The sequence below is a fragment of the Phyllostomus discolor genome, chromosome 6 (genome assembly GCF_004126475.2).
Source record: "Phyllostomus discolor isolate MPI-MPIP mPhyDis1 chromosome 6, mPhyDis1.pri.v3, whole genome shotgun sequence".
Classification (NCBI taxonomy): domain Eukaryota; kingdom Metazoa; phylum Chordata; class Mammalia; order Chiroptera; family Phyllostomidae; genus Phyllostomus; species Phyllostomus discolor.
This window is the reverse complement of record NC_040908.2, coordinates 10,926,632-11,070,810: the sequence shown is the minus strand read 5'-3', so window position 1 is coordinate 11,070,810 and position 144,179 is coordinate 10,926,632.

Sequence of the window (144,179 nt, the reverse complement as noted above, 5' to 3'; positions counted from 1 at the left end):
CTCACGCAAAGTGCATCGGGCCTCGAGAAGATACAGCATTTTTAAATCACACCAGCCTCTTTCTTTACCGAACTTCGATACTCATTTTCTCAGACTCTTGTTGCCTTGTTTAAATTGCAGTTCTGCCAATTGCTTTATCCTTTCTCTCTGTCTTTCCAAATTTTGCTTGAAAACAGGTTTCAGAGTTTTCCTCGACAATAATTCCAGTCCCATGAAACTCAGAGAATGGGACAGGACCCCCATGTAAAGGTCACAGGCTAATTTACCGTAGTTATTGACTGGCGCACATAAATGGTTCCACCTGCTAGCTGACTCCATGGGTCAGTGTGCAGAGGCGTGCTGTTGCAAATACAAATAAAAGGTAATGTACGCTACATTGACCAATAGAACAAGATTTAAAAACAAAACAAGTCGGGGAGAGGTACGCCAAAAGGGTTGAACCACCCACATCGCAGTCTTGCTTTGAAATTGAATGCCCGGAATAGCTTATCCCAATTCCATTTGAACATTTCTTTCTGTAAGCACGCCTAGCAAAAAAGATGAAGTCATGCCATTTATGGATGAATGGGAAATAAAAGAGTGTGAAAAAGCTATATTATGTGTGAATTATGTGACCGGATCTATAGTTTTAGGTCCTATTTAAATCATGTCAACAACTACTGTTGCTTGCACTTGAGCATGTCCTATAGGAAAGCCTCCGCATCGTCTGATCCCTCTGCGCCTCTGCACGCCAGGCTTCCACAGCGCTTGCACTGTCTCTCTCGGTTCCAGACACCCCGGCCTGCATTCTCCTTCTCGCACGCGGGGTGCTCTTCTCACCCCTCAGCCTTAATCCCCACCATTCCCTTTCAGATATAGCTCGGTCTTTTAAAAATTGTTTTCCTGTCTATACCATACTTCCTAATCAAATGCTCTCATCTTGCAGTATATCCAGCCGCTTTATTTGTGGCTTTTGCCATTTTATACTTATCTTGCGGTAACTTGATTAATATCTCTGTCCACCAGTAAGCTGTAAGATTTATCAAAGAAAGATTCCATCTGTTTTGCTCTCTCTTTGTACCTTGGGCCCTGATCCAAGTATCTGGCCTAAAGTAAGCCTTTAATGAATATTTGTTGAATGAATTACTAACAGATTTTTTTTCTGCTGTTTTCTTTAAAAAAATATTTCTGGGATACTCGGTGGCCAAATATTTTCATGTCCTAGCACTTACATTTTCTTATGTGATCATTTATTACTTTGAGATTTGTTTTCTGATCAGTCAGAACATTGAGAGTCTGAGAGGCTGTAATTTCAGAAATTTCTTATTTGGAGAATGGAGAATGAATCGTGGATCACAGGTTTTGCAGGAAGATTTAGAATAGATCCATGACAATCATGAATAAAAAAAGGCCATACGGTGAGCAAAGAGATGTTAAAGGAAAACTAGGAATCTATACAACCCAGCGGGGCTGTGGTCATCGCTGTGTGTCCTAGGGAGAGTAGACGTGAATATTTGGAATTAAATAAGCTTGTTCTTGGCCCCAAAATTAAAGTATCTGTCACTGCAGCTGGCCATGATGAATTAAGTGGAACCTGTTCTAAACAGGCCACCCTGCATATTAAACTTCTCCAAGGCACCAACAAAGCACTTTTGGAAGAATTCTAACTAGGTCAGCAATACATTTGCCATATATCACACGAATAATTCTAATGTAATTCATAAGTATCTAGGCTTATGGAAATTGATGTATTCTGTAAATATTGGAATGCGAACAACTCGCCCTGCCAGTCAAAGCAGAATTAAATTTGAGTCTGGGACCTATCAAGGGAAATAATAGAGATTCATAGATTACAGGGTTAGAGGGTCAAGTGCTGTGTATTATCTGGCATAAACAGAAACTTCCAGAGATACAGCTTTTTTTTTTCTTTTCCCGTAGAGTTACAGCCAATATGCTCTTCCTTTGAACTGTGTTCCTAAGGCACCTCAGCGAGATTTTCTGGAGTAAATGATTCTATTGCTTTCTCGAGCTTATTTGAAAAGATTCATCCTAATGAATCCTCTCAGCTTCTTTTTTCAAATCGTCAGAGCATTGCCTTTCTCTGGCCTGCTTGATGGCCTTGATGAACTTTTCTAGATTTTATCAGGAAGGCCTCCTCGGTAGCTTCAATTCTTCTGACAGGAAATCACCCTAAAGTTTTCACAGGGTGGTTAACTGTGGTTAACGCAGTGCGGGCAGCAGCAGTACACACACACGCATATATATTTTCCAAAATTCCTACAATTAGTATGTATTGATTTTATAATGTGCCACTCAATTATTTATTCAGCCCGTATGGGTTGAGTGCCTACTGTGTACGTGCCCTTCAGTCTTCCAGCTGATAGACACACAGAGGCAATAACGATTGAAGTGAATCACCAGGGTGTCGTGGGGGAAGATGTCAGTAAGAGCCCTGCTGGCTGTTAGCGTTGCATCCCACACAGCATCTTCTAGAACGGAGAGAGCAGGGTCTGTAGTGGGAGCCTCTGGCCTGAAACTTGGGAGGAGAAAGATAAAGCCGAGAGGAAAGAAGGCTCTACAGTTTTGTCAATATCAAGTCTTGAGTTTTTATTTTAGAGTCAAGTTAAAATTACCTCCTGAAGGTAAACTAATTTCCTCTTCTACGTTTTTGAAGTTTCTTGTTGTGTGAAGCATCTAGTGACCTAATTCTCTGCAAGATTTTATAATCTTCCGGGATGGGAATTCAAAGCAGAGCTGTGTGCTCAGGAAAGAGAAGAAAAGAAAAAGGTGGTGAGTCGCCACAGACTCTTGCTTAAGGAAATAAATATATCTGAATCTGTATATATATAGATATCTATAGATACAGATGTATTTATTTATCTTTTACCTCCTGACTATATTGATTTTGTGTCCAAATGTTTGCTGGGGAGTTGCCAGTATAAAAATGGCTTGATAAAACTATTTGAATTTATTATCCAAAATTTTCCAAATGTCTAATAGGACAAGAATGATGAGTTTAAAAATGCCTGATTCAATTACATGTGTATTTGGCATCAACCGTGTGTTCATCAATAGACAAAATGCCTATCCTGCCCGTAGAAACTACTCAGTTGTTTTAAATTTTCTGTGTCATGACAGGTAGCTTAGACATAACACATAGACGCCAGGCGCCATTCCCGCGGTTTGCCCGAGGCCCCTGTCACTTTAAGAAGTATTGAGAGGAAGCCTGGATTCCCATCCCTCGGCTTCCGAAGGAACATGTGGCTTCAGGAAGGCTCTCAGAGATGAGTCTCTTAGGAACCCCACCCCTGATGGACAGCTCTGTGCTTTGAGCTCCCTGACTCAATACAAGTGTCCCATTCACCCCTTCCTATGACTTACGTTTAGTTACCTTGGGAGGACTTCCAGGAAAACCCCCAAACACACAGATTCAGTTCTGGAACTGTTCTTTTGGGGAGCAGGGTACATTTTGGGATCCCCGTGTATGCTTTTTGTCAACCGTAGCCACTCACTGTGGCTCGTATTTAGGTCCTGCCTGCCAGAGCTGGGCAATGGAGAGAAACCGTTGGATACGCACAGGGATTCTTGTTAGGTGCGATTAGGTGTGCACCTCCACTTTTTTCTAACCCCGCCCTTTTCTTGACACCCAACGTGATGGAATTCACTGTCACAGAAGTCAGGTGAGCATGCAAGTATGAGTCCACCTTCAGCTCTTCTTTTACTATTGGTCTTAATTCTAGTGGGGCAGTTTCATCAGCTGTGGTTCCAACCTGTATTAAATACATTCTGCTCATTGTGTTAAAGAATAAAAAGATGCCCTGGCTGGTATGGCTCCATGGATTGAGTGCTGGCCTGAGAACCAAAGGGTTGCTGCTTTGATTCCCAGTCAGGGCATATGGCTGGTTGCCGGGCCAGGTCCCCAGTAGGTGGTGTGTGAGAAGCAACCACGCAATGATGTTTAAAGACGTAAAAATACAGAAAAATAAAGAGGGAAGTTATCCACTAAGGGGGCCTTCTTCTGTCTCTTCTGATCTGTTGTCTATGCGCAGGGAGCATTGTCTTTTTAAAATACAAATGATAGTATGGCGATCACCATGTTTCCCCTTAAAATTCTTCATTTTAAAGATTTTATTTGTTTATTTATTTTTTATTGTAGTTTTTCATTACCCAAGCTGATTTCCCATTACCCTTGCAATAAAATCTTTATTAGGGCCTGGGCACACTCTACCTTCCTCCTGTACCTTCTGCTCCTTGCGTTCTTGGCATTGCCCACACGAGTTTTCTCTCAGGACCTCTGAAACTGCCACTTAATTTATAACTTCTCTGTGCTTTTGCACATGTTATTTGTTTGTCTGGCGAGACGCCTCACCCCACAACCAACCTATCCCACCTTCTAAATCATATTCACGCCTCAGCTTAGGCATCATTTTCCTGTGAGAAATGCATCCTGTCTCGAAGGCCATCCTAAGGCTGCATGCTCTATACGCCCGTATATCCTGGCCCATCACCCACACATCACCAGTCACACTAGCCCACCTTGCCACATGACCTTGTTTCTTGCTGGTTTATAAATTTGTTGAAGACAGGCATACTACATGTTTGACAAGATATAATTATAGATTGAATAGCTTAAAGGCCTACATTTTTTTCTTGCTCTTGTTTCTTCCTCAGTTTTTCTGAGGAAACTAAAAAACACCATTTTTTTAACAAGATTTTTTTTAAGATTTTATTTATTTATTTTTAGGGAGGGAAGGTGGGGGGGGGGAGAGAGAGAGAGAGAGAGAGAGGAGAGGAACATCAATGTGCGGTTGCTGGGGGTTATGGCCTGCAACCCAGGAATGTACCCTGGCTGGGAATCGAACCTGGGACACTTTGGTTCCCAGCCCGCGCTCAATCCACTGAGTTACGCCAGCCAGGGAAAAACACCATTTTTATATGTTGTACCTAACAAGATGAAATATAAATTTGGGGACCTAAAGCACATATTCACATTACAGACTGAACTGTTTCACTTTTAGTAGCATCTTTGTGATTTTTTCCCCCTAAATGGGTTCATGTCCAGTTATAATAAGGAAGTCAGAAGGGAGGTATGGTTCAGGAAATGTAATTCTGTTTTATGCAATTTTCTTCAGAAAACCGCAGCTCTTTCAAGAATATGGAATCTTACCCTTTCCAGGGTATAGTTTTTCAGAGAAGAACAAAATAAAAATAGGTGCAAAGGAAATTATACTCACGGAGCATAGATGCCGTCGGGCTGAGGGAGTCCAGCATTGCCCCTGAAAGGCTGGGGGTGAAAAGGGGGGACCTTGGGTTGCACGGGCTCTTTTCCTTAATTTAAACCGACCCTTAAATCTGTGACAAAGGCCACTGGCTGTTAGTACTGCAGAGTGAAACAACAACTAAAATTCACAGATGGCTGCTGGGGACTGAAGACCCTGCCCTTTTAGGACACAAAGGAAATTAAAAAAAAAAGCTTCACCATCGATGTTTTACAGTTACATGTCTTACAAGTTTCCCGAATGTTCTCCACCCGAGCAGTCAAGAAGGTAATTGAACACAATGAGGCATTGAGAGCTTTTTCAAAGTAATAAGGAACAAGATTAACTGTTCAATTATGCCTTATAAAAGTAGAATATCACTTACTTTGCTTCAAAATGTGTGTTCCAAACCTTGTGTTATAGATGGTTCTTTGGACTTTTAAAAAATTTTTAAAAGATTTTATTTATTTATTCTTAGGGGGAATGGAGGGAGAAAGAGAGAGAGAGAGAAACATCAATATGTGGTTGCTGGGGGCTGTGGCCTGCAACCCAGGCATGTGCCCTGACTGGGAATTGAACCTGCAATACTCTGGTTCGCAGCCCGCGCTCAATCCACTGAGCTATGCCAGCCAGAGCTCTTTGGACTTTTTTGAGCCCCGTATTCATTTTTTTACCCTGTCCTTCTTGTCTGTGTCCCACCCATGTCGCAGATGGGAAGACTGAACCAGAGAACAGTTCATACCATGCACTGTGGTACCGGCATATGTACCGTGATGTGAAAACTAACAGTCCAGTGGTCACACGTTTACATCGGTTTTATACAAAACACAGAATAATTATGAGAAAATATTTTGCAACAATATCAGACAATACAGCAAGTGACACCAAATCATATAAATCAGATGCAGTAGTTCCAAATCATAGCAGGCTAGGGTTATTTATTCTGGGAGAAAATATGTCCTTATGACTCACTGGTTTCTGGGTCGTTGCTGAGTGACAGTCCAGGATGGTATTGTGTCTTTAGCAGGATGACCCCGAGTCATCTGTTCAATTTAAGTTATATTTATATTCTCAGGTTCAGGAGTCAGAGAATTGTGTCATGCATTTTTTTTAATAAAAGATTTCAAGCTTCACATTGAGGTGTGAAAGTTTATTATGGATACTTCGTGCAGTCTGTAAATAACATGACTTCAGCGGTAAAATTCAGGCTGGTTTGACTGGGAAGCCGGGGTACGCAGAGCCGCTCCCGGGGAGCCCCACAGCACCCTGCAAAAACTCATCAGGATCCCCCCCGGCCCCCGCGCCCCATCATTGGTGGCACATCTGTCTTCCCAATGAGGTTCTCAGCCTCAAAAAGCAAGAATTTAATTTTCTTCTGTACAGCACACCCCACTTGGCGCATAGTAGGCATAAATATTTCCTGGAGGAAGGACAGAAACTGGGAATAGTCCGCGTCCGGCCTGCATTGGCTGACTGGGTGGAGCCGAGGCAGCCCTGGACTCGGAGGTACTTCCCGCCTTGTCAGGGGTGAGAACGCCACTCCCGTTCTACCCCGTGTGGGCGCTTTCCTAGTCAGGTCCGCGTGGTCATTACCTGGAAACTCAGATTGTTTTTTCGATGTCCTCGCACACCTTATCTGCAAGGGATGGCCGGATTCTCCTGTCTTGTATACTCCCTGTTTAACTTGGTATTTACTATTGTTTAGGATTTGTGACAACTTTGCAAAGATATCAAGGTAGATGATTTCAACCCAATAACACTGAAAGTTTATTTTTTTGTGTAAATTGCTTATAATTTTGATCAGATTATAGTTTTATTGTCTTTTATGTACTTTAACTAGTTTTGAGCCAACAATCTTATTCTAACTTGTTTTTAGGCCACTATAAATATCTTCCTTTTGTAATACTGTTTAGTTTTAGCATCATGGTGTTTTCATCATGAATAAGCTGAGCAATATTTGACATGTACTCATTTTACAGTTGCATACGCTTTGTTGTTTTAACTCTTTGAAAATTATAGTTTGACCTGCCCTGGCCTGCGAACCAAAGGGTCACTGGTTTGATTCCCAGTCAGGGCACAGGCCTGGGTTGCAGGCCAGGTCCCCAGGAGGGGGCAAATGAGAGGCAACCACACACTGATGTTTCCCTCTCTTTCTCTCTCCCTTCCCCTCTCTAAAAATAAATAAAATCTTAAAAAAATTATAGTTTGACAAAGTGAAATTCATACATGCTTAGTCTGTATCACCATGTTTAATAAGTATTGACAAACACAGAAATAAATATCCAAATCCCCTAAATATATTTTTGTATTATACTTTATTTTTTTTATTAATTGTTGTTCAGTGACAGTTGTCCTCAATTTTCCGCCATTACTCTCCCCTGCCCCACCCTCCCACACCGCCCACATTCAAGAACTTTACATAAGAAAATAAATGTGTGTGTGTGTGGGGGGGTAGGCTAAAGAGTATAGGCTGGATTTTGCATGCAATTATTTTGTGGGAAAAAACAAATTGATGCAAATGGTTTTGACAATGAGGACGCCAATGGGAAAGTGATGCATTTGTCAATATGAGTACACAAAACAAAAATACCAGTAGGTCAGGAAATGTGCTGGTTTGGGAAGAGTGGGTGAACCTGTGATGCTACATGGAAATTTGACATTGTTGAGATATTTTACTTCCTGTATCACTGGAGAAAAAGATAATAAAAATAGAATAATTCCATGGGCCTTTTTGGTGTGTGAAATATTTGGCTTCAGCTCCACATTAAAATAGGTTATTTAGGGAGATATTCAGGGACTGTTTCAAAAATAGCAATACCAGTTAAGACATGGCATTTTTTTTATTCAATGCAAAAAAAAATTGGGGTTTCTGCTAAACAGTATTCCCCTGTTTTCTGTGGTTTTGCTATCCACGGTTTCAGTTACCTGTAGTCAACCACAGTTGAAAATATTAAATGGACAATCTAGAAATAAACAATTAATTCCTAAGCTTTAAATTGTGTGCCATTATGAGTGGTGTGACAACATCTCGTGCTGTCCTGCTGCGTCCCACCTGGGGTCTGCATCGTCCCTCTGTCCACCGTGTCCACGCTGTGTGTGCTCCCTGCCTGCTGGCCCCTTCGTGGCTCCCATGGCTATCAGATTGCCTGCTGCAGATCTCAGTGCTTGCGATCAAGAAGCTTATTTTACTTAACAATGGCCCCCAAACCATTCACACAACCCCAGTTACAGTATAATGTGATAATTGTTTTATTTTCATATTGGTTATTGTCATTAATCTCTCACTGTGCCTAATCTATAAATTAGACTTGATTATAGGAATGCATGTATGCATGCATGTATGTATGTGTAGAAAATAATCTAGTACATATAGGGGCCCTGACTACCCATGTTTTCAGGCATCCGCTGGGGGTCTTAGAAAATATCCGTTGCAGATAAGGATGGCTACTGCATACCAAACTTTTACAAAGCATATGGCAGAGATAACAAAGTAGGACATGGAACTTTCACTCGGCAGTGTGAAATTTACTGGGATTTAAGGCATGGCAATATAAAGCAGAGAAAAGAAGTGATAGGAGGCACGAAGTGGTGATTTTGTGATAGTGTTACAGAACAAACAAGGGGGGCCTGGGACGATATAGTATTACTGAAAGAAACCCCCAGGTCCGTTATGTTCACCGTCTATAGGAAAGATGTCTCTCAATGCCAGAGATTCGTGAAAAGGAAAGGAAATGTTTATTTAATGCTATACAAACTTAAAGCAGTGACCTAATGTCTTCATCAAAAATCCTAAAGTCCCTTAAAACACCCACAAACAGACACAGTCCTTCCTCCCCCCCTTGCCCAGTCCCGAGTACTGTATCTCAGGAAAGGAAATAGAAGTCCTTGGCTCAGCTGTGCTAGGCTGGTAGGCCTCCCTCGGTTCCTGGCACCCTCAGCTGAGTTGCCGGGATCTCTGTCCCAGCCGTGTGGTCCTCTCTCCCAGGGCCACAGGAGTCCCCATTCAGCCACAACCGCGTGCTTCTCCCCACAAAGCTGCAGGGTGGGGGTTGCCACTCTGCCAAAGCCGAGTGGCAGTTCTCTGCTAAAGCCGCATGATGATTCTCCTCTCACAGGGCTGTGGGAGTCCCTACTCTGCTAAAACGGCGTGGTTCTCTCCTCAATGGCTGCCGTGTCTGGGTTTAAATCCCCACACCAATCTTCCTCTGCAGCCCCATTTCTGACTCCTCCCACATTCGGCCACACTTGCCCTCAACCTGCTGTCCTTTCCAGCTTTTCTGATCGCCATCATGGGTCTGGGCAGGTGCAGCCCCATGTCATGGAGCTGATCTTCTCCGAGCTCCCACACAGGCACTGTAGCTTGGGGGACCTGCCCCCCAGTCCCATCTTGGGTGGGAGAGTCCCTTTCCATCCCCCTGGCTCAGAGCATGGCCATAGCTATTTAGCATATCTAAGTGACCAGCCGAAGGAGGTTACTTAGACATATAGATATGTCATTTAACATATCTATATCATAGCTATAGATATGTTAAATGACCACACCAGAGTAGCTGCAAGGCTGTTGCTGTGAGAAACAGCTCTCAATGGCCCTGCTCCATTTGTCCCTTCCCCCACCCCACACCTGGGGGTGGGGGTGAGAACATCCTAAAATCTCCTGGACACCTTGAGTTCTGGACCCCATTTCAAATGCCCATTTGGGGGTCCCGCCTCTTGGCTGTACCCTGTAACAATAGCAATGGTTTTGGGGGGGAAGCTGACTGTGGGAAACAGTGGTATCCTGAATAACAAAGATGATTATGGCCATTCCTTAAATCGTCTTCATACTCGTCGTCAATCTCCAGCTTAGAAAAATTCTTTTAAACAGAAAAAATAATGGAAGGAGTGAGTAGATTAATATTATTTTATTAGGAAACAGGATGCTTTCAAGCAAAGAGAGGTCTCCATCGGGACTCTGTTTCATCAGGCCCTCAGTCACGTGCACGTACCCCTGAGCGCGGGGCTGCCTGGGGCCTGGCGTGGCTGGTGGTCTCAGGCAGGAAGATAAGACCACCAGCAGTTGGTCTGTTTCTTCACCCTCTCCACCCTCTGGGAGAAGGAGGGGGTAGATTATTACACCAGACTGGCCTTCTCCGCTTTCTTCATGTCTCTGAAGTTGCTCTAGTTTCCTTTTTTATTGTGCAAATACCCTTAGCACAAAATTTGTGTGGGGGTGTGAGAAAAAAGAGTAGAATCTCCTCCAGTCTCATCACTGGGACAGACAGAGTGCTCTTTAAGTGTTTTTCTCTGTATACCGTTCCAGTGTTTATACAAGCGTGCTTTTAGAGAGTTTTATTTCCAGTGTTGGTATAATTATTATTTGTATTGCTCATTTAATGTTTTTTCATAAATATTCTCATAATTATATGTTTATAACTATTTTACATTACTTCACAAAATATAGACTTGGTGTAGATCACTTAGATGTTTATATAGTTTTAGGCATTTATTTAAATATCAGCTTGCTGTTTTAAATAATTCTCCCTTAAATATATTAGTGAATGTCACTATATTTTCATGATATAAGTGACTATAAATGCGAAATTCTAAAATAAATATTTTTAATATCTTAACCACTTTAAAGTCAGGGTATATTTTAAAATTGATGTGCATGTTAAACGTGGTTGTTAAATATTATTAACAAGCTATGTTAAATTGATGGTAAACCATAGAATCATTATTAGTTTGAAATTTAAACAAGTATTTTCTTAGGGAAGTCTTTTTACATTGGTGATAATAATCATATAGAGGGATATAAATGTAATAAAAATTTAATTATTATAATGTTAACCTCTAGAAATGTAATACAAAAAAAATAAAAAAGCTTTTCTTTTCAAATTCTCCTTAGTGTATACACACTACACACACATATACACTTAAAAAATCAACAAATTATAAAATTTATAAATATTAAATTTGTAAAAGTTGTGTTATTACCACTTACAAGAGCAGTACAAAATAGATATTAACAATCAAAATAGAAATACATAAAAGTAAGAGAAAACTATCAAAAGTGAATTTTCAAAACATATTTTAAATATTTTATATTTAGCTAGACAAATGAACAAAAATCAGGAACTTACAAATAATATTGAGAAGTAGTTAGTGAAAAGAGACAAATACTAACATATATATAGAAAATTATACATGTACTTATGCAGTCTTACACAAATCATTTTAAATATCTAGATTCAATATGATTTCTAGAAAAACATGTGTTAATGAAGCATACATAGAAAACTGAAAATAAGGAGTACACAAATAAACTAGTTTAATAACAATATGAACATTTAAAAAGATTATTAAAGAGCCATTTCTACACAAAAAATCAAAGAGTTCAGACATTTTTCCAGATAGATTACATTGAATATCTCAATGGTGAATAATTTTTATATTCTCTAAACAATTTATGGCATTGAAAATGTATATATATTTATATAGATATATGTAGTCTGTACAGAAAGTATCCAGCCACATGCTAAGAAATATAGAGACATTTACTGAAGAAGATACAAGGTACAAGAAACATTGTACATAAGACAATGATGCCTCAGTCCCCTTCAAAGCAGGCACCTTGGGACCTCACACGTTTCTCCCAGTCTCTGTCACCTGCCCCATCGTATTTTCCTGAATCTTATCAATGGTCTGAAATCTCTTCTCCTTCAAAGGTGATTTTAGTTTTGGGAAAAGCCATAGGTTGCAGGGCACCAAATCTGAGCTGTAAAAATGCTGAGTCACCTGGGTGATTTGTTGTTTCTCCAAAGAAACAGTGTGATGCATGAGTGGGTGTGTTGATGTGATGAAACTGCCTATCACCAGTTGCCCATAGCTGTGGCCTTCTGAACCATCCCAATAGTTTGCTTCCATGGAAAAATTTTCAAGCTTAACACAAAATTGGATGCAGATTTGTTTCTCTACTTGCTCAGCCATTTTGACTGTGATGCCCCCACAGTACACATGCTCACTCAACAGGGTCTACCAGCCCCACTGACTAGTACAGTGAAGTTGACATTGTTCACACATGCTCATTCCGGTCTCCTCTCCTTGGCTGCCAGGTTACGTCAATGTAGCACAAATCATTCTCATTATGTTAACAATGGCAGGACTTTATCCAGACAGACCATCATACGTACATATATATGTGTATGTGTGTGCATGCATATATATATATATACTTTCATATATATTTTTTTCATGTATTTTATATATATATATATATAGAGAGAGAGAGAGAGAGAGAGAGTCAGTTTTACAAAGTAAGACTGGAATAACCTTAAAAGCAAATAAACATGTACTAAAGAACTAGAGGCCATTTTATTCAAGAATATCAATATAAAGCCAAATAAATACGAGCAACTAAACTTATACATTTAAAATACATCTACTATGTATTTAAAAAGCATCTACTATGTGTGTATCACTGTTCCAACTTCTAAGAGCTATTGATGTGAACTGGACAGGTAATAGACAAGGTCTTTGGAAAGCCAGGACTCACCAGGGAGAAACCGACAGTAGCCAAATAGATAAATTTACTAGTCGTTTAGAGATTTTTGATATATGCCCTGGAGTAACTGTAAAATACACGTGATGCAGAGCATTGGAGGCTGTCACTTCAGATACAGTGGGCCTGGGTACCTGTGTCAGAAGATGAAAATACATTAGGAGAACTATGTATGTATGTGGCATGTATGTGTGTGTGTATAGAGAGATATAACATTGTATTATATGTATTTAATATATTATATGTAAATACATACTATATATTTTGTATCATATATACATAGATTTTCTGCTGCATTCTTGATTACTTTTGATTAATAATTTATTAACTTAAATTGTATTTGTTCACCTAAAGCAATCTGTGCATATTATGGTCTAATTAGAAAATACAGACAAGGAAGCATTAAATATTGTATCATCCTAAATGTAGCAATCGATGGTAAATCATTAGTCACACTTTTGTGTATGCCTTCTAGAATGTTTCCTAAGCTAATATGTATTCATACTCTGTAGAATGATTATTAGCTTGTTGCTCATTGGTGTGTTCAGCTTGATAATCTACCATGACCTCATTTTCATGTTATTATTTTCCTATTACCAAACTTTTAATTGCTAAGTAGATTTTCATAAAAAAAGATTTGGCATGATTATTTAACCAGTTTCATATTTTAGGATTATTCTTGTAAATTAATATGGGCATGCATGCTTAATTATTTCCTTAGGATAAATTTCTAGCTGCATAATTGTTGGATCAAATGTTATGATCACTATAATGATTTTTGATACCTATCATGGTGGGGCCTCCTAGAAAGATATTATCATTTTACAATCTCACCAGCACCTATGGGTGAAGGTATGTTTTTCTATATACTTGCCAATATTACATATTAAAATTCTATCCTTTAACACAGTGTCTTGTTATTCATTAGCATATGTATTATGTGTAAGTTTTTCAGAGGTTTACTATTTGTGTTTTCCATTTTTAAAGTTTTAATGTCAGTTATGACAATGTGTTCAAGGATGTTCTTTTTAAAAAAATTTATAAGTATCTCTGAAATTAGTTTAATTTTCCTTAGATGCCAGTGCATGACTCATGAGGAGTAAACAGACATCTCCCTGGCTGGTCAAAGAACAGAATTAAACACCAATTTCTTTACCGCCTGTGTGTGACAGAAATGGAGCAAAATCGGTTTTATCTTTAACTTTGCACTGTTGAAGCTTAGTGACTCTTGTTTTTATTTCTGCTTCCATCATGTATTTTTTTTTTTCAGTTGGGTAATCTCTGTGTGATCTATCCTGATATTGTTTACTAGACGTGATACTGGCTTGTTGAAAAGCAACCGTTTTAAATTGCTTTTCATTTGGGCTTTAAAAAATTCATTGATTTATTTGTTGCTGACTTCGCTTACTCGTCTTCACTCTAGCTTTTCTCTCTCTCAAGAAGTCAATTAAGCGCCTCTTTATTAGTCTGCGTTAGTTTAGGTGTTGTGGAAGGAGAAGCAACTCCAAGGTCCTAATGGCTTTTCCATAAAGGTCTTTTCCTCACGCACGCTGATAAATGCTGTGGATTGGATAGTCCATGATACCTTTAGTAAGGGCTCAAGCTGTCAGGACAACTTCGGTCTCTTTCGAGGGAGGAAAATGTGCGTGGCAGGTCCTGCATTGTCCCGGAGGTAAAACATAGTGTCTGATTCGCAGCTCATTGGGCAGAAGTTATATGCCCAGGCCCCATGGTAAAGGAGCCAGAAAATATAATTCACCTCCTGACAGATACAGCAAATATTCTGAAAAAAAATGCTATCACCTGATCTTTTCAAGCTAATATTTGGCTCTAGAATCATAAAGCCATGCCAGTGGTAAAGCCACTCATGAATTAATTAGCTTAAAAAACTTGATGTTACTGCAGGCCTAAGTGATGGAAAACAAGGCTCCACAAACTCTTTTGTAAGAGCCACATAGTAAATATTTTTTTGAGGCGGGGGGAAGAGGAATGTAAAGTTTCTGCTGAAATATTTGCAGCTTTTCAAGTCTGCTGATGCAGACAGAAAGCAGCCAGAGTTTTTATAGAAATGAACGGGTATGTTTGTGTTCTAACAAAACTTTATTTAAAAAAATGTCACGGGCTGGATTCTTCTTGCCAGTCACATTTTGCCAACCTGTGAGGCAGATTAGTTCTCATCTGGTTAGAGTAGAAATTTGGAATATCTTACTAGAGTTTATCTGCTTTTACTGAAAGAGGTCTCACTAATAGAGACTGTGAGATTTTATTTATGGTGGGTCCTGCTCTAGTATAAGGCAGGCCATTTTTCTTTCATTAGCTGTTAATTCTGTGAAAAATATTCCGAGATGCAGAGACATAATTTGAAACATTATTTTCAATCTACTCGCTTTCTTAATACAGGCTACAGAAAGAAAAGCTCTATGAAATTTGCTTGGCTGATGGGAGCATGCAGAGAAGGCATTGTAAGGAGCCAGGATTACAAAAGGAATGAGACATCCTAATTTAATTGTTATAATAGAAATAAAGGGAATAGTTTCTTGGAAATGGTATTCACTCCACCATCTTCCTGGAAAAGGCACATTGCTGTGTCCTATCTAAATAGATATAATTGCAATCTAGCCACATGTATTATATATATAGTCACAAAAATAATGGAAGCACAAAATCTAAACAAAAATGACCATGTCTATATTTTTCAAAGCTTCCAATGAGTTATTATGGGTAATTAAACAAATAAAAATGTGTAATGTAGTTGAAAAATTAAGACAATATTATTTTTGCTGAAAATATTTAACAAAATTATCTTTACTTTTAAGATTCAAAACCTGTTTTCTTGCAAGAATAAAATAAGTGCAATGCACTTCCAAATTTCTTTTTCCCCCCAAATGCAGGCTTAAATACAAAGAAATGTTAATTGATTCATTGAACTTTTGAAGCAACTATTTAACATTTTTTAATAAATAGAAGCCTACCTCTAATCCCAGGTGGAAGCTTTACTAAAGACATACATTATAATTATGCTTCTATTTTCGTGTCCTCCTAGTAACCGAGACTGGGGAAGCCTGCCTTCTACCACTGGATTCCAAGCCATCATTCAGACAAAGCTTCCTTAAATCCCACCAAACACGAAAGGTCACCATGGTTTCATATGTTTGTGTTGCAACAACCAAATGTTGCAAAATCTCTATCAGCAGCCGGTAAAATTTAGAAACACAAGAAAGTGGTGAGAGAAAAAAAAATGAGGACATAGGTCATAAGTTCATCTGTTCAACAAATAGCAACACAGATAAATAGGCTATAGTTCTTTCCCTGGAGGAACTCATTCTGCATAGAAGAACACACTGAATTGACAATTAGAATATTTCCTGTAAGTGCAAAGTTGACTTCCATGAAACAGCGGGGCTGAGCTGACCCAGGACATCTTTCCTCATGCCAAACATAGAGAAGTACCATTTGTAGTAGGACAACGGTAAATGTAAATATATAGCTGAGTTCAAAATAGAAACAAGGAAAAGCACCTCCAAGTGAAGAGGGAACGTGAGGTCAGAACGGTGAATGGAAATGGAAGCCCAGGGGCCCACAGGCCTTCCTGGCCAGAGCGTGGACTCCGCTTACCCTGTGTGAGAGGAAGGGACTGTTTGTTCTAGGGATTAGAACTGAGCTACTGCATAAAGCCAGGCTTCACAAAAATTGATCCATTCATAAAATGGAAGCTACACAAACTCTTAACCATCCAGAAAAATAACACCTTGCTCAAAACATGGACAGAAAAAAATGACCTGAAAAGAATAATAATCTCAGGCGTTTTCCCTTCCATGAAATCCAAATTCACACTTCACAATCCATACCTGCAACTACCCCAGGGGAAAAGCCCTTTCAGAGGCAAATATTTCTAAAGAGAGAGTCTTACAACCCAGAAAAAATAGAACTCTCACTAAATAGAGTTCTTGATGAGTATGAACTTATCTTAAACAATTATAAATCATTATCTTATAATGAAATTAATATCAAGAGAAAGTCAAAGAGTACATCAAATAAGTGAACTGAAAATAATGAACTAATTTAAAATAAGCATATTTTAAAATGATTAGGCAGAAAAAGGAAGTAATAAACACTGTAAGAACAATACAGTATGATATGGGAAGAGACACTATTGAAAAGTAACCAAGCACATAGTCTAACAATGAAAACTCAAAATTATTAAAATAAAAAAACAATAAGTTCTTTCTGGATTAGTTAACAAGTAGATTGGATATAGCTGAAAAGTCAATGCAATAATTGTAAGACCGAGAGTAGGAAATCATCTCAGATAATGCAGATTGATGAGGACATAGAGAAAGTTTTAAGAGATATAGAGAAAAAATAAAGGCTGGGTGTTTCAATGCAAAAATGAGAAAATAGAGGAGATGCAATATATTACTGAGAAATTTCCCATATTGAGGGAAGTCTGAATTTTCAGATTGGCTGAGCTCCCTAAGTCTTAAACAGGGTGACTATACACATCCACACTTGGTTGAATTATAGCGAAATCATATAACATTAAAAACAAAACTTTATGTTTCTTGAGTTATTTTTATAACGCAATGAAAAATGGACCTACAATAAATATGTTATCAACAATGCCAAATCAAAAACATAGAGGGATAGTAACTGATCATCTAAAGTTTCAAAATAAAGTTAGGCTTTATTTAAGAATAAGGTGAAATAGGGAAATTTTCTAGCAAATATTGAAGGAATTTCTTTTGAACAGATTCTTACTATAAGAACTACTAAGGATTTGCTTCAGCAAGGATTTTCAAGCCAAAAGGAAAGAGTGAAGTGAAAGAAGCAGAAAATGTTGAGAAATCTAAAAAAGCATTGACTGTAAATAATAGGATTACCTTAAAAGGTATAGAAGCTTCTAGAATTGAAATACTAATCAATAACAGGGAAGGTGAGATTTGGGGTAGATTGCTGTTAAAGAACTCCATGTTCTTACAAACAAAGAAGGCTGGAGAGATGAATTAACTTCCACTATTTTAAATCTTCATATTTAAGTGTAGCTGCTAAAATGAAAGAAATAGTATGTACATCATTTATCCAACAGGTAAAGTATATACATACATTTTTTGTATGTTGATATATACAAAAAAAAAAAAAAAACCCCAACACTTGGCCAATCCAACAAAGAGAAGAAAATAGGAAAGGCAGACAGACGAAAAGAGACGTACAATAAGATGAAGTGAACAGTCGCAGTGTGCAGGCAAAAATATAGTTACTGAACTCATAGGTTTTATTAGGATCTAAGAGGCTGGAAAAATAAAATAAATCCAGCCATAGGCTATTCAGAAGAACCATACAAACAGTAAAAACAACTTTTAAAAAGATTATTATAAAATGATGTAAATAAGAATTATGTCAAATACATGTATTACATTACTCTTTGAAATTACAAAATATTGGCAAACACAGAAGTGGATTTCAATAAGGAAAACTGATAATTATTTATAGATTTTTATACTTTTATGTTTTGAATTTATATTTTACCAACAAATTAACTTTTGTGCATACAAATGTAATTACATTTGGATTTTTGCAATAATTTACATTCTTAAACCTTGCTAATCATCTAATCTGTATATATTTGTACATTAGCCTATTCTCCATAGTTGATTAAAAAAACTTAATCTTTTATTGTGATGGCTAGACTTCCACAGAAATAATAATTGTCTTAAAATTTATTTTTACCTGGAAAAAATATCTATTACCCCTAAATTAAATGAAGGCCTGAACCAGGTCTCTTTTGCTTCTTGTTTGCTTAACATTTAACATTTCTGCTTAGCACTGCTCTGGGCACATCACAGAAAATCAATAAATATTTGTTGAATAAATAAGACAATCTCATATTTACCAGGAGAATTTTGCTTAAATTAAGCTTTAAAAAAATCTCTTTATTCTCCTCAGCCTTCCCTATTCTAGTTCATTCAATGGCAACATAATTGTCAAATATCTTTTATTCTGGTGAAAATCACACTGCTTCTTTAGGATTTGTCATTACAACACTTCTCTTAAAATATTCTTCTTTTATTGACTTTTTAAAAATAATAATTGAAGAGAAGTTAATCTGTGAAATTATTTCCAGTTATGCTTGTTTGCATTTGGGAATGGAAGGAATGAAGTTTCTAATCTCTTAAGGAGTAAAGTTTTATTTTGAGATGTTCCCTTGGTTCTAAGAAGCAATTACAAATAGTAATTGTCTTAATTCTCTGCAAATGGCAATAACCTCAGAGCTAGTATTATATTGGATCATAGGGAATAAAAAGAAATAAATTATAAATAATGCTGCAATGAACATAGGGGTCCATAGTTTCTTTTGAATTGGTGTTTCAGGGTATAATCCCAGCAGTGGAATCACTGGGTAAAAAGATAGTTCCATTTTTAGTTTTTTGAGGAAATTCCACCTTGTTTTTCATGGTGGCTGCACTAGTCTGCATTCCTACCAAGAGTGCACTTATTGTGCAGTTGTTGTTTGTTCATTTATTGATGATGGCTACTGACTGGTGTGAGGTGGTATCTCATTCTGGTTTTAATTTGCATCTCTCTGATGGCTAGTGATGTTGAGCATCGTTTCATATGTCTATGGGCCCTCTATATGACCTCCTTGGAGAAATATCTGGTCAGGTCTTTTGCCCATTGTTTAATTGGATTGTTTGTCTTCCTGGAGTTGAGACACAGAACACCTTAAATTCCCAGTAGCAAGTGAGTGGATCAAAAAAATGTGGTACATTTACACAATGGAGGACTACACAGCAGAAAGAAAGAAGGAGCTCCTATCTTTCACAACAGCATGGATGGAACTGGAGAAAATTATGCTAAGTGAAGTAAGGTGGTGAAAGACAGATACCATATGATTTCACCTGCAAGGGGAACCTAATGAACAAACTAAAAAATGAACAACAGGCATGAAAACAAGGAACAGACTGACAGCAACCAGAGGAGAGCGGGGAGGGGGGATAAGGGTGGATAGAAGGGGAAGGGACTAGTCAAGGAACATGTGTGAATGACCCATGGACGTGGACAACAGGGTAGGGATTGACTGTGGGAGTGAGGGTTGTGATGGGTGGAGGAGAGCAGAAGGAGAAAAAACGGGACAACTGTAATAGAATAACAATAAAATATTTAATAACAAAAGAAAGGAATTGCTCACCTTTGCAGGCAATTTATTTCTGTGGCTGCCTGACCAGTCTGGATGGAGTAATGAGGTGTGGGGTGGGTGCTCGATGCCAGTCTAGTGCTCCTGCACTTCCAAGTAGCACTGTGACTTAACCATAAGCATGTTGGTCTGCAGTGCTGTGTGGAGCTACCGGAAAATGCATCAGGACCTTGGACAGAGACCACTTTGGCTAGCTAGAGCAGGGAGGGCCTTGATTGGCTCTCTTCTTTCAATAGTTCCAGGTGGCACGGTCCTTCTCTCCTGACCCCTTTCCCCAAGAGAGTGCCATCTCTGTCCCTCACTCTTGCAGATGTTTTTGCCATTAAGGAAAAAATTTTGAAACAGAAAATAGAAGTTATGGGATCCCTCTAACTCTAACCTTCTCCAGTTAGAAACTGAAATCGAAAAAACCTAACTCAAAGGTGATACAGGATACTAAATCTTGTGAAGAATTCTCTATGGTTCCTAAGATACAGTAGGGTCTAAAAATACGCAATTGCTAGCTTCCTTCAATATCTTATGGTTGCGTTGGGATTTAAGCATCCTTTCCCTTTCCTTCTTTAACTCTTTTGTAGTAAGTAAGAAATACGTATTTTATATTGGGAAAGGCAGTCTGGTGCATGCAGTCTTTTGGCACCCAACCAGCTCCCTAAGGATAAACTGAGGACCTGAAACACTCTCTTACCAAGAGGTAGTAAGCCCTCACAGCCAATGCTGGCCTTGTCACCTTACATAAGAATATCTTTTCCTACTTCAGACTCAGTGTCTACTCCCTGGTTTTGCTTATGTGTGCACCATCCCCACTGCTATATCTGTCTCCAGCAGGGTGGGGACAGGATCCTTTGTCTGAAGCACAAGTGGGTAGCAGGAAGGCCAATGGCCCTGTGTTGGCTGCTGCAAGTGACACACTGGCCTCAGGGGACCAATGGCTGATGTAGCTCTGTCTCTTCTGTATGTGAGTTAAGCATTGTTCTACCTAGTGTTTGATTTTGTTGTGTTTCCCTTGGTGACTCTCACAACGAGTGCGGTGGGCAGAAATGTTCAGTCTTCTATTTCCGGTGGCAAACAACAGATGCTAATTGCTCTACAATTGAAGGCTATAACAATTCCAGCAAGTTTGTGCAAATACAGGCAAAGCATGGCCATGCCTTATTAATCCCCTCTCTTCACTCTTCCTCTCATACCAGTGATAGCCATTGTTAAAAACTCAGTATGTATAACACTAGTCATTTTAATGGCTTTTATTTTTATGTGTATATGTATATTTATTGTGTTGTCATATAGTCATAGATCACGCAGTTTATATTTTTGTAAATTTGTTTACTTTTAATATAATTTTAAATATTTTTCTTTACTTTCTTTATAATAGCTATGTTGAATATTGTGATGTGGATATATTATTATCAGATTTTCCCTATCCTTTGAGTAATGTTTAAATCTGCCCTTTTACTACATCTAAAAAAATGTAGTAAAATTTTCTTTCCAAAATAATTATGTAAATTTACCCTATAGCCAATGGTGTCCACTTTATTATATTATTTTTTACCAATATTTGAAATAACTGACCATCTTAATATTTGCAATGATAATAGGCAATTTATATATCCATGTTTTTAGTGAGTTAGAAAACATTTCAAAAAGTCATTTCAATATCTGTTTTCTGAATTAGTGCCTTATTTCTACCCATCCCCCCACCCCATGGAATTGTTTGCATTTTTCTTTCTGACCTGGGAGATCTTTTCATTGTCTCTGTTCAATGTGTCACTTGTCTGTGTCGCTATGATGCCCGTGTTTTCAGCTCGGTCTCTGGTTTGCCTGTCTCCTTGCCACGTAAACTGGCTTATTTCAACATTTGTGGTTTTCATTTGTTTGCTCAATTTTTTCTTGGATAAAACTTGATTCTCTTTAACTTATTAATTCTGAATTTTGTATCTTGCTTCACAAGCCCTTCCCCAATATAACATAGAATGAATGATCATCTATTTTATGCTAATTTTGTATAGTGTTTTTCACATTTATCTGTCTAAATCTATTTTAATATATTTTTATTAATACAGAATAAACTCACTTTATTTTTTTAAAGATTTTATTTATTTTTTAGAGAGGGAAGGGAGGGAGAAAGAGAGAGAGAGAGAGAGAAACATCAATGTGCAGTTGCTGGGGGCCATGGCCTGCAACCCAGGCATGTGCCCTGACTGGGAATCGAACCTGTGACACTTTGGTTCGCAGCCCGCGCTCAATCCACTGAGCTACGCCAGCGAGGGCTTAACTTTATTAATTTATTAATTCAACAGTTATATCCTCAGGGCACACTGTGTCTGACACCGTCCGAGGCCTTAAGGATACAAGCTTGAACAATACAAGGTCCCTGCCATCATGGACGTTAAATGCTAGTAGGGGAAGACAGATAATGAGCAAATGAATATATGCTGAATGAAATATGATGTGATTGAGGTAGCAAAAAGTGGACTCAAGAAGAATAAATCAGGCTATTTCAGATATGGATTTTAGAGAAGTACCCTGTGAGGAAAGGGCATTTGTGTACATGTCAGAATGGAATGAATGAATGAGCCAGCCAGAAGCCTGGTGGGAGATATTCCAGGCACACAGCAGGAATGTGAAGGAATTTGAAAGAACATGGGGAGGAGGCAGTGGTTGAGATGCAAAGTGGTCCAGAAATGTAGTCAGGATACTATCACATTTAGGGGCTCAGAGAATACCAGTACGACTTCACATTTTATGCCACCTGTGATGAGAAGCCATTAGAGTTTTGAGCAGGAAATCTGCATAGGCAGATTTGCATTTTAAAATGCATTTTAGATGCTCTGCTTCAGTGTGAGGAATAGAAGATGGAGGAATAAGCATGGAAGCATGAAGTTGGGTTTTAGTTTTCCACAAAGAGAGAGCCAATTCTCTCAAAACCATGTTAAATTATCGACCTTGTTCTCACAAAGTGAAGTATGTAAATGTTACTAGATCTGAAATTGAATCTATAGATACGCATCTCCATGTCTTCTTGTATATAGTATTCTGATTACTATGCGTTTGAATTGGATCAAGTTTTACCTGGTTATTCTTCGCATTAAACTTCTTTACATTACATACTTCTCTATCCACTGTAGAATCAGCATGAAAAGTTACATTTTAAAAGGTATTGGTGCTTATTTATTAATGAATGTGGAAGAAATCGATGTATCTGCAATTTTGAGTCTTTCTTACAAGGAATCTTTACTCAGGTCTTTTCTAAGTGTCTACATCACTTTTGACAGAGGTCTAGTACACTCATACCAATGTGTTTCTAGGAATTGAATGGCTTTTTACAACTTTTGTGGGTGGATTTTAAAAATTGCACTTCTAAATTATCACCAGTTTGCGCAAATTCTGTATGTTAATTTTTATTCAGACATTTAATTCAATTGTAGTAGCTTTAATAATTTGTAGGTTGATTTCTTAAAATTTTCTATGTAAATATTTAATTTAAAAATCAAGTCACTTTAATAAGTGACTTTTAAAATATTCTCTTCCAACACTTGTACCTCCCATTTTTTCTTATTTTAGTGTGTTTTCTCAGACTTGCAACAAAATGTTAAAAGAAAATTGACATGGAACATCTCACCTTCATCATTAGTATAGAGGGAATTACATTTTACAATTACATTTTAAGCCATAGTTTAGGGAATACTTACTGATTTTAAAATGTAATCTTTACAACAATTTAATGACACTATATCCTTAGTATACCCACTGTTCATTTGAGGAAACTGAGGTCCATAATAAATAGACAACTTGCCTGAAGCACCAATAGATAATGGAATCCAGAGTTATGAATTCTAATTTCAGAGTGCGTGTAACTGGCACAAAATGTTTTCAGGTAAGAAAGTTTTCTTTGTGTACTGAGGATTTCATCAAGTAAGAATATTAAGTTTTATCAGCACTCTTCCACGATAATCATATGTACACCTTTAATCTTTTAATATATGGAATTACATTAATAGATTTCCTAATGTTAATCCATTCATGTATTACATTTTTGGGATATACTCTAACTGGTAATGACACTGGTGTATTTGATTTGCTAATATTTTATCTATGACATTTTACCTTGAATTGTAAGTAAAATTAACATACTTCTTTCTAAAGCTTCTTTTTAAAAAAATACTTTATTTATTTATTTTAATTTTTAAAAAATTTAAAAAATATATTTTATTGATTATGCTATTACAGTTGTCCCATTCCCCCCTTCATTCCCCTCCACCCTGCACACCCTCTCCCACCCACATCCCCTCTTTAGTTCATGTCCATGTGTCATAAGTTCTTTAGCTTCTCTACATTTCCCATACTATTCTTGCCCTCTCCCTGTCTATTTTCTACCTACCATCTATGCTACTTATTCTCTGTACCTTTTCCCCCTCTCTCCTCCTCCCACTCCCGTTGTTAACCCTCCATGTGATCTCCACTTCTGTGGTTCTGCTCCTATTCTAGTTGTTTGCTTAGTTTGTTTTTGTTTTTTGTTTTTGGTGTGGTTGTTAATAACTGTGAGTTTGCTGTCATTTTACTATACATGTTTTTTATCTTCTTTTTCTTAGATAATGCCTTTGACATTTCATATAATAAGGGCTTGCTGCTGATGAATTTCTTTAGCTTGATTTAGAGACAGGGGAAGGGAGGGAGAGAAACATCAATGTGTGGTTGTCTCTCACATGGCCCCCAGTGGGGACCTGGCCAGCAACCAAGGCATGTGCCCTGACTGAGAATCAAATTGGAGACCCTTTGGTTCTCAGCTCACACTCAGTCCATTGAGCTACACCAGCCAGAGCAACATACTTCTTATTTCATTTTGCTAGCCAAGATGCATAGTATGATTATGATTTGGATAAACTTTTAAAGTGAAATAGAGTGATTTCCATGTTTTCTAACAATGCAATAATGGTATTAATGATCCAAAACATAGCTGAGATTTTGAGAATATGCTAAAGTTTTGCATGTATGACCTTGCTGAACTTTTATAATAAGCCCTATGGAACAATAATATAATTATACACTTATTAAGAAATAACCACAGCTAGGATGTTAAGTGACTTGGGAAGGGTCGCACAATTAGAAAATGGCACAATCATGATGAGAACAATTAAGTTTTGATGTTGGCCTGTGTCATTATATTCACTTCATGCTTTCAGATGGTGGTTTAGCTTATTAAAGAATTTAAACTTGGTGGTATTTTCTGTAGCACATTGAGGTGTTTATTCCTTTAGTATTAGCATCTATTGTGCTGTTGATAACTCAGACCAGTGCCAATCTGATTGTTGGCCTTGGAAGATCTGTTTTCCTTCTCTTGAACTTGCTAAATGTTCCTGTTGACCAGGGACACTTTTTATAATTTATACAATAAGCTCATGTGTGTGAACTGGGGTGGGTGCTTGGGTGTTTTAATTAGAGGATTTTTTAATTTAAATCTCCCATTTATAAATTAAACAAATATTTATGAGTACCTTCTGTGTTCCAGATACAGTCCTAGCTAAGGGATGTACATGAGTGAACAAATAAAAGCAAAAATCCTGCCCCCATGGAGCTTGTAGTCTATTCTGGGAGCTAGACAAAGGATCAAATAAATAAGTAAATCATATAGCATATTCCACAGTGGTAGCTGTATGAGCAACAAATGAAGCAGGATGGGTGATATGGAAATTCTGGTTTTTATGTGGACATTTTAACAAACGTGGTCAGTCTTCACTATCGAGGTACTATCGACAGAGCGAGTCACGTGCATATGGGAGGAAGGGAGGTCTCTGCAGAGGACAGCAAGTGCAGAAGCTGGTTTCAGGGAAGTGCCTGGCATACTTGAACACTAGGGAGAAGGCCACCGTGGTTGTAAAGACGTGAACAAGTGGGACAGGAGTGAAGGTGCACTCAGAGAAGTAGCTGAGGTCTAGACAGGGGTAGAACTCTCTAGGCCACTTAAAGAGCTCTAAATTTAAGTCTGCATGAGTTGGTCAAACACTGGGGCTTTTAGCAGAAGAGTCTCCTCATTGGATTTATATTTTCACAGGGTCCTCTTCATTGTTCTAGTGAAAATAAATTATAAGAGGGCAAGAGCAGAAACAGGGAACCCAGTTGTAAAGTGGTTGAATTATTTTAGATTCAAGATGGTAAGCACATGGAACAGGTGATCGAGACTAAGCGAACAACTAGAACAGGAACAGAATCAGAGAAACAGAGATGGCATGGAAGGTTATCAGCGGGGAGAGGAGAAGGGGAAAGAGGGGGGGTAAGGTACATGGAATAAGAAGCATAAATGGTACAAAATAGACAGGGGGAGTGTAAAAACAGTATAGGAGATAGAGAAGGAAAAGAACTTATATGTACAAACCATGGACATGAACTAAGGGGGGGGATGTGGGTAAAAGGGGGGGTGCGGGGCAGATGGGAATAAAGGGGGGAAGTGGAGCAATTGTAATAGCATAATGAATAAAATATAACAAAAAAAGAAATACAATAAGTCCTTACTTGACATTGTCAATAGCTTCTGAGACTTTAAGCAAAATGATGTATAATGAAAACAATTTTATCATAAGCTAATTTATATAAACAAGAGTTAAGTTCCTACGGCATCTCATCAAAATTATAATGAAACGACACTGAACAAAATAATGCTATTTGCAAACCTGCTGTCGTGAGATTCTGTACATGTTTTGAAAGCAGAGCCAAGCCAGTCTGCAGATGAATTAGGTGCGTGTGAGAAGGGGAAGGGAGAAGTCGAAACAAATTTTGGCCGCAGCCACCAGAATGTTTGAGATGCCATAAAAGATCTAGAAAAGACCTTGGGAGAAGCAGGTTTGAGAGGAAATAACACAAGCTAAGTTTGGATCTATTAAGTTTGAGATGTTACTGGATTTCCACATAGAGTAGTCACTGGGAAATCTGAGTCTGCGGTTCAAGAGATAAGTCTGAGCTGCAGATATAATTATGAGACTGTTCAGCTTACACATGAAATTGATGAAATCTCCGAGAGAGAGAGGCTTGGTATAAACAAAGACGAGAGGGGAGGGATGCCTCTCTAAAAATACATAAATAAAACTAAAATAAACTAAATAGTGAACCCTTGAGCAAAGGAGATTGAAAAAAGTAAATGAGTAAGATAAGAAAATCAGAAGAGTGTAGTGCAGAAATTAACTGAAAACATTCCAGAAGAAGAATGCCAATACTGTTACTACGTCAAAACTTACAGTGGAGTTATGGGGGAGAAAATCCAGTTGGAATTGGTAAGAGCGAATGGAAAGACAGGACTGAGAGACACAGTCATATGGACAATCATTTCAAGGACTTTTGCTATAAAATGGAGAAGAAATATAAACTTGAAGTTGGAGGTGAAATTCAAGGCAGCAGTAGGGGTGAGAGTATGTGTGTGTGTGTGTGTGTGTGTGTGTGTGTAAGACAGTAGAACTAAAAAGAGCAAGTTTCTACATTGACTGCAGTAATCCAGTAGAGAGGGTAGGTTCGTGATAGGGAGAGGGTAGGAGAGAATTTCCGGCGTGACGTCCTTGATTAGTTCCCAAGGGATGGAGAGCTCGTGCACCTGGGGAGTTTATTTTTAGCAGCAAGAAGGAAGTTAGCATGTGTGGGTGCAGGTGTTGGCGAGTGCACGTGTGCAACTGGTGAGAGTTCTCTTCTAATTGATTTGGGTTTTTAATGAAGTAGGGAATAAGGGCATTGAGGAAAATTAAGGGTAATGGAGCAGGTACTGCAGGTTTGACAAAAGGGAAAATGACTAAAATAGCCATCCAGGAGATTGCAGAGTTAATGGACTAAAGAAATGTGTTATTACTAGCAATATATAAAGATCTCTTATAGATAAATAAGAAATAGGTGAACTTGCCCATAAAAATATGAAAAAAAAATATGTACAATTCACAATCATACATGTATATTAACATATGTGGTCAAGAATCCCATGAAGTAATTGTTAACTTTGATCTTAATGTAAGAAAGAATATCTAACGTACTTTTTTTTGTCACTGAAGGGACATTCTTTCTAGAGACCACTGTGTACAAGATATCATCAGTTTCCACAATATGCCTGTCCTTTCACTTGTCTTAAGGAACTTTTCCTCCAAGAAAATAATAGATAATGTGTGAGAAATTTTAATCATATATGGTGTACCTCTACTTTTTCTAAATGTTGGAGAAAGTGTTGAAAAAGGGAAACTATAAATACTCTGCTGTGAAAGACAATGAAATTACATCAACTAGTAAAATGTCATTAGCGGTACATGAATATTTAATTTAAAAATTTTCGACACACATAAATGAATTCATGATGCTACTTATGGTAGTGTCCCCTTTTTAAAAGTGTAATGCACATATTTGTATTATAAAAAGATTTACTGGTATTTGCATCTGTTTTCTTGATTGGTTGTTTCCTCTTGTTCGTTGCTGTAGGTTTGGGACAGAGGGTGGTGATCATGTATAGACTGGCAGTTACAGTGCCATCTTTCTGGGAAGCTCAACTCACTGACTATTTCTGCTACATCCGTGGCCTGATGTGATTTTCATTTCAGAAAGACTACTTGATTATTACAAGTGGTATGGTATAGACAAAGGTAAACGTGACACGTGGAAACCAATCAGAGCCCTCTCCGGGAGTCCATGGGGGAGGTGCATGGTAGGAAGAGAGAAGGGGAAATGGACCGGGGGTTCCAGATGACATGTGTGGACAGAAGGCCCTGGTACTTGCGTTGGAAACTATACAAGCAGAATCTATTCAGAGAAACCTACAAGGGCAGGCATGCGCATGGAGTGGAACCAACTCCTTCCCCCATGGAGAAGGCCAGTCCCTGCTCACACACCAGCTTTACTACTACAATTTAACATAGAAGATGATTTCTGTTCCCAGGTACTCTGTGTTTAATTATGCACTACTGTAACGATGGGGAAATAGCAACTATTTCGAAGACGTTTTTCAGGTTTCCCCTCGCCATGTGATGCTGGAGTTAGAAAGAGGTGTGAGAACCAGAAGAGGCGCAGGTGGTGAGTTTATGGGCTTCGGGGACATGATTACCTCACTTGTGGTAATCTGAAGGAAGTCAGCTTACAATTAAGACTGTCAGGTAAAGCACACAATTAAAGTTCGCTGAAAATGCTGTCGACACACTGGTATGAGTCAGGAAATGCACCCGGGCAAACAGATGTACCCTGGAAAATTGAAAGGGAATATTTCCTTCCAGAAAAAAAAAAATCTGCTTTATCAGATCTGACAACTTTCACTTGAGCTCTGGGTCCTGAGCTAGAAAGAGCTTCTTATTTAATTTAAGCGACTGGCACATAACACGAAGGTTGGAAATGAGTTGACTCATTAACTTATTTTGCTTAGTAGAAAAGGTAGAAGTAAGAGAAAATATGCTTACCTCACCACATTTTGATCTTCGCCTCCTCGATTTGTTAAAGAGCTAGATATATTGCATTCTTACTCTGTTTACTAAGGAGCAAAGTGATGATTCTCAAATCAGAATACTTTTACTATAAAACGTAGGAAAAAGTCACACCCCTCTGTTTTTTTAAAATTGGCCTTCCATCAATCAGATGGCATGGCTAGACCAGGCCCATAAGTTATCAATCTCCTTAAGTATCTACTTGCATTTATATGACACTAATAAGAAAGGGTTCCCATAGACAAACAGCAATTTCTGCTATTTGATTTTACTCCATAAGTAACTGTATATATCAATTCCTCTTAATAAAGTAAAGTATTCCCTCAGCTCACACATATCACAGACATTACCGCTAATGGGAATTATGCACGAGGGTTGAGTGAGAACTCCATCTCTGGCTCCCAGACCTCCATCCACTCTGTGTTCTCCTGGACTAGCGATATTTTTCATCTGGTCAGTAAGAGAGGCAGTCGATCTGCAGAATGGCTGTCAAGTAGAAAGTGCCAGCACAGGGGAAAGGTTTTGCTTTTCTCTGTAACAGCGGGAACTAGTAGTCTAGGCTAGACCCTTTTCTATGAGCTGCTTGTGACCATGACCAGAATTTCAGGAAAACATTCAGATGAGAAAAATAGAAAGAAAAAAACACGTGGTATTCTGGTTTGGGGTGAAGAAGAGGTTTTTTTTCCACAGCCTCTTCTGTGATTGCTCAGAGCACAGCTCTCCCTTGGACAAATTAATCCCTCTGAGTACATCTCAGTGAATTCGTCTGTGAGAATTAAATGTGGTAATGCACACACAGGGCCCGGCGCAAATGAAGCCACTTGTTATTACACAATCTTTTATTAAAATATCATAAGTATGTAATTCTGTAACATGACAAGTTCATACTCAAGCACATCATTTGATATTTTAGGTGAGATGTTCAAGTTAAAACTATAAGTTATGACACTCGTAGTATTACTCTACCAACCCCACTCAAGCAGGCCTTACCTCTGCTAGACCCTGTGTGAAGCATGTGGTAAGCCATCAGAGAATACATTTTCTCTCTCTTTCCCTCAGAACTTTGGTGTCCAGAGTCCACAAGCACAGGTTTCATGCTGTGTGGGTGACACAGGCTCACTCCCTGTAGGAGTCCTCTTCGCTGCCCACCTAAACTGTTTTGTTCATGGGACTGTCAGTGTAAATCCTAAAATGTGTCCAGTCACTCTGTTGATCATCAGTGCCAGTCACTCATGTGGTCTGTGGAATACAGAAAGTGCCTTGACTTGCAAGTACAGCCCTTGTCATTTATATTTCCAACTATCAATGGAATACAATAAGGTATGAGAAGTACATCAAGTTTAATTAAACAGATTGTTTCTGGGTGAGTGTGTGTTCCTCCTTTGGTGGAGGAACCACCACTGGTGTGCGTAACCACCATCGTCTCATCTTAACATTATTTCCACTTCTTTTAGGGAACTCTTCAACAGCACCTCAACTTCTTCTGCTCTCTTGTGTGCGTAAAAACATTACATTCCAACCTGCTCTCATCAGAGGTGCTGTGGAGTTCTCTTCATCCTTTCCATCGAAGGTGTCCCAGGCTTTGCAACTTTGGTTTCCTGAAAGGAAAACTCTATTACAGAAATACAACAAACCCTCCCTAACAACCAAGTGCTTGTAGGGTGGTAGCAAGATATCGTGGACCACTCGGCAACATGAGAGAGGTCGCCCGACAGTGCATTGCTCACTTTAGGAAAGGAGAGGGAAAGTGACACGAAACTGACATTGAATCAGTGTCTACTCTGGGCCAGGGTTTGTGCTAGGTGACAGATAGTGGGGTCGCCTTTAATCTCCCAAGTATTTCTATGTAAAGCAACACTTAATGCTCTCTTGAGTCTCCATCCTTTCTCTTATCGCTTCCGTACACCTTTGCAAGGATGGCTTCTCCAGAGTTGTTTTTGTAGGTATTCCTTTGTCCTAGCCCCTAATCCCCTAATTCTCTCTGTCTGTCTGTCTGTCTGTCTGTCTCTCTCTGTCTCTCCCCCTCTCATTCTTCCTTTGATACTCATGAACCTCCTGCCTTGCTTTCTTGTCTTCTCGTCTCCCCTCCTCTTCGCTGTGCCCCGCATCTCAGACGGATGAGAGTGCGTCGGCAATTGGAGATCATCTCAGGTGGTTGGCCATCTCGTCACTTTTCTTGTTCAGCCGTTTCCCACTGGCACGGAGAGACTCGGCATGTCCAAACGTGACAGCGCTCCCCCGTGCCCTCGTGGAAGGGACATATGCTGCTTGACAAAGTTGGCCACTGCTATCAGCGGAGTCATTTTCCACCCCTTTTAGCAGTCTGATTTCTCCACTTGTTTCCAGCTTTTTCTTTTTAATTTTTTTACACAGTCGTAAGCCTTCTTTATCATTCTGAACCAATATCTGCATTAAACCTTTCTATTACGTTAATGACCATAATTCTTTAACATCCTGTTCAAAGCAATTTGAAACAATGAAGTAACATCTTATTTGAAGAGAATTGTTCGTGTTTCTCGGGAGCACTTCCATTTGATTTGCACACTGCACTGTGATCCAGACAAAGCGGCCGTTAATATTCTCATGTTTCTGAATATTGAGGAAAAAGACAATATTTTGTAGTTTGTATTTTTTTCTCTCCTTCGCTGTAATATGAACTGCAGAGGAAACGAGACTGCTGATGCATGGTTCACTTTTTCATTCTGGGCTCTTATCTCATGCCCTACCCCATCCCAAACCCTGATAAATCAGTAGTGAGCCTCCAGCCCAAAGCAGTGTCAGGCTAGGCAGCGGGTCTGCTGGTAGCTGGTCTGCGGACACCTATCTTGGAGGCCTTCATTTCCATTTCTCCTAGTCTGAGTCTATCCCTCATGACCTACGGACCCTCTGTTAGTGTGCATTTTTGTGGTTGGAGCTGTCTCTTCTCAGTAGTACTCCTGATTAGAGTTGCCGACATTTCTCCTGTCTTGTAGCTTGGGACTTCTGGACATTGTATCTCTTAAATATCCGGATTTTCTTCAACACATCTGCACGAGCCTGGGGAAATCCGTTGTCTGTGGTCTGGATATGGTCCATGGGGCCGAGCCCTGTGTCACTTTACGCTCAGTAGTCGTGGCTCCTGGGGTGGGCGGGAGACTTCTGAGTCAGCCCTGCACCCTCACCGCACCCTAGGTCCCCATTTATTCTCCCCCCCCCCCCGTTCTCCTGCTGTATCTCTGTTCCCAATCTTTGAGACAAGGTGGGTCCTACTTCTCCAGGGTTGTCGATCCTTGCCTTATATTTAATCCATGTGAAAACAATGATGGAAACAATAGCCCCAAGAAATAATGATTCTTCTTGCATTTATTGCCTTTTCAGATTATAAAGTGACTATGTGAATAGCTTGTCCTAAACTAGTTCTTCTTTAAAGAAGGCTTTCACATACGGATCATCTTTCTTTTCTTTCTTTCTTTCTTTCTTTCTTTCTTTCTTTCTTTCTTTCTTCTCTTAGCCACTCACTTGGGATTAGTCAGGGGAATGGCCAACAGATTAAAACTGTCCATATGTTTCATTCCAAAATTTCCAATGTCTGCCTTTTTCTGACACCTAAGAAACAGACCAGCACTTTGAAGAGCCCTCCTAGTATATGATGTTCAGCTAAGAGCCCTGTTAGAAAATCGGCCAGAGACCTTTGGCTTCAGGCTGAAAATTGGGCTTCCCACCCCAGGAGACTCAGCAGAGCATCCCCACGATGCCCGTTCGACTCTGATTTGCAGTGTGATGGCAGCTTGAGATTCTGTTCGACTAAACTTTTTGAGAGGTGATTGTTTTGAAAGTACAAAACACCTTCGCTGACTCTCTAGAGCTGGAAGTTCTCCTGCTCCTTCCACTGAACACACATACACTCTGTGTTCCTGGCCGTGGTGGCCCGTTTTATTGGAACTGTGGTCTCGTGGGCTTGGCAACCCAACTCAGGGAAAGACTTGCTGTTGACAACATTAGGAATGCAAGGATTTTAAGGATATGTGCTTTACTAAGAAAATATTTGGTAGAGAAGAGGAAAATTGTGAAATCCGAATTTAATCACACTGCAGGTTAGCTCTAGGTTTGGGGCCTCTCATTCATCCATTCTCAGGCTGAATAGCTGGCCCCTGGTTGTAACTGAGCTTTGGATTTAAGGAGATGGCAGTGCGAATCTTGGTTCTTTTGGCAGCTGGCTGTGTAAACTTGCTTATTTTTTTTTATTTCTAGTATCTTTGTTTTCCTTCCATGAAACAGGGATAGGAATATCTCCCTCATAGTCCTGGTCTGGGGATTAATTGGAACAATGTATTGGGACAATTAATTGCAACACAGTGCTTGCAAAGAGTAAAACTCAGTGAAAGTAATAGTCATCTTTTTGTTCTTGTTAGTACTCCTACGATTACCCATTTATTTATCAACTTATTTATTCAACAAATGTTGTGCCCCAGGTGCCTTATGAGATGCTGTGACTATAGATACAAATAGTGCACAGTCCGCGCCTTGGCGAGTTCATGCTCAGACGGGGACCACCAGTAACGAAATCCTACCATTACTGTACAATAAGTTACTCTCCACCATGGAGAGGGAAATAGACACTGCAAGTGGCAGGGTTCCATCATGGGATGCTTGCTGTGGGAAGGAAGGTTTCCCTCCCACTTAGCACCCTGCCAGGGGCAGGAGTGGTGGCTTTCACCTGTGCTGGGTCACCCAGGGCACAGTGGAGCCTCAGTAGCAGGGATGGCGGTGAGCCTCCACAGAATTCCTGGTGGGCACAGGGCCCGGTCCTCATCTCCACACCCAGGTTTTCTCACTGCGCCCTGCTTCTTAATGGCTTATGAAGAAGCACCAGCCCCCTGGGGGCTTGGACCAGCACTCTGGCATCTGTCTCAGGGTCAAGTAGGAACTGAAAACCGGGAGAGTCTTACAAGAATATGAGTATAGTTTTTTAAAAAATTTCTACAGTCATATTTGAGCATAACCATACCCTCTTAAGAAACTGAGGCTCAGAGGAGAAAGTCATTTGCCTCAGATGAGACAGCCAGTTTGGGGCAGAGCCGAGACCAGGACCTGGGCCTCCTGACTTCTGGCACATGTCTCCTTGTGTGACAGAGCAGCATTGTAGGTAAGGGATCAGGAAACTCCCTGTCATAACCACTTAGGAACACACCATCTAACTACTAGCAAGCGCCTATTTGTATCAGGTACTGTTCACAGATTCTGCATATTATTTGAATCTTATAACAATACCAGGGCCTAAATCCTTTTATTCCTGTGTTGTCAGTGGAGTAATAAAGATATTCAGGAGCTCTCTGGCACCACATACAAATAGCTAATAAGGGAAGCCTTTGAGCGGCCTACCTGTGCCTCTGAATGCCTGCTCACACTGTCCTCCCTTGATACTGTTCTCTGAATGACCGCCCCATGCCCACACCTGTACCGGACACTCCACGGTTGGGATCGAGGGGTCCAGGCATCATCTTCATAGTGGGAAGGAATTACCAGCAAAGTCAGAGCCCATCCTGGCTGTGACATCCCTCTAGACACCTGTAGGCCTGTAGGTAAAGAAAGCTCTGCTGGGAAGTACAGGGTTCTGCCTGGCTCCAGTACAGCAGAGCATCCTGGTACCTGCGCCTTGCCTCTACCTGGTTTCCTTTCTGATGCCCACCTGCCTCCTCTGGAAAACCCTGGTTTATCCTTCAAGGCTGAAATGAAATGTTACCCAGTCATGGCTGCTTTCCCTAAGTTTAGTGGGAAAATTACTTACCATTGTCTCTGTGTTCTCATTGCATTTTTGTATGTATAAATCTTAAGCCAGTTAGTGCATTGTATTATAATGATGCATTTTCAGTTCCTCCTTTTTTTCCCTGGCAGAAACTGTAGGTCATCATGATCATATCTCCAATACCCAGCCTAGAGTTTGAATGATAATAGAGATGTAGTGAATGCTTGGATTCTGTGTATTTGTTCTACTGTCTCATTATTTCTCAGTATTCTCATCATTCCTTATTGTCTTCTGGGTCTTGACTGTAGATATCTTGATATCAGGGCCAATGTATGTTCCTTCTCGCTCTTCCTTGCTAAAGAGCAATTCTGGGAACGTGGCGTATGTAGGCTTTGTCCACTAAAGGTGGGTGGAGTTGATGTGTATCCTTCCCAGTTTAACTTCTCCATCTTGGGGTCTTTAGAAATTGGTAGGACTCGCCTGCCTGCTCTTGGTTCACAGCTTATAACAAGGACCCCAATGAGAACCCATCATACAGACAGGATTCTGCATACATTCCTTGAGGCCATGAGTTTGTGTTCATTTGCATATCCCCAGGTAGTCCTGTGTCCTTGGAAGCCTCCTGGCACCTCCTCTGGCTGCACAGTCTCTGGGTTGCCATTCATGAGACATCCAAGTTTTGATAGGGATACAATATTCATCCATTCCATTCCATTCCATTCCATTCCATAAAAATATTTTATTGAGAATCTACTAAGTGCCTGGCAGTCTTCTAGATGCTTGTGATGCATTAGTGAACAAGAGCAATAAGAAATTCTCATCCAGAGTGTTTACATTCCAGTGAGGGGACACGCAGTAATTAATGCATGGGATAAATAAATATATTTTAAAAGATCTTAGAAAAGGAGCAAGGTAAAGAGTTCAGGGAGAGTTAGCAGGGAGAGGCAGTGATATCTTTAAGCCTAATGGTTAGGATAAGTCTCTGTGTGAAGGGAGCATTTAGGCAAAGACTTAAAGGAGGTGCAGAATTTAATCGTGTGCATTTCTGGGGAAGAGTTTTCTAGGCAGGGGAAATAGTGAATGAAAAGCCTATAAAATACACAAAGGTGCATATTTGTATATACACACACATGCACACATACACATATACACTAACACACGTACATTGTCTTGTAATGGTACAACAGACTTCCATAATTGTGTGCCTGCTTCGCCTCTCCCTCCGAGATTTCTCCCACACTTTGAAATATGAGTTAAATTAACAGATTTGAAATGGCAGAGCCTGTCATGATTGATAATAAAACCCCACAGAATGGACAATATAGCCTGTGGCAGGAATGAAGCTTAGTCCACAGGATGGTTACGGCCTTAAACACGTCAGAACTCAGAAATTGTCACAGTTATTAACACGTTCTCGCCTCGGGGAGAGAGGGCCCCGTGCGGAGAGCGGTTCAGGCCCGCTCCCCTCCGTCTGCTCTGGACGAGAGGCCTTTGGACCTCAGATGTGTACGGGACCAGCCTCTGCTGGGGGGTCCTCGAGGCTGATTTATTCTTTTTCGCAGCCCATCCGAGAGACTAATCTCAGTGGAGGGAATGAGTTTCACAGGGAGAGACAGCTCTGCCAGCGTTTCCCAGGAGGATTCAATCGCCCCTTATCATACATTTTTGTGTTCATGTCTAATCTGCTTGCTGAGTCTCTGAGCCTTTGCCTGGGGTGTGTGTGGGGTGGGGGAGGGAGAGGGGAGAGGAGCTGGGGATAAAGCAATGAACAGGTATAAGTCTCAGTCCACAGTAAGTTGAAAGATATTAGGGAAATAAAAAGTAGTAACATACAAACAGTCAACAACTGAGTTTCCAGTGAGTATTTCTATGAGTTAATAGCATAAGAGCTTAGAAACGAGAGAAATCCCCATGGACTTGAGGTATTAAGGAAGGCTTCCTGGAGGAGGTGAGGACCAGAATATGCCATGTGAAAGGAATGAGGCTGGCGCCAGAAGAACCTTTCAGGTGACACAAAATGGCTAGCCAGGGAAAGAGCCTGGGTGGGAGTTAGGGGCTAAGGGCAGAAGCTGTAAGATAATTATAGTTCTTATTCCATTCTATTTCTGTCATGCTATTGATTATTTTCATCATAACATTATCCACAAAAACAGGTATAGTCTGCTAGACAGGGCATAAGATTTCTATCCAGATGACCTAAGCCCTAGCACATCAAATCAACACGAATACTTCTCAATCGTGAACTGGAATTTAGCTTCTTTGCCCTTAAAATTGGGGTTACTCACAGAACTTTGAGAATCAGGTGAAGCAGTTGTCATGGATTCTTTGTAAAATATGAAATAATACTTCATTTCATGTTCTCATCTCCTCACTGGCATCATCTTGATTATGCCACATGGGCGGTTGGCTTCCAGAAGCTTCTAACTTAAACTTGGGATAGCTGATAATGTGGTGAAGCAAACAAACCAAAATAAATGTATGCAGAGTCATCTATCAAGCTCCAATGACACCAGATTGGATTGATAGCAGCTCATTATTTGCACAGCATGGGAGGGCATTTTCTTATGATGTCGTCTCTAGGCAGTTTTTATGGTCTCCACAATGAGATCTCAACCCGCTCTCGTGGCTTTGCTTGGGACACTGCTCATAGGAAAGTGGGCGTCTGTGGCCACCTCTACATGTCCTGTGAAGAGAGGGATATTCTTAGTGTATATAATGGTCTCAATGGGGGCATGTTTTAGAATAATAGGGAATACTATAATCAGGGTTGGTCCAGAAAAATGGGTATTTTGTTGTGCTGAGTACAGTCCCTTTGCTTTGATGGGTGCAGTAATCTCAGCAGCACTGAGATGCACCCCCAGATTACCGAAGCCTGTGGTTTCAGAACTGTCACCATGGGTCACGCCTACCAGTGTTCTGTCTCTGACGAGCCTGCTGTGGGCAGAGGCAGGGAAGACACACGGAACCTTTGGAAGTAAGGGCTGTAAGCAAAGATCTCTTTATTTTATTATTTTTATATGTGTTATGCCTTTTTAAAATTTTTATTTTATTTTAATTGTTGTTCAAGTATGGTTCTCTGTCTTTTACTCCCATCCCAGCCCTCTCCCCCAGCCCTCCCCACCTCCTTCCCATTTCCACCCGCCCCCACTAGTTTTTGTCCATGTGTCCTTTACACTTGTTCCAAGTATCTCTTTAACTGTTCTTTACAACCAGGTAAAGATCCAAGGATTTCTAAGACAATCCCCTGGGTGACTTATATCAGCCTCTCAAGTTTGGATGCTGATTTCTCTATGTATTTTGTAGTATATAAAAATCCTCTGACTCTATGCAAGCAGCCAAAGTGGCCATCAGTAGATGAGTGGATAAAACAACTACGGGGCATTTATACAATTGAATACTACTCGGCTATAAAAAAGAACATGTTTCCCTTTGTGTCAGTATGGATGGACCTGGAGAACATTATATTAAGTGAAATAAGCCAGTCAGAGAAGGACAAATACTATACGATTTCAGTCACAAGTAGAATCTAACAAACAAACTGAACTAACAAGCAAGATAGAGGCAGACTCATGGGGAGTGGGCTGACAGCTCAGGGGTAGGGGTTGGGTAGGGGACAGAGGGGTTGAGTGAAAAAGGAAAAGGACTCATGGACATGGACAACAGTGTGGTGGTTGCAGCAGTGAGGAGGAATAAGGAGACTGAATGGTAATGGAAAAAACACAAGACATTTAAAAATAAATAAAGTGGATGGATAAACTACAAAAATCTAAAAAAGAAATAACTCTCTGCTTCACTGTCATCTAAACTGCCTTTGAATCTTGTGAATCATCACATTCATATACACCTGTCCATCCTCTTCATGGGATCCTGTATGAGGTAAGGAGGAAGGTAGATTTGTTTCCCTTGTAAAACTGGAGACTTGGCTTTCACGTTCACACAGGGGTTCAGATTCTGTCGGCTGTCTTGACTTTCAAAAGCCACCCTCTTTCCTTAAAGACTCCTGAGTCTGTAGCAATAGCTGGATTTTTTCTTTCATGGACTCATTACACATTGAGTATGTTTTTCTTTTGATATCTATTGTTTAAATGATGAATTCTCATAGATAATTAACCCCTAAAAGGCAAAGAACACCTGTGAGTTAGCTCGTACTAACTCGCTCTGCCTGCCGCAGTGTTCTGTGTTGTTTAGCGAGTATGCCTTGATGAGCACTGTTGCTGAGCTTCGTTTAGTCTCACTGCTATGCTGCTGCTCCAAGCTTCGAAGCCTCTTTGGAGAGAAGGCTCTAATAGCTGAAGACCGTCAAGACCCTTGCTCTGAACAGATGGACATTTAGTTAGGGAGAGCTGCCAAACACTGACCCTATCACGGAATCCACAATTAGCTAAAACTCCTAAGAGTAGATGGATGTATAGATCTTTCTATGACAATGCTAAAAGAAAGGTGTGAGATGGTATCTCATTGTGGTTTTAATTTGCATTTCTCTGATGATAAGTGACATTGAGCATCTTTGCATATGCCATTGGCCATCTGTAGGCCCTCTTTGGGGAAGTGTGTATTCAGATGCTTTGCCCTTTTTCAATTGTATTGTTTGGTTTTTTATAATGTGTATTCTAAATGTATTTATTGTAATTTTAATGAGATTAAAGAGAGAGAGAGAAGATGCACATGATGGTAAAATAAAAGTGATTAGTTAGACTTTATAATTTTGACTATATTCCTCAGTGTTGATATAAGGATTAGCAAGTTAAAACATTTAACATGATCTTGTCACAAAATACTGTATATTATTATCATTATCATTATCATTATCTTTACTACTGGTCTAGATCATCTATTCTGTATTCATTGTACCTCTGATTTCTGCGCTCTGGCCTCATACCTTGTGCTCTGACTCTGTAGGTGGTACTTTTATGGGATTATAATGCTTAGTTCTAAATCCTCGTTTACTCTCGGAATTTGTCTTTTGGTTTTCCTCTCTTAAAACACTTCACCCCAGGCAAATCTTCTCCCTCACTGACCACTGTCCCAGACTCCTCGAACCCCTGCCTGGAACCCGTACCCTACTTCCTGCTGCCTTGGGAGGATGCATCTGTTTCAAAGAAGCCAACAATCAAATATGAGCACATATAAATGCAAATAAATAGCAATGATACCCGCAATAAAAAACCCTGCAAAAACATGTATAAATTATATTGACAATTGAGAGGAGGTAAAAAGTCACCACACGGAACATTTATTCCATAAGAGATAGCATCTTGAATTGCAGAAAAGTGCCTCCCCCCAAGATTGTTTCTTGTCTTTCATCCCACAGGCTATTTTTTTCCTAAATCTTTTCATTTCTTTTGCTGACATACTGCCTTTCCCTGTCTCCTTCTCTTCATAACCACTGTCCTTATCCCAAGGCTCACCGTCATCACATGCCCAGAGCACGACACTATGCTATTCACCAGTCTCACATGCCCTACGCATCGCTCTCAGATTACACAACCTTCAGTGCTCTTTTGATTGTGACACCCTATGATCAGAGAGGTAGGGTTTCTCCTGAGACTATAGCCATGAAAGTTAGAGAATTCTGGTGTGTTTCTAATATCTTCCCAACTTGAATTCTCCTATTTGCTGCCAGATATCTATTTCTGTATTTATTTATTAAGTCACTCAGCAGTCAGTCAACATATATTTAATAGTTAGCTCCTACTCACAGAACAAGCATTGTAAATGGGACCGAGGCAGCTGAGTTATTATATAACCCCTTTCCCCTTTCCTCTCCCTCTTTTTCTCTCTGTCTCTTTATCTGTGTGCTTCCCTCTCTCTCTGTCTGTCTCTCTCTTGCTGTTTGGTGAATGTGCTTTCTCTTCTGGCTGGCACAAAGCAGTAAGCAGGTGGGTGTGTGAAATATGATGAGCAAAAAGATTCATTCCTTTATTTTCTCTTAACTGCTCCAGCCTTTATAAAATTCAGTCCTATAGGTTATTGATTTCTGCAAAAAGAAGAAAAACAAGTGGGAGTGGAGAATTATGATGTTATGTCCTAAATGAATTTTTCACAGAAGAAGAAGAAGAAAAAAGCAACAAAAACGACCATTCTCTGTCTGGAGCAGTTGGCCAGAAATGAGGTTCGGGGGCGGCATAGGAAAGGCAGGAGCGCGTCTGTCCCCAGGGGAGAGCAAGCATTGATCTCCTGGGCAATTGCCCTGACTACCTCTGAGGCTGAGAATTAGGTTCAATATGTTAGTGCTAACATTTAAGTCCTTTCAAATCTCCAGGGGCATAAGCTGCCTTCTCTTCGTCCACCTCATTTATGGTCAGGGGAAAACCGACTTAACCCTTTAGCTTCTAGCTTTTATCTTTATTTACACAAAAACCTAGGCCTCTGGAATCCATGTAAGCTTTGGTGAGCTGTTCGGACTATCATTTCCCAAGTACAGTGTCAAAAATGAAGATAAATAAAACCAAGTCTCTACCTCTATAACATACGTGGCAAACACAAGGCCTACGGGCTGAATCCAGCCCTCCACCTTGTTTTATCCAGCCCAGCACCTTGTTTCTACCCGGAGGCAGCACCGAGCTCTCACCTGACTCTTAAGGAGTGGTTACATTTATACAGTCTTAAAATTACAATCGGCCCTTTGAAGGCAACCTCGAGGTTGATGTGGCCCCAGGTGAAAATGAGTTTGATACCCCTGCTCTATAATAATTTACATGCTAGCTAACATAGCAACATGGGACCCATTCGTTTTGCTTATCCTCTATGAAGATCCCTCATCTCTGTAGGATGGTGTTGCTAAGACTAGACATGCATCAGAATCAGCTAGAGACCTGTTAAACATGTGCATTTACAGATGCAACTTCAGACCTACAATCAGAATCTCCAGGGGTGGGCGCTGGGAATCTTCATTTAAACACACAACAATAACTTTTCTTATAGTTGACACTTGCTACTAGATACAATACTAGATATAAAGAAAAAGATAAAGCAAAGGCAGTGAGGGAAGGACACCAAATTGCATGGATCAAACTGCTACAGATCACAAATTTCAGGGTGTTTTGCCAAATTCATTAAGTACGGCCCAACGAAAGAGCATAATAAGAGAAAATACTCAATTGCAGACTGCTAGCTGCTTAAAGATTTTCCTCAAAAGCATATCTAACAATCTATTGATTAGCGCTATAATATCTAAGGTCAGGGAAGGGGTAAGAAGGAGATGGAAAATAGTCCTGTGGAAAACCGCCCAGTCTCTCTCGGTGCTAGCGGAGGGAAGCTTATGGAGTAAGCACACCCACTCGCTATTTCTAGCATCTGAAATATAACCTGTTTGCTTAGAAGAAAATCTGGCGAGGAAGTGAGCTGGACGTTGAGATTCTGCAAGCTACAGGACTTTGATTTGAGCCACACCGAGCTATGACTACAGAAACCGGGGTAACATGTGCCCGTGAGGCAAAAATAGAAATTAATTTTGGCCTGAGGATGTTTGAAACAACAAGTCGTGTGGAGGCTGATACTCCCCCTCAGAATTCTGCACAGGATGCTCCAGCAACAGCCAGGATCTCTCAAGAAAGAATGATTTCAAAAGGAATAATTGGAAATAAACCAGGAGGAAACCTATGAATAAGAACAGGAAGCCATATTTTGGGCAAGTTAGAATTCCAAGGAAAAAAGGAGAATCACAAGGCATTGACACAGGAAGGTGAGACCATCAGACTATTATGAACAAAGGGGAGTAGAAGGAGAATTCGTTAATTTATTCTTAAATGTATTCACATGCTATTGAGTATAAACTTTACCAGTCACTGTTCAAGGATCTGAGGGTACAATGCTTTGCAAGAGAGACCAAAGCACAGCTCTTATACAACCTATATTCTAACAGAGGAAAGAAACAACACAGAAAACAAATGAGCAAGAAAAAATGTTTGGGGGAGTCACAATAACCTGGTTTCAAATCTCAGCGGTGCCACTTACCATCTGGTATTGGCCTTAACCTCGTTGAGACTATTTCCTTCTCTGCAAAATTCATACAGGGATGTCAACCTTGAAAGGTGATGATGAGGATAAGAGGAGATTTGTGCTGCTGAATAGTATCTGGAATATAATAAGCATTTCCTGGATGTGTATTGAATGAACAATTGGCGACATCCAGAAGCCAGTTAAAAGGGAGGGAATGGAATTCAAAGCACAGTGGAAAAAATATACGTACTCTTAAAGAAGATGACTGGTATGCACACGTGTTTACACCTGCATCTACATTCAATCTGCATGTAGAGTGAGTAAGAAAGACCAACGCAGAGAGTGAAGATAACATACTTGATATCGGTGAGTTGAGTTCATGGGCTTTGAATTGAGAAGATGAGGGAGTCTTATCTAGTGGCTTCCATTTCCTCTACAACATAAGCGAGGAAAGAAGAGCCTGACTAGTAAGAAGGGTAATGTTAATTTGAGATGCATGGGGGTTGTGTACAATAGTTTTAAATAGAATGTCACAGTGAGTTGAACGAAACGGGTCTCACTTCTGTGGTCTCAGAACCCTGGTTTTATCACCATATGGGAACAGTTGTCTTGCAAAGATATCGTGATAAGTTGTTGGAGGCTTATCTGAGGGAGGAAGTTATTAATGTGCACTGAGAAATGAGATGGTCACAGAGCACAGAAGTCAGAATTCATGTGGGTGTGACCAGCTTCTTGTGGGAGGGGGCCTACGTGGGAAGCCAGATTGTAATCGTGGAACTATCGTACAGCATGTTACAAAATCTTACAACAGAGTCTTTGGCTCAAGGAGCTTGAAGAACACTTTCTGCAGGCCTGGGGAAGGTTTTCCCCATGGGACTTGAATGTCTTCTCCAGAACCTCCCTAGACTGATGGGGACAGCATTGGTCTCTCTGACTATCCTTCTGCTGGCCTTTCACGGGGGGACCAACGCTCCTTCTGGCCCACATGGTCTTTCCTAGCTATGCTAATGCATTCAGTTACTCTTATAATATGACTTAGTTAGCTTAGAAACATTTTAAAGTAAATTCGCATATCTACATTTTGTTAGCTCTTGATTTATTATTTAACCCGTGACCAAGTTCTAGAGAGTTTTACTCTTTTTCCAAAGTTCTGGTATGACAGGGCCCCACTACTCCTGAGCCCTAGGAAGAAGACAGATCTTAAGGAACTCCTCCAGAGAGAATGCCTTGGCTGCATAAGTAGTAATTAGGAAAATGAAGGGAGTAGAAAATCTTCCAGAAAGTCTGTAATGTTCTAGTATGTTTGGAAATCCGAAGGTTGTGAAGTTAGCTAGGGTAATGGCAATAGCGAGTATTTGTTCAGAAAACTCTCTTTTGCTACCGCTTTTGTGGTTAGGATTTAGCCTATGCTTAAAAGAACCTCCCTAATACTGCACTGGGGTACTCTTTATAATTTGCTCTCTAGTAATCATTCTGAGGCTTTCCTGAGAACATGAGGAAGGACTTTTTCCATTCAGGCTCTCTAGGGTGTTTTGTTCCCCAGAGGCACTAGTTTCTGAGTCAGAGGTATCTCCCTTATTTCTAAACCTTCATTCTTTCCTTAAATTTCAAGTTGTCTGTAATGAATAATCCATGTGGCTATCACCTGGGATGCACAAGAACATAATCGGGAATAATTAGTGCTAAGCATGTTCATGGAGAGATGGACTCACTGTATAGAAGTCTATGTGGGTATCAGTGGCTGTTCAATCACTTTGACCCCCCTTCTCCCACAGAGAGAACAGAATCAGAGCTGCCTCTGTTGCAGCTTCAGGAGGCCTTCTGTTGGTCCTGGCTATGACAGCCATGCTTCAGGTTAAGAAGAATTACCTTAAAATTAAGGGGGAAATATTTTTTTATTTGAAAATGTGTGTATGTCACAGAGGTTGGCTAGTAATTACATGTACAATTAAAAGAGAAGCTCTGATTCAACTGGTTTCACCCCAAACATCAACTCTTAATAACACATGCTGTTTGCATGATGATAGCTCACATCACGGGATTTCCATATGAAATGACACCCAGGACTCCTATTTCCTCCCTCTCTCCCTTCCTTCCTCCCTCCCTCCCTCCCTCCCTTCCTTCCTTCCTCCCTCCCTCCCTCCCTTCCCTCCTTCCTTCCTTCCTTTTCCTTTCTTCCATCTTCCTTTCTTTCTTTTTCTCCCAAAACTTGACACACAAGCCCCACCTTTCACTCTTCTTTCTCTATGAGGTTCACCCCTTTGTACCCACCAGGCTTTGGTGGCTACACTGAGGGGGAAAGAAACCCTGTTCATACTGTAAGATGTTGAACTCCTCCAAATTATTACTAGAAAGCTGTTAGTTAAGCAAAACTAAACCTCTTCAAGATATATGACATTGAGGGAGAAAACCATTCTGGTAGAATTTCAGCAATGTTTGAACTGGGGAGAACAGAATTTGTATATTTATAAAACTTTGAGGCCTGAGTTCGATTGGTTAAGACAGATCTTTCAAGGTGGGGAAAATGATTGGAATTGGGCATACTTTGTCATTTAATAGGTTCACATGACAGACACAGTAGAGTAAAGGTCTTGAAGTGAGTCTTGATAAATAAACTGGTTAAACTTTCCCTAACAAGCTTTTAAAGTAACTAAGCTTTTTCCTAAGGCACCTCTTACAAATCAATCTGTGGGAAGTTCCTGAACTAAGCTGTAAAGTTATTTATTAGCTTATAGTGTATTTTTTTCTGGGCCAAGCTTCCTTGGAGCCAACAACTAAATTGTTTTGAGATCAGGGACCTGGAGTCTTGTCTGAGGCATATTGACACACATAGCAATTCTCAGTTCTCGTGAACTAGCTAAGGAGACAAGGCCACAACTGATGGAGATTTGAGAGTTGAATGTAACTGACCCCTTCAGAAGGAAACAAGATCCTCCCCAAAGGGTGATGGTGCAGATTCAGCTAGGCCTTAGAAAATGGGTAGGGCGTGTCTAGTGGGGCCAGTGGAGTATTTCAGCAGGGCTTAATAATATCGGGAAAAATATGGGGGCGAAAGTCATGTTTGTACATGCATATGATTTATCTGTAGAAAACAAAGCTTAAATCTGGAGAACTAAGTTCAACAAGGTCAAGTCACGAGCAGTCATTCTGAAGGGCCCTGAGTGCTAGGTGGTTGGTTTGAATTGGTGAGATCAGCATGAAGGAACCGAGAGCCTGTGCCTTAGAGTCCTTCTGGTCACTTGAGATCTGGGTGGAAACCTAAGGAGAAGGCGGCCAATCTGCTGGCCGTTAGGAGAGATTTTAGTGTCCTCAGGAGACCAGTAAATCCTGTGAGTAATAGACAGTATGGTGCCCCACCTCTCTCAACCATGCATGTTTTTGTAATCCGATAAAATTCAGAGAATATAAAAATCATCATTTTAGCCACTTGAAGATGTATAATTCAGTGACATTTATTATATTTAAAATGTTGCAACACTACCACCTGTATCTAGTTCCAAAACATTTCATCACCTCAGAAGAAAATTCCATTCCCTAATCTGCCCTCCCCTCAGCTTCTGGAAACCGCTACTTTGCTTTCTGTCTCTAGAGAGTTGCCCATTCCAAATATCTCGTATAAGTGATATTATATAATATGAGATATTTTGTGTCTGGCCCTTTTTACTCATCCATAAAGTTTTCAGGTTTAACCCGTGCTGTTTATGCATCTGTAACTCCGTTCTCTTTTAGAGCTGAATACAATTCCACTGTGTGGGTGCTCCACATTCTGTTTATCTATTTACCAGTCAATGGACTTCCCCCCCACCCCATCTTTTGCTATCGTGAATACTGGTGATATGAATGTTTGTGAACATGCACACTTTTCCCCTAGAAGTGTACAGTTGATGAGAACTATACCCCCTCAAAATTCTAGGATATTCCTAACCTAACATTATCACCGTATGCATCGATTCATAGGGACAAGAAAAATTAGAATGCACCTTCCAATTTACCCTTGGTCCCTCTAGATCCCCTCTTGCTTTCCCTTTGACAGCTCTTAGAATCTTTTTACTATTAACATTTACCCTTAAACACCAAATAATCTGGACATATTAAAGGTTGGTAGTCTTGCTTGTGCACAGAGGATACTCAAAATGCTAAAGCCCTATGTGTCAACTAGTGAAACAATGGTAACATTTTAGATACAGAGTATAGATTATCCAAAGGTGACTCTCTACCACTTAACTAAGGGTAGGTTGGAGTTTACATTTAATACAAAATGGTGCAAAGTAGAGACTGGCCTCACCTGGGAAGTTCTGATTCTAGAGCAATGATGCCGGCGGGAGGGAGTCCAGAGGAAAGAAATCTGAATCTATCCTAAGATAACTTTTGGAGTTGCCAAAAGGGTTATCATGTGAGAGTCTTATTAGAATAATATTTTGGCAGATGACTAATGTGGCAGGAGAATGGATTAATGAGACAGCACTTACGAAGGGTTTAAAAGAATCCCTGGTGGCCAGCATGAGTAATAGTGTCACAATAACAACAACAGTACTATTACTAGTCACGATAATTTTGGGGAGGAAGACAATGGAGGCAGGGAGAACAGTTCAATTAGCAGCCAATGAAAATAATGTACATTGAAGGCAATGATGTACACCTAGGGTATAGGTATACCAAGTGCCAAAGCGAGACAAATCAGCAAGTCAGAGGTCGCACCATGCCACCTTTGCTGTGCTCGCCACCGCATTTATCACCAGCCTCACGCCCGCCTGTCCCGTGTCTGACAGAGCAGCAACCGCGGTTCCATCTGAGGACTTGTTAAACATGCAGGAGCTCAGGCTCCACCCCAGATGTGCTGAATTCCATTCTGCATTTTCGTAATTTGAGGTAATTCTGTGTTTCTGATTAATGAAGGACCTATTTTCAATTTCAAATGTAGCCCGGGCGGGAGGGGGGTGCATTTTCTTTAGAGGAAGTTGATTGGTTTCGTTTGATTGAGATTTTAGATGCAGATGGCCCCAGCCCTTGACATTTTCTGAGCAACTTCAGCAACGAGAACCTCTTCACTCCCTCTTCCCTTCTTTTAATAAGAACGTTTAAAAGATTAATTACAACTCTAATAGCTTTGAAAAATCTAAACTTCCTGTACTTACATGCTCATTTATTCTATTATTTTTAGTAATCCAGAATAGTTTCTCTGCAGATCAGCTATTTTGTAATATTTTCTCCTTAAAAACTTGATTAAAATCTATGAAATTCCTTAAGAGAAAAAAATGTATATAAACACATGTATGCATTTTTTCTCTTATTTCTGCATTGGAAATATATTTTCTTCATGTGTGTTGACTATAGAAATCTCCACAAATATATGCTTCTCATTTTTCATGCAAAAATAAATGCCTTTTTCCCACAAAAGGGGTGGATAAGCCCAAACTGTACAAAATAAACAGAATATAAACCACTTTACTGCTCAGAAGTAAATTTCAATGAGATGCCAACTCTGACATCCAGCATCTCCGGCTCTCTGTTTTGATTCCAACAAATGCTGAAGGCTCGGGTTTACAAAGGGAGGAATGAGCAAAGACTGTAAGTCCCCGTGGCTCACAGTGCGGATGAAAGTAGGCTTTCGACAAGGAACAAGAGCATTCTTCATTACCCTTCGGGTGAATTTGTGTCCCGATATTTTCCTTTTGTTGTCCTTGGGTCAATTAGGCAATCTTTGGCAGAGTCTGAATCACTAATGTTATCTGAATGAGCATCAGAAAAGTTTTGAGTGTGTTACTTCTATAAATCTACCTCAATTTTGAAATTATTGAGCAGAACTCACCTGTAAAATAACTCTATAGTCTGTTAGGGTTTTGTTTTTTTTTGAAATTTGATTTAGGTATAAGTAACTCCTAAATGCTGAGAAGTAAACAAAAAAAAAGTGTCTCCTCTTAGCTATAGCCAATGGAAGTAGTTTTTAAAAATATTTTAAATGTTGTAGAAGCATAATTTGTCCCTCCATCATGGAAACTTAACTTATTCATGAAAGGTCATGTTTTTCCAGCTGTGGTCACAGGAATGATTTCTAGGTTATTATTGAAAATATTGCTTTATTGATAAGGTCAAATACATACAAGTAAGTCAATGAAGAAGAAGATCTGCTTTAGGAGATATATATATGTATACACATATATATCTATATATACATATTTGCTCTTATGCACTAAAAAAATAGAGCATGTACTTGAAGTTGATCCAAGCGTTTTCAGAATTCACCCAGTAAACCAAATAATTTCTGCACATCAGTGATACTCACATTCTGCTCCAGTTTCTTGAAAACTATTTTAAACAGTGATAATTGAAGGCCTGGAGATGGTAAAGATAACAGTTTGCATGGTCATAAGCCAAGCCTTCTTTAAATCAAAGCTTTTAAGAACATCATATATTTATGGCTTTAGAAAACAATGACGAACAGTAACTTTCCTTCATCAAAACACCAAACGATATACATTTGACATGTAAAGCATTGCTTTTGTGAAAATATGTGGCCCTCTGGGGCATCTTAGCTTTACTTAGAAGGAACCGTTTGGCTAGGGCAACAATAATGTCACATGACATTCAAGGAGCAGCTGGAGGAAGCCAGGAAAGGCCCTTTGTTGCCTGACTGAGGGTGACAGAGCTCCGTAAGCATTCATGAGCTCCCGCATCCCGGTTCACTCAGTGTCCAGACTCCACCCCTAGCACATGAGTGAACAGACTTTCATGCTATTTCGTTTAGGTTCCTTTATCACATACTTTAACTTCAAAACTGGCCTATCGATGTGAAGAAATAAATGGTTTGAAGTTTACAGTTGGTGGGATGGGGTCTCGTCAAATTAATATAGGAGGCACCCCACTAAAGCTGACGGGTGAAGCCACAGGAAGAAAAAGGAAGGTCACACGGAGCCACCTGCGACCTACCACCCTGAGAAACCTAGGGACACAAATGGGGAGGGCACAAAATGTACCAACATGAGGGTGTAAGACATGCAGCCACGCCACTCCGCTCTGCTGGGAGCCTGGGCCTCCTAATAACAGTAGCAGCTGCTATAATCTATTCCTCATGAAGTAGTAAGACTTTATATTTACCAGGTTCCCCTGGTCAAAGAAACCCTTTGCTCAATATCAGCCACCAGGAGTCTCTAACATGGTTTACTAAATCAAACACCATCCATAAGTTACTGTTTTCAAATTTTATTTACTTTATCGTGTGATCCTTGAACAATTATCTTATGCCGGTTGCTGTGTTAAACATGGGGCACACACCAGCTCGTTTGTGCCTTATATTAAGTTCTTAACGCAGGTTCAATGCTGATCATCTCCGTTTTGTAAATGAAGAAAGTGGAGTTCAGAGACAGTGAGTGATGTACAGGCAGAACGAAGATTGTGTCGCAGGTTTCTTTTACTTCACAATCATCCTTCCTAAGTGTCACACGTTACTGCCTCCCGAGAGAACATCTCTATTCATCTGTCAGACAAAAATCAGGGCCCGCGCCAGGGCCACTCAATGTATATTTTTCGGGGGGTGGAAAACCTCTACCGTTGCTCTCAAATGTATTCTACTCCTAAGATCTCTTCTGACTTTTAAGTATTGTTTAAAACGCAAGCAAACTGGCAGACACTTCCACTGCCGTTGCTCATATGGAGCAGTAGCTAAGTCACACATTCCTGCCTATGATTTAAAGTACCTGTACTTGTGACTTTCTGGTTTAGAGTTGACACTATTTGTTTGTTTGTTTTTTTCCCCCGTACAAAGTATTTCATTATGTATGATTCCTCTCTCACAGCTGATAGTCACAGAGCCTCTCCTTGAGACTCACTTGCAGCCACTCTGGAGTTCAGTGACATTTTTGAGATCTTCGAGAGCACTCTCTCCTGCGACGTGAATGTCACACAGGCCGCAAAGTCTGTATCTGAAGCCAGCCCACCCCAAACACATGCACCATATGTGGCGCCAATGAGTCCAGCTTTTTGAAATGAAACAGCACTAAACAAAAAATTAATACATTTCTGTACATCACTACCAGCCACTCTCTAGACATTTAAAAGCAGTCGTCATGAGATCCAAAATGCCTGTTTCTTGAACTCTTTGCAGAACTGTTTGGGCGCTTGGTGGGCTGCTGCCATATCCAAATAATACCCTTTTACTGTGCGACAGGCAGGAATCAAACCGCCGGAAAGGAATCGTAGAGAATGACTCTGCGAACACAGAGAGAAATTTACCTCCTCTCCTTTAGCATAAACATTTCGTTCAGTGACCATGTCTGCTGCCAAACTGAGATAATCCAGCAAAAAAAAAAAAAAAAAAAATGTGTTCACCAGCAGTGTCTTCCTTGTGTATTTAGTTACAAACCTGTCCAAGCAGGGGGGTCGAGTAACACAATTTTCCTGGAGTACGCAGTTAACATTTTTCTTGACCTAAATCACAGAGGCTTGCCTTGATGAAGGAAGAATTTCTCTTTTTTTTCCAAAGGCTCTTTCCTGTCAAAATTATTTTACCACTTTATAATTTTTCGTTGCTTCAATAGTTCCTCGTGCCCTGCAGGGAGAGTCCAGCCAGGCTTTTTTTGTTCACATCAGAAATTTCCATTCATTTGCTCCTCTTTTGTCCACAGGAGGGGAAAAAATGGACAACGGGTGCCAGAGTTACAGCCAGGCATTGAGTCTGTTTACCGTGGCCGGTCATTATTCTGTAATTCTCTCTGCTAATTTTGTGTGTGAACAAAGCCTCTTGGCTTGAGGATGCTAATGAGCTTAAGACCTTTCTCTTGTTTCGGGTCCAAGGCGGGGATTTCTCTTATTTTTCTCTCCCGTCACCTTCAGGTGAGCTAATCAGCTCTGAGCAGCCACCGCGTTTGCAGCCCGAGTCTCCAGCCTCCCCCTGGTCTGCGCTTCCATCTTCCGCCAGCTCCTTTTTCTTCCCCAGCTCGTTGCTGGCTTTACGTTTGGCCTCCTGTGTGGATGCCTGATAGCTCTCCTCCTGGAAACCACTCTAGGGGGATTTCTTTTTGTTTTCCGAACATGACTTTTAATTACACTTGGATTATTCGGCCATCGGCTGCAAAGGAGAGCCTGAGTGGGAGCCATCGGGTGGCATTAGAGTGGAGAGCGGCTACGGGCCAGGAAGGTGGCCTTTGCTCCTGGCTCCGCATCGGGCCATCTGCAGAGAAGCGGGGGCTGGGGAGGCAATCCTGCACAGAGCTCCTGGCTCTCTGCACACAGCCTGTGATTTCCACCCACCCACCCCGGCAAAGGGAGACCTTCAACGTATTTTTTTATTTTTATTTTTAGAGAGGGAAGGAAGGGAGATAGAGAGAGAGAGAGAAACATCAATGTGCGGTGACTAGGGGTTATGGCCTGCAACCCAGGCATCTACCCTGGCTGGGAATCGAACCTGCGACACTTTGGTTTGCAGCCTGCGCTCAATCCACTGAGCTACGCCAGCCAGCGGGACCTTCAATGTATTTTGCTATGTTCTCCTCCCGTCACCATACCACCTCCCATTTTTAAGCGTGTCAATGGGAAGTGTAGATATGTGATTATAAACACACATCTACAGGTATAACCAGAAGATATCATGTAAAGATATAACTGGAAGAGTCTTCTCTTCCGGTTGTATCTTTAGTTACAGGGGAAATTGAACTTCACTCACTAACTGTCTTTCATTGACAACTGGGTATAGTGTGGCTTCAAAACCGGTCTCCAGCCCTGGCTGGCATAGCTCAGTGGATTGAGCAGGGACTGGGAACCAAAGTGTCCCAGGTTCGATTCCCAGTCAGGGTACATGCCTGGGTTGCAGGCCATGACCCCCAGCAACCGCACACTGATGTTTCTCTCTGTCTCTCTATCTCCCTCCCTTCCGTCTCTAAAAATAAATAAATAAAATCTTAAAAAAAAAAAAAAAAACGGTCTCCAGAACTGACGCCGATTGTACTGAATGTGTGCACTACAATCTTGTCTCATTTGTCCTGGGAGATTCTTCGAATTTTTGTGCATTCTTAGAGTTCTTACACTTAGGCACATTACTGTAATCGCAGTAGGTTTTCAGATGTTGTTAACTAATTAATGAAAACGCTATTGAGAGAAGCACAAAATTAAGAATGGCTGTAGGAAGCTGATTTTTCAAATAAAGGGTCACAGGCTTCATAAGGGACTTCTTTTTCACTTATTTTTTTACTTGGCAATTACAGTTGATATGCAATATTATTTTGTATTTGTTTCGGATACACAGTATAGTGATTAGACAGTTATATAATTTATGAAGTGGTCCCGTGATATTCCCAGTACCCACTTGGCACCAACAGAGTTGTTACAATGTTATTGACTATATTCCCTACGCTGTGCTTTACATCACCATGACTATTTTGTAACTACCAATCTGTACTTTTCAGTTCCTTCACCTTTTCACCCAGCCCCCCCACCCCAAACTCCCTCCCATCTGGTAATTATCAGTTTGTTCTCTGTACCTGTGAGTCTCTTTCTGTTTTGTTTCTGTTTATTTTGTTATTCACATTCCATATATAAGTGAACTCATATGGCGTTTATCTTTCTGTGTCTGACTTATTTCACTTGGCCTAATACCCTCTAGATCCACCCATGTTGTTGCAAATGGTAGGTTTCTTATTTTTTTTTTAATGGCTGAGAGACATCCCATTGTGTGTATGTACGACATCTCCTTTATCCACTCATCTACTGATGGACACTTGAGTTGCTTCCCTATCTTATCAATTGTAAATAATGCTGCAATGAACATAGGCATGTGCATTTTTTTTAAATTGGTGTTTGGATTTCTTAAGATAAGTACCCAGAAGTGGAATTTCTATATCATAAGGTAGTTCTATTCCTTTTTTATTTTTTGAGGAACCTTCACACAATTTTCCACAGTGGCTGCACCAATTTTCTATTCTACCAGCACTGCATGAAGATTTGCTTTTCTCCACATCTTCACCAACACTTGATGCTTGTTGATATGATGATCGCCATTCTGACAGGTGCGGAGTGATTCCAATGTGCATTTCTCCAGCTATTAGTGATGCTGAGTATTTTTTCATATGTCTTTTGGCCATCTATCTGTATATCCTCAGTGGAGATATGTTTACTTAGGCCTTCTGCACATTTTTTAATTGGAATTTTTTGGTGTTAAGTTGTATGAATGCTTTTAAAAATGAATGGTTGGCATGCTTTCCCCCTTCTTCTTCTCCCCAGCTACCTGGTACCTTTGCCTTTCTCTCACCTGAGCTCCAAGTGCCCTTCTTTTGCCTCTGTAACTTCTTTCCTGGACCCATGCAGCCCAGCTGGCTCATTTCTATGACCCCTGTGGCTTTCTAAATAAACTTTCTCTTATAGTTTGAAAAAATTAAAATGCACGGGTATCACCTAGCAACATTTTACAGTAATTATTTCCCTTTATTTTTTTAATTTGGTAAAACTCAAGAATGGTCCTCTTCCTCAGCAGAAAATTACAGAGGAAATTACCAAGCTATCAAAACTTGCTCTTTCATGTAGCTTTTTAAATTATTGTTTATACATATTTTTATTTAAGACTATTTTGTTTTCTTTTCAAATACCTCTTCATCACTTAGGACTGGGTCTTAGTGCATCACTTAGTTGTTTTACAGCAACATTTATTTCCAGTTTTTATTACAAGAAGTTGTATAAGAGGTACAATATATGTGAATGTGGCCAGCATTTGAAAAATACTTTCACATGGGTTTTGTAAACGTAACATAAATGTTTATCCGATTAATTGTATAACATGACAATTTATTTTCTTGGTATTTAAAAAAAATACTCCAAGGCCCCTTAGGAAATCCACACTCTCCAAACACAAGAAGTGTGACATCATAATCCTGGAATAGCACACATAAGGAGAAGGGAAGGCAAATGCATTCCTTTGACTTCCCTGTGAACACTTCTGTTCGTGGTATTTAAAAGGAACAACCCAATAGAAAATGTTTTCATTGCAAAACTCAAATTTCTAATACTAACATTTACCTGGACGTGAATTCACCTTTGTAAGCTGTAACTGACTGATTTTACAAACTTGAAAAGAGCCCAACAAGTTCAAGGCAGCATCGGCCTGCACACTCCTTCCCTCTCTTTCTCTCTGGGTAGAATTGTTCATTCACCTTTGTGCTCCTAATATTTTGGTGAGAACAGAAAAGAATCCTTAGATTCTATAAATATCAGTTTGATCACCGGCAGTGACACAATTAAAACTGGGTTAAATTCTTGCTATTAGGACTATTTTATGTGCAATAACCTAATCTGGATTTTTTGCTAGTTCATTCCACAAACTGGTATTGAGAGCCTACCATATTAGAATAGATTTTGTCCAAACGTGGATAAAATATATTCTTTGCTCTCTAGGCATTTACTAGTATCTGCTGAGAGGGACAAACAAGTGTTTTTGAAACATTGCAAAAATGAATAGATAGCTGTATGTCTAAAATATGTGCGAGTGGAGAGAATAGAGGAAATGCAGTGAAACCAACTGTCAATATCAATGGGGACTGATTTTCCAATCATTTCCTAGAGAAAACCACACTTATTTTAATTTCAAAGGAGAAGAAGAAATAATGCAATTGGCTGACATGTAGTGAGGGAGGCACTGGTCAAAGAGAAAGAGAAAATCAGGAGACAAGACGGAAAACCTAAAAAGCAAGTGCAGTATGTTGAAACAAACAAACAGATTGGTGTTTCCGCAGCATTAAATAATAAATGCTGAGAGATGTTGCTAGAGAGGTAAAATGAACAATAGAGGGAGAGCTTTATAAAACACTACTATAATGTTGCCCTGATGGTGGTTTAGAGTAAGTAACAGCCTTTGAAAAGGGGAGTGAATAACCAGGTTTGTGTTCTTGAAATAATGCCTTAGTGGTTTTGTGGAGAGTGGTTTGGCTGGTGAAACAAGGTCCAAGCTGGGCCTACACTGGAGAAAAGGAAGAGAGGTGAAGAACCAGTTAGAATGTAGAACCAACAACAAACTGTGCTTTGATAAAAGAATAAAGGAGAAGTAACGTGAAGTTTTGAGTTCCTGTGTCTGTAATGGGAACTTGAGTAGATTTCGGTGATAACAGATAAAGCACAGAATATTAAAGTTAGGTACCTCATGTTTGTGTTGGGTTGGCCAAAAAATGCATTTGTTTTTTCTTGGAAGATGGCTCTGGTGGTGCTTAGTTGTCTTTAAGTTCATTGCAAACAATTTTGTTAGATTGTACTGTGGCAGCTATCATACCAGTGTGCATTTAAAAAAAGAAACACATCAAAATTGGTGAATTTTTGTGTAGCCGTTTTAATATTGAAGATGGAAGAAGATATGCAGTGTTTTGGGCATATTATACTTTATTATTTCAAGACGGGAAAATGCAACTGAAACACACACACAAATATTTGTGCAGTGAGTGTATGGAGGATGTGCTGTGACTGATCGAACATGTCAAAAAAAAGTGGTTTGCAAAGTTTTGTGTTGGAGATTTCTCACTTGATGGTGCTCCACGGTCAGGTAGATCAATTGAAGTTGATAGCGATCAAATCGAGACATTAGTTGAGATCAATCAACGTTATACCATGCTGGAGATAGCCAACATACTCAAAAACTACCCAACTCAATAAAGCTATTGGTGAAAATGAAAAATATGTTTTATTTTATGGGAAAAAAACACATGAAAAATTTGGCCAACCCAATATAATTGGCATGTAGTACCTGGCATACTTTAGCAAAAGCTGATAATGGGGCTAGGTCTTCAGGCATGAATACTGTATTGGTTGACAGAAACCAGACATTATTTAGACTAGTGTAATTAGACTGGTAAACTGGGATTAAATCTGTGCATAGTCATGGTGTGAGAGAACGTGAGGGCTGATATTGAATAAAGACCTATTGGGTTGGCCAAAAAGTTCATGTAGTTTTTTTCTGTAAAATCAAAGACGCAGTTTTCATTTTCACCATTCTCTGCTGTCTCCTCCTATTGGCTTCTAGTGGGTAGAGGCCAAGGGTGTTCGTGACATTTTCCACTAAGTAAAACAGCCCCACAGCAAAGAATTATTTGGCCAAAGTGTCAATGGTACAAAAAATTCACAGACTACTTTTGACACGTTTAGTCAGCCACAGCACCTTCTCCACACACTGAACAAATCTTTGTGTGTGTGTGTTTTAGTTGTGTTATCTTTCTTGAGATAATAAAGCGTGATGTGCCAGGAATGTTGCCTATTTCCTTCCATTTTCAATATTAAAATGGCAGCACAAAAATTCACCAATTTGAATAAGTTTTTTAATTTTTTAAATTTAATCTTCATTGTATTTTTTCATTACCATTTAGTCCCCTTATTCCCCCACCCCCAGCAATCACCACACTCTTGACCATGCCCATGAGTCCTTTTTCCTTTTAGCTCCATCCCTCCACCCTCTAACCTCCCCAACGCAGCTGTTATTCAGCTCTCCATTTATGAGTCTGTCCTCATTTTCCTTGTTAGTTTTGTTCACTCATTAGATTCCCATAGAAATGCCCGTACTACCCAAAGCAATTTATAGATTCAACACAATTCCTATCAAGATTCCAATGATGAATTTCACATGACTAGAACAAATATTTTAAAAATTTATATGGAACCACAAAAGGCCCCACATAACATCAATTCTGAGAAAGAAGAACAAAGTTGGAGGAGTCTACCTAATATCAAATTATACAATAAGGCTACAGTAATCAAAACAGCATGGTACTGGCATAAAAACAGACACCTAGATCAATGAAACAGAATAGAGAGCCCACACATTTACAGTAAATTAATATTCAACAGAGGAAGCAAGCGCATGCAATGGGCTAAAGATAGTTTATCCAATAAGTGGTGGTGAAACTGGACAGATACATGCAGAAAAATGAAACTATACCACCTTATTACACCACACACAGAAAAAATTCAAAATGAATCGAAGACTTTAATGGTAGTCTGGAAACCATAAAAAATTATAGAGCAAAACAGCAATATCTCGAATGTTGCTTATAGTAATATTGTATTGGATATATTTCCCCAGGTAAGAGAAACAAAAGAAAAAAATAAATAAATGGGACTACATCAAACTAAAAAGTTTTTGGTAAGTTTTCTTTTTAATGCCTGCTGATATGACAGTTGTCACAATACAATCTAACAAAAACATTTCAAATTAAGTTAAAGACAGCTAAGTACTACTAGAGCTGTCATACAGAAAAAAACCAAAGGGACTTTTTGGCCAACCCAATATGTAATAACAACTGACTTTTAATCTATCGGTATGAAAATGTTTGATTATTTAGGGTTTCATTTTTTTCCCTAATCAATAGGGCCAAGACACTGTGAAGAAAAACTACCATGTGTAATGTCTAAAACTGGAGGGGTGGGGAGAATGGAGGCAGAGAACTCAGAAGGTGACTGTCAAATCATAAAAACATGAGACAATGGGATAATGGGGGCCTAAAGGTGGGGGTAATAATAAAAATAGAAAGTTTGGGCAGGAAAAATGGCATGAGACCTTGTGTTTTTTTCTTTAGTGGTTGGACTGAATTGGTTTCTTTGTGAGTATAAGTGTATATGTGTGTGATTTTGTGTAAAATTCAAACCATTCTAGTGTAGTTGTACAGGTTTTAGCAATCCCATAGTAAGGCTCCAAGGTGAACTAGAGGTTAACGACATTCCCACACCAGAACACGGACTGATCCGTGGCAGCAAAGGGCAGCGACAATTGGCTACCCAGGTTTGCAAGATACTTGAACACTCTTAACAGGACATCAACTAGAAGGCTCAGAGGGGGCCGCGACATCCTTCTCTGTCCGTTTTATCTCTTTATTCTGGTTCTCTTGATTGTGCAGAAATAGTATAATACCAACAGTGAGGTTTTGAAGAAGAAAAACAGTTCTTTCAAAATCTTACTTCCTTTAACAAAATTATTATTTTTCCCGTTGTCTTCCTTCTTTTCTGTTCAAATATATATTTTACAAAGTTCTGCACCTACTGTACATAGAGTGGGTTTTTCTACTTTTTCACTTATTTCCAATAATGTATTCTATCCGGTGCTGCAGTTTCCTTCATTGCCATTTCTATCACCTGCTTACCACTGAATCACATATATATTACAGTGTTCACAGCCATTCTCTCCTTGAGAACTATTTCAGTTGTATACGAAAGTTCCTGTATCATAAGCCATGTGATAACAGACGTCCATATATGCATGCAGTTCTTCCTTATTTTTTAGAACATCTGTCTGATAGAAATAAAATATAAGGCACCAATATGAGCCATATGCATAACTTTACATTTCCTAATAACAGCATTAAAAAGGTAAAGACAAACAGATGGAGTTAATTATAATAATATGTTTCATTTCATTTGACATATTAAAAAGTATTTTTTTAATATTTTATTTATTTATTTTTAGAGAGGGAAGGGAGGGAGATAGAGAGAGAGAGAAGCATCAATGTGCGGTTGCTGGGGGTTATGGCCTGCAACCCAGGAATGTACCCTGGCTGGGAATCAAACCTGGGACACTTTGGTTCCCAGTCTGAGCTCAATCCACTGAGCTACGCCAGCCAGGGTAAAAAGTATTTTATTTTTATATAAAATAAAGTTATTTAAAGAGATATCCCACAATCGTTTTTATATTGTCTTAAAATTCCCCTGTGTATTTTACACATATATTACATCTCAACAAGACTAGCCAATTTTCTAGTGCTCCGTGTGGCTTATGGCTACTGTGTTGAACAGTGCAGTTTTAGTATATTTCCTAATGAGAAATCTGTAGTCGAATTTCAAAAAGTCAAAAGGTTGACCATTTTAAGACTTTTGCTTCATGTGGTTATTTGCTTTCCCAAATAAATGTGTCTCCTTAAGCTCTATTTTTCTTTTCATCAGTTAATTATTTCAATACTTCTTATATATTGATCCTGAACCAGATGTTAGAAAAAAAGTTCTTAAAATTTTGTCATTGAACTTCAGTATAAAATAACACTACCCTGGCCAGTGTGGCTCAATGGATTGAGTGAAGGCCTGTGAACAAAGGGTCACCGGTTCCATTCCCAGTCAGGGCACATGCCTGAGTTGCAGGCCAGGTCCCCAGTAGGGGGTGTGTGAGAGGCAACCACACATTGATGTTTCTCTCCCTCTCTCCCACCCTTCCCCTCTGTCTAAAAATAGGAGTAAATAAAATCTTGTAAAACATTAAAAATACGTAACACTGAAAAGGATGGTCTAATATTAGAATCAAAAATGTCAAATCTTATATTATAGAAAATAAACATATATAATACATTTATTGATTTAAAAAGTCTATGTCATATTTATAAATAAAAGTCTTAGAAAATACAGCCAGAACTGTTTAAAATCTTTTAATAGAAACTCATTTTTCTAATAACTCATTTATACTTCATACCCCAAAATTATAGTTCAAAAAAAAAAGAAAAGTGAGTCTATACAAACATGATCAGAGAAAAACTCTTCGGTATGGCCAATCCAGATGCCCCCAGGCCGCCCCAAGCAAAACCTGTGTCTCCCTCCTAACTCTGCTGATGGCGCACGGTTGTAATTCCTTCACCAGCAAAGATCACGTTGCCCAGGTAGAAATATTCAAGTCACAGGAACCTGGGTCTGCTCTGCTCCACAGGGGCGCATTGCCAACCCCATCACAGCAGCTTCCGCTTGAATTTTCGGCTGTAATTGTTCGCAGTCTCGCAGTGCCTGTGCTAGGAGGGCAGCGGCATCAACAAACAGAAGCATTTGCAGTTTCTCTCCATCTAACTGGGAAGCCGCCTCCCTAATCAATTCTCCTCAGCAAATGCTCCAGGACAGTGGAAAATTCCTTGGGCGAGAGGTAATACCACCCAAGGGAAAATGCATTTATAATTGATGTGGTAAAAAGCTGTCAGACAGACATGGGTTTTCTCAACCATTTTTGTAAACACGGTTAGCAGCACTTCCTACAACAACATAAGCCCACAGTCTCTCTACCTCTGGGCAGAAAATGGAACGCAGCAAAGAAAACCCACGGACCAGATCCTGTGGTTATACCTACGTCGCTCGCGCAGAACTGAATAATTATTACACTTGATCTTAGCCAAAAGGCTGAGAAGCGATGCAAAACTGAATAATTATTATAGACACTTGTGAGTTACATCTACCTAACCCCTAACGATGCATTTTTAAAAAGTGATTTTAAATAAAGTACTTGATTTGCTGTTGAGCACATTGCCAAGGATGGGGGAAGAAAGGAGAAAAGAATCATAGGAAAGGAGTTGCATCTAAAATTGAGGTTTCCCTTTGTTAAATAATCTTAAAATTTGTCAGGAAGAAAACATGATTCCCCAGATGCCTGGATTGTAGAAGATTTCAGGGACCCGCTCCTTGCATAAACCCAGGCATATTCTGCAACTGGCAGAGTTCGACAGAGCTAACAAGTTACAATTATTTCAGCTATTGGGTGTAAAAATCCCCACTGTATACATGGAATTATACTCTATTCTTACTTTGTTTGTAGCTGCATTCAGAGAACTATAAAAAAGAAAATGTATTTTATTGAATGTGCATGATCTCAAAATTCAGTCAAAATACAGAGCTGGGAAAATCGTAAGTGGAATGCAAGGTGGTTTTCACCTTTCCCAAAACATTGAGTTGTGAATTGTGTAATTCTACACCTTTGGGTACAATAATAATTTTTAAAAAACCACATATACAATATTAAGAATATACTTGAGTTTGAATCTCGTTTTCCACTCATGTTTCGATTCTGAGAAAAGAATGGAGTCAAGGATCAGAATGGCTTCTGATCCTCTATTCTCCACGTAATAAATAGAACTAATAGAATATACTTTTCCAGAGTGGGGAGAAACTTAACAATAACGTGCAGGTAAACTACTTCACGTGTAGTAGGCATTTAATCCAGTGACATTAAAACAATATTGCCTTCATGGTAAATTATAGGAAGAACCATGGGCTGGTTGGCTGTAGAATTTGAGTGGATTATCTCGTCGGCCACCTTGAATAGTTGTATGGAAGTTTCCTTTCCAAAGTCCCTTTTTGCATTAACATTCAGCTTCCCTACTGGTTTTAGTTTGGGAAACTCGTGGCCTGAGTTTTTGAAGTTTGGGGTTGGGATGTTAATTCCACGCTACAGCTCTTTGTCACACGCTCTTCCCTTGGTTTTAAGTTTATGCAACGTCTACGTTTTTTTAAATCCATCTTGTCCATTTCTACCATTTAAATACAAAATAGACAACAGGTAAACCTAGAAGATGATATGAAAACTATGGGCAAAGGTAATACTATTTTTTCCCGTGCTTCATTCTGCCCACCTCCTTTCTGAAAGTGCCCTGATGAGCTTTCTCTCCTGGACAAGAAAGAAAGCCTTTTGCTCTTGGTGTCAGCTGACAAGAAGACATTCGAGGCCCGCAAGAGAGTTACAAAAGAGTTGTCTGGCTACATTTGGAGACGCAGACACCACACCGTGTAGTGGTCAGAACACAGATTGTGGGACCAGGGAGCCAACCTTTGAATCCCAACCGTGCCGCTCACTGGATGTGTGATCTTCCATGTTGGCGTCGTATCATTGCTCCGGTTCCTCACCTGTAAAGGCTGGGGCCCAGGCAGCAAGATGCTGTATAGTAACCCTTCACAAAACGTCATCAATAGATTCTTTTTTTTATTTTTAATTTCCCACAATATCACCATTGTGTAGATTCTTTTTGGGTTTTTTTTAAGATTTTATTTATTTATTTTTAGAGAGGGAAGGGAGGGAGATAGAGAGAGAGAGAAACATCAATGTGCAGTTGCTCGGGGTTATGGCCTGCAACCCAGGCATGTACCCTGGCTGGGAATCGAACCTGGGACACTTTGGTTCCCAGCCCGCGCTCAATCTACTGAGCTACACAAGCCAGGGCTAATGCATTCTTGAAAACTGTGACTTTAAGTGAAATAATGCCTAACAAAACCAACGTTACCATAGGCTAATTGATGTAAATAAGAGTTAAGTTCCTAGAGCATGTGTCTGGTCACGAAAACATCACCACACTTCTACACAGACACCCAAAACACAGCTGATATTGAACATTGAAATAAATGTGACTATTCATACATATAAGTAAACTAATAAATGCAAGTGAGAATCATTTTTCAACCTGCTTAGGCCAGTCCATGGGCATGAGTGGCCAGAGCCTGTCCTGGTACCTCAGGGCACAACGTGGGACCCCCACCCTGGACAGGACGCCCTTCCGTGTCAGGGCACACTCTAACACACCCACTAACACTCAGACTGGGGCAGTTAAACATGCCAGTTCACCTTCAGTGCTCGTCTTCGCGATGTGGGAGGAAACAGAGTAACCGGGGAAAATAACCACCCAGACATGGGGGGACATGCCGAGCCCACACAGAACAGTGGCTCCAGCTGGGAAGCGATATTTTTTCTCATCAACATTATAAAGAAACAGTGTTGAACAAAAGGCCATTATTCCAGATCCTGCTGTACTCAAAAGAGACAATTAAGAGAGTTTAACAAAAGGAACATTTACAACGGCATTACACAGACTTAAGGGAAACTAATAAAGAATAGGAAAGTACTCTGACAATGGAAATCTTGCCTTTCACAGGCCTAAAGGGCAAGGGGAGAGACTGGTTAAAGAACCTTAGGAGAGTTATTGCTGTAGGAGTGGCTGGCTGTGAAGCTGTGGACTCTGGCAGAGAAAGGCATCCACTATCAAAATACAGTCTGGTAGGAGGGAAACTGAGGGTGTAAAAGCCTCGACCTTTCAGGCCTCTCAGTCTCACATTTATTGCTGGCATCTTCCACTGGCTGGATTCAATGAGGAGCCCGAGGGCAAGGATCCTGGTTGGTTGGATCAGGCTCCTGGGTCCTAGACAGGGCTAAAGAATGGCAGAGACTGAGCCCTGGCTGGTGTAGCTCAGTGGATTGAACGCAGGCTGCGAACTAAAGCGTTGCAGGTTTGATTCCCAGTCAGGGCACATACCTGGATTGCAGGCCATGCCCCCCAGCAACTGCACATTGATGTTTCTCTCTCTCTTTCTCTTTCTCCCTCCCTTCCCTCTCTAAAAATAAATAAATAAAATCTTTTAAAAAATCTATTTAAAAAAAGAATGATGGAGACTGGATGTACAGCAGCTTAGGGAAAATGTTCAGCAGGATAATAGTACCTACCTCAAAGAATTTTAATACAAAGTAAATGATTTAATGCCAATGAAGCACTGAGAATTGTGCTTAGTGAATAGTACCATTTATGTAAGAGTTTTGAATAAAAAAGTTTACTAATAATTATTATCTTCGTAAGCTGTTAGGCTTAAACACAGTTACAGACTCCGTGAGAACATGACTGTCTCATCTTTAGAATACTTTTAAATCTCTGTGATGAATTGAGGAATAAGAATCTCAAATCTCTGAGGTACCGGGATACGCCAATAAAACTTAGAAAGGAATAGGGTGTCCGCTAGCCCACATATATCAGCCAGCATTACTAAATTAAATATTTTAGCTTGCTTTTTCTTTGTTTAATAGCAAGTACTCACCTTACAGATAGAACTGAGTCAGGATGGGTGGAAGAACTGGATACAAATGTAAAAAGTTGCCTGACATAGCGCCTCAGGTTAGGAAGAGGAGAGGACCCTCGAGGGGATTGGTCAGTTGTAGTTACCGTGACATTAACAAGAGGTAGGAGTGCAGACACGTGTACGTACTGTTGAATCAGTTGTAATTAAGCATCTACTCACAGGCAGGTGACGTGCTACCTGGGTGGGGCATATATCAATACCCCAAAGATAGTCCCAGACCTACAGGCATCGCTATTTTAGCAGATAGAAACTAATGGTGATGGGAAGACAAGGCTCTAAGTTAGTGCTACTGCAAGTGAGTGCTGGAGGGTTTGAGCACTCCTCGAAGCAATGGAGTTCAAGGCTTAATCCAAGAGACAGATTTGGGTAGGTCCTCAGTTAGAGGGTGGGTTTCATAGGCATAAGAAGATGGGAAGAAAGTGTATGGTGACGATGAAGTTGAGATGTGGAAGAGTGCTACTTGTGGTGTCTGAAAACTTTGTACAAATAAGCACATATTGCAGGACAAGCAAATTAGAGCAGTCAGACTGAAACACATACAGAGAAGACATGGCTAAGTATGCAATGGTAGCACAGACACAGAAAACATAAGATTTTTGAGTACAAGGCCAAGAATTTTATCATGTTCTATTTTCTATTCAGCTGAAGACATAGCATGAGGAGTTGATTTCCATTTTGGCTTTCCGACGTGGATGCTCACACATTATTTCTGGACTACCTATATTTGAATCAATGATGAGCAATCCATGCTCAGAGCAATCCATGCATGCTAACCGGTTCATATACACTATGTATTTTCTGATTTGTTGTTTGGAATTTATTGATTGCCCTCAACTTTCTATCTACTCCCTGATAGACAGAGGAGTCAATGTAACTATATTAGAATTGATCTTGTATTCAAAGAGCTGACCTCAAGCCAATACTAATGGATTGGGATATAGAACCAAAGCTGGACATGAGTGGCTGTCAGTTCTGCACCAGGGATGACATGGTTTGGAGTGATGAAGTCCAAGACAAGAGAAAGTTGCAATCTTGTAGTCCATCTGCTCAGTTACTACAGGAGGCACTTAGGGCCTGGGAAGTCGATAAGTGTGGGTGAGTGCTTACGGCTTGCTTCTCTCTCTCTCAGAGTTAGAACTCTTCCAATTAATAATACGAAACAGCAAAGCAAAATTGTCCAGTGTTATTCTCTCCAGCATGAGATTATGTCAAACCTGATACCTCACTGTGCTTAGAAGTTGTAAGGGACAGAAGAGTTTATAATGAGATAGATACTGCCATGGAAGAAATCCTTACAAGGCAAACAGCCCAAGAGTAAAAAGAGGGGAAATAAAAGCAAGCATCAAAAAATAGAAAACATGGATGGGATATGAAGATAAGAAAAGCTTCTTAACATAATGAATAACCCGGGAAATGCAAGTTACATTCCCTTGAATTACCACTTCACACCCACAAAATGAATAAAAATTCAAGCTTGAGAATTCTAAGTGCTGACAAGGTTTTGAAGTGATAAGAACCATTGTATACTGCTGGAGGGGGTATAAATGAGCACAACGGGCTCAAAATGCAGTACCGAAGATGGATGAATCTCACAATCAATGGATTTTATTTCTGGATGTATACAGAAGAGAAAGTAGTACATGTGTATCAGAAACTGTGTACAAAATAAACACATTGCAGCATGTATTTATCTGAAGAGACAAGTACTCGAAGCAATGGAAAACTGTCCATTGTCAATGAGATAGATAATTACTCATATATTTGTATACCATGATCATGCTACGTAACAGTGCTGGTTCCTCTTCATTTTGTAGCTGGGCCATCGCAATGCCTCAGGCTGAGTCCTGCAATCCGTACTCACTTCAGACAAGTTGTCAGTCACTCCCACTGGTTTAAGTAACCATCTAAACGCTGAAGGCTCTTAAAATGTTCTTCCCAACCCAGACCTTTTAGAAATGCCAAACGTATAATCCCATACCTACTCAGTACAACTGCTTAAATGTTTACAGGCATCTTAAACATCGCATTTCCATAACAAACTTCCCAATTCCATGCCCACCCCTCAGAGTGCTCCTCCTCCAGGGTACTCGTAAGGACATGGTGCCACCGTTTACCCAACTTTTCAAGCCCAAAACTAGATTATTTTCCTTGATTGCTTTTTCTCACTCTCCTAGCATTCAGTCCATCCTGTTGGTCTTCAAAATCTATTCCCAAATGGTCACCTTTCACCATATCCATAGTTACCAGCATAGTTGAAGTTTCTATAAGCTCTTACCTAGACTATAGCACTAATATCTTAACCTGTTTCCCTACATTCATACTTTTCAGCCTATTTTTCACAAAATAGAATAACCCTCTGAAAAAAGTTAGATGAGGTCCACCTGCTACAGAAAACCTTCCTAAGTCTTCCCATTATATTTCACTTCAAATTTGCGGTCCTTAACATTAACCAGTGCCCTGTATTTAGCCCCTGGCTACTCTCCAGACTTATTAACCATTTCCTCTGCCTCGTTCACTCTGCTCCAAATTCACTGGCTTTTTTCCCTTCCTTCACTGCAGCAAACATGATTCTGTATCAAGACCTTTGTATTTGTTAATCCTTCTGCCTTTAACAATCTTCCCCCTGACATTTTCAGGGCCACTTTCTCTCTTGGATCTTGTTTCTTTCTAAATGTTATACAGCCTTTCCTTGACTACCTTTATTTACAAAACTCCTCTAAAACTCTTCATCCTCCACTCTGCTTAATTTTTCTTCAAGGAATTTACCGTTCCTTGTCATAACACTAAATGCCTTTGTGGTTTGTTTCTTACTATCTGTGCCTCCTTCTGAATAAAAACTTCATCGAGGCAGAGACTCTTTTTCATTTCTGTGTGTCCAAAACCCAAAATGGTACTTCCTGTGTTATAGGCACTCAATAAGTATTTATTGAGCCCATAAATCTATGGATGAAGTGAATATAAAGTTTAAAATTTGGTTCCTAACTTTTAATATCTTTTTTTCCCACTTAGCTGTTCTCAGAGGAGGCTTATCAGTTGCTCATAATCTCTGAGCATAAATTTATGAACATTCTTGATAAGTATTATTGGACCACCTCTGGATAAATAATTCTAATACATTAACATTGAAGTGCAATTTTCCATTGTTCAAATCATAGTTGTTTTCTCTTTCGTTTAATTCTTCAGAGGTCTTATATTCTTAGATGTGAACTAAGTTAGTGAGTGATTAGAGTTTGACCAGCGCAGACCGAGTGGCCTCTGATTCGTCACTTGCCACAGGGTTGGTTAGGTGGCCCTCGCTCACGGTCCCTGTGCAAGTGGCACAAACAGTGAAACGCGGGGTAAGCCTGGGCTCCCCTATGACCCATGTATGACCCAGGATTGCATAGCATGCTGGCCTTTTAGACCCAAATATTTTCATACCTAACTGCTAGAGGGTGGAGGTGAACTCTTTTCAATTAACTTCTTGATCATTGCATTCAAAACGAATAAAAGTCTTGTTGAGAACAATCCATCGCTGACTCTTCCAGAGTCTTTCATCAGACACCAACATTTCTGATATTCCCTGAGACCAATCTTCTTTTCCTTCATTTATTGAGGTCAGTTCTGCAACTGCTTGTGGCTGTGTGTGACGACTGAATCTCTTCTGTTTAGTCTGAATGATCCTTTTATGCTGGTAATGAAGGACCTCTGCAATCTCATTACATGACATTTTTCAAGATTTACCTGCTCTTGTCCCCTCCACATATCCTCTGTTCCCACTTAAGTGATTCCACCATCTTCTTTAAATGGATTGCTCATTTGGAAGCCTTCATTAATGATATTCCCAACTGATATGATGATCTGTCTCTCTCTCTAATAATAATAATAACATATTTATTTATTTATAATTTTAATTAATTTATTTACAATTATAAATAAATTTATAAAATATAGAATTATATTTATAATGACAAGTGAATTATAACTATAATTTATTTATAATTTATAATAATAAATATAATAATAATTATTATTATTATTTACTCGTGGTTCAAGGTTTATCTATTGAGGGTCTCCTCCATGGAGTGCCGCTTGCTCACCAGCGGGAAGGAACTTCTTCATTCTCTGAAATTTCAGGGCATGTTTACAGGTGTGCGCCATACCTTTGACAGCTGACCAAATACGTTATTACTTTGCAGTATTAGTTCTTTGTGCACACATGTGCACATGTCCTTGTGTGTTTGTAGTCTTAGAAGACATTTTGAATTTTCTTGATAGCAGAGCTACCTTTCAAATTCACAGAGCATTCCACCAATTCACCTTCAGAGCTTTTCAAACATGTTTCAGCTTCACAATATGCTTTTCCAGTCTTAAGTGGCTGCAGTCTGCATTTAACCTCTAAGACTGGACATTCCAAGTTTATTGTTTCTGCTTACTTTTGTGGTCTTTTGGGTACTGAGAAAGTGGTCTCTTTTTGTTGTCACATTAGGCTCTTTCTGATTTGGATCCATCCAGTGTGGGGCTGGCTCCCCATTGTCTCTGTGGCAATAGAAGGTGGTGGCACTACTGTTGTCATTCTTTGCAAAATACTTAGAGGGGATAAAAGGGGAAAGCTTGGGACTGATCACTATCTAGAGGTGTTTTTTAAAGAAAGACAAGAAGCAGCCTCCTAAGGGATTGCTCATAGAAGAAAGGAGTTAGTGGATTGTTCAACACACCCGAGCATCCGCTGACCTGACCTTCCAGCCTGATGAAGGACACAGTCTCCGGTCTATGTCTCTCTCTCCCAGATTTGTCAACACTGGGTTTACAAAGCATTTTCCTGCCATCTCCAATTCCCTCACAGCAGCCTTGTAAGTAAGAAAAAGCAGAAATTGTCCCCATTTTAATATTATCTCTATCAAGCAACGCTTTCTGTTTCCAAAGTCTCTTTTTCCATCCGAAAGGAGGCTTTTTTCCCTTTTGAAACCTTCCCTTGTGAAGTCCTGCAAGCCGGAGGGACGCCCATTGTGGCTTCTGAAAGCCTTCCACTGACTGGCTCGCCTGGCGGCCCTTCTCCTGCTGTGTGCTGCTTTTCAGCACCAAATAAGTGTCAGACAATTAGAGATGGGACTCGAGATGTGTAAATTGTACTGTCGCCTCAACAAATTAGTAATTTCGTGATAATACACTGTCCTTGTAACATGGTTAGAGTTACCACAGTCACCTGCCTCTATTGGTGCTAAAAGGCCATGGGTAAGATTGATGAACAATCCCGTGCGGTGATTCATTTTCCTTCCTGACACTTCCCCCCCCAAGGCCCCCCTCCCTCTGCTGTGAAGTGAGACGTTAACCAGACTCTGGGAACTGAACAAAACCTCCACCTGGCTTCCCCATGCTCACTGCACCTTCTTCACAGGCATTCCCTGGAAGGTGCTGCAGTGCCTGCTTTGAATGTGTACAGGGAAGAAGGGCTGTGATGCAGTGGAGGGAATTCATTTCCCGGACCTCTTGACCTAGCGTTCTCTTACCCCATGATCAGGCCCGTAAGGGAGTTGATATTGGGTTCAAAAATCTCAGTTACTGCTCTTACTTGTATGCTTATAAATATTCATGGAAAACAGACTAGCCTTTGTCACTCCATAATAAGTGGATATGGGAATAATTCCTCTACAGTATGAATGCTTCCAGGCTTGGTGCTTCCCAGCCTTGAACTTTCTAGAGGAGGGATTTGGAGCTACCGGCTTGTCATCCTCGTCGCTGCTTAGGCCAAGTTTCTCCCAAGTAAGAGAACAGAAGTTGGGCCATTTGCTCTAGAAAGTGCCCATTTAAATGGCACATAGTGGTCGTTATTTAGTAATGAGACAGTGTACGAGTGGGATTAGTCATAGTGCCATCAGTGCTTGCCCCATAGTCATGGTAAGTCTACCACAGAGAGATTCCACCGCAGTTCTCATAGAAAGGTCAAGTTTCAAGAATAGCCTAAGGGATCTGAAACAGTAATGGAGAACAAATCTTGCTTTTTAAAATATTGAGACATTATGCAATTGTAGGAGTACAAGCAGTGAAATGAGGACATCGGGGTACCAACTCATAGGCAGAAGGTAAAAGAGAGTCACAGAGTGACACAGGAAGTGGGATATGGTTGGCATGGTTACAAACCATGAGGAAGTAAACTTCTGGTGAAGGAACAGGCTGAGATTTCATTTAGGAGATCACATGCCCCGTTTTAAATGCGTAGCAGATGTGAAAACAAGAAAGAGAATGTTCAAGGTGCCAACAGTGAAGAAGAAACTCAACTCAGAGGAAATTACACCCTTACACCACTGAAGCCAAAGGGTGCACACTTAAAGATGGATACGTGTTCTGGGGTGGGGGTCAGGGCTTCATGCTCCGTGTGAGGGAAGGAGCTAGAACTAGGCTTACTACCTACATTTTAGCAGTGACCATTGACCTATGAACACCTATCCAGGCAGGCTACCTGCCCTAAGTCAAGAGTAGAAAATGAGTCACTTGGGTTAAAACACGTGATTGCCCCCAAGGATTCAAAATTTGATACTGATTCATAGTGATGAATCCTCAAGCAAGATGATCTCCCTTCAAAGACAAGTTCACAAGCAAAATCATGAACACAAGAGAAAGCCCACGGTCATGGGCAAAAATAACAGATTCAACAAACAGGAGAATTTATAAGCAAAGATGAGATATAAAAGAACATGAAAGAGAAATTTTTTAAAAATGTCTGATTTTTATTGCAATAAAAAGAGTCTATTGCTACAAGAATAAGATGAGAGAAAAAAGCAGGCAAATTTAAAAAATTCAAGCAATAAGAAATCGAGCCATTGGGATGAAAACAAATAATGACTCAGTACGTGTTAAATGGAAAAGTGTCATAACCAAAGAGAAAGTTAGTGAACTAGATTATAAACCTGAGAAAATCATCAACAAGTCTTTATTTTTGTAACCCAAAACATAAAGACATAGATGAGATATAAAAGATGTTGGGAGTTAGGGAGGATGATCTAGAAAGTTCCAACATACTTGTAATAGTTCAAAAAAGTTAAGCGAATGAGAGAGAGAAATATTTGATGAGACAATGGCAAAAAATGTTTTTAGATTTACAAAAAGACAGATAGATGAGTAAAGGATAAACTATTCAGTAAATGGTATAGGAAAAAATAATCTTATATCACATATAGCATGTAAACTTTGCATGCAACCATAAAAATAACTATCTGGAGCTAGACTAAAGGTCAACCACTGGAATAATAACTCACTAAGATAACTGGTGAATTGGACATATTCCCCCCAAAAAATATTGTACAGCATTTGAAAGTAATGGATTTATTTCCTTCCTTCCATCCTTCCTTCTTCTTCCCTTCCTCTCTTTCTTCCTTTCCCCTTTCTTTCTTCCTTTCCCCTCTCTTTCTGCTTTTATATCTTTCTCTGTCTGTCCTTCTCCTCTTCTCTCCCTTTCTCTGTATTGTCTCTGTATGTATGTGTAAATGCGCATGTACATATATCTGTGTCTATCTATCATCTACTTATTTGGAGAAATGTAGACAACATAATGTTAAAGAGTGAAAGCAAGTTTTGAAACAATATTTCAAATATGAATTAATTATGTATATTTAAAGTACATTTCAAAGCTGTTTATATGTATTAATAATATGTGTGTCTGTGTGTAAGGTAAAATGAACAAAGGAAAAATAACAAGCAAAGCAAACAAAATCCTAATAGGAAAGAAAGATACAAGTATAATCCATACTAGTGCCCACCTCTAGGGAGTCAAGGCAAAGACCAGGCAGGGTATGTGGGACAAAAGATAACATTCACTCCTTGGAAAAAGTTGCTTATAGGCAATGTGACAAAAAGTCACAGCACTGAGTATGTGACACATGCCCATACATCATTTTCAATAAAGAGAGAGGGATGTTTTCTGCTGACCTGCCTTCCCACCAGTATTATATTCTGAGTGTTGTCCTCCAATTGGTGGAACTGGGTTTGCATTTAACCATCCACCACAGAAAAGGCACACACACACACACACACACACACACACACACAGCCAGCCAGTTTTGGAGTAACTGTGAAGAAGTCCACAGAACTCCGAGAAGATTCTGCTTTTCCTCTGACTTTCTCGATCACGCCCTCCACAGAACAGAGAGGGAACTTGCCAACAGGAGACTAATGCGGCAGTCACCTGCTGTCTCCTCTACTTTTGTTTCGTCACTGTTTTACACAAGTTTGATAAATTCTACCCCATCTCAGCTACTGAGAAGAATAAGGAAAGAGCCGTTTGGACTTGTTTCACACTGAAATGGACAGGAAAGACTTCCGCTGGGACCGATGCAAGCAGTGGGCGTGGCTGTGGTTGCCGGTCTGGGTGTGGTTGTGAGTGTGTGAGACCGTGGGGTGCATGGCGGAAGAGTGCTTAGGGAAGGCTGAGAAAAAGAGAGGGGAGGGGATTTCAGGGGAGTTTCAGGGGAAAAGGGGAAGGGTTTACAGGAACCAGTATAAAGGCCACATGGACAAAAACTAGGGGCGGGTGGAAATGGGAGGGAGGTGGGGAGGGCTGGGTGGGTGGGTTGGGATGGGAGTAAAAGATAGAAAATTGTACTTAAACTACAATGAAAATAAAATAAAAAAAGACTTGGTGGGATGGTGGCAACCACATCCTTTGCATTTTTTTTCCATCTTCTTCATCTGTTCAAGCCATGAACCTTCCTCTAGCTTTAAACAAAGCTGTGGACCATTCGCCTGATGACTCTCAGGTGTTCATGGATGTGTATTTTGTTCATGGAGGGGGGCAGCACAGGGAAGTTTGCAGAAAGAACAGTTACCAGAACTCTCGGTAAATGGAGGGCAATGGAACCCAGGGGCAGGGGGAACGTCTCTGGCTGAGGCATCTGGGAGAGAGCAGGGGAAGGCAAAGTGTCCCAGGGATACAGGAGGCAAAGTGCTCAGTGTTCTGGAGACCAGCTTCTCTACCTTTCTCAACTACAGCAAAACCAGTCATTTTCCTCTTAAAGCAGCACCATCGTCACATTCTGTGCTGCAGGATAATTAACAAACAGGGATAAAGAGTTGTTGAAATGTTGAGTGTCGTTACCCCAGCGAGTCATTTTCTGAAGCAGCCATGGGTCCTGATTGGCAAAGTTTGTGAGTCACGGTGGGAAAACTTTCCAGAGTACGAAAGCCCTGGATTTCCTAGCCGTGTCGAACCTGGGGTGCAGGGCAAAAGCAAAACTTAAGGATCACACGTTTGCAGCTTCTGTTACTCTTTCCGAAGACCCAGCTGCCCCCTGGAGGAGTGCGGAAAACACAAGAAGCTACCTCCAATCCACTGTTACCCAGACTAAGGAGATGGCTTCGGCTCTGTCCGTCAGTAAGTGACCTCTATCCCTTATGCCTTTTTTTTTGTGCAATAGGCATGACGTGAATTGTTGGGTCATAAAAAAGGGAATTGAAATATTGATACTCTACTATTAACTATGGAACTTAGCGTGTATTCATTTCATGTTATTTAACATTAACTATGAAAGATGAATGTCAGTGGTCCTGACCCTCAAAACATTAAATTTACTTGTACCAGAGAAACACTGTTTAATCAAATGTTTACCTTATATTTTAAAAAAGATGGCCGAATTGTAATGCAGACTCAAGATAGCAAGGAAAGACTGGTACAGAATAGAAAATGCCTAAGCTATGAATAAGTAGATTAAAAGGGATAGCGCATTTTAAAAAAACACATGAAATAACATAAACAGTGAGAGCTTTTTTTCTCTTCATTTTATTTTCTCCACTTGTGTTATTTTAGGAACTGCAGGGAATATGTAGTTGGGTCACAAATGCTGTTCAAAGATCATATGGTTAATGTTGCAATTTTTTAAATGTAGAAATGGCTTCAGGCTTGCTCTAATTGAACATTTGCTGTAAAACATACTAAACCACAGAGAACTTAGGCAGAGAAAGATTTTGAAATTTATTTGTATGGTCTCTTTGGAGTGGAGGCAGAGGCATTAACAATGTAAAATGCCATTTTTTTGGTAAAATCAATATAAATATGGGCATTTGGATTAGAGGATTAATGGGGCCCTCGTTGCCTGGTCTCTCTCCCTCTGTTTTTGAATACTCTTTTCAGACAGCCTATTGTCCATAAGGGTTTCTGATTATCTTCCCTGTTATGCTTAGCAAGAACTTTGAAGAACTATGAAATTGGACTCAGTAGGTGTTAAAAAAAGTTTATTAAATGCTGATGGAAATCCGTCTACTTCTGGAGATTTTCCAGTTCTAAGGAAATTGCTTTATGGGTAGCACTTCCATTCCATTTAACTGATTGTGTTTGCATCTATTAAATATATGCCACAGGATAGGAAAAAAATCAGAAAGACAAGTTATGACAAAGAGTTGTCAGTCCCTTCCTCTGTAGCTATCTCTTTCCTTTGTTTGCGCACGTGCTGTTTGCCGGAGGACGGGACCCTTTTGTAGGTCTCCGGATTAGTCATTAACACTTTCACGTGGGGGTGAGATACACGGGCACCCTGTCGGGAGGATAACGAGTTTGGGATTTTATTGCAGGATTGCATTCCAGTTTCCAATTTTTTTCTATAGGTCACTCATATTGCAAGTAATTCTTGAGTAAACCATTCCCCATCTGTTCAGATCTTGTTATAACAAAATCAGCCATGACAGATTATGGTACATAAAACAGAATAAACTTTGCCCAGCTGGAGGTACAAAGTACGGAGAGAGAGGAGCCACAGGGCCCTCTGGCTACAGAAAGCTGTAATCCAGAGAACATTCTCCATCAGGAGGGGTGAAAGGTGTGAAGGCTCTGGGAGAGCCACACCGAGCTGCCTATTTGCAAAACCACGTCTGGGTATTGATTAATGTAAAGGGGCAAATGAGAGCTTTTTTTTCCTTTTACATTTTATTTTATTCTGCTAAGGGCACTTGATATGAAATCTACCCTCTTCACATATTTTTAAAATATGCAAATATATTACTTTTGATGATAGGTGCAATGTTGTCTATCAGATTTCGAGAGCTTATTTATCTGGCTTAACGGGAACTTTATGCCTGTTAATTAGTAACTCCCTAAATCCCTGTCTCTCCAGGCCCTGGCAACCACCATTCATTTCACACTTTGATTCTATGATTTGCCTATTTTAGATACCTCATGTAAGTCGAATATACAGTATTTGTCTTTGTGTGGCTGGCTTGCCACTTAGCATGATGTCCTCAAGGCTCATGCATTTGGCTGAACAAGACAGGATTTACTTTTTGAAAATGCCGAATAGTATTCTGTTGTTTGTATATCCCCCATTTTCTTTATCCTCCCCTCTGCTGATGAGCAGTTAGGTTGTTTTCATAGCTATTTCCACACTTTGGCAATTGTGGATAACAGTGGCAGTGAACATAGGAATGCTAATAACTCTACGAGATCCGGATTTCAATGCTTTTGGGTAAATACCCAGAAGTGGGATCATTAGATCAAATGGTAGTTCTACTTCTAATTTGCTGAAGAACCTCCATACTGTTCTCCAAAGAGGCTGCACCGTTTAGCACTCCCACCAACAGTGTTCAAGGGCTCTCATTTCCTCACATCCTCATCAAGCCTTCTTGCCTTTTGTCTTTTGATAAAAGCTTTGTCTTGATATGCACAGTCTGGATATAACCCTCTGCTGTCTCACCTCAGAAATGTTTGCAGAGGTCTGGAGTTCCTCACTGGGTAAAGCCTCTTCCAGGGAACACATTCTAGGCAATGTGACCGTTATCTCTAGCATGAGTCACGTAAGGGAAGTTATGCGTTGAATAGTCTCCCTAGTGTATTCCAATGGACAGGCCATTGTGTTCATTATAGTTCTAAGAATCCCAGAGACTGGCTCTCTAAAGAGCTGCTTTCAAATTGAAGGCAGCCATGGCTTCCCTTTTGCAAGGCCAGTTCTGGGGGACAGGGCTTGTTGACAATCCTTTGCTCCAAATATGTCACCCTTGCCGTGAAGGCAGCGGCATGGACTATAAAAGCCAAACTAAAGGTGGCATTTTGCACGGCCATGTTATTGAAGTTGGCATGCAGGCCACCCATAAGACTTCCATGTCTTCACGTGCCTTTTTCAGAGATAAGCTGTACAAGCTTGATGGAGGTGCTGTGACAAACACACTGCCCCTCTCCCACCCTGACATAGTGGGGTGGTTGGCCTTCTTTGCTTGGTTTGGCAAGAAGAGCTGCAGGCCCATTTTTCTTCCCTTCCTTTGGCAAAAAGTTATTGACACATAGACCTCTGGGGAAATCCACGGACCACATCACTATACGTCCCTACCCCTGGCACCAGATGAACTGTTTAGCTTTTTGCAGAACTGGTCGTGTCAGCTGCTAGTTAATTCAGAAAACGAAAGAGCAAATACAACAAAATTACAAGGTCAATGGGCTGTTGTGGCCTTTCTTTTTCCACTTATCTTTCTTCAGCTCACTGTCAATTTCAAAAAGGGGGGAAAGCTCTTGTTTTATATCTTTAGAGCTATTGGAGTTAGCGCTATGTAGTTATGATGCAATTCTTTGAAATGATCCAGAATAATTATTTGGAGAGATGCGTTATGCCTGGGCAATAAGACTGACCTTCTGGATTCCAGCCTAAAGATGGTAGGCTATGGGCTATATTTCATCCTCTAGCATGTTTAATATGTACATTATTATAATAAAGTGCTATGCATTTACATCACATCAATAGAATGTTAATAAGACAAAGACAAGTATTCAAATAAGTTGTGGTGAAACAAAACTATTTATTGTAGATATACTTAATGCAGAATAGCTGAAGACTACCAACTACTGAATTTCTATATGATTGTCCAATATAGAAAGAGGATTTTAGCATTTCCTAAACTTCTTTGTCCTGAGCTATACACATCTGTATGTATTTGTATGTGTGTGTGTGTGTGTGTGTGTATGTTGTCCATATCGAGTTTCCCTAATAGTGTCCTGTGCATTAGCATTTAGAAACACTGTAATAAATAAATATGAAAATAAATGTTATCTTGATAAAATCTAGCCTCCTTAACCAGGGAGGTATAGTTCACCATTTGCTTCTTTTTTTAATGTCTCAACAAAATTTTTGTTTTGTTTTATCATTTTATACATAGTTCCCATTAGTTTTTTTTAAAGTTGTCCCAGTATATTATTTGAATTTGTTATGAAGAATTTTTCAATATAGTTCCCAAACAAATATTGGTCATATGTAGAAAATATTCTAATTAATTTTGTATTCAACTGCTTTATTTAACTCATTAATTTTAATGGATTTTCAGCTGACAGTACAAATTTTTCTGGGTTGAATACAAATAATTGATTTTATTAATTTGTTTCATTTTATATGTCTGCTGTAAGTTGAAGTTCCACGATGATGTTAAGTAATAGTATTACTGACCCAGTAAAGAGTAATATATTGAAAGGTAGTAGACAAGAAGTACAAAGTAAGCCTTTAATATATATTAACTGTTATTTTATTTATTCCTTCCTTAATAGACACACTTCTAATCTTTATTATAGTGTGATGGTCTTTGTTTCCTTTTTAAAAATATTTTATTTATTTATTTTTAGACAGAGGGGAAGGGAAGGAGAAAGAGAGGGAGGGAAACATCAGTGTGTGGTTGCCTCTCCCATGCCCCCTACTGGGGACCTAGAGTACAACCCAGGCATGTGCCCTGACTCGGGATCAAATCAGTGACTCTTTGGTTTGCAGGCCAGTGCTCAATCCACTGAGCCATAGCAGACAGGGCAATTTCTCAATGGCATACATATAACTGAATTGGTTGTATGTAGCATTCAGAATTTTATGCAGATATTTCATTGTTATATTTTCAGAGGCACTATTTTTCTCCAATCAGAGTAATTTGTAGAATTCATTAAATGACTTTTTAATGACCTAGAGATACAGCAATAAACAAAAAGTCAAAGTCTGTGCCCTGAAGGAGCATATATTCTAATGGAAGAGACACAGGGAAAAGTAAAATTAAAAAGTCAAACTCAAAGCATACTACATAGATTGGATAGAATAATAACATCCATAGTATATTTAATCAAAATTCCAAAGGCAACAGTGGTGAAGAAGAACTATTTAAAATGGTAATGAATGAGAAAAATTCTAGGAATATTGAGAGATATCAAAAAGGCTCAATAAATACTAGGACAGATAACATGTTTAAAACAGTCTTGTTTAATAGTCATCATTGTCTGCTCAGACCAGTATTTAGATTCTTGGGGGTCTGCTTTCCATTATTTGTCTTTTGTCTTGATTTCCAGATACATTTTTTTTTGCCTCTTCACATTTTGTGTACAAAGAAGCACAGACTGCGAAAGATGCCCCTTTTCCCCCAGAAAATATCCATGCTGGTCCCCATTAGGGAGACAGTGTGAGCTACTAATCAGCACAGCTAGAGGTTAGAATGTTCTGTGTTGGGCTTTAGTATCGTCAAGTCTCTGTCCACCTTGGATTAATCTTTGTTTCTGGAATGTAGACTGGGGGGTTGATTTAGCTCTGGGAGACAGAGGTTCCCTTTTGCCCCATGGAGTGTTCATCTTAGCCCTTTAGTTTCCTGCCCACAGACTTCAGGAGAGTCTAGTCATAGTTGGAGTCCTTCTGGTTAGACTAGTTTTTAAATATGACGAGATCACAAGAGATTTCCTGCTGCCTTTAAGAAGTTTCTCTCTCTTCCCAAACTTCCATGCTACCCAGAACTCAGAAAAAGCCCTGGGTTCGGTGGCTCCACACAAGCTGGTGTTTCTCCAGCCTGTGCAGACCTCAGACAGTCATGCTATCTTCCCCTTCCTTCAGCAGGACGCCTCTGCCGCTCAGGTCTGGCCAGTGTCTGGACAGGGCGACTGCCTTTCAGGAGAGAAAAAAATGGCCAGTGAATGTTAACTCCACAACTATCCCTCTCTCAATTTTAATTCACCTGGATCTCCATACTTTCATACTCTCATGCTTTTCACACTCCATACTTTCTCATACATCTTTTAAAATAGAATATTTATGTCTTCCATTATTTTAAGGTGTTGCATGCAAACTTTGTTGAGCCGATATGATCTACTGCATTCTACCCAAAAAGACTAATTAGAAAGAAACCACACTTTGACACGTCATATGGAAATATCAATAGACCAGGAAGGCAACATGGAAACAAGGATAGAAGAAGGTCTTTCATTTAGTGGCTTGCCCTGCAACCAGGTGGGGCCTATCCGAATGATAAATGCATGAACACCCACATGCTTGAAAGCCTGTTGAAAGACAGTTAGCATAGACCAAGTCTAATACTAACTGTGGAGGAGTTAGTGGAGGAGTATTAACATGGAGAGAAAGCTAGCTACATAGGGATAAGGAATTTTAGAAAACATCATACAGAAAAACATTAGGAGAAAAGATCAACAAATAATAGACTCTAAAAACTTGCCTGGCTATTAGGCATTGTCATTCTATGGAAGACCTAGAATAAAAAAAGCTGTGACCTCATGTCTGGAGGAAATGAACCATTGGCAGGTGACTGAAACAGGAGCAGTCGTTAGAACAGGGGTTAAAGGCATAAGCTATGATTCTAGTACTGTTAACATAAATCAGAGCAGAATCAGGATATAACCGACTCAGTCTTAAATTGTCTGAGCCTCTTAGCTGAAATTCTGCAGAGCCAAGTTCTCTTGTCCAAGGGTATGATTTTTCTCAGAACCTGAAACAGACCTCAAAGGGGGAAAAAAAAAGCATGGAGCTGGGGAATAGGCTTTGCTTTTCTCCCTAACTCTGCCTTGATGTGCTTTCTTACAACTTACCCTCGACCGGTTGTCTTTTGACCCTTACTTGTCACTCGTCTTATCACTTCCAGTGTTTTTTTTTTTTTTTAAAGTGCTACAACTTAGAAAGAGGCCAACTCTGAATAGCATTTCCCTTGGTCAAAAACTTTTCCTGGCAAAGAGAAAAGGCTGTAAAGATCAAAATAGATGGAAGTCAATACAACGAAGACATTGAAATTCTGGCCCAGTTGCCACCGCCATCCACAGAGAGCAGATGGCCTGGTGGCAGAGAGGAAGCAAGATGTGTTGGAAGCGAGGTGGGGACAATACAGTCTGCCAAGTCGGGCACCCTCTGCGGAGCTGCATGGTGCTTGCTGTGGCAGTTTGGCCCCTTTTCTTTTCTTTTTTTTAAAGATTTTATTTATTGATTGATTTTTAGAGAGGGAAGAGAGGGGAGATAGAGAGAGAGAGAGAGAGAAACATCAATGTGTGGTTGCTGGGGGTTATGGCCTGCACCCCAGGCCTGTACCCTGGCTGGGAATCGAACCTGCGACACTTTGGTTCGCAGCCCGCGCTCAATCCACTGAGCTACGCCAGCCAGGGCTAAGGCCCCTTTTCAATGCTGGGCATTTTGGGATCTGCGGAGTGTCTCACCAGAATATGGGTTCACTTAGATCCCCCACGTTTTCCCATGAAGCTTCTAAATCCTCTCATTAACAGAGAACCCCATCTCTGAGAACCAGCCAGAGAGACAGGCAGGGCCACCCCAAAGACAGCATGGTGGACTTTTATAAAGAACAGATAAAGCCAAAGGACTGCATGCAGGAGTAACTGGACATGCCTCCAAGGGCAAGTGAGGAGGAGGATGGGTCTGCCAAGGAGTGCCAGTGCCTTAGGGTAGGGTCAGGGGCCTTTTCAAATAAGGTGGGGTTCGCACACAATGAGGGTGCCCAGATGTTTCTTGACTGACAGGACGGGTTTACTATAGCAAATCTTTGAAGACACATTCGCAGCCAGAGGTGCTCCTTTTTCGTTATGTCCAGGGACAGGGTTGTTCCCAATTGGTGGGTATTTTTCTTGACTAAAAATACCGAACCAATTGGTTTAGGACCTCTAGGTAAACTGTCCCTGTGACCAGCAACTATAGACTGACCTTGAAGCACACTCACGAAATTGAGCAGACGAAGTATCCACAGGACAGCCTCGAGAGTATTGACTTTAGATGGCAAACTAGATGTCTACCAGCCAAATGCTAGCAAAATTTTTGTGTGTGTAATGTGCCTTGCTTTTACATTATTACCAGTTAGTGCAGTTATTTAAATACCAGGCTATTTTACATTACATCCTGGTCTTCTAGGTTATTTTAACTTATAAGTTCTGGAAGTATTAGCAATTATTGGGCCCACAGTTTTTATGACATTAAATAGATAGAGTTTTCCCCCTTTAGGTGGAATATGTGCTACACATTTTTTCATGTATTCAGCATATTTCTATTCCATTTATTTGTGTTTTTTTAAGATTTTATTTATTTATTTATTTTTAGAGACGGAAGGGAGGGAGATAGAGAGAGGGAGAGAAACATCAATGTGCGGTTGCTGGGGGTTATGGCTTGCAACCCAGGCATGTACCCTGGCTGGGAATCGAACCTGTAACACTTTGGTTTGCAGCCCGCGCTCAATCCACTGAGCTACGCCAGACAGGTGTCTATTCCATTTATTTGTATTGTTGGCTGAGTGTAATCATAGATTAAGTTCACAAACCAGGTACACACTAATTCTTCAAGTTGAAATGTATACAGTCTTATCAAATCTCTGGAGGTCAATAGAATTTCCATAATATCAAGCATCTCCATCATTAACCAAGAAATTACTCTCTTTAGTTTGTGTTTTGTTTCCTTTGTTTTGTTTTATTTTACTTTATCTTTTATTCAATTTATTCTACAGTAAAAGAAATGGCTATAAATCAGTTCCTTCATAAAATGAGGACATAAATAATAAATCATAAAATGTTAAGTAGTTAAATAAAACAATGCACATAGATTTTTGGGGAATAGCTACTATAATTTTATAAGTATTATCACATCATGCTCTTTGTCTATCTGTTAGCTTTGTTCCATTAAAAACAAACTGCCTCAAAAACATACTGGATTAAAACAACCATTTATTTAATGCATGATTATTTGTGTTAGTTGCTTAGTTTTTCCCATCTGGAATAGCTCAGATGATATTTCCTGGCCTCACTGATGCTCCTATCATCAGCTAAGTCACATCCTGGATCGGCTGGTGGCCGGATGATCTAGCAGGGCCTCACTCACATACATGGTTATTCGTAGGCTGGTAGCCAGTACAATAGGATGACTGTGAAATATATTTCTCATTATTATGAGCTCAGCTCAGACCGCTGTACATACAATCTTAGGTTTTCAAGAGCAGCAAGAGAGAGAGCAAGCCCCTCTGTGAAAGTAATTTTCAAGTCTTTGATGGCAAATATTTGTGCCTGTCCCATAGATGAATAGATGTCTCTTCTAAGCAAAGACTCAATGATCAGAGAAACTCACTCCACTTGTTGATGAGAGGCTCTGTAGGGTGACTCCTCACAGGGACCCACACACAGGGGTGAAGAGCCTCTGTGGCCATTTTTGTAAAGTACCATACTTCCTTTGGCAGTGACTGTTTTTTTATTATCATTTAACTGAGTATATTTGAACATCTGGCCATGTAAGCTTCCTGTGTCACAGCTTTCATTGGCTCTCCATTCACACAGCAAAAAAAAAATCCCTATAAACTCGCCAACTAACATCCAGGACCCTTTGGGATTTGACTTTGTGTACCCGTCCAACCTCATCCCCTCTTCACCACATACTGCATGGGTTCCACTCGTTGTGAAGCACTTGCTATTCTTCAAACATGCTATACTTTCAAAATCGTGTACCTTTTACATATTACCCACACTACCCGATGACCACCTAAGAAACTCCCATTCACATCTCAAAATTCTGCTCACGTTTTGTTTCCTTCCTAAAGACTTTCCTGATTCCTGTTCCTCCCCCACATAGTTTCTTCTTTCTGAGTCATATCTCTAGCATGCTTTACTGAACGTGTGAGTAGAGGGGAGAATCTGTGAGCAACTGCAGGTAGGAATCACGTCTTCTCTGTCTCTGAGACTGTGTCACTTTGCCAGTGTCTATAATTAAGTAACTTCTTGATAAATGCTTGGGGAATGAAGAAACAAATAATAGGAAAACATATAAATAACATATCTTAATTTTCCTCTAGGGATATAGTAGAAGAAACCATTATTATGCACCCAATAATATGTGGGAGAGCCCCTAGTACCCCAGTCATATGTGTGTGGCCAAATTTCCTTGACCTAGGTAACCCACTCTTTGTTGTTCCAAGTTTGTTTAATTATAAGAAATCCTTCTCTCCTTTTACTCTTAGTAAGAATAAATGCCTTGCCTAAATTGGACCATTCTCACCCTGGCTGGTGTGGCTCAGTGGACTGAGCACCAGCTTGTGAACCAAAAGGTCATATGTGCCCACTCAGGCCACATGCCTGGGTCGAGGGCCAGGTCCCCATTTGGGCATGTGTGAGAGGCAGCCGCACATTGATGTGTCTCTCCTTCTCTTTCTCCCTCCCTTCCCCTCTCCCTAAAAAATAAAATAAATAAAATCTTAAAAAGAGTAACTCGGACCATTCCCTGCTAGGAATTGATAAGAACAGGATGAGCATTTTCCAGATCCTGAAACGAAGTCTCGTGCCAAACTACATAAGTGCTCTTAGCAACGTGTCTGGAGAATAGGATGTGACCAGAGCATCAGGGGACAGACTGCTCTGTAAGAACAATTTATGTGTCAGGTGGGAACTTTCATGGTGCTGTGCTAAGAGACAAAGAAATTTTTGGAGCTGCTAAAAGTAACAAAATATGCTTTCAAGCTTAATGAGGAGAAGCGATAGGATTGGGTTGGCATGTATGGCTGGCTCCATGTGTTAGAGAAAAGCTGAAATAGTCTTAGTGTTACATATTTTGATTTTGCTAAATTTGTTTTGAGCAGAATGAATATTTATGACCCAGCACAATGAGCAGCAATTTCAATGTCTATCAATATAATAAGAGTTTTATTGGAAAATTTTGCCCTATGAACAATTTTTTATGTATTTCTCATCATTTTTTTTTCTCACAGAAAAGCATTTCTTTTTAAAAAGTAGATAATCAATCCATTCTTCATTGTCTTGGCTGGAGAAAGTAACCATACACAGGCTGAGTATCATTTTTATTTAGCTGATTGAAAATATCCCCATAGAAATGAGCTTAAATGAGAGAAAGTGTTCAGATGGGCAATATTTCTGTATTTTCTCTCTACAGTCTGTTGATCTAACCACTGTCCAATACAGAGTTTCTAGAATAGAATAAACTTCAGTATGGGCAGTCATAACAGACAGACTCAAGCAGAGCACAGTCATAAAGATTAGAATAGAAGAACCCAGTTAGAACATTTTCGTCTAAAGCAGCCATATTAAGGGTGAGAAAACAGGTCAAGCAAGTTTACGTGATAGACCAAAGTTCAATGAGCTCGAACGTTCATCAAACACAGAAATGAAGTCTTTCCATTCTTCAGGACTGTCATTCGATGTCTTAAATGTTGAAAAGCTGTGTTTCCAGTAGTTCCAATCGATCTTCCCAGAAATGCTCTCAGCTCGTGAAATAAATGACCAATTCAACAGCATTCACTTCAATATCACGGTCACGCCGAAGGCACCCAGATCAACCACACTTCAAAATTGATACCATAATACCAGAGATGTGCATAAAAACTTTTGTTGATTTTTATCACTTTGTAAATTATCAATAAAATGTAAACATTGCATTTCTTACATGATTTGAAGAGATACATATGATTAATGTTTTTCACATCTTTATATCATATGTATATATTTTCAAAAATAAATATGAAAAGTTGCATCTATTTACTTATATATCCATCCAAAAAAGCACATACTGTGTGTTTAAATTGCCCTGGAATAAGGCATGTCAGTGTTGGAGAGTGCTTAGAATTTTAGGGGAAGAGGGTCTGGTGTTCAACAACCCACTTAGTAAATGAAATCTTAAACCAAGAATCCTCATTATCCCCTTGAATCAAAAAGTCTTCAAGTGCAAACAGGTTTGTTCCCTCTGATAACCTCCATATAGCCAATGTGGAAATACCTCCATCCTTTAGAGTAACGGTTTGAAAAATTTAATTGAGTAGGTCTCTGGTGGTGTTGGCGGGGAGGCGAGGGGTACAAAATTTGTTTTTTGCTTTTTTTTTTTTTACATTATCATAGGTGAAACTGAAAGTTAATCTACAAGTACTAGAGGACCATTGTCCTAGGCTTTAGATTGGTTTGCTAACCTAAGAAGGCATACTGGGCCGAGCATCAGGAATTTTTCTGGGACCTGATTAATTGCCACATGTAAGGAGTAAACTGGGTAACGGCATCGGCACAGAGGTAATTGGTAGAAGGAGAGAACAAGAGAGAGAAGTTAGAAGAGGGTCCACCACATAATATGTTCATAGCATGTGATACTGTTGTAATGATGTAGAAATTAACTAAACTGAGGTACACATGCAGGCAAAAGCACTTAAAGAGTTCAGCTGAACTGCTCCCCGCCCTGTTTTGGGAAGAATGAATCACTCCAAGAGGTAGGGAGTAAAGAGTCCTCAGGAAGCCCTTCCCATGACCTAAGAAAGAAACAGACCGTGTACGAGGGAGTCCTTGGACAAATTCATAAAGGATTTATCTTTATGCAAGTTTAGTGTCTTGATCCTTTTCTGTCGTCTCCTTTGCAAATCCATAGGTGGACACCTGCTCTATGGAGAACATACACAAGGGGCATGCCCCTTGCATATTTGGATATTATTTTTCTGTGCACGTGCTCTTGTACAGATTTAAAGTCATTGAGAGATGGAGCTATAGTATTTGTACTTTTTACAGGCTGTGATCCTGAGTCTGACACCTATGTCTGGTTATATCACAGTAGAAGAAAAGGATTATGAGCCTCAACTCAACAAAAGCGATACAGGGGTGTTACCCCTAGCAGAGGAGCATTCTCTCCATAAGATCATATAGGGATATACTTTGAAAAATGCATTGGCAGATTCAAAAGGATTTGCACTTAAAACAAAGACAGTATATTGTTTCTTAAACAATCTTTCACTGAAACAATATCTCTTATGAAACAAAAAAAATTAAAAAGTGTGACAGTAGCAGAAATAAAACCACCTTTTTCAAATACGGAGAGATTACAATCAGTAACATTTTGGAGTATGTCTGATCTTTTGGAAGAAACTTCACCATGTAGCCATCTGTGAGGATTATACTGGATATTTGATTAGTATCTCATTTATTTTGTTAGGCTCTTCTGACTTGAAGATTAGTTGAAACCTAATTTGTATTAATATGGCCTAATGGATATTGAAGGCTTTTGCTTTTGGATAAGTAGATGGTTTAATTCTTCTCCACTGCAAATAATTATTTGTGCAATAAATTGTCTTCTAGAAGGCTGTTTCCATTTATGTATCTAATAATCATATAAGAAAACATCCATGTTTTCCCTCACCCTTGCTAACACTGAATATAGATGATTTTTTGAAATGTGTAAATTAGCTAGTTAAATCAAAAGGGCTTCTTATTACTACTTTGTTCTGAGTCTATCGTTTACTGGGGTAGTGAACTTAGTTTTAACCAATTGCCGACATAGAATTTGGAAACGAAAATTGGATGCCAACTTTCATGATCTGCCTTAGATTCCTGACTTCCCTTCCTGCTGCTTGAGCTTAAAAATGAGCCTGTCACCATCTATCTCCGTGGCTCCCTTTCTGTTCTGGGAGTCATGCATGGGCACAGCCGCGCAGACACCCCTTGATTCCACACATAATCAAGAGAAAAATTTAAAACCCCAGGAAAAAAAGCTTTTCACAGAACAGGAATTGCATCTTCGGTCTTTACACGCTAGAAACAGTCTTCAATTTTCTCCTTGGAGATCTGTTTTATGTGTTATTTTGGTTTGCTTCTAACACTGTTTTCACCATAAAAAGGCAATTCCTATTGTTGGATCCTTGATTCGATGTGCAGTTAAAGGCTACATCACAGCTGAGCTTCGATATTTCACAGTGGATGGGAAAATGATTAATAAAGTTTATGTTTTCTTCCACATATAATAACTGCTAATTCATTGGAGTTTAGGGATTTTAGTGGTCTGGCTCTATAGATCCATAACGACGGTTTCTCTACCTCTTCCTTAGAATTTCACTCAAAAATAATGCTGTTCAGAAAACCCCCTGGTTTGCCTATTTGACAGAATATCAGTCTCGTAGTCATTTATCTCAAGTGCTTCAAACGTCTTACTTCTGAATCCCTTGGTGTGTGGAAAGCCAAACATTGTCAAGGACACTTTCAGTCGGTGGTTCAGTCTGTTCTTGACGTGGCTTTGCATTTCACTACCTAGGCGTGCAGTAACTCCCGTTGCTGTTCCAGGGTGGGATCATCCTTTCATGCACCGCCCCCCAAGGAAAACAATGTCTAGAAGAACCAGTAAACTCCAACTGATACCTACACATTTGTCTCAGAGAGGGCAGTGGGAGAAATTTAATTTCTGAAAGCTACTAGGATTCCTTTCTGGTAGAGAATGATCATTTTGCACGCTCAAATTTATGAACACTAAATATGTGTATGTATTCGGTATGATGCAAATGTGTGAAATGGTCTGTTAGAAAAGGTCCAAAAGCTAGGAGTGAACCCCAAAATGTGACATCAGGATCCTCGGGTAAAACGGGTGGGATGGTAGAGCAAGTGTCATTCCTAAAAGGAAATTTTTGGTTGTTTTGTTTTGTTGTGTATTTTCTCATTGAGTTCTCTGTAGGGAATCTCTGCTCCCCCAAACTACACTAAATTTTTGAAGAGCACCTGGGAGCCTGACAGTTTTGGGTTGTGAATCCAGGTTCAGCAACCACTAGCTGTGTGACATCAGCAAAATGATTTAACATTTTTCCTTTTACTCTCAGTTGCCTCATGGGTTAAAAAAATAAGTGAACGTATATCATAAATATCATAAACTTACTCTGGGGATTAAATATCGTAATATGTACAAATGCCCACAACACTACTTGGAATGTAATAAAAATTAATATATGGTAGCTATTTTAAAATGTTATTCTTTTGAACCTACACAACATCAAAATGGGGTTGGCCACAAGACCAGCATTTTAAAATTCCATTGGAATTGAGCTGGAGTAAACTATTGTAATGCATCTTATTGATTTGTTTATGCTTTCAAATATCTAAGCCTTTGTATTTGAAAGATATCTTTGAAATATGTCATGGAAACAGAGATGATAAGAGGGAGGAAAACAAGTCATATCATTTTGAAAACACAGTGCTTAGTACACAGTAGGCACTAAATAAATATTTGCTGACTGCATGAACAGATGTGTATACTCCAAGCTACTTAGCTCAGTGGAGGAAATTGTGTGTTTCTAGAGTCTCAAGTATGGTATGGAGACAGAATGCAATGATAGGGATTTAAGTTGCCAAGTAAGTGCTGGAAGTTTCATTCAGCACAATGCAGAGCATCTAAGTTACTAGGTGTAACTTAGATTGTGATCTTAATTACAACTTTGCTTGACTGAAAGAAATTAATCTCCCCAAAGGAGAACCTTAAACAAAGTTCTATCATAGTCTAACAGAGAAGAAACAGCTCACGTATTGGAAGCCAAAGTACCTTGGGAGAAAAACGCATACAGTCCGAAGTTATGATAGCTGGGGGAAGAGAAACAGACTTTCGGAATCTAGGTATGAAAGCCTAGGAGAAAAACGAACAGATTTTCATAATGTAAGTCGGTTAGTAGAGAGGTGTTTCGATCTCTCAGGGTGTATCTCACATAGGACTTGTGAGTGCCCTGTAGTCAGTGATTCTGGTGAGCGCTGCTGTTACAGAACAAAAGGAACAAAAGGGGGGGTGCTGGGATGGTATTCTATTACCTGAAAGGAACCCCCCAGGTTCATTATGTTTACCGTCTATAGGAAAGACATCTCTTAATGCCAGAGATTCGTGAAAAGGAAAGGAAATGTTTATTTAATGCTATACAGACTTAAAGTAGTGACCTAATGTCTTCATCAAAATCCCAAAGTCCCTTAAAACACCCACAAACACACGAGTCCTTCCTTCCCCCCTTTGCCCAGTCTGGGGTACCGTATCTCAGGAAAAGAAACAGAAGTCCATGGCTCAGGCGGCCCCTCGGTTCTTCCCAGTAATCCTTCTCAATTGGTAGGCCTCCCTGGGTTCCCGGCACCATCAGCTGTGTCACCAAGGCCTCTGCTAAAGCCGAGTGGTGGTTCCCCCTTCTAAAGATGCAGGGGTCCCCACTCTGGCAAAGTCAGGTGTCTCTCCTTTCTGTTGCCACAGCCGAGTGGTCCTCTTTGCACAATGGCTATAGGAGTCTCCACTCTGCCAAAGCCGCATGGTTCTCCCTCCAATGGCTGCCGCGTCTGGGTTTAAATTCCCAGGCCAGTCTTCCTCTGCAGCCCCATTTCCGACTCCTCCCACAATTGGCTACACCTGCCAGCACTCTCCTATCCTTCCAGCTTTACTGGGCTGCCATCATGAGTCTGAGCAGGCGTGGCCCCATGTCATGAAGCCAATCTTCTCCAAGCTCCCATGCAGGCACTGTAACTCGTAACTCGGGGGACCTGCCCCCCAGTTACATCTTGCTGGGGAAGTTACTTCCATTCCCCTGGCTCAGAGCAGGGCCACAGCTATTTAACATATCTATGCAACCAGTTAAAGGCTATAGATATGTTAAATGACCACGCCAGAGGTTAGCTGCAAAGCTGTTGCTATGCAAAACAGCTCTCAATGGCCCTGTTCCATTTGTCCCTTTCCCCCAAGCCACACCTGTGGGGGGGGGCAGTGAGGACATCCTAATATTTCCTGGACACCTTGAGTTCTGGACCCTATTCCAAATTCCTATTGGGGGCCCCCCTCTTGGCCACACCCTATAAACAATGCTGATGGAGATTCTTCAGCCTCCTTATAAAGATGGCTGGTTGCTCACAAACTGAGTCAGATTTTGAAAGAAGCATGAGGAAAAAAGTGAGAACAACACATAACAAAGATAAATTTCATAGGATGATGGGGACATGTAAGAATGACAAGGACATTAAAACTCCCCAAGGAACTGAAAGTGATGAATGAAGTTTACCGCCCCTCCCAGCATTCTAAACAAGATGCCTAGTTGCTTTTTCAGAAAAGGAAGATGACCTATAAAGGCAGAGCCATGCTACCTTGGAATAGGTACTATTGGAATAATAAATGCATCCTCTTTCTTCTCCTTAGTCACCTAACCTCTTAAGAGTGATATGTATTTCCTGACATCTGATGTAACTTCTTAGTCCTCTGATCTGGCTGCCACTCCTGCCCCATCTCACTGACAAACATTAACCCGAAGGACACTTCCCAGTTCTCACCTTGCTTCCCCTCTCGGGGCAGCATCTGTCTTTGCCCTCGATTTCTCAGTCTTCTAGACAATACCTCTCCCTCGAGCAAGCCTTGAAATGTTTGCATTTCTTAATGCACCCATTTCCCAGCCTATATTTTCTCTTGCAACACACTTTTCATATCAAGCCCATCATGTCCATTTTTCTCTACCCTAATTGCAACGTAGGTCTGACTCTTCAATTCCGGTTTGCAAATTAGATTGCCCCTTTGAGCGACTTACTTGACAGCTGCATTCAGAGTGAACTCAAATTCTACAGGTCTAACATGGAACTCATGACCTCCCCGTGATTTTTCTTTTTTTGTAGCTGAAGTTCACTCATTTTTGTGTGTGTGTTCCCAACCTCCTACAGTTATGCAAACTAGCAACATTGGAGCTGTGCTTGACCGCTCCCGGTGGTAGTCACCAGATATTGCTGACTTTCCCTTCTAAATACATACTGATTATGGCCTCGCTTCCTTACTAGGATCACCCTATTCCCAAACCATCATCTATTACCTGCACTACAGCACAAGCCTTCCTAGTCCTATCTCCTCATCATCTTGGTCCATCAGAAAAGATCTTTATAGTGCAACCAAAAAGTATATGTAAAATGAAGATGATCATTTCTACTTTTAAAATATTTATTTATTTATTTATTTTTAGAGAGGGAAGGGAGGGAGATAGAGAGAGAGAGAGAAACATCAATGTGCGGTTGCTGGGGGTCATGGCCTGCAACCCAGGCATGCACCTTGACTGGGAATCGAACCTGCGACACTTTGGTTCGCAACCCGTGCTCAATCCACTGAGCTATGCTAGCCAGGGCAGATGATCACTTCTTAGCTTAAAGCCTGCAATAGCTTCCATTGCAGTTAGCTTTCCACACTTCTTTATAAGCCTGGAAGGCCTGGCAGGATGCAGCTTCTAACTGTGCCTCTCCTTTCTTGCCATAATATTCTGCTTTGCTCCCAAGCCTCTGTCCCACTAATGTTCCATTAGCTCATTTTGCCTTTTTCAGTTTAATATTTATTTTCAGAAAAGTTATTTGTATACATGGTTTTATAATAATGTCTTTGGGTCAGGTTTCTATATATTTTGCAGAGAATCTGATAGTTCCTTTCCATTAAAAGATACCTTTCAATTACGGGCCAATGTCTTGAATTATGTCACGGATACTTTTCTCTGGTCCTCACCCTCTAACCAAAGACAACCAGCCCACATCTTTATTGCACCAAGGTGGTTTTATTGACTTCGTTTAGTGATGGAGATGGTATTCGTGAATGAACCCTGAGGCACCCTCGTGATACTGGGTAAGAAAGAATACAGGATTCGGTCTCACGCCCCTGGAGGGAGGGTTAAAGAAAGTGCACTCTGTTCCAGATTGGATGCTGTCGGGAAGCCAGGGTAATTCTCAGGAGTTTCTTAGTCATTCTCATCCAGAAAGCAGACGTGAGGCCTTCCTCCAGTGGCGACTGGTAAAGCAGCAGCCATGACTCACATTCGTTAGGAAAAGAGGCTATTTGGGTATTGTTGTGGTGAAAACAATGGTTTCGTTTCTGCATGTGCTCATCATGAATATATTTTCCTGTACAATGGTTTATGTGTGACAGAAGAACAACAAGGCCTAGACAGCTCTGGATTCTAGGTCACCCCTTAGCAACACTACGGCCTCGCTGAGAACAATGGGCCAGCTCTCGGCTGCTCTTCTCTTTCTCATCTTTAATTTACCTTTTCTTTTTTGGAGAATTTATAGTCTTTGGCTATCGAACAAGGTGGGCTAGCCTTTTGCTTACATTTTACTTATTGTTTTGTCTTTTTTTATTTTCCACCTTTTTCTACTTCTGTTTTCTTTCTGTGAGATTTCCTAAATGTAACTTGCCTCTTTCCCAGTGCATTTAATCTTCAGGAGCTCTTTGTTGCTCTCCAGACATTTGTTTCCACGGCACTCTGTTCCTGCACATGCACGGAATACCTTATGTTATTGCTGTGGAGGTGGGAGGATTTAAAGGTGGTTGTGAATTCGTCTTCGACTTTATTTTTGTTTATTCATTTTTTATTGTTTTAAGTTTTTCTCTCTGCATCATTTGTCTTTCTTCATACACCCTTCCATCTTTTTCTCCGATACCTTCTGTTGATTATTTCTTCTTCCCCAGTTTGCACTGAAACACTGAAAAGCTTTATGTGCATGAGTTCGTTTGTTTGTTTGCTTTTTGTATCAGCGGGTTTAATGTAGAGCGATGGGGCTGGGCCGTTTCATTGGAGCACCCAGGACCACTGCTACCCACAACTCTATCTATTGAGGTAGATGAAATATTTATTTAATTTTGTCAGAGTCCAGGCATCCTATCTGCCTGGGAGCACAACAAAGCTGGCTGATGGGGACTAAGGGGAAACAAGTCAGGTAAAGAGTTTCGTTTATTTTGTTTTTTTGTTTTTGCTTTTGTTTCTGTTTTCCTGGCAGTTGTAGGCAGCGTTGTAAACTACGGCAGAGGTGAAATAGGTCCCTTTCTGGTGAACTTCCTCAAACCACCCACTTCAGTCCGGCAGCCGGTGACGTCATCAACCACCACCTCCCCGGACCAGCTCCCAAAGCCCAGGTTCCCCGCTGCAGGAAACTGAGCGCAGCGTGTCCTGCGGGCACGGAGTGGTGACTGCCGGGGCTTCCCGAGTCTGCGAGCTCTTCCTGTAGCTTCTTTGTTCTTCACTCATCCACCCCTTTCAACCTTTCTTGAACTTCTAATGCACTGTATTAAAATTATTCCTACTTCTTCATACTAAAATATATATAATGGGTCGTGGGGCATAGTGTCCGAAACAAGATTGACCAAGAGTTGATAATCACATGATCAGATGACCTAATGGATTGGGCTGACCAAAAATTCCATTTGCCCTTTTCCATATGATGGCTCTAGGAGCACTTAGTTGTCTTCAACTTCACTCAGCACAATTTTGTTAGACTGTATTGTGACAGCTGTCATATCAGCATGCATTAAAAATATGTATCAAGCCCTGGCTGGCGTAGCTCAGTGGATTGAGCGCAGGCTGCGAACCAAAGTGTCGCAGGTTCGATTCCCAGCCAGGGTACATGCCTGGGTTGCAGGCCATGACCCCCAACAACCGCACATTGATATTTCTCTCTCTTTCTCTATCTCCCTCCCTTCCCTCTCTAAAAATAAATAAATAAAATCTTTAAAAAATGTATCAAAATTGATACATTTTTATGTAGCCATTTTAATATATGGAAGATGCAACATTTTCAGCATATTATGCTTTAGTATTTAAAGGAAGGTAAAAATACAACTGCAACACACACAAGGATGTTTTGTATAGTGTATGGAGGAGGTGCTGTGACTGATCGAACATGTCCAAAGTGGTTTGTGAAGTTCCATGGTGAAGCTTTCTCGCCGGACGATGCTCCACAGTTGGGGAGACCAGTTGAAGTTCATAACAAGCAAATCAAGACATTAATTGAGAACAATTAACCTTATACCATGTGGGAGCTAGCCAATGTACTCAAAATATCCAAATCAATAGAGTGATTGGTGAAAATGAAAAATGTCTCTTATTTTACAGAGAAAACCATACAGACTTTTTGACCAACCCAATGTATTAGATATAATGTCCAAAAACAGTGTGATGTACCAGAGCAGTAAGACAAATCAAAGGAAAATATTAATTTATTGGAGGATGAAGGCTCCCCAGATATTTGTTTGTAAAAGGAAGACAATGGACTCCATAGATTATAAGTACCGTATCTTGGCTCAATCGTAGAAAGTTGCAATTATTTTTTTAAAGTTTGTTAGCATTCTAATGAACCTGTCATCTTTCTTTGTGTTTGCCCTGGATCAGCGTCTTATTTGAGCAAATGACCTTCTGCTACGGTGCTCCGCATTTCCCGCAGCACTTAGCTCAGAGCCAGTCATGTAAAATACCCTCACTGAGGCTTATTAAATTAGATTTCCCTAAATCCCTTCTGGACTGCCCATGTGCCTTCATTAATTATGTTAGACCTAGAGGAGATGACCCCTAGTCACTGTCCTGATTGAATTACATCTTCCACTTGTAGGCTCTCTGAACAACACGGTGTTGAAGGGAAGAGATAAACTATGAGAGTTAGGGAAAATACTCATTTTAGAGATGAGGATAGGGATATTCTCATCCTTCAGGAATTTACTACCTCCCTCTTCAAACATAATGCAGGCACTCTTCTCCTCATGCAGTTTCTCCAGTAATCTTTTCTAGCTGCAAAGTCATGGACTGGAATGAGAATGGAGATACGCCTTCTCTTTTGTTTTTTTGTTTTGTTGTTTAGCTAGAAGATCACAAATAAGTATCCGAGTCTTAACTATTATGATGCAAAGTACAAAACTGCACGTCAAACTGTATTTGAATGATAGATTGTCATTTTTTAATTACACCAAGTATTTCTTTGGAGATTGAAGAGATTTTCAGCTTTATGGACACTAATACCTGTGTGATTGTAATTTGTTTGCCCCTAATTAAATGAATCAGGAATACAGTCGGGAATAGGGATGCACCCGGAATACTTACAAAGAGCGCCAGAACGTATTTCTTCCTTTTGCTCCAAAGATCAAAATGTCTAGAATGTGGCAGAAAATGAGGCAAATCTCTTACGCTGGGTGAATTGTGACTGCCTCCTCCATTCCATCATTTACTAACAACAGGATAAAAATGAATCTTGGAATTTGCTAATCTGATGATCTTGGCTTTGTTTTTGGTAAACAGTATAAGTTGCATATTTCCAAAAGAGCTGTAGAGGAAAATGTGACATGTTCTTGCCAAAGCCAACACTCTCCTAAGACTTATAAAACATCCGCCTGGCCCAGGAGACGCTAACTACCCATGTGTCTTCAGTAGCCCAGGGGAAGACGTCAGACAGGTTCACACTCAGCATCCTCATCCCCGGTTCCCGTTGCACCTGGATGAAGGAGCGTCTGCCAGCATCTCTCTTCAGCGGGCTTCTGGCTCCAAAACAAACCCAAGCCTCCTGGGGAGGCTCCCACTTGCCTGCTGAGGAGAAAACACTGTGTTAAGTGCTTTACATACATCATCCTATTATATTCTTACAAAGCCTTTTGAGCAGAACCCGCATTTAAAAAGTGATGAAAGTGAATCTCAGAGAGGTTTAGATTTTAATGACATACACCTTTTCGACAGAAAGCTTGGGCTTTGAGCCTCCATTGCTGGGCACCAGCATGAGTGTGGCAATGTATTGATTTCCAGATGGTCCTCGGTAACATCAGCACCAGACCCCTCCTTGCTCCGTTCCATTCTGTTGAGGTCTGAGATTGACTGGTGAGTGATTCTGGGTATTCCAAGTGATGCAAAGAAAGTCTTTCTAGGCCACAGCGTGCTAAGAATGCTGTCATCACGGGATTATTGGTATTTGATTAAAATATTACTAATGCTAGAGGGCAAGCTTCATGAAGGTGGGGATATGTATCTATTTCATTCAATGTTATAAGTGTGCCTGACCCAAAGAGTGGAACTTAATACACAGTTGTTGAATGAACCCATTTTCTAGATTGAGATGACTTCCCAATGCCAGCCTTGAACTGCCCACCCTCCCTTTTGTTGCAAAGAGAAAGGCCGCATTTTAGAGGAATGAATAAACCTTTTAGAATGCACTGAGAAAAGATAATAGAAGTTCCTACAAGCCACAACCAAACAGACATAAAGTCTCCAGCTGTTTGTTCAGAGTGGTTCACTGCTGGTTATGAACTATAGGCGTTTCTGCTTCCAATCCACAGAAGCAATCATTTTTCTCCAGAATAAGTTTTAGTGCATTAATCAAACCCCTACCAGCAATGGCTGGCGCATATGTGGTATGCCTTGATCTAAACAACCAGAATGCTAACGCTGCCCAGAGAAACAACTTATTTTCAGAGAGGCTCTTGCCTTGTCTGTTCCCGTTTAATGCCTCTCTAGTAAGGATGAAATTCAGAGAGATCGCTTCTTCCATTGGATTCCGGGAACTGTTTTGCTTCTATATGGGTGTTTAAAATCAAAACAAAAGAGTGAACAAATTAAAAAATGATAGAAATGCATGAGGAGAAGATAGATTTATGTAAATAAAATAGGGCGAGATGGAGAAGGTAGGAAGGAATGGAGCATGAAGGCTGGTCACAGTGATATGATTTAAATGATTATGTAGAGTGAGAAAGACAATGTTATGGACTAATCAGTGAGCGGACTTTCACTGACCCGCATCTGAACTGCCTGCCTGTGAACCGTCCCTGGTCACGGCCGACCTCCTTGAAGTACAGCGTCTAGGAGCAAAGAAGCAAAAAATGAACATTGAGATGTTAAACGTTTTAACTCCCTGATTTCTATTTTTCATAGATAGCCACAGTTCGTGAGCAAGAGAATAACCACTACTGCACAGGATGACTTGCAGAGGAAAGTTTGCAGATTTTTCTTCCAATGATAGCAACCAGGGTTTGTAATCAAATCGGTAACTCGATCATTTATAGAATCATTATTTGTAAGGGAGCAATTCGATCCTCAAATTAAAGAGCTGGTGTATGTAAACCAATATGATGCTCCCTGAACAATCTCATTGAGAAGTTCCTTTCTAATTGCTTTGCTTATAATTTCAACTTGAAAGCCAGTAATAGCTTTCAAATTAATAGCTCATAGCCCATTTGATACTCTGATATTTAATTAATGAGTTCATCACTCCAGCAGCACCATCGCCTTCCTGACAGCTCCTCCAGGTTGTTAGTCTCTGTTATGGCTGCTGACTGTGGTCTGCCAACTGTTCTCCGGGAGGTCATCATGCCCGTGTAAGCCTTTTGGGCTGGATGGTGAAGAAGAATGGGCTCAATCAAAACAAAAGGCATCCCTTTCCTGCTCAGTGGAGTCGCTAACTTCGTTAGGCCTCTGAGGATTGCTGGCATTTTTTTCTCCTTTTAACTTATAATAAGTCCTAAAGGATGTTATCTACAACTCCACTAACTAAATAATGATATCTCTATAGGGTTTTGAGATAAGAAGAAGGATGAATGAGTCCACACCTCTGCTTTCTTCCCAGAAGCCTTCCCAATTCATGCTCCCCTTGACTTGCCAGCTCACTTTGCAGGAATGGACAACCTGTGCCTTTGAACTAAGAATGCGTTTTAGATTTTTAAAGTGTTGTAACAAACGAACAAAAAAGAAAATGACAGAAATTATGAGAGCCCTTTACAGAAACAGCTTACTGATCCCTGAAGGATAATTAACACTTGCCATCAGCTTTTGTAATTGAAATCCTTCCATTGGGCAAGGGTTGGCCAGTTTTCCTCTCCAGTTCACACTATGACACATTTTCTCCAGGTGTTGATGACAAGGATGAGGCTTCTCCCCAACAGGCCACCCCTGCTAACAGGCTGCTCCTGTAAAGGAAGCAGACAGTCGCTCACGGGGCTACCTGGCATCCTTCATCCCCTCTTTACGTGAACCAGCAGCACTCAGTGCTGTGGCCTCTGACAGGGTTTCCAAGTAAAGGTCTCTGACATTGAATGTCCTTCTGCAAAATTACCTCCCAAGGCCCTTAGTTGTGACTCCTGGTATTTAGTCCACCATGGGACATAAGTTTTTTTGAATTGAAAATAATTATGACTTTTCAGAGGGCACGCCCACGTCCACGGTTATAAACTGCTCCCATGTCGCCCACTACGGTTTGGCTGGCTGTCCGCTGGATAGAGAGAGTGTGGCCCGGGACAAGTACTGAGACAGGGGCAGGGGATCATATCTTAGTGGGTCTCTGCCACCTCCCCCCCTGTTGAACTATCTCATTCAGATACTTTCCAGGAACAGGTCTTCACAGGAGAAAGAAAAACCAATGCCACAGGGTAGAGGCAAAAAGGCAAACACAAATATGCCTACCTTAGCGTTTAATGGAGGGCTGGTCCTGCCGCACCGTTATAAATTACCATGAAGTTAGAGGTAATTAATGATAATTGAAATAGCTGTGAGTTATTAGTAGTATTTGGATTATTAAGATAAAGATAATTATAATAAAATTAGGTACTTCAAATAGTGATTGCATTAATGATTTTAATGTTAATGATTGCTGTAAAAGTGTGCTAGGAATAGATTTTCTATAAATAGACTAATAATAATGATAATAATAATAGCTACCATTTAATGAGTGCTTACCACGCATTAGGAATCGGGCTATGCTCTCCATATACATTACCTTGGCTGATTAAAAATGTTTCAACGGTGTAGATTAATGAGTAAAGGAACCCTTTGTGAGTTTGGTGGGAGTGTTTGTCTGGAAAGTTACCAGAGGAATGAGTTAGCTAAAGATGTGTTTCACTGGAATCCCAAACAGGAGAACTCCCCATTATAACGACAGCTCTTCTGAGCGGCAGCCTCCCAAGATCAGCATGGACTCTGGTTTCTCTCTGCAGAGTCCAGCACCAGGAGCTCATTTCCATGTGCAGCAACAGGAGCTCCTGCGACATATTCAACCTGAATAGGAGTCCTTCCTCAGAACTGCCCATCAGAACTACATCAAAACATCACTTCTGCTTTGTCCTGAGTCTGGCATAGTGAAGTCTATTATCAATTGCTGAAGATGGTGTGCATTTGTGGAAGGGGAATACAGTTATGTGAAATTATACAGAAGTGTCTGCTACCTGAATCTGCTAAATACTATGAATCTCCTCCTTGATGTACGGATTGTCCTTGAATTTGTCTGTGAAGATATTGCATCAAAAAAAAAAAAAAAAAAAGAGATGAGCAAGCAATAGTCAGAGGTACTATTTATTGAGTATTTAGGATGCACAAAGAAAGCTTCAACAAGCATTTGGTGCACGCTGTAGCATTTGAATGAATTAGTAACATGGACCCCACTTTATCTGTAAGGTTTCTGAGGCTTAAAAAACTGTTTTCATTTTCCCAGTATCTTGAAGACAATACGTAACATGGCTGAGATTTAGGCATATGAATATTCCCAGTATCTCTTTGTCACTGAACTATCAATTGTGTAATTTGGTAGATGGAGAAAATGCCCCCACTGTGTGTGTGTGACTGAGTGTGCCTGTGCATTACAAGCCCCCAAGTATAGGGGCGGCTCCGCTCACAGTACACAGCAATGCTATGCATTTCATTAGCTCAGGCTTTGCTCTGAGATGTCTATCGGCAACGATCAGGATCCTTCCTCTCTGTACTGTTGGGGAACTAGCCCTCGGGTGTGCTGGGCAAAGGATAATCGTTCATCTAGTTTCAGCTTACCCCTCTGCTTTCGTTTTCTTTTTGTTTGTGAACACAGCCAGGTGCCCTAAACTTCTCAAGATTCCCAAACCTTCCTGTCTATTGAGTTAAAATCTTTCCCCTCCATTTAGTCTATGCAACAGTGTCTTTTCCTCATCGAAAACCTCATGAAGAGATGTAAGATATGAGAAGTGTTTATGTCACTGTAAAATTACTACTCATTTGTGATTCCACTCAGCTTTTGCCCAGCACACACCATGGCTGGGGATTGGGTAAAACTATTAAAGTTATCATAGACCTTAAGACAAAGGCTAACCGCTAGAACAAAGAGACGTCATTTCTTAAGCCCTCTGGTTGTCATTTTCCAAATGCCTTTGTTTTTCCTCAGGGACACATTTCCAAGTTCCTTTCTTGTCATAGAATCAGGTCAAGATGCCCAATTGTATGGACACATCAGTTTGGACACAGTCACATTGAAGCCCAAATGAGGCTTCCAAACAAAGATCACTGGAGATTCCTATTACTCTTAATGATCTTTTGGAATGTAGCGTACCTTTTTTTTTCCTTTCATTTGTGGGATGGTAGCTTGCAGTTGGCAAAGTAAATCAGAGGAACACCCAAAGTTAAATGTGTGAATAAAATACAAGAAAAACATAGTAATGACTAATAGATGTAAATGCCAGGAAATTTTCTTGTCTTTCAAATTAGACATCTGTGCCCTATTTTTACTCGCTCATCACCATAAGCGCTTCAGCCTGTTTCCCCCAATCTGTCAGCGCGGCTACATTCTGGAGGCCTTGAAGCTTTAACACCTTCACTCCTCACAGAAATGCCCTGGCAGCCGCTCTCGTGAAACATCTGCTGAGAGAAAGCCATGTGCGAGGCGGACCCCACCTCTGAGTGCTTTGTTAGAGGGGCTGGCACGGCGCCCCTTCCCCAGTGAAAGGGAGAACTGTGTTTCTGGTCACGTCCGCAGGAAGATCGGCTCCGGAGGCACCGTATCTCCCCAACAGGCCTCCTCTCGTATGGACTCACCAGTTCAGAACTCGGCCTCCTCTCTGCACAGGAGGAGGGGAGCAGGCGAAGGGCTGTCTCCAAACTGAGCCACTTCGAGCCCACACATGTTGGCGCAGCTTGCCGCGTAGCGAGAGTGTGGGTTGGTCCTGTCTACAGAGAACCGATTGCTCTGAAATGCTTGCATCTGACCATGGATGATGCTTACACGGGCTTGATAGGCCTTGGAAAGCTTCAGGGGAAAGGTGATATAGCCAGGGATTTAGAAGCTTGCTCTGCCCACTAGAGTGAGCCTTATTCGAAGGCAGAATGTTTTTCAAAGACCTCCAAATTCCTAACGCTCCTCAAACTACAAATTCACTTACCTGCTACCTTAGAACCTACCTCTGTCCACGGCGCTCTGGAAAAAGTTAGTCTTAATAATAAGAGGTGGCCTTCAAAATCAAAACCTTCAGCATAGTACAAGAGATGACAAACCTACAGGATAGAGCAAGAGTAGGTTTATAGTTGTTCATATGGAAAATAATACAATAATTCATAAACAGTAAGACACGAATAAACTCTGTGTTTTGTAAACTCACAACTGTAACCCTCCTTTTGCCTCACCCTGTATATTGAAGTAGAAATGCCTGATGAGTAGTTTTAGAGAGCAGGGTAAGGAACTTGACCCACTGAAAGGTTTGGAAGAGGGGTGGGGAGGGGGAGAGCAGAGGCAGAAACCGTAGCAAAGACATGGTCAGAGAACCCAATTCTGTGTTTGTGGCTACATTATTAGAGCCCAAAGCTGAAAGCATATCTATGATAAAATGTGTCTGTTCCTTTGCTGGGCATTTTACATCTTATCCACTGACTTGTTAATTTAGCCAATAATCCTATCAAGTTTGTCTCATTTTTTAGATGAAGAAACCAAAAAGTCAGAAAAAATCAGTGATGCACAATATTAGCTGGGGGTGATGCACGGATAGTATTAGAAACTAAATGGAATTTGGAGTCTGCCAGGCCTGAGACAGGAATGTGACCTTGAGCCAGTTATATGACCTTGAGCAAACTACTTCAGTGCTCTGTGTTTCAGTTTCCATATCTATACTACAGGAAAGAAAACATCCCCTTTTCAGAGTTGTTATGGGGATAAAGGTTAAGTGACACATGCAAGTTTATGTAACTGGCAGGGAATCAGCATACAAAGCGTGCAGTACAGTTCACAACACAGCTCGCTAGTGCACATTAAATAAATGTTCTCCAGTATGGGAAGTGGCAGAGCCCAGGTTGGGTCTCAGGTCGCCCAGGCCTGTGTGTCCTATGTCCTGTCACCTGCTATGCTATTGTCCTCACTATGGATGATTGCACGGGAACAAGGCACATTTTGCCATTAATGCTTTTTCTGAGGCTCCATTCTGGCCAATGACGATGTCAAGATGCATCTAGGGGAAATTATTCATATTGAACATAACCTTCTTTTCAGGAGATAAAAGCAATTTCTGGAAATGAATCTCAGCATAACTTAGGAGTATGAGAAAGTCATTTCCATACTGACAAGGTTTAGTGTGGTGATCCACGCTTCCCTGCGTCCTCCATCCACGCATGCTCAGACTCCCCGTCCATCGATTTCTGTTTCTTCTGAGTCCCTCGTGCACTTAGTATCTTTCACACAAATTTTCATTCCCTTATTTGTTCAAAAATATTTATTGGCCTTCTGTTGTGCCCAGGGCCCCACTTTGGGCCCTGAACATAGAGTAATGAATAGAGAGACAAGGTTTCTGCTACCATGAACCGCACATTCTGTGCGTGTGATGCAAGCACACAAAATAAGCACGAGCTGTATTAGGACCCGATTGTATTAGTTGTTTCTGTGGGTTTTGTAACAAGTTACCATATGCCACATGATTTGAAATAAGAGCAATTGATTCTACCACAGTTCTGGAGTCCAGAAGTCCAGAATCATTATGAATGGGCCAAATCAAGGTGTGAGCAGGCCACTTTCTCTCCAGATTCTCTAAGGTACGTCCTGTTCCTTGCCTCTTCCAGCTTCGGTTTGCTGCTGACATTCCTTGGCTTCTGGCCACATCAGTCTCTACCCTAGTGTGTGTGTGTGTGTGTGTGTGTGTGTGTGTGTGTGATATTCCTCAGCCTCTGACACGTACGGACACTTGTAATTGCAACTGAGGCCCACCCTGACAATTCTGGACTCTCTCCTTATCTCGAGATTCTTAATGCAATGATATCTGAAAGATCCTTTTAGTCCAAAGAAAATAATATATATCGATTCCAATGTTTAGGACTTGATGTCTTTGGGATGTATTCTTTGGCTTCCTACAGCTAGTATGTCAGATGGTAATATATATTTTCCAAACAAAATTAACCAAGATATGAAAGTTAAAGTAGGCCAGTGTAGTGTTCTGGGCTGTTACTTTTATAGAAGGTAGATAAGAAAGACATCACTCATACACTGAACATTAAGCAGAGATTTGAAAGAGATCAAACTGTCTGGAGGAGCAGAGTTTCAGGTGATGGGAACAGTGTGTGTGAAGGGTCCAGGGAACATCTAGGTGGCCTGTGTGATTGCAGCATGGTGAACAAGAGCTAGAGTGGTGGGACATTAGGACAAACGGTGGTTGGAAAGGGACAGATCATGCTGGTCAGTGTAAGGACTGTACTCACAGTGAAATGGGAAGTGATAAAAGGTGCCTAGAGGTTGGTTGTCCAGTTAAGAGGTTGTTTCAGTGATCTAGGTAAGAGATGATAAAACATGAACCAAACTGCCCTGGGATCACACACAGGCAAGTTCCTTCTTCCATAGGTCCACAGGACAGGAGCATCTCAACAAAGGCCGAATGCACATCTGTTCGGAATGCAGGGCTTCTGCTGACAAATTGTCTTGGAATGAGCTCTCGGGGTCCTGCCAGGAGTTGAACATTTCTCTCTTGACTATACGGGCTTGCAGGAGAATCCTGTGTTTTCTATGGGAAAATTACTGAAACCACTTATTCGATTATTGTGAGTTATATTGCGTTATTTTAATTAAAGACTAAACACATGATCTCACATTTGAGATGATTTTTGACTCGCAAGATTTTTAAAATTTAGTACAGTTTGCCATATGTTTACTAGGAAGGGTGATTGGTCCATATTGAGACTCATTCTTAGTTTTTGAAATTAAAAATCTCATTTCTTAATAAACATTAAAGGTGGACAAAGACAATGGGGGGGGAGATTCAAAATGGAAAGTCAGGAGTGGGTAGGGCAGTGAAAATGGAAAAATGGAGACAACTGTAATTGAACAACAATAAAAAACATGAAAGAAAAAAATCATAATGGAATTTAGAGTATGCTTAGAACTATAAAAGCATATGCTACATCTCAAAATTGTGGAATGAGTTACAGTGTAACTTGGATGGAAATTTGTAGTCTTAAATATTAAAAGAAGGAAGTCTAAAAATGCATTCATTGTAAGGTTATTTTTGTCTTGAGAGTGGAAGATGAAAGTGGGAGAGCCTAAAGTAAAACAAAACACAAAGCAAAATGATAAATTAAGAATCAAAGAGTATGAAAGACTTCTAGCAAGATTTATCAAGCATAAAAGAGACTCAAGACACGTAACCTACAGGATGTGGTTTAACGACAATAATTCATATTTTTACCAACAGTTCCAGCATAATCAATAATAGTGGCCACTTTCATTCTCAAAAGTGTCATGGCTTGACTTGTAATTATACACTCATATTTGGACTGTTGCACTATTTATGGATGAAACATAAAAATCATTGCATAAGTACATCTATTTTAATCCTTTTTAATAATTCCTACCATTGGAGACTCAAATTCTGGGGAAAAATGGATTGACGCTTAAAGAAAGTGAGTTGTATGAAAAACTTGGGTGTGCCTATATTTTAGCTAGAATTTAGGACTGAACTTTAGATGGGGAGAAATTGGGAAAGGTGGCTGCAGTGGGTGTAGGTGGTTTACTACAGTTATTTAGGCGACAATTCAGAATTTGGACTATGTGGGTTATAATCCCAGCTTCATCATTTTACACTAAAAAATATAATGTTCAACTTCAACAGTGAAAGCTCAACAGGTTGCTATGGCGAGCCTTCCTTTAACTGAGGGCACGAGACGTGACCACTCACTCACGTGCCCTGAGAACGGAGGCAGAACTGGGACAATCACTAATTTGGAGTACCATCCTTTCTTTACTCATTTTCTTACTTTTTCCCCCCTGAGTAGAGTGTGAGATATGGGGTAAAAAAAAAGGCATTAGCTATTATAATAATCGGGAAAAGGGAGGTGAAAATCTGTATTCACTTATGATAGTTCCTCCTGTTCAGACATTGTAGATGCTCTTTAAATCACTGCACAAATTTATAGACTCTGTCATTCAGTCAAAAGCATTAATGAAACTCCATTGAAGACATTACATTATGAAAAAGGATGCAGGGAAATGAGGAAGACGTGTAAGTCTTCTAGATCAAGACAGAATCCACACTTGAAGTCTCATACCATAAATTTATTCATAATTTTCCTGAGGGTTCATAAGAGTTGCCTGAGCAGGTGGGGTTAGCCCGGGAACTCACAATATCATGATCCTGACATTCAGAAGCTCTCAGGGTTCAACACAATCAGTCATAGGAGTGCCTACATGCAATATTATTCTGCCTAGATGTCTTCATGCATTATATATAGGTTAAAAGAGGTTGCCGTAAATAGCAGGTTCATAGAAAGGACAGATTGAACATTTGAACTCTTTGCAAAAGAAAAAAAAAAGTGAGAGAGAGAAAGACCATTTTTCACTCCCTTCCTGGACTCCCCATCACCCCTCTAATGCCGGCAACTGCAGAAGCAACATTAGATCGACATTAAAATTCAATAAGCTTTTCTCTTGATTCCAGTCTGACTGATCTCCCGCATGGCAGAGGAGCTGCAAGGCTGAATGAATGGGTTCCTAAACAAATTGGGTCAGATGCTGCTTTTGCTTGGCTTACTTAAGATTGATTGGTAATTAAGTGGTTTAAAATTGGTCCTTTCATCGTGGAGCAAACCCGGAACAGGACTTTTCAGGTTTTGTGAGACCTTCAGAGGACTGGAGAACAAAAAAGAATGGTAATGACAAGTAGATGTTTCCTAAGGGTCTTGGGTCTAAAAAATAAAATGTGATCTCCCCATTTGCTCATCCCTCCAGCAGGGGGTAGATTCACTGAATGATGGAAAAGGACTCCATGGTCAGAAAACTACAAAGGGGTAACAAGTGCTTTCTCCTTTGGGGAATGTAGAAAAATAAATGTTGGTCCACCTTCTTTCTCAAATTAAAGTCAGTAATTTATCGACTGACCAACATACAGGTGCAACTGAATGGACTGTCCCTGGTGGCCTAGATAATGTCTGGTAACTGAGTGCAGGAACAGAAGTGGGGGGCAGAGAATGGTACCTTGGAAGAAGCTTAAGTGACAGCCCTGGGGGGTAGGTCAGCTCAGGGTGAGACTAAATAGATTGTGAAGAACAAATCCAAACACAGCCTACTCGGGACCCAGTAGAGTACAGCAAAGCATTGCTAAAAATCACAGGCAAATGAAAATCACCCTTCCGTACTCCTGCAGAGATGTGAAAATTTCTGCATAACTATCTTGTGTTAAATATCATGGAAGTCATAAATATTGTAAAATATGTGTTTGTTTGTTTCTCTTCACCCCTAACATATGCAATCTGATATTTCTACTGCATGTGTCTCAAGGTGATAGGGTCTTACATTTATTTCTCTAGAATCTGATAAAAGCTTTTGTAGAACTTGGTGCAAGCTTAAATATTTTAAAAATACATGAGGCCAAACAGAAGACATGGGGGCACTTTGTCATTTTTGTGGTTAAGGGAGTACAATGACACAGAAAATTTTATCTAGTTTTATATTTTAAGTTTCCTGGGGATGTCAAAAGAATTTCTAATACATATTAATTTAATGAAAGATTCTGAGGAGTAAATAGTTGCAAGATGCTGATGAAAATAAGACAGTCCATCTGATAGGAATCCTATCTTTTAAGAACTTAGATATGCTGTAGGTAGTAAGATGTTAATGACTCTATAATATAAAAAGTTACAGGGTACAGAAGCACAGATTATTATATTAGTTAGATTAAGTAGAGATCTTTGAATGGTGAACGTCAAGGAAAATCCTGAGTGGGATTTGAATTTGTGTAAGTTGTATGTAGTCTGTGAAGAAGTGAAGAAAAGCACCCATGTAGGGTACAGAAGGTCCATGTACACAGAAAATCTGGCGAGGTGGCTGCAGTGTAGTTTCCATGAAGAAAAAATGGAAGAATAAGGAGAGAGATCCTTGAAGGTCAGATGGTCAAGGGTGTTAAGGGGCAGTTTTAGGGTCTGGGTTTTTGTCCAGTGATCAGTGGCGACCTACTGAAGACTGATGAACTCAGCTATGCTTAAGGCAGAATGGTTTGGTCATGGTATTCAGGGCGAATTCAACTAGAGAGACCCCCCACTGGGGAGTCTGGGTTAATATTAAGGGTGTGCCCGGAGAGAATCCTTTCATGATGTGTATACACTGATCAATTCACAATGTTATATACTGTAAATATCTTATCATTTCATTTGTCATTTTACTTCTATTGAGTTGGGGGAAAAGCGTGCCAGAGACAAGTACAAGGGGTAGTGAGAGGCACTGGTTCACGAGTGGACAGACGGGCAAGAGCTGATAGCAACTGGTTTCAGACATGTCGGATTCAAGTAGCACAGCCAAGTGCTTACAGGAAGGTGACCTAATTTCCATAGCTTCCATTACCCACCCTTACACCAATGATCCTATACGTGACGGCACTTTAAAAAAAAGCGTGTTCCTTACTTCACGGAGATTTCTGTTAACCTTAAAATATCACTTTTATACTCTAAGCAAGTACTTTTCAACCTGTTCTGTACTTTCACATCTTCCGGGGATGTCTTACAAATAAGAAAGCCTGGAGTGTCACCCCAAACTCTCTCAGGATGGTGCCTAGGAGTCTATGTGTATTGTGGCCAAGCCAGTTCAGATGTGTGACCTGGGCAAAGCTGCTCAGGGGCGCTCCTTTTGTGCGTTTACGCTCCCACGGGGAACACGGTCCCACGTTAGACGCCGCCTCTGCCTGCAGGAAGCAGCAGTAAGTGGTGCAATCACAGGCACTTCAGTCGGGGGATTCAGAGAATATTTTTAAATTGTGTGAGATTCTTAAAAGTGTTCGTGGTTATGCAATTGGAATTTTTTTAATTTTTACTTTCCAGTTGGGGACAATATTATTCCTGAAAATTCATTACTGAAGGTTTCTTTTTAAAAACGTCACCATCATTTCACCGGATGGAGTTAAAAATACCCCATCTGAAGCTGTGTTTTGGTTGCTGCTGTGTCTACTGTCCGCATTGAGCAGTGCACTGAGAAGGGAGCACAGTGCCCTGGATGATCAGAAACTCAGTCAATGGCATCCGAAACTATTGAATCTCAGGCACAATTTCTAAAAAAAATTCTGAACAAAAAAACTTCAAAAAAGAATCTATAGTCAACTATTTTTTACGATTATTTATTTATTTATTTTTAGAGAGGGAAGGGAGGGGGGAGAGAGAGAGAGAGAGAGAGAGATATCAATGTGCGGTTGCTGGGGGCCATGGCCTGCAACCCTGGCATGTGCCCTGACTGGGAATCGAACCTGCGATGCTTTGGTTCGCAGCCCCGTGCTCAATCCACTGAGGTACGCCAGCCAGGGCTCAACTATTTTTATATATCTGTGATAGTCTTCCATTTCCTACTCCTGGATATATATGTTTTTGCATAATGATAATTTAGATGTTCAATGAAATATCCTTCTTTCTAATGACTAAGATTAGTTACCATTATATTATCATGTTTTTTTCAATATTTCACTATCTTTGGGTTCACAATTATATTTTAATGAGTGTATGAGACACCATTTAATGAATACACTATAATTAGCAAATCATTTTTCCATCAGTAGACACAAGTTGTTGCAAATTTTTATTGTGATAAATCATACTGTGTTGAACATGTAGTTTCTTTTTTCTTTTGATTAAAAAATATTCATCCAACAATGATTTATAGTACTTGCTATTTAAGGAGAAATTCGGATCTGAATAAACTACTACCTGATATTATAGAGCTGACAATTTCATAGAATAGGATATGAACCATAGGACAGGGCTCCAATAGATGAATATACAAATACGGACACAGTGGAGGAAAACTTGACCATGAGATGTGGATCAAAGACAGACAGTTGATACAGAAAAAAATAACACTTGCATTGAGTCCTGAAGGGTTCAGAAGTATTTAGTAGGAAGACAGCTCTGATAGGGAGCCTGTTCAGAAACAAAATTAACACAATGGCAGAGGTTTGAAGTTTATGTAAAGGAGCAGGGGTAAAGTTAGAAGGATCAGGTTGTTTGGTAGGATAGGTCAGAATGTTTGCTTTAGAATGGGAGATTACCAGAATTAGGGGGGTGATCACATTGTACGATATAAAAACATTGAATCACTCTATTGTAAAGCAGGAAATAATATCAGTAATGTAATATTGTATATTAGTTATATGTGTATAAAAATGATAAAATTCACAAAAATAAAACATTTTCTTTAACTTATAAGAAATTAGAATGGTAGATAATGCATTTGGGAAAGAGGGAAGATCTTAATGTCCTGTACATTTTTCTTTATAACAAAATGCAGGTAGTAATATTATGATGCCAAAAGGAAATGATTTTTTTTATTTGTATAGCTCTGAATATGTATTGTCGCGCACTGTGCTGAGCTGTGTATAAGCACAGCAGATTCTCCGCCTCCCCACTGGTGTCACGAATATAATTAGCACTTTAGGTGTGTAATGATTTGGTTAACTTCATCTGGTTAGCTTTTTCATTGTGGGATGTATCATATAAAATGCAAAGTATATAATATGTATAGTAGAGTGGAATAATACAAATTGCTTCATAAATGTCTTTCAGTGATTTAGAAGCCTTCCTATCCTTTCTCCTTTCTACCCACCCTTCATGGCGATAAGCTCTTTCTTAAATGGTGTACTAGTCTTTATTCTTCTGTAGAGTTCTAATATATGTGTGTATATATATGTCTGTGTGTACATATATATATATAACATTTCTATATAACAATATATGTGTGTCTATATCTATATTTATATATCCTTAAATAATATTTGGTGAAATTTGGCCCATTTTGAACTAAACACACATAAAGTTATATGTTACATACTCTGTTTGACAAGCTATTTTTGTTCAACAGTTTATTCTTGAAATCCATGCTGTGAGTGGTTTGATATAGTTCATTTATTTTTAGTGCTTTATAATGCTAGATTGTATGAATAGAATACATACCACAATTTATTTGTTTACTTACTTATCTTGTCTACTGCTGATGAACTTTTGCATCATTATTGCTGCTTTGAAAATGTAATGACTCCTGGTGGCTGATCTCTCTAGGATATATATTTATGTGCAAAAAGGCCACATGTAGTAATGGGCCTCTTCAGCTTAAATAGGTGATGCCCAGCTCTCTTCCAACGTAGCTGTGATAATTCATACTCCCATCAGCAAGAATGAAAGAAAGTGTCATTGTTCTATTGTTCCACATTCTCATTGGTAAATTTTAATTTTGTTTATTCCAATTCATACAGAATGATCCTTTATGGTGATTTCATTTTGGATAGCCTTGATTTTCAATGACTTTCAACAATTTCAGTGTTTTGGAAATATTTCTGTTTCTTTTCGTAGTCATGCATTTTGCCATTTTTTTCCCTTGGATTGTTTATTTTTTGTCATTGACTAATAGGAATTTTATAATAATATATTTCAGATATTATTGGTTAGTTATATGTTTCAAATGGCTTCTCCCAGTTTTGTGCAATCCATCTTCTGTGAGAGAAAACGTGCTTGAGAATTGAGGCAACACTGAGAAAGCAAAACAGGTTAATGGAAGGTGAGAAAACGCAGGCCCTTATCACTGGTTTGAACCCTGATCCAACACATGCTTAAATCTCGTCCCTGGGACACCCAGACTCCAGTAGATTCCATTTTTCGTTCGAGTCCATTCAGGTTAGGTTTTCTCGGATCTGATATCATTGTACTGGACAGAGATATCAGGTACTGCGTAGGATTTTAATGACACTACTGCATGTCACCACGCTGGAATTACTACACGTTCGTTAAATAAACACCCAACACACTTTCATTTGTCTCATTTTAGAATCTGGTGATTTTCCTCTGCACAGTCCCTCGGGATTCTTCATTATTTTTCCAGGCATGTTTCCTACTTGCCTTGAATGTAGGCAACTCCCGAATGTAGGTCTTTGTGAGCCAGAACAAACTTCTCCCTTAGGGCTACGGGGAGGAAAGAGAAAATGCATGTCACATTTCCACACTGAAGGACGTTTTCCTCCGGATGAATTGGTAACCTTCAAATATGGGATGCCTGACTTTGCAGACCTGGTTTAGAAAAGAACAGCTTCAGACTCAACGAAAAACACGTGGCCCACCAGAAGACCCCTCTGGTGGGCCAGGCTCTCCCGGGGGTCCTGAATCGCAATCCTCCCTGCCTTGTCAAGGGCTGTGTTCCTTCACTCATTCCTTCTCTTCCGCTCCTGCACTCTCTGTGCTATTGTCCTCTTATTTCTGTAGGCAAAGAAACACGTCTTAGCACCTCTTGTTAATAAAAAACGCTAACGAGCAAAACAAAACCAAGTCCCTTGTCCCCTCGGATTCTTCTGGGAACATTCCCACGTGTGCGCTTCCATTCAGAGCAATGCTTTCCAAAAACAGTTTGGTGCACACAGTGCTCCCAGTTCCTCCCCTGTCAGTCTGCCTCCAGGGCAGTTGCTACCCACATCCCTCCACTGAAAGGGGTCTCATCAAGGGACCCTTTTCTGTCCTTGTCTCACCCAATCTCTTCGATTTCTCCTTTATGAAGGATATTCTTCTATTGGCCAGTTTGACTCCGCACCCTCTTCCTGGCTCTCATGCAACTATTTTTATTTGCCTTCTTGACGTATTTCTCCTTGTCTCTTATTTGGCTAAGGTAGGAACTGCCTCACCGAACAATAAAAAGCCCTTACGCATCTCCACTTCTACCCCTAAGGTGGTCCATCATTACCGGAGCTCTGACAAGTACCTGTGAGGTAACAAATGCAAAATTCTTACCTGCAACTGAGATTTCTCCACTAACCTCACAGGAGAGATTTCGAACCTGTCTATTGTATATCTGCACTGGGATGTTTCAGAGCCATTTCAAATTAAACATGAGCAAAACTTCTTATTTTGAAACTTTTCCAGGACATACTTTCTCCCTTATTCTTCTTCGTCTCTTTTAAGGGTGCCTTTATTACTCAATTGGTCAAATCAGAAACCTGAAATATGCCCTTGATTCTTTGCTCAACCTCACCCTAAAATCAGATTTATTGACAACTCATTACTGTTTCTATAAAACATGCTTTGAATCCACCCTCTCCTCTTGATAATGACTTCTGTGACCATGTTTTCAGAAACAATCATATTCTGAGACAATTTCTATAGCATCTTACTTGGTCTTTCACATTTAGTCCACTGTAGTCCATTTTCTTTGTAACAACCAGATATTTTTTTCCAACATAAGTACAGTCATATCCTTCCCCAATTTAAAAACTATCAGTGGCCTTCCACCCAATAGAGAAGAAAAATCAGACTCCTTTCCCTGGCTTACTTGTCTCTACCTGGCTTGCCCTGGTCTCTCTCCAATCTTATCTCATGACAGTTTGCTCTCTCTCTCTCTCTCTCTCTCTCTCTCTCTCTCCCTCCCTCCCTCCCTCTCTCTCTCTCTCTCTCTGCCATGTCCTGTCTGACTTCAGAGACTTTGCATTTTCTAGAGGCTTTGCCTGGTTTGTGGTTCCATTACCTCATATCTTCAGATTCGTATGTGCGTGTTTCCTTCCCATTTTTCTGGTTTCATCTAAACCCACAACCATTTATCTCAAGTAATCCACCCCAGCGTGTGATTTTTTTTTTATCCACACAGATTTCTCATGTTAATGATGGCACTTGCCCAAGCCTGGAATTAATATGATGGGCTACTGCATTGTAGATGCACAATAAAGGTTTGCTGAATGAATCAATGCAATCATTTCCTGGGACTGAAAAAAGATGGGTATATGACAGTTATCAGTCCCCCATTGGCATGAATTTCTTCACAAAGCTGTGACTTCTTTTCACTGGCACTGGTCACCCAGTCCAGAGGTCAGGACTTGGAGGGGGGCTGTAAAGCATTCTCCCTTCTCTAGGAGGCTGGCCTAATTGGCCAGAGTATAGCGTTTGGATGAACTAAATTGCATAATTAAAATATTAATAAAAACATTTAAATGACAGCCCTGGCTGGCGTAGCTCAGTGGATTGAGTGCGGGCTGGGAACCAAAGTGTCCCAAGTTCGATTCCCAGCCAGGGTACATTCCTGGGTTGCAGGCCATAACCCCCAGCAACCGCACATTGATGTTTCTCTCTCTCTCTCTCTCTCTCTCTCTCTCTCTCTCATCTCCCTCCCTTCCCTCTCTAAAAATAAATAAATAAAATCTAAAAAAAACACATTTAAATGACAAACAAAATTATATTACTCAAGCAGTAATAAGCAAGAAAAGTATATAAATGGAGAAAATTTTACTTGACAGTTTCTACACCTGTTATGAAGCTTCCAGATCATTGGCCCTCTGGGAACCAGATGGTATTGAGATGTTCCCAGTGCTGACGAGCCAGGGGCAACCAGTTGGTACCCTCCAGTCCAGAGGGTAACTAGGAACCACGGGGATTCGGGTTCGTGTTCCTAAACACCTTATTCCTTTAAATTTTTTTTCTTCAGAAAATTGTGTTAACATATTTCAGAGTCTGATTAATCAGGTTGCAATTTTCTTGACATCTGACTCTTATTTAAGCTTTTTACATATGCGCATAGTTTTCTTTCTTTTTAATTGGCTCCCATTTCTCATATAAGAAAGTGAACTTCAAAATGATAAAATATGATGATCTGATAGGAGAACATTAAAATGCTTCTGACTCCAGGTTATTTTGGGTCTACATCTAGAGTAAGTCCAGATATGTGTCTAGTTATAAACTAATTTAAAGAATGTCAGAAACTAGTGAAAAATGTTCCATGAATCACCAACCTTGGATTAGCATTGTATTAATTACAGCACTTACCCCCTTAATAAATAGCTGAATGGACCCCCTTAATAAATAGCTAAAGAGTCCATGATACCTGTAACATTCGATGAGTAAACAGAAATTGGGAGATGTGCCATATAGGAATCATGGGAACTCATTATAAAGAAATAAACTAAGGGTATTGTTAGCAATATGATATATTAATATAAAACAATAAAAAGGCTAAAGTATGGGTAAATTAGGAATGTGTAATAGCTGAGAAAAATAAGTGTCCAAAGTTGTTCTTTGCACTAGGAAGTTCCAAGTTCATCATGTAAATTATTTAGTCTGATTCTTTAAGCCCACCACTAGATACTGAGCTACTTTAGGAATATGGCTTATTTATATTTATATTATGGACTTATGGCAAAGTTTTTTTGTCACATAATTGCATATTTAGAATTCATCAAAAACATTATTTGTCTGACTTTTACTTTCTGTTAAATAATAAAATGTTATTGTCATTACTTTTAGTTTGAATGAGAGTAGCTATTATTTGTAATGGTTATTTGGTTTTGGATCGTGTCCTTTTTGAAAAAAGCTGTACAAAATTTTATCAAGAACTGAGCATATATCTGATAACGTTCTTGCCCTAAGTGTATGTTTATATTATAAATATGTTAGTCTTTATTTCAATTTGTTTTTAAGAACTGACAGTATGATTGAAGTACAGTATATTTGAAATTAAACATAGTTCTGTTTTAATAAATGTTATTGTAACTTTCAGACAAAGGACAAGGGGACATCTCAAAAATTCTGATGACAGAGCTTTAAGCTGGTCTTAAACTTTCAACTAATCAGTACAATTTAAGAGTGTTTTTCAATCTTTCTATTAACTGCACAGATTATGTTGGGGATCAGGGTAAGAAGACAGAACAAGACTATCCCAAATTTTGGTACATTCCCTGTGAACGTGTGTGTGTTTGTTTTGTACACACACACACGTGTGTAATGCTTAACAGGAAGAACAAATAACAGCCATGGTGAAGCTGTTTGTAACTAAAACATTGATGTGCCTCGAAAAGTAAAAGAAAACATAGTGATTTTTAAGGATACTAAGAGGCAAATTGTTGTTAAGCAGCCATTTAAAGACTGTGCTTGGTCCGTGTATGGTATTTTTGTTATTTTGGTTTTTACTTTTTTGGTAATGGGACAATATTTTCTCTGCCCATGCTTATCACTGAAAAGAAGGAAGATTAAGCTTCTAAACTTTAGAAGGGAGTTGGGAAATAGTTGTTATTTAGATGAGGGAGATACGATCAATTTTAAATTATTGAGCAACAGATAATGTCTGAAATTTACCATAGGGTATTACAAATTACAGCCAGGTATTTCTAGTTTAAAATTTATTTTAGATTTTATCTTAAATGTGAATTGCAAATATGGCAGGAATTTACTATTATCACTGTTATCATAATAGAGATATTGGTGTGGGCTAATTTAAGTAACTATAATGCATGGTATTCAATGACCTCACGGGGATTTCTGCTCATCAGAAATTTACCTACCTCCAACCAACACTAACATTTAGTGTTTCTCTTCACCCAGAAGTGATAAATGGAACAATTAACATGGGGCTAAAAATGTCATTGATTTTAGGAAGCGGATTTCATTCAAGAAAGCATAATAAATGCTTGTCGTTATAAGTGATGCTTTGATTAAGGGATTTGGTTTGTTGTATTTTTATTATTAAAGTGAAGCTCATTTACAGTGATCAACACAATTAGCAATGTTTTACATAGGACAGAGGCAATGATAACCGGTAGCTAATGAGGAGGAGCTGGAAGCACCTTCATAAGAAACCACTGTTGGCACCACGTGCTAGATCGCTGGGTCTTCCATGCATCAAACCCTACACACTCTCCCTGCCCAGCCACAGGGGAAGCAAGTGTTTTGGCCTTTTCCTTCTGCAGTCTGATCTGGAAGTTTCAGGTGAAACCCAGAAAGGCACCCAAGCGCTCGAGGGGATTCTGATTTTGGTTCTAGAAGGAAAATACCTTCCCACCAGCAAAGACCTGGAAAGTGCTTCCACGCGACCTTTTCCTCTTTCTCTGCTGATTGTTTGTCCTGGCCCCACTGCTTCATTGTCATACTCTCGCGCATCCTTTGCAAATCACACTCAGCAGATACGTGGCCTTTCCCCAGTCTTCTCAACCTGTCCCTTCCGGTAATACTGCCTTAGCACATTGACTATACTTTTCATTTATTTATTTTAGTCCCTCGCTTGTTTGCCAGCTTTTTGAGGGCAGAGACAAGGCTTCCTTTTTCTATTTAACTTTTTTAAATCTTTAGTGCAAAGGATCATGCCCGGTGTATAGAAAATACTCAATGTATTTTAAGGAAATGAGTACATTGAAATGAATGAATAAAAACAAATCAACCAGCTGAGGCTGCTCCTATGTAAAGATGGCTCTGACTTTGAAAGAAGACGAAACACATGGAAATATCGTTTGGTAGGATCTGTGCTTGTCCTTTGTGTATGCCCTACTTCATGCTCATTTTGCATTCTCTGCATAATTTTTAAGAACATAAGTTCTTGGCAGATATCCTGGTTTACGGCTTAAGTAACAAGTGTCGGCAAGTCCAGAGTCATTAGTATCTATTGTGTAAATCTATATTTAGTATCATGAAATGTAATGAAATCCCAAATTACTGATCATAAGAATAGGCTGATTTTTAAATACCGAGAGTAAAACATCATGGTAAGTGCTTTAATTATTTTTTCCTTGAAATGGTTGGTTTTATTGTATCTGACACTATTAAGAAAAATGAATTCTTTGGGGAACTAAAATCTGAAAAGGCTGCACATTTTAAGTGCTTTCTCTTTGGGTGAAGATTTATTTTATTTTAATGTGGGACCACTTAGTGAGTTGAGAAGGTTGTAAAAGACTTTTGTGTGCACATTAAAATTTTATATGCTCCATGTTTTAATATTTTACAATGTATATCATTAGATATTTCCAGAAAAAGTAGAGGATCCCTCAGAGTGGAAACAAGTGCTCAAAGTGGCCATCTGTGTGTACCTACTATGTGCTAGACACTCAGACACTGCTTTATGTATCTAAATGAGGGATTTGCAGGAATTCCATGGGAGACGGTTGCTCCATGATTTTCATATTGAATGAGGGAATCAACATTGAATAGACCTTTTGACACCTGCTCAAATTCTTCCAGTAAGTTACTTAAGGGGCAATAAATTATATACATGTTATTTTTAAGAGAGACCTATGCTCATGAAAAATATATTTGATTCAAAACACAATATGACAAAGAAGCCAACGTTTGGAAAGTAGCCGTCATCATAGCTAGCAGCCCGAGCTTTCCTCTTGATAGTGCAGCTATGCGCCTGTGCAACTCCACAGACATTCTGGGCTGTAAAGGTGTTGTCCCTCCAAGTGGGAGGCACTTTAGCAAAGCTATAAGGGCTCTTGGTCAGTAGGAATTTCATCTCAACCTGCTTTATGGAAACTCTTCCGAGGGAGACCTTCTTGCTGCAGAAATACAGGATAGGCTGAGTGAAAATAGGTTTTGCATCAGACTTCACATTTAATAGAAGAGATGATTGTACTATTTCCATTTTTCCTTGTGGACCCGAGGCAAAGGATATTATTTTTAAGTACATCAAATATGATATATTTTGCAATCATTTCTCTTGCATTCAGAATGTATTTGGCCTTTTCTTGTATCACTTGAGCTAATGAAATCCCAAGATGCAGCCTCTCTCAAAACTTCTCCTACACGTTTCTTTCCTGGTTTGAAAACAAAAAGAGCTTCTCCTCCACAAATTTCTGTTTTCTTGTTATTCCTAATAAGTAACTATTGCCAGGAGCTATTGAGAATTCTTTAAACTGGATGAAAGATTTTATTTGACAAAATGTAGGTTGTTATTAAAAGCATGTTTTAATAGAGTATTCAATGCAGAGACAAAATTATTTTGTGCAGAACGTAAGTATTTTGGAATGCAAGCTTAGATTTAATATCCTTCTTGCACTGGTAGTTGGATGACTTAGGGCAGTCGACTTCTCTGGGACTTGATTCCCTAATTAATGATCTTTGTAAAATAAAATGACATCTCCCTCAAATAGTTTCTGTAGCTATAAAATGGGTCAAGAGCTTGAAGCACATACTCCAGTGTCTGGCACACACACTAGCAGGCTGGGATTTGGTAAAGTGCCCTTTCCAAGCCCGGACTGAGAATCGTGCTGATCCTGGCATCGAGAAAGAACCAGAAAGTCAACATTTCATCAGCTATAAGCAATAGAACTTCGTGCTTTAGAGCTTTTACAAGTGCGTATGATCAGTTAAATAGAGCATCTCAGTAAGCAGTCCTACAGCAGATGTCTTTCATACAGCACATTATTATCTTACTGTTATAAATATGCCACCCAGTCTCCCTGATAATTGCTATTTCGTTACTTTTTTTTAACATTAGAAACCACACTGAGGGATGTGAAACATTTTTATTAAAATTTTGGAATTGATCAGGATTTCTAAAAGACCATATACTCGTTTTCAATGTGTATGTATATGTTTTAAAGAGCTGGTCTCTTGCATACATTTGAGAAGTGCGTGAAATATTATACAATATCTATACAGTAAATAATCTAATCTTTCTGTCTATGAATCATTCTTTGTTAGAGTCTCTGTTGGGATCTAAATGGCAGGATTCGCATGGTTCCAAATCAAAATGCTTCAAGCATTCCTATGTTTTAGGAATCTTGGGTAAGAAATGATAATAAAAGACTCCCACCCAGAATGATTACAACACAGGGAACTTTGGAAAATGAAGGGCAAACTGCCTTATAGATATTACTTTACTGTCCAAAGCACACATGGTGGGTATGGAATTATTCTGAAGATGAATTCTCAACCAAAAATGACAAATGCATATTTATTTAATTTGCTAATTATATTTTTCAAATCTGGAACTCTTATTTAGCTATTGCCCTTTGATCTTTTAAAAAAAATCCCTTTCAGCATTGTAATCACACCCATTTAAAAATTTATTTTAGAGTTTTTAAGTTTTAGTTTATATTTTGTCTTGAGGAAATGTCACCATTCTGACAAGTCGGCAACCTGAACAAAGCAAAAGTTTTGAACGCTTATTATAGACTGAATTGTGCCCCTCCTCGAAATTCAAATATTGCAGCCCTAACCTTGAATGTGACTGTATTCAGACGTAGGGGCTTAAAGAGATCATTAAGGTTAAATGAGGTCATGAGGTTAAAGCCTAATGTAGTAGAACTGGGTCCTTATAGAAGAGGAGGAGATACCAGAGGTCTCTATCTCTCTCACTCCGTATGCACAGAGGAAGGGACGTGTGCAGACACGGCAAGAAGACAGCTGTCTACAAGTCGGGAAGAGAGGGTTCAACAGAAGACAAAATTGCTGGAACCTTTGTCTTGGACTTCTAGCCTTTAAAACAATGTCAAAGTAAATTTCCATTGCCTGAGCCACCCAGTCTATGGTATCTTGTTATGACAACTCAAGCTACCTAATAAAATGCCAATAGTTATAAATTATAAATTACCTTGAAAAGATAAATATTAAATAAATAAACTTTAAAACAACCATGATTATAATGTTTAAAAGGAAAAATGGTAATAACCACTTAGAAATTCTAGAAATAAAAATTACAAGTATCAATTTACACAAATGGACATTAATTGTCAGAGTAAAAGTAGATTTCTTATAACAGGGTTAAAACCACTGTCAACCTCAGCCTCATCTGGCTGGGTCCCAAAATAAATATATATAAGTGCTGGACAGTATATAACAAAGATATAGTTTAAAAAGTTAATGGGAACATTCAAACAAAAGGATGGGTCAAAAACTCTGGTACATTTACACAATGGAGTACTATGCAGCAGAGAGAAAGAAGGAGCTCCTACAGTTAGTGACAGCATGGTTGGAGCTGGAGAGCATTATGCTAAGTGAAAAAGCCAACTGGTGAAAGACGAATACCATATGATCTCACCTATAAGTGGAACATAATCAACAAATTAAACAGGCAAGCAAAATGTAACCAGAGACATGGAAATTAAGAACACTCTGACAGTGACCAGAGGGGAGGTGGGAGGGAATAATGAGGGGGAAGGGAGGAAGGGTTTTCAGGAACAACCATAAAAGACACACAGACGAAACCAAGGGCAGGTGTGGAATCAAGAGAGGGAGCTGGGGATGCATGGGGTGGGGGGCAGTGATGGGACAAAAATGTAAACAACTGTATTTGAACAACAACAAAATAAAAAATAATAGTAATAAACAAGTAATAACAAAAATGTTCTAAGTAAATTCCAAAAAGGAGAGAGAGAGAAAGGGGGGGGGGAGGAAGGAAGGAAGGAAGGAAGGAAGGAAGGAAGGAAGGAAGGAAGAAAGGAAGGAAGGAAGGAAGGAAGGAAAAAGGAAGGATGAGATCAGTTGTTAGTAAAAATAAAGAGGGATTTCACAGTCATGTTCTTACACCACATGTGATGCCCCATGCCAACCTGGGACTATGATATAAATAATCTGCTTACCCCTTCTGCTAACCAGGTGGGTGTTGTCTGGGGGAGGGCATGGGAGACAGGGATGCTATGTTCAAACACTGAATTAACAGTGACTTGCTGAAGCATGGAGTCTTGAGTGCTGGCTTATGGAAGTAGAACTATTACAAACTGGTAGTAAGGTGGCTGGAGAGAGAGAATAGTATTACTGGTTGCTTAAATCTCCAGGGAGTTTGCCAGAGGTTTTAGAACAGCGGGCTCCCTTTTTCACCCTGACCTATCTCAGACTCTGACTTCAATTCTTGTCTAAAACTTAGCTTCTCCCTAGAAAAGAGTCCAGCATGGTTTCTGGCCTCACTAAATATTGTTTACCATATATGCATTTCTAAACTAAAGTGTCATAATGTTCAATGGAAAAAGTCTGGCAGTAGTATTTCTGTGTTTGCAGAAAAGAAGACAGAGGACCCATGCCTGATTTTTCGCTTTCTCTAGGGCTGGGTCAGTATCCGAACTGCACCTGGCCCAGCCCACTGGGATGTTCTGGCTTCTCCTTTTCCTCATGTCTTTCTGAAAAGAGGGCCAGTCCTTCTCACTGCGTCCGCAGGTTTTGGACCACTTAGAAAGCAGTCTTTTCAGAATCTTGAGAATAGTGATAGAAGGAGACTCAACTTGGTGTGGTAAACACACAATGATACACAGATGTTGTGTTGCAGAATTTTATATCTGAAACCTATATAATTTCGTTAAGCACTGTCATCCCAATACATTTAATAAATAGTGAAAAATAAAAGAATCTGGGAAATGCAAAGTTATTTCTGGAAGAGCAAGATGAGAATGAGTAGTAGTGTTTCTTATGGCCTCTGCTTTGTCTGTCCTTGTAGCTTTCCTAAACTCCGTTTCTCATTGGAAAAGTTGATGGCAGTCGAGGGTTATGAATATTCTTTGTGATAGCCATTTGAAATGAATTCTTTGCATCAATTTCTTAAACAAAAAATAATTATGATGACTTTCACTCATTGCCATAAATTTAAATAATGTTTGAGCATAATTCTGGCACTCAAGGTGACATTAGTGATAAACCTGGGGTGGGTGCTCTGTAAATATTAATAACATATCAAAACATGTAATTTGTCAGTCAATATCGCTGCAAAATTGGCCTGGATAATGGAATATGAGGCATCAGTGGTCATCAGAACAAACTCAAGACGTGCCCAGATTGATTAAAAGAATTGGAGAGAATTGTTAATATACAATTGCTTTTTAAATGTCTGTGAATCATTTGGTTGAAAGATCATTGCTGGCATCCTAATGCTACATTTTAATGTCATTAACAGTGTCTTATTTTCTAAGGGAGATGTTAAAAAATGTAATTAAGTACTGTTTTAATTTTTATAAGTAACACATTTATAATTATGAAATAATACACATTAAAACAATAATGACTCAAGAATTTTGTCTTTGAAATTAAAAAAATTAAAATTGCAAAATGGAATTGTAAGCAGTGCAAATATAACTCCATTTAAAACACATCAGCATGATAGATAAAATGTATTTTAAAATTTTACCTATATATTAAATGTCTATATAACCAGTATGTTATAAATGTCTATGCTCAAAGTCATGAGCACAGTTTCTGAATAATGCAGAGAGAGTAACCCAGAGCCAAAGGATCTATGGAAAGTCAGGACCACATATAGATGATCTGGTCTAATTTTTAATGCCAACAAAGTAACAGTTGCCAAGTTAATATCATGCTTAGTAGGAAACAAGAACCAGCTTCCCTCCATGTAGATGGGGATTACAATGTAGTATCTCTTCAGTATACTTGACTTAAAAGGGCACCATCCTGCTAGGATGCTAATCCTAGCCAGTTGTCATTTCTATAAGGGCAGGGCAATCAGGATGACAGCAGATTTCTCACCAGCAATAATATCTGTTAGAAAATAAAGATGCAATAGTTTTAAAGGGTTGATAAACATAATTGTTTATTAAATGTCTAAATGAAGACTGTATCAAGCTTAGGAAAACTCAGATAATTCATTACATAGAGACTAAATGGGAAAAAAATAAAATACCTTTAAAATACAAAAATATTTATAAGGAAAATTGATCAATTATATTGGACAATCTAATTACAAATTAATTACACACAATGACAATAACATCCATTGTTTTCTTGTATTACAAAACACGCTAGAATGAAAGCATTAAAAATAATGTATAGAATATGGGAAAAGGATAGTCAGAAGGAGAAAAGTCACAAGATGCTATGGCCTTATTTTAAAGAAAGATAAAATATTGATAACATTTAGAAAATGTTTTAAAAACGGGACCCATATGTTAGAACTTTTAAAACATAAACATACAAACAATAAAAGTGAGTACAGCATGTCACTCGAATGGTAGGACAATAGATACTTTTAAAAACTTACCCTTTCCTGAGTGAAGACTATCAGCATTGAACAGCCCTGCCAGCCTGGATGATTTAGCTGAACTTCTGTGTAAGAGACAAACAATCTTCTGTCTCATTTAAGCCTTTGAATTGTAGGTTTTCCCTGGTGTAGAAACTTAACTAATATAGAATCAGTTGATAGAAATGGGGTCCCGCCACAAAAAAAAAAAAAACAAAAACAAAAACTAAAATACAGGACAGTGGCATAATGGTCAGGCAGCAGAAAAGCAGAGCACAGACTGGAAGTTTTCTGTATTAGTCAGGGTCCAGCCTGCAACCAGTGAAACAGATCCAGTTGGATCTCTTTAGTTTGTCTGTCTGTCCATCCATCCATCCATCCATCCACCCACCCACCCACCTATGTATCTGTCTGTCATCAGCCACATAGCTGTCTATGGACTCGGCTTACCCGATTGTGAGGGCAGGCCAGTGGGAGGGGCAGGCTGGACCTCTCAGGCAAAGCAGACACTGCCGTCTCCAGGGGAAGTTTCTTCCTCAGGGAAGGCTTAGCAGTGTTTCTAAGACTTTTTTAACTGATTAAATCAGGCCAACTCGGTTTATCTAGGATAATTTATTTTAAATTCAACTGATCATGAAATGTAATCACATTTGCCAAATACCTTCCCCGCAATACCTATGTTAGTATCGGATTGAATAAAAAGAGTGTAGTCCAGCCAGGTGGTCACATCATGGCGACCCTTGCTCTGCTGTGGCAAGAACATGCCGAACTCATGTCTGTGATAATGAGAAGATATCATTGACCCATTGAATGTTTAACATTAACAACCTGGTTATGAAAATTCAAACTGTTGATGTTAATTGTCTTCTTGGCACTCTAGGAAAATTCTGTAAGATAAACTCAGTTTACATTGAGTGAGTGTGCAAGCAGAGATGGAAATGATTAAACTCTGCCGAATGAGATTCTCCTTACCTGAGGACTGTATCTAAATGCATTTGAGGCTTTGAGGGTTAGATCCCAAATTGGAAGCAGTGATAAAACATACCATCTTGTCTGGGCCTAATAAGAAGTTCACATACAGCCCTGGCTGGCGAAGCTCAGTGGATTGAGCTCGGGCTGTGAACCAAAGCATTGCAGTTTCGATTCCCAGTCAGAGCACATGCCTGGGTTGCAGGCCACGGCCCCAATAACAGCACATTGATGTTTCTCTCTCTCTCTCTCTCTCTCTCTCTCTCTCTCTTTCTTTCTCCCTCCCTTCCCTCTCTAAAAATAAATAAATAAAATCTTAAAAAAAAAGAAGTTCACATACAACTTAGAAACCCTGGATTTGGGATCCTGGTAACTAGATGCAGTTGTTGGGTAGGACTTTGGGTTGTCTCCCTTAGGTATAAGTGAATTGGTCTCACTTTTGTAATAAATGCCCATCTGAATATTTTTGTCTCCAAATGCATGCATTGTGACAACACTGGCATTTGTTACCCCAAAGACAGCAGTTCTTCCCTTCTATAACACTAGAATTTCAGCTTTGCACAGTGCCATCCAGCACGGGACCATATTTCACAAACTCCCTTGCACGTAGGCATGACCATATAGTTAAGTTTGGCCAATACAAAATGGAAAGCAAGTGCTATACATACATAACTAACTCATGCTTTTAAATGGAAAAGGTATTCTTCTCCTTATACTTCCTCCTTTCATACCAGCTACACGTTTTTATAATGGTGGGAGATGAATCAGTTATCATGGGCTCTGAGACACCCAGCTTTAAGAACTACAGAGAAACAAGATAGAAATAGCTTAGATCTTTTACAACACAGAACTGTGGCACCAGCTTTTTCCCACTAACATGACTTTTATATTAGAGATAATTAAGTATCTAGCTTATAAAGCAATAGGAATCCCCACCTGTTAGAAAATGTACAAATAATGAACAGGAAACTCACAGTCAAGAAAACCTGAAGATTAACTACGCATGTGAAGTCATTCAACACCCTTACTCATAAGGATTGTACATTAAAACAATAGCAATGACTTTTCAGTTGTCAAATTTTCAAACAATACAGGTTTTTTACAATAGCAAGTTTTTGCAAGGGGAATTGATACTTTCATCCACTGTTTTGAGGACCATATATTGTTGCAACCACTCTGGAGAACAATTTTGCACTATCTGGTAATGTTGAAAGTTCACATGTTCCACGCCTCAGTAATTCCCATTTTTGGTTAAGTACATTCCTATGGAATTACATTCCATAGTTCAGAGTTGCAAAAAATGATAAACAGATATGGAAATAGAGGCTTATTTGATATGAACAGATACACACTCTGTGTTCTATTCATACTATAGAATATACCCAAGCGCGCGCACGCACACACACACACACACACACACACAGAAACTATGATGCTGAGAGACAAAGGCCAGCTCAGCTGGATAAATAAATATAGCACTGTCCCACTTATTGAAAATGTTTAAGGACACACAAAGTGTATTTTGTGTGTAATAGAGGCTAAAAACATTGTTTTATATCTGTGATATCTGTTGCCTCTAAGAAGAAGTATAGGGAAAGAAACTGGTTGTGAAAGGAAGAAAGAAACTACTTTTGATTTCTTAAAAAATAAAGAATTAGCAAAATATGACAAAACGTAAACAGCTACCAATTCTGGGTAATGGGAAATACAAGTGTTACAGTATTATTTCTAGTTTTCTGACTTTTTTCCTAAAAAGAGGCACTGAAAAATTCAATAAGTAGTATAAGCTCCATTTTCAGAGGCCTCCACAATTTCTTTTGGCAAAACAGACAACACTTTGACTGACACGAAAATGAGAGGCCTTGGCTCCTTCGTCCAGGAGGTAAAAAAGACACTCTGACTGCCCACCCAATGTCACAAGGTGTTGTGACTCACTGAAATGATTTCGCATGTAGACATCCATCAAATTATTTTTTATAAGAAATTATATTTTGTATTATGTGTGTTTTGCATAAGAAATGGCCCCAGGACCATTTGTTTCAAGGTGTTCACTGAAGACACCCTGCATGTGTGTATGGGGGACAGCGAGGCAGTGGGAAAGTGTTTGGGGTAAGGTCTCCATATAGAACATGTTTGCTCCTCCATTGGGGAACCAAAGCACAGACCCAAGGCGTAATTAGAACGCAAATGAGCACTGAGGGCTCTACACTCTGGTGATGTACACAGAGTTAGGAGAGATGTGAAATGGGGAAGACCTCAGAAAAGATGAGCAATTTTAGCTGAAGGGGCAGAAGGACAAAGCTTGACTAAGCAAAAGAATTGTCCGTGTTATTAAGGAGGATCAGAGGGGAAACCAAACAGATAAGAGAGACAGGGATGTCTGTTGAAAAGCAGTGGAGGTCAAGTGTGTCTACGTAAGATTAGCTCAGGTCACGCAAGGTCATGAAAGCCAGGTTAAAGCTAGAGTTCTGTGGGAGATCAAGGGCCCCTGCAGATCTCTGAGTTTGGGAATGAAGACAGTCCCCCCTCCCCGCGGGGCTTGGGAGTCCAAGGAAAACCTGAACGGTGATTATTTCTTATGTGTTGGTCCCAGTTAGAATTGGAAACTTTTAGTTAAAGGGCCATTTTATGAATTGCAACAGACAGCCGCCAGAGTCTTAGCAAGCCAGAATAATACTTCATTGAGAGACGGTGCCAAGAAAAGCTGATTTGATAACGTCCATTGCCACTCTGAATGCCATTTCAGCGTCTTATTTTTCTTTCCCCGATGATGGGCCTGGTGAAGGAGACGTTGCACATACAGAGCTTCTGCCATCTGCAGACATGAGCACAAGTCATTTGGCTCCTTATAACTATACAAGAGAACCTCATTATTGCCATTGTTACCACAACAGACGAAGCCAAGACAGGGAGAATTTAAGCCACTTCTCAAGGTCGCATATTCAATTCTAGATTAAAACTCATGTTTGCGGGGGTGGGGGGCATCGAATTCTGTCTCTTTCAGCTGCCACTGCCTTCCAAAGGGCCAAGGGCTACGGTACTAAATAACACTGCTAAAATAGGATTCTAGCTACAAATTCTGGTTTCCGGCTCCTTGCCGTGTCTAAAGGCCACTTGAGAGCCTGCCTTGCTTTTTCTGCAAAGGGAGCCTCAAGACAATGATTTAGAAGTTGAAATGGACACTTTGGGGAGGGGGGAAAGCGCAATCTGACCAAAGACAAGCATGGCTGTATTTGGAAATAGATGCTCTGCTTCACTACCTCCTCAGTACGTGTTGGTATTTTCCTGGGAGCAAAAAGGGGGCTATTATATGCGGTACTTAGATTATCAGTAAGTGCTGGGTGCAGTCTGTGGTGGGCGTCTCTCTGAGTTGCTGAGGCAAGAGATAAGCTTGAGGCTCATTCAATTGTGAAATTGGTTAAAGGGGAGAAAACAAATACCCCCCCCCCCAGCCATCCATCCATACATACTCAATGCCAGCCATGATAGTGGGAAAAAGCGATTTTCTTGATATCAAACTTAACCATTTCGTTGCTGTTCCCCATTCCTCCCTGTGTTTGAGAATTGCTGAAATAACTTTTGAGGACATCAAGATATTTCTAAAAGTAAATGCTTAATGGAGTGCTAAACTACATTAAAAAATTAGTAATTATTGTTGACAACCCAGATAAAGTCTGTAGTTTAGTCAATAGTAGCGTCCTGATATTTATTTCATAGTTTCAACAAATGCACCATGGTTGTGTCAAATGTTAACATAAAAAGATAAAGAAGGCCCTGTGGACAAATGCAGTATACCCTTCCTGAGACAGTCTTACTAGTATTGATTTCTGTCTTGGAACTCACGCTTGGCAAAAAAGTGTCTAAAGGTCTAAAGCTTGGGCTTGTGATGGTGCACTCTTCATTCAGGAAGTGCCCACAAGTTTCAGCTTCTTCCCTCACACGGGGTTGCATGCAGCAGGAAACTGTGCTAGCAGAACACACAACACCCCATTTAATGTCCTAATGCCTCAGCGGCTTTCTGAATCGACCCAGTCCATTGGTGTTGCACTAACGACCGTAACCCCCAAGGGCAAAGACACATGTCCTCATTTTAAAAGAGTCTCAAGCTTTGTAAATGACATCACTAGTCACCGTTTTATACTAATTTCCTGCAGTTAAGTCTGAATATTACATTCCCGATAATTGACTTTTTTTGGTTGAGTTACTGTTTTGAGTCGAACTCTGCTCATTTGAGAAACTAATTAAAGAATTTCTGAAGAAAAAAAAACAGGACAGTAATAAGGATGAAGGCATTCTGAGTTCAGTGGGGGTTTGAAAGCATATGTCAATACCTTAGTTCCCTCAAACAGTTGGCATTAGAAAGGGTTTTGTAGAGTGACCACAGGTTGTGGTTTGCCTGGAACGGTCCTGATTTCTCCCTGCCATCCCAATGCCCGCTCTCACCCTGAAAAGTGTTCTGCTTGGATGATTAACTATGCTGTCACCTAGTAACGGACTGAGTAGTAGCGCTTTCCCATTTTGTGCTGAGGAAACGGGGACCCAGTAGGGTTGAAAGATTCCCAGGAGGCCACACGGATGCCATGAAACTCAAGCAGGATCCTAGAATCACCTCTGCAGTCGGTTAGGTCTTTAGCAGTGAACAACAATACGTGATAGGTATCAGCCTTGAGGTAGGCGTTTTGTGAAAGCCCAAGCATGAGTTGTGTATGTTGGCTTGCAGGGCACTTGACCAAAAACTCCAGAACCCCCCGGGCCAAACCAGAAGGTGTCTTTATGGGACTGGTGGCACCGGAGGAGCATTTGAACCAGGGGCATCATGGGAGCATCTGAATTAGAAGCACTTGCCAAATGCCAACTTATAATTGACACTTATAAATGATTTTAATAATATAAATTTTATTAAACTTTCAAGGGACTTGATCACATGGGAGTAAAGGGAATAGCTATTAGTGATAGTGAATTAATTGGGAATTGCTCTTCAGAAGCAGCTGTGTGTGCAGCCACGGAGCACCCCCTCCCCTCCGTTCTCCTCCTCCGCTGTGAGTGCTAGGCCCTGGGAACGTAACGTACTGTAAGCGTTCACAGGCACAGAGCGATCCCGTCCTAGGGCTGGATGGGCTCCAGTTCTTCTACGCAAAGCTGCAGGATTAAATGTGACAAAGCTCTTCCACATACGGCAGCCGTGATAGCAGAGAGCCCTCACAGCTGACCTTTAGATGAACTTAATTACAATCAGCAAGAGAAAAATGCTGGGCCTTTCATACCACATAATGTGGTTTCTCTCATTTGTTTACCAGCAGTGCCCGGCAAGGGCCGTCTCCCCACAGAAGGCCTTGGTGTGCAGAAGCGAATCCAGGCAACGGCACATCGGAGACTGGCGGAATGGGCCGTGGGGTGTGCACATTAGAAAGGGAGCGAGAGTCCTGCGAGGCCAGCCCCCGTAGTCTGCTGTTCCTTTGGGGGCTGTTGTGTAACTGGATGTTCTGAATGCATTCAGTTCTACTACAAAACCATTTAAATCCTGGTTCACAGGGTTTGCTCCACCCTGGTGGTTACCTGAGACCTCACCCCACCCAACTTTCACGCCACCCGAGTTGTTTCCAGTGGCTTTTCTATAGGATAGCCTGTCTTGGCTTATGCTTCAGATTTTCCTTTAAAAATATCTCAAACAAGAAGCCCCTGACCTCACTGCAGCTCGTACATCTCGCTAAGTGGCCCCAGGCCCAGCACTAGCAGCAACCAGCCTTGGTTTGCAGCTTGGCCTTGCCTGGACACCTCCAAGCCCAGCACAAGGAAGAGCCTTTTGCAGTTCACATTGTAGCTCATGCTGGGTGGTCCCGGGCAGAACACAGGTGATGGATAACCTTGGTTTGTAACTCCCAGGAGGCCCCAGAGCCAGAGCACCCAGTGGACAGCTTCAGACCACATCAAAGCATCACCACCCAACCACCCCCACAAGCAACACACTCAAGTAGCAGGATACCAAACGAATACGCAGAAATCAGTTGCATTTTACATGCCGATAATGAACTAACAGAAAGGGAAATAAAGAAAACAATCCCATTCACAATTGCTACAAAAAGAATAAAATAATTAGGGGTAAAGCTAGCCAAGGAAGTGAAAAAGCTGTACTGGGAAATTATAAGAAACTGAAGAAAGAAATGGAAGAAGACAGGAAGAAGTGGAAGCACGTACCGTGTGCGTGGAGAGGAAGAATTAACATCATCAAAATGTCCATACTACCCAAAGCAATTTATAGATTCGACACAATCCCTATTAAGATTTCAAAGATGTATTTTGCAGAACTAGAACAAATAATTCAAAAATTTATATGGAACCACAAAGGGCCCAGCATAGCAACAGTGATCCTAAGAGATTAGAACAAAGTTGGAGGAATCTCGCTCCCTAATATCAAACTACCACATTTTGCCGTGTATAATACGTACTTCTTCACCCACATTTTTGAGGGAAAAGTAAGGATGAGCATTATACACAGGTAGTACTAACTTAGTACCTATATAAATGTTTTTAATTCTTTTATTTATGCTTATGCATTAAAAGTGTAACTCTAGAAAGCAATCATGATATCCATATGCAAAAAATATGCTGGAATATGATAATCAATTTTGTTCCTAAATATAAATAACTAAATAATTTAATTAAAAATTAAAACAAAATATTTTTTTCCTGAAAGTTTGGGCCAAAACCATGGGTGCGCAGTATACATGGGAATGCATAGGCACATAGATCAATGGAACAGAATACAGAGCCCAAAAAGAAACCCACACCTTTATGGTCAATTAATATTCCACAGAGGAAGTAAGCACATACAATGGGCCAAAGATACTTTATTTAATAAGTGGTGTTGGGAGAACTGGATGGGTACATGCAGAAAAATGAAACTAGAACACCTTCTTACACCACACACAGAATGAATTCAAAATGGATCGAAGACTTAAATATTAGACTGGAAACCATAAAAATCACAGAAGAAATATAGACAGAAGTATCTCAGACATTGCTCCTAGCAATATTTTATTGGATATATCTCCCCAGGCACAGAGGAAAAAAAGAAAAAAGATAAACAAATAGGACTACAGTGAACTAAAACATTTTTTGCACAGCAGAGGAGATCGTCAACAAAATAAAAAGACAACCCAGAGAATGGGATAACATATTTGCTAATACATCTGGTAGGGGTTAATATCCAAAATTTATAAAGTTCTTACAAAACTCAACAACCTCCCACAAAAAACAACCCAGTTAAAAAATGAGCAAAGGACCTGAGTAAACAATTCTCCAAAGAGGACATACAGATGGCCAACTGACATATGAAAAGATGCTCAATGTCACTAATCATCAGAGAAATGCAAATTAAAACCACAATGAGATACCATCTCACACCTGTCAGGAGAGCTACCATCAATAAACCAGCAAACAACAAGTATTGGTAAGGCTGTGGAGAAAGGGGAACCCTTTTGCACTATTGGTAGGGATACAGATTGGTGCAGCCACTGTGGAAAGCAGTATGGAGACACTCCAAAATATTAAAAATAGATCTTCCTTTCAACCCAGTGATCCCACTTCTGGGAATTTATCTGAAGGAGCCTGAGACACTAATTTGGAAGGACATAAGCACCCCTGTGTTCATTGGAGCATTATTTATAATTGCCAAAATATGAAAGCAGCCCAATTTCCCTCAGTAGATGAGTGGATAAAACAACTATGAGATCTTTACACAGTGAAATACTACTCAGCTGTAAAAAAAGAAGAAAAATGTTACCACTTGTGACAGTTTGGATGGACCTGGAGAACATACGCTAAGTGAAACAAGCCAATCAGAGAAGGACAGATATCACATGATTTTACTCATATGTGGAATCTAATGACCAAACTGAAGTAATAAGAAAAATGGGGGCAGACTCACAGGTGGTGAGCAGGATGACAGCTGGGGTGGGGAGGGGAGAGGAGGGGATGGAGGGATTGAGCATAAAGGACAAAGGGCTCGTGGACATGAACTACAGTGTGGTGATTGCTGGGGGTGGGGTGATATAAAGGAACTGAATGGTAATAGAAAATGTACAGTAAAGATAGGAAAAAAAAACTCATTGACTCCAAGTGCAAGCTGATTCTCAACTTAGATTTCACACCTTTTCCTTTGTTCTGCCTTACAACTTGGCCGAAAAAGAGTGCTTACATTGGCACTATGAAGTTTACTGTCGCTGGTGACTGAATGCAGAGGTAAATGCTTCTTCAGCTACCAAATGACAGAAGCCTTAAAGTAGTCCAGACTGCATTAGTTTGCAAGCAGAAACCATACCATGAGCTATTTTGTGCTGGTGCATTCTGGCCCCTTTAATGGGTAGGTTTGACCACCTGAGTTCTAGGGCAGTGCTACTCAAACTATCTACTGTTAAAAACTTTTCCTGCCCTGGCTGGCGTAGCTCAGTGGATTGAGTGCGGGCTGCGAACCAAAGTGTCGCAGGTTCGATTCCCAGCCAGGGTACATGCCTGGGTTGTAGGCTATAACCCCCAGCAACTGCACATTGATGCTTCTCTCTCTCTCTCTCTCTCCCCCTCCCTTCCCTCTCTAAAAACAAATAAATAAAATCTTAAAAAAGAAACATAATTCACACACACACACAAAAAAACCTTTTCCTTTAACTTCTCCTTTCTTCATGCATTGATAAAATAAAACTAAATCACAAAGGAAGGGTTAATTTAAAAAATAACTAGTAAAATAAAATACAAAACACAAGTCTGATATTTTAATTATTATTTGTAACAGACATTACAATTACTTTGTCAAATTGCTATAGAAGTTTTCTCAAAGTTTACTCTCAATTTCAGTGCTTATTAAATTGTATACTGACATCTCTGCATTGACCTCACTTTGGGTACCACTGCTCTAGCCATTATGGTTTCAACACCCTCATCTTTTTTTCATGCTTTAGACCAGGGATTAGAAAACTTTTCCTGACAAGGTCCAGAAAGTAAACAGTGTTGGCTTTGCAGATCATATGATCTCTGTCACAATTATTGAACATTGCAACTGCGGCATGAAAGCAGCCATAGACAGAATGTCAACCAATGTGCATGGTTGTGTTTCAATAAAACTTTATAAGAGCAGGCTGCAGGTCAGATTTGGCCCGTGGGATGTAGTTTATTGATCCCTGTTTTAGATAGTCTAAGCTATATTTCCACATGCCCTGAATATTTTATTTGTGGTTTCAAAAGATTGCTTTTTAGAAGGGATTGCTTACAATGATCAGCGTATATGTTAAATAAATACACATTTTGCTTTGGTTTTTATACCTTTTGGAAATACTACCAATAAAAAAAGATGTTCTAATATTATAAGAATTAAAATATTGTGAGGGGGAAAAAAAGCACTACCACGAATTGGCAGAGAAAGAGCCCCAAACTAGACTCCATATAGATAGATGTAGCCTTTCTTTCCTAAGGCAGCTTGGGATTCTCAGTACTAGCTGGAGGGGAGTTTCTGATTCTTCCCTGCAGACTCAGCTCAAATATCATAACCTCTTTCATTTGGGCTTTTTAGAATGTTTCTAAGTAGAACATTTTATGTGGGAGGAATTGTGGTCTTCTGCGAGACCTTCCTGTATCCTCTAGAAAGCGCCAACCATGTTACTTCCCCCACAGACTCCTACCAGTTATCAGATTGAACAGAGTTGTCTCTTCGTATGTCCTGTCATCCTCGTAGACTGTGAGCTCGGAGACTTCAGAGCAGATTCTGTCTCTTCCAGGGCTCTTTGTATCTGCAGTGCTCAGCACAAGCCAGGAAACACGTGGGGAGAGACACTATATGTAATACACACACACACACACACACACACACACACACTATATATATAGTATATATTCACATATATAATAGAAATGGATGTATTGTGCACATTCAATCAATAAATAATTATTAAACCTTGTGAGGGTGAGATGTGTTCATGCTTACATATGAAAATACAGTTGACCCCTAAAGAACATGGGGATTAGCGGTACCCGTGGCCCGCATAATCAAAAATCCACATACAACATTTGACTCCCCCAAAACTTAACAACTAATGACCTACTATTGACTGGAAGTCTTACTGATAATATACATAATCAATTAAGATGTATTTTGCATATATTATAGATTATATTCTTATAATGAAATAAGCTAGAGAAAAAAAGCATTGCTAAGAAAATAATAAAGAGGAAAAATGCATTTATAGTATTTATTGAAAAACAATCCATGTATAAGTGTGCATACATACATAAACACACAGTGGACTCTTGAACAACATAAGATTGAAATGCATGATTATATATTATTTTAAATATATATAAATATAATGACATATATAGAATATATAATATGTAATAATAGCTCATATATAAACGATACATAAAAGAGCTATTACTAGTGCTTGTGGGAAGAAGATGGGTCCAGATGAAATTAAAAACAAAATGAGGAAAAGATGTACCTTGCAGAAAGTGTGATATGAACTATACATGCTAGCATAGACCCGAGGCCTCTGAAAGGCAACGGTGAGAGCCTGCCCAGCGAGTCGGAGGAGTTCTAAATGGAGCGGTGTGTTTTGCAGCGACCATTGGAGGAGGTGTGAAACAAAGAGCTATAAGTGCACTAAACAACAGACTTCCAAGAGTTATGCAAAATTAGATCAAAATCCTGCATTGCTCCATCGCCTGTTTTATGACCTTCAGTAAATCACTTAACCTCTCTGAATCACAATGATTAGAATGAAATAAAATGGGTAATTTTATTATTACTGGAGTGCCATAATTAATACCAGCAGTGGTCGCTTAAAACAATGATGGTTAAGTTGGTATTAGTAAATGGTGGGAGTGGGTGGGGTGGCGGAGAGTGCTGGGGGAGAATGGAGACAACTGTGCTCGAACAACAATAAAAAAGAAAAGAAAGGGCATGTCAGCCCAAGAATACAATATTATTAAATTTGAAAAGATCAATAATAAAAGAGGGTGGTTATATGGTAAGATGAGATGAAATAAAGCCCCGCGGAACAGGAGTAATATTGTGAATAAAAGCTTATGGTTTGGGGAAACATGAAGTATGCTGGGAACAGCAGGAATGAGTCATGTGACTAACTGTCCGGCTCGTCCCTACTCTGGGCCACGGAAATCTATGCTTGCTGCCTCCATGGTGCTGTGTCTTCATTTTCTAGCCTGTTGGTCTTAGGCAGGTTCCCATTATTAAAAGGATTCACAGGATCCTCAGCCATTAACTATAGTGTCTTGTGCAGAAGAGCCTGTGGCAGCATCTACATTGTCTCAGGGCCCCAGACAACGCCACAGGCGCGAGGAGGCAGACCTGATGCCCCAGGCCCAGCAGGACGTGCCTGGCCCTGAGGAGGGTCTCTCCATGGGAGGGGGCATTTCTGTTCACTGGCTATTGCTCTGTGGACAGCCCCTAAAGTAGAGCCCAGCTCTGTGTGCTGATTGAATGAGTTAATCAGTAATTACAACAGGACATCCTACCCCATCCTTTCTGCAGGGGTTCACTGTTTATTGGTTGAATAAACGTGCCATCTACTACTGGAACAGTCTCCTGTTTCTTAGTTTAGCTCTGAAATAGCCTTCCCTTCCATCCATTCACTTGTGCATTACTTTCTAAAGAAGAATTTTGATAGGTACCTTTCTTTTCTGACATATTTAATGGTTTCTTCTTCCACATTCTGTGAACCTTAAGCTGTTTTCTAATAGTTAAGGCCAGTTCCATCTTTCCCTTCAAATCAAAAACCCGCTTCTGTCTTAGTTGCTCCAGCTTCATAGTACCATTAACAAATCTCCTTCCCCAAACACCTGATGTTTCCCTATTTTTTGATCTCTGCTTATGTGAGTCCCTCTACCTGCCATGATCTTGAAAATGTCTGTGGCTTGGAGGTATCACCTGAGTCTCCAGTCTCCACTCAGAATCGCTTCCTCCATGAGTCTTCCTCGGACCTTACAGGTGAAAAGATTTTTCTCCAAGGTTTCTCCCACGGTTTGTTTATCTGCTTCTCAAAGAATGCATCACTTTCCACTATTTGTAACTGTCAAGTCTGCAGATACCTTTCCCTGCCTCTGACTGTGAGTCTTGTAAGGCCGATGACCCTGCCTTGTTCACCCTGCATCTTCTTTCCTGCTGATCACTCAGTGTTTGTTGCCTAAACGGAGAATGAGGAGGATGTCAACTTTGAATTTCATGTCGAAAATCTCTCCTGCCTTTTCTACTCACCCCCTGCGATCCCCTACACCCATGTAAATTGGCTTTCCCTCCTGCTATAAATACCCTGTTCTCTGAATGGATTAGGCTCTTCGTTCAAGTGGTGGTTCTGCAGGGTTCCACTCTGAATCCAGCAGGGACCCTGGATAGCCTCTGGGGAGGTCTGAAGATTTGGGGAAGAGCTGTGTGCTTGTACAGATGAACCTGATTCCAGGTGAATGTGCTCTCACCTCTGCTTCTAATAGGCAGGCGTTGCCTGACTCCATTCCCAGTATGGCAAATACAACCAGCTGAGTTCTCCTGAAAGACTTTTTGAGGGATGTTGGTATTCTCTCTGTACAGCATTGTATATTTCCAGGACATGCTGGCTGAAGTCCGGTGACCAATTCTTATTTTTGTCGCAAAGGGTGAACGGGTGGAGGCTAATCTGCAATGCTGACGCAGACAGAGTTCATTAACAAAGCAGTCACCTTTGGTGGTAGGCAACTGGTGGAGTCCTTTTGGGACTGTGGTTCCTCGTTCTAGGATCCCCAGATGACCTGAACACAGACATCTGTGCACACACAGGGAGGTTTGGCTGTTATTCAGGGTCACGTCGTCATTCTGGTGACCGAGTCAAAGTCAGCTGACCTCTCACAAAGCACTTCCACTTTGGTTTTCTGGGGTTTTGTTTAGGAGCAGTTTGGTAGGACAGGATGAGGAAACAGGTCTTAGGAAAAGGACTCAAATCCTCGGATTGGTCATACACATCCCTTTTGGAACTCTTGTAAGCCCTTGAAGACAAGAGGCTATGGTGGCAATAAGGGAAGTATATTTACAAAAATCCTTGTTAGTTTCTGTCATTGTACATGTTGGAATAGGCTAGTCTGTACACCAAAAAAATGCAGTCGCTTATACATTTTTATTATTATGCATTTTATTTATTTATCACTCATAAACCAAGTGTATATCCAAGAAGAGTTACTTATCCTGTACACACATATAAATTGGGGGTTTTCTTGCCAACCCCTGGGGACTTTCACTTTTAAAAACTGAGGTTGGCGATATTGAGGGAGGGCACCTCAGATAGCGTGGCAAGCCGAGAGCTGAGGAGGAGTACCTGCTAGAAATTCTGTCCTTCTGGGACGTGTGAAGTCTACAAGAACAGGGAAGATCAAGGGTGGGCTGAATCGGAGACAAGAACAGATGGGCCGTAGTTACGCGTGCCAGAGGCACGGGCAGAAAAAAATGAAAAACCGCTCCTGCGCTCCTTCCCCTCTAAACAGGGAACACGTGCACCAGAGCTCTCTGTGGGCTGGGGCAGATGGAGGGCTTGGAGGAAAAAGTGGGGCAGGGCCTGCCTCCCAGGAGGAGCAGGCAATCCATGAGCCTCCTCCCTGAGAAGCTGCCTCCAGCCACGCAGAAAGGAAAACTTACAGAGAAAGGAGGCAGTAACTGAGAGTCTTTCAACATGGCTGATAGCACGTCCCGTCCTCTAAGATTTGGAAATATCGATTTGTTTGAATGCTTTAGTATATAACTGTACTGTACCACACTTTGTCATTTTCACTCACGCCTACTGCTGTGATATAATAATACAGCCCTGCCTCAAAAGTCTGGTCTCCAGTGAGCGTTGCGTGAACTGACAAGAGATGTAAGTTCCTGAGCCCCACCAGAGCCCCCCTGGGGGTTCTGCTTCACCGAGCCACCTGCTTGAACAGGTCCCCAGGTGATTCTGAGGCCGGCTGAAGAGGCAGAAGCTTGAGAACCTCTGTAACAGAGTTTAGAGATAGGAACTCTCAGTTAAAATCTTGGACCACTCCTTTCTTTTTTTTTGGAAAGAATTTAGAGAGAGGGAAAGGGAAGGAGAAAGAGAGGGAGAGAAATATCAGTGTGTGGTTGCCTCTTGCACATCTCCTACTGGGGACCTGGCCCGCAACCCAGGCATGTGTGTTGATTGGCAATCGAACTGGCGACCCTTTGGTTTGCAGCCCATGCTCAGTCTACTGAGCTGCACCAGCCAGGCCTTGGACCACTCTTTCAATGCTGTTGTGACTTTGGGTAGACTACTTATGCTTCACAAAACCTGTATCTCAGAGTTGCTGAGAAAATCCAGTATGCCTGTACAAATGCTCAAACTGAAAATGCAAAAATCAAACAAAAAAACCCTCTAAGCAGATATCATTTATGAGAGAAAGAAAGAGACACTCAAGAGCAGCCACGCAATCTTCAGGAAAGAAAAGCAATATTCCATATGCTCTTCCATCTTTCCCAGCCTCCCTTGCAGTTACTTTGAGGACTGGTAACTGGTAACTGGTAAGTGGTTCTGGCGGATGGCCTATGAGTGGTACTGTGTGTCACCACCTGCCAAAGGCAGCAAAGCCATTGTGTGGCCTCCATTCTTTAGTCTTCCTGCCCTGAAGCATCCTTTCTGCCCTGAAGCATCCTTCCTGCCCCTCCCAGGCTCTCTGTGAGCCAGAAATAAATCTTTGTTGTGTTCAGCAACTGAGATTCCAGGGGTGATATGTTGTGGCAGCTTGCATAAAGTATTTGGGTCAGCACTGTGGAGGGAAAAACCAAGAGAAAGAGAGGAAGACTGACAATAAGATGTCAGAGGGAGAGATTAGTTCAAAGAAAGGGAACGATGCCATTTCTGCATGAGACAGAAAGCAGGCACTGGGCCGTGCATTTACTCCGTAAGTCCTAGGAAGAAGATGGAGATCCCTAAAAGACTAACACCTAAGGAAGAATAGGTAGTTTTCCAGAGCCAAATCATCTAATCAGTGGCTGTGAACGGGGACCAGTTTGGATAGTCTTTGGTTGTAGTGTGAGAAGGAGATGGGGCGGCCTGAGTTTGCTTCCCATAAATAACCTACAGACTCCGTTGAAAACAAACCCTTTGCCAAGCCTCCTCGTGGGTGCCCTGCCTTTCATTGTACTTTAGCAAACTGTTTGATATATGGGAATCACCTGCCTCCTCCCTTTTTTTCCCTTCAAATTCCATCTTGTAACAACCGTCTCCATGCCTTCTTATTTTATGTTTCATTGATACTGGACCAGGAAAATAGCAAACCATAATTATAGCTGATAATTCGGCAAAAGATATTGATTGCAATAGAAATCAGATTAATGCAAAAGAAGGCAAATAAAGAAAAATAGAATTTAAAAATTAGGAAAATTAAAAACAAATAGCAAGATGATAGAGTGCAACCTACTGTCTACATGAATTATCACATTAGACTAAGAGGACTAAACACCCCCAATGGAAGGCAGAAATTTTATTTTTGATTAAAAATAGTAAAACCCATTTATATGCTGTATACAAATAAAATATTTTTACTACACAGTCCCTTATAAGTAAAAAGTAAAAAAAAGACATGATCTAGTTTGCTCACATTAGTAAAAAATGAAAATGTAGCAGCTCTTTCACTATCAGACAAGACACAGTTCTGAGGGAAGAATGTTACCTGCAGTAAAGAAAGTCATTGCTGTTAAAGCGGTCCATTCATCCAAAAGTTAAAACATTTTCAAATTTTTATGTACTAAAAACAGATCATCCAAGTATACGAGGCAAATACTAATGTCAGTTGAAGGAGAAGTTGATAAAATCAAGTTATACCTGGAAATGTTACTAACTTTCTTTTTATAATTGATAGAACCAGTAGATGCAAAACCACTAAAGATATGCAATACTTGAAGCACACTATCAACCAATTTACCTGCTGACATTTAAAAAACACTCCAACCAACAACAGCAAGACACACAGTCTTTTCAAGGGCACATGAAATATTTACCAAAATAGACCATACCATAGGCCATAAAAATGCTTAGATAAATTTGAAAGTATTGAAGTCACACCAAAGTGTATTCTCAAAGTACAGTGGATTCAGAGCAGGGGAGAGTAATGGGGAAAACAGGGACAACTGTAATAGAACACCTGTAAAAAAAGTTTGAAACACAAATTTTTTTTTCTGTATATTTTTCTGTATATTTTCACAAATATACACAAAGTGAGAAATCAACAACAGAAAGTTATCTGGGAAATTCTTCTGTATTTGAAAGCTATGTGACAGTTCTAAATAATCCAGAGACCAACAAGGAAAGGGAAATTAGAACATTTTTTGAACCAGACAAAAAACAAAACACAGTATATCAAAAGTTGAGGGTTGTTTTTAAGCAGTATTTAGTGGGAAATTTATAGCACTAAAGACCTATATTAGAAATCATTTATACTCTTAAATCAAGTACGTCAGTGTCTACCTTGGGAACTAAATAAAGAAGAGTAAATTAAACTAAAAATAATTCAGAATAAAAGAAATAATAAAGACCAGAGTCGAATTTACTAAAAAATTAACAGGAAACATAAATAAAGAAAATCAATTAAATTGATGTCTGGTTCTTTCAGAAGATCAATAAACTTGATAAAACTTTAGACAGATTAATAAGGAAAAAAGAGAAAAGACACAATATACCAATATTGAGAATGACAGTTGATGTTACCACATATTCTATGAAATATTAAAAGCATGATATGAGAATATTATGAATAAGTTTATACTGATAAATTATGACAACTTTGATAAAATAAAAAATATCCCTTGAAAGACATAAACTATCAAAGCTCACTCAAAGATGAAATAATCTGAAAAGACCTGTTATCTATTAAATAAATCAAATTTATAGTTTAAACCTTTCTGCATAAATATCTTCAGACCCAACTGTTTTCTTTTGTGAATTCTACCAAGCAATCAAGGACAAAGTACAATTAGTTACACACAAAATGATCTGGAAAATTGAAAAGGTACACACATTCCCAATTCAATGTAAGAGACCAGAATTATTTTGATGCTAAAGCAAGTCAAAGACATAAAACAACAACAACAAACACTTGAGTATAACATCCCTCATAAATACTAATAGACAACTCCAAATACAGTTTTATTTTATCATATCCAACAGTACATAAAATGAATGTACTTAGTCCTGGGGCTTACCTCAGGAATGCAATGTTGGTTTAGCACCCAAAGATCCATTATTATAATTCAACATATTGAAAAACTAAGAAAAAAACATATAATCACTTTAAAAAGCTGCAGAAAAACATTTACTAAAATGCAACATCCATTCCTGATAAAAACTCTCAGCAAACTAGGAACAGCAGGAAACATGCTCAACCCGAGGAAGGGAATTTATGAATAACCAAGAGCTAACATCATACTCAATGGTAAAAAAAAAAAAGTCTTTCCTCAAAGATCGAGAATGACCATAGGATTTTCTCCCATCACTTCTGTTCTCTATCGCACTGGCCACTGCAATAATGAGAGAAGATGACTTACCTCCAGAAAAGTCATTCGGTAGGAAAGGAAGGAATAAAACTATCTCTACGCACAGATAAAATCATTATCTATGTAGAACATTCAATGGGATCTACAAAAAACTATTTGAACAATTCAGTTAGCTTTAAGATACATGATCAATTTAGAAAAGTACTTTGTATTTCCATATATAGTAGCATAAAATGACTGGAAATTAAAGTAAAAAGATACCAATTAAAATAGCATAAAGTGAATTATATAATGAGACCTTTCACAAGCTATGTGTACCATTTTGAAACTGAAAACTATGAACCACTGCTGAGAGAAATTAAAGCATCTAAGTAAATGAAGAGACACACCATATTTAAGGGTAGAAAGACTCAATATTGTTAAAATATTAAAATATCCTAAAATTGATGCAATGAAACTATATCAAAATCTTAGCTCAATTTCCTGGAAATATTGCTAGGCTCATCACAAAATTTATATAAAAATGAAAAATACACAGTAACCTAAACAACTCTGAAAAATAACGAAGTTGGAGATTAATTCTCACAGGAGAGTTCATCAAAATGGTGTGGTATTGGCATAAAGAGAGACAAGCACATGATGAAATCCAATGCAGTAGTGCGTGAAGAAGCAAACCCACACATACATGAGCAACTCATTTTTTATGAAGTTGCAAAGGCATTTCAGTAGAGAAAGAGTAGTCTTTTCAATAAATAGCACCGAAACCATTGTAATCAAAATTTAAAATCAAACTTTCAAATCAACCAAATTTTAAACTTCTGCCTTTTAAAAGATAACCTGGAAGGAATGAAAATATAAGCCATAGACTGAGACAACATAGTGACAAATGATATATTTGATATAGGAGTGATATTGTGAATATGGAAAGACTCTTCCAGAAGAGAAGAAAACAATTCAATAAAAAATAGCTGTAAGATTTAAATAGAAACTTCATCAAAGGAGAGACAATAATTGCAAACTAACACATGAAAACACGGCCAAAGAACCATGTAGGGAAAGCAAATCAGAATACGAGTGAAAAACACTACAGATGTATTTATAATGGACAAATGATTAAAAACACAACCACACCTCAAGTGCATGAAGCTGACTGTGGAGTAACTGGGACTTTCATACTCTGCTGGTGGGAATGCAATGAGGTTAAAGCACTTTGGAAACAAGTTTGGCAAAGGAAATCACTCACATACTGTATGTCAGCCTTTCTACCATTGGATGTTTATTCAAGAAAAAAGAAGACATATATCCATATCAAAAAACTGTGTGTAGTAGCCTTCAAAGGAAACAGCAAAAATGTCAATCAGTAAGTGAACGAATTTTTTAATTTTAAAAAATTATGGTATATCTATAGAATAAAATATGAACTAGAAAAGAAAAGAAGAAAACAGAATGAAAAAACTGACTTACTCAATAATGTGGATGAATTATGGCGAGTGAAAACAGTCAGAAAATGATATAGGTACTCTGGCAAGTTATTTTGCGAATACTAGCAGATTCAACATTTCCTCTGGCGAGGGGAAAGACACGAGTGAGTCAACGCAATGCTGAAGGAGAAAAACAAAGGCAGAGCCCTGACTTCAAGACTTACTATAAAGCTAAAGTGATCAAGACAGTGTTGTACTGGTGAAAGAATAGTAGAACAGATCAATGGAACAGAATGAAAAGCTTAGAAATTAATGGATGTAAATATAGTCAACTGATCTTTGATAAAGGAGCAGAGAGAGTCTCTTCAACAAATGATGCCAAATTAACTGCAAGTCCACACACTGAAAAATGAGTCTGGAAACAGACCCTCCACCCTTCAAAAAATGAACACAGAATGGATGGCAGACTTAAATACAGAACAGGAAACTATAAAACTCTTCGAAGATAACATAGGAGAAAAGGTAGGAAGGACCTTGGGTGTGATAATGACTCTTTAGCTCCAATACCAAAGGCATGATCAATGAAAGAAATCATAGATAAGCTGGGATTCATTAACATTAGAATTTCTCCTCTGTGAAAGCGAATGCCAAAAGAATGAGAAGACAAACTGTGTACACTGAGATAAAGTATTTACAGAAGACACATTTAATCAAAGACTATTATTCAAAAATATCCAGAGAACCCTTATAAGTCAACAATAAGAAAAACAGTCCAATTTTAAAATGGGGCAAAGATGTTAACAGATACCTCACCAAAAAAGATGTACAGAAGGCAAATAAGCACATAGAACATTAAAAGATGCTCCTTGTTGTATGTCATCAGGAAAATGCAATTTAAGATGAGATGCCACTACACACCTATTGGAATGCCCAAAATATGGAACCCTAGCATCAAACGCTGACCGAGCTGTGTAACTGGTAGGAATGAAAAAGGAGGCAACCGCTTTGGAAGACAACTTGGCAGTTTCTTATAAA